The sequence below is a fragment of the Coregonus clupeaformis genome, chromosome 1, assembly GCF_020615455.1.
Source record: "Coregonus clupeaformis isolate EN_2021a chromosome 1, ASM2061545v1, whole genome shotgun sequence".
Lineage (NCBI taxonomy): Eukaryota > Metazoa > Chordata > Actinopteri > Salmoniformes > Salmonidae > Coregonus > Coregonus clupeaformis.
Window position 1 is genome coordinate 75,390,557 of NC_059192.1, and position 128,298 is coordinate 75,518,854.

At 44.9% G+C, this 128,298-nt stretch overlaps 3 protein-coding genes across 4 annotated transcripts; 1 reads left to right on the plus strand and 2 right to left on the minus strand.

Moving 5' to 3' along the window:
* Nucleotides 1-6,659: 6,659 nt before the first annotated feature.
* Nucleotides 6,660-40,851, plus strand: LOC121577028 (testis-expressed protein 2-like). Of its 2 annotated transcripts, none has more exons than XM_045222726.1 (12): nucleotides 6,660-7,208; nucleotides 13,132-14,651; nucleotides 16,844-17,050; nucleotides 17,459-17,780; nucleotides 27,532-27,770; nucleotides 27,870-28,019; nucleotides 28,194-28,293; nucleotides 30,477-30,609; nucleotides 35,698-35,835; nucleotides 36,608-36,823; nucleotides 39,570-39,690; nucleotides 40,059-40,851. In XM_045222726.1, exons 2-12 carry the CDS (start codon nucleotides 13,200-13,202, stop codon nucleotides 40,233-40,235), a joined length of 3,255 nt encoding a protein of 1,084 aa, XP_045078661.1. In that variant the 5' UTR covers nucleotides 6,660-7,208; nucleotides 13,132-13,199; the 3' UTR covers nucleotides 40,236-40,851. The 2 variants fall into 2 exon arrangements, with proteins under 2 accessions (XP_045078661.1, XP_045078662.1); XM_045222727.1 differs by having other exon boundaries at nucleotides 27,532-27,764.
* On the minus strand, nucleotides 40,794-44,513 carry LOC121569411 (RING finger protein 151-like). Its single transcript, XM_041880388.2, has 5 exons — nucleotides 44,044-44,513; nucleotides 43,432-43,577; nucleotides 42,968-43,064; nucleotides 42,452-42,681; nucleotides 40,794-41,094 (listed from the first exon to the last, which is right to left on the minus strand). Exons 1-5 carry the CDS (start codon nucleotides 44,044-44,046, stop codon nucleotides 40,794-40,796), a joined length of 777 nt encoding a protein of 258 aa, XP_041736322.2. The 5' UTR covers nucleotides 44,047-44,513.
* A 4,819-nt stretch (nucleotides 44,514-49,332) lies between these two features.
* On the minus strand, nucleotides 49,333-106,561 carry LOC121569484 (SH3 and PX domain-containing protein 2A-like). Its single transcript, XM_041880514.2, has 10 exons — nucleotides 106,531-106,561; nucleotides 106,109-106,404; nucleotides 53,952-54,032; nucleotides 53,610-53,682; nucleotides 53,196-53,379; nucleotides 52,784-52,971; nucleotides 52,439-52,552; nucleotides 50,677-50,794; nucleotides 49,948-50,068; nucleotides 49,333-49,893 (listed from the first exon to the last, which is right to left on the minus strand). The coding sequence occupies exons 1-10, from the start codon at nucleotides 106,559-106,561 to the stop codon at nucleotides 49,333-49,335; spliced, it is 1,767 nt and encodes a 588-aa protein (XP_041736448.2).
* Nucleotides 106,562-128,298: the final 21,737 nt, after the last annotated feature.

The following is a 128,298-nucleotide window of genomic DNA, read 5'->3' on the forward strand; positions in this document are numbered from 1 at the left end:
AGGCTTTCGGAGCCATCATCGACTCAGTGAATTTTGTCCAACATGTCTCCGGACCTATGCATTGCCACAGTCATATCTAGTTCTGTCCTGTGGAATAAATATTGTGGATCTAAATGTTTTTCCTCATAATCCAGGACTATCGGACCACCATTGTATTACGTTTGCAATCGCAACAAATAATCTGCTCAGACCCCAACCAAGGATGATCAAAAGCCGCGCTATAAATTCTCGGACAACCCAAAGATTCCTAGATGCCCTTCCAGACTCCCTCCACCTAGCCAAGGACCTTGGAGTACAAAAATATGTTAACCACCTAACTGAGGATCTAAATGTAACTTTGCGGAATACCCTAGATGCGGTCGCACCTCTAAAAACAAAAGCAAACGGTCACAAGAAATTAGCTCCCTGGTATACAGAAAATACCCAAGCCTTGAAGCAAGCTTCCAGAAAATTGGAACGGAAATGGCACTCCACCAAACTGGAAGTCTTCCGAATAGCTTGGAAAGACAGTACCGTGCAATATCGAAAAGCCCTCACTGCTGCTTGATCAGCCTACTTTTCCAACCTGATTGAGGAGAATAAAAACAATCCAAAATGTATTTTTGATACTGTCGCAAAGAAAACTAAAAAGCAGCATTCCCCAAGAGAGGATGGCCTTCACTTCAGCAGTGATGAATTCATGACCTTCTTTGATCATGGTCATTAGAAAGCAAATTACAGACTCCTCTTTGAATCTGCGTATTTCTCCAAAACTCATTTGTCCTGAGTCTGCACAGAACTGCAAGGACCTAGGATCAATGGAGACACTCAAGTTTTTTAATCCTGTATCTCTCAAAACATTCAAGAAAATAGTAATGGCCTCTAAACCTTCCAGCTGCCTATGTCACGTTCGTCGATAGATGAAGCGGACCAAGGCGCAGAGACAACGAGCTACAGCTGTCTCTGATTGGGAACCACCCTGGCCAACATAGAAATACATGATCTAGAACGACAAACCTAGAAAACGAAACAAGGAAAAATCCACACCCTGGCTCAACATTTAAGAGTCCCCAGAGCCAGGGCGTGACAGTACCCCCCCAAAGGCGCGGACTGCGACCGTGCCAACCAAACACAAGAGGGTAGGGGCCGGGTGGGCATTCCGCCTCGGCGGCGGATCCGGCTCCGGGCGTGACCACCACACTCTCTCTACCCCCCCGTTGCGCCCCTGGTCTGGTCTGGCCCCTCTGGCTGGAGCTGGACTGAACACCGGTGGAGCGGATTGCTCTGGCTCCGGCGTGGAGCAGCTGACCGGTGCCGGACCAGGCACCGGTGGAACAGGCACGGACCGTGCCGGACTGAAGATGCGCACCACTGGCTTGGTGCAGGGAGCAGGAACGGGCCGGACCGGGCTGACGACGCGCACCACTGGCTTGGTGCGGGAGCAGGAACGGGCCGGACCGGGCTGACGACGCGCACCACTGGCTTGGTGCGGGGAGCAGGAACAGGCCGGAACGGGCTGGCGACGCGCACAACTGGCTTGGTGCGGGGAGCAGGAACGGGCCGGACCGGGCTGACGACGCGCACCACTGGCTTGGTGCGGGGAGTAGGAACGGGCCAGACCGGGCTGGCGACGCGCACCACTGGCTTGGTGCGGGAGCAGGAACGGGCCGGACCGGGCTGGCGACGCGCACCACTGGCTTGGTGCGGGGAGCAGGAACGGGCCGGACCGGGCTGGCGACGCGCACCACTGGTTTGGTGCGGGGAGCTGGAACGGGCCGGACCGGGCTGACGACGCGCACCACTGGCTTGGTGCGGGGAGCAGGAATGGGCCGGACCGGGCTGGTGACGCGCACCACTGGCTTGGTGTGGGGAGCAGGAACGGGCCGGACCGGGCTGACGACGCGCACCACTGGCTTGGTGCGGGGAGTAGGAACGGGCCGGACCGGGCTGACGACGCGCACCACTGGCTTTGTGCGGGGAGCAGGAACAGGCCGGACCGGGCTGGCGACGCGCACCACAGGCTTAGTGCGGGGAGCAGGAACGGGCCTGACCGTACTGGGAACACACACCACTGGCCTTGTGCGGGAATCAGGAACGGGCCGGACCGGACTGGTGACACACACCACTTGCTTGGTGCGAGGAGCGGGACTGGGTTTCCTCATAAACCTCCGCTCCCTCTGCTGCCCCCTGTCTCGACCTCTGAATGCTTTGCTATGAAAAGCCAACTGACATTTACTCCTGAGGGGCTGAACTGTTGCACCCTCTATAACCACTGTGATTATTATTTGAGCCTGCATCTTGAAGAACGAGCTGGCCTTTATGGCCATGTACTCTTATAATCTCCACACGGCACAGCCAGAAGAGGACTGGCCACCCCTCAGAGCCTGGTTCTTCTCAAGGTTTCTTCCTAGGTTCCTGCCTTTCTATGTAGTCTTTCCTAGCCACTGTGCTTCTACATCTGCATTGCTTGCTGTTTGGGATTTTAGGCTGGGTTTCAGTATAAGCACTTTGTGACATCTGCTGATGTAAAAAGGGCTTTATAAATAAATGTGATTCAATATTCTTATGTAAATCAGTCATTATAATGATATATTAATGGACCCCAAAGAATAAATGTCTTCATTCATTTATATCACGGACCCCTGAGGAAGCCATTGGACCATAGCTGCGTCTCAAATGGCACCCTATTCCCTACATGTGCACTGCTTTTGACCAGGGCCCTGTGAGCCTTGGCCGAAAGTAGTGCACTATATAGGGAGAAGGGTGCCATTTAGGATGCAGACCATCCATGTCACTATAGGACATGAAAGAGATGATTCCGCTTGATGTGGATTATGTATTCAGTACTTGGCTCTGCTCCCATTGTAAGAAAACAACATCAGTGACATCAGTGTTGTGTTAGAGGAGAGGGATGAACGGTGTGATGTCACAGTAGCCTTGAGAATATCGACAACAAGAACTGTTCCTTTGGTCAGAGATATCCTCTAATGGGGGATTATCCTAGAGAGAGAGGCAGGGTAGAGAGAAAAGAGAGAGCAGGAAAGCGAAAGCGGGAGAGAAAGAGAGGGAGAGAGAGAGGCAAAGAAAGAGATAGGGAAAGAGGGAGAGGGAGAAAAAGAGAGAAAGGGAGAGATAGTAGAGAGAGAGAGAGAGAGAGAGAGAGAGAGAGAGAGAGAGAGAGAGAGAGAGAGAGAGAGAGAGAATGGTAGAGAAAAAGGGAGAGATAGTAGAGAGAGAGAGAGAGAGAGAGAGAATGGTAGAGAAAAAGGGATAGATAGTAGAGAGCGAGTGAGAGAGACAGAGGTTATTCCAACCCCAACTGCAGCAGTGAGTCTGAACACTATATGCCCTGTTCCTTGTCTTTTCCAGGGCTCTCTGTATCTAGGTCAAGAGAGATGATCAGCCCTGGTCCTTGTCTTTTCCAGGGCTCTCTGTATCTAGGTCAAGATAGATGATCAGCCCTGTTCCTTCTTTTATCCCTTTCCCCTGATTTCGTAAGTGTTATCCTGCTCCAGGCCAGAGAGCTGACTCCTGCTATTTGTATCTATAGGACATGTTAATAAAGGCTTCTATAGAATGGGGTCGAGATCGAAAGCATTATCATAGCATCCTTGGCCTGTGAAAAATACACTGTTAAAATGAAGTGCTTTGAAACACTAAAACCAATGGCAAGTATTGAAACACATGGGTGTGAGGGTATTGGGACAGATTTAAGGTGTACTGAAACATTCATCCTGAGGTGTTCTGAAACATGACATGGTGTGTTGTAACACCACTTAATCAACAGTTGTGCAACACCTTGCCAGAGACTGGGAGCACGAACCCGGAAAAGGTTGAAAACACTATGATGGTGTTTCGAGTCTTGTGCAGTGCAGAATTATATCCCTTCTTCTGGTGTTTCCAGATACTGTAAATGGGATTCCCTCCTCTTATTGCGGCACAGGAGGCTGTTGAGGGGAGGACGGCTCATAATAACGGCTGGAATGGAGTAAATGGAATGGTATCAAACACATGGAAACCATGTGTTTGATGTGTTCGATACCATTCCATTCCAGCCATTACTGTGAGCTCGTCCTCCCCAATTAAGGTGCCCCCAGCCGCCTGTGTGTTGTATATTCCCTGCTCTCATGTGGTGTGTTGATTAACTCCTCATCGGTAATTCCAAAAAGTCAAATGTACAGTATTATGCTCAAACAAAGGACACGAGAAAATATAGTTTTGTGAAAATACAAATGAATATGTTTGTTATTGATAATAATTATTGAGTACAAAATTACTTTTTCAAGACATGACTTTGAAGCTTTAAATGCTTTATCGTTTCTTAGCAACTGATCAAATGACAACAAAACATTAACAGGTCATTCACATTTTCTATATATATAAAGTAAGATGGTTCAAAGATCTGTAAGTTATTTATCATATTAAAATTCTTCAAAATCAACGAAAATATGGCATTATATTTAACATTAATGGAAAAACAATACAGGCAATGACTGCTAAAGTTAGCAGTAGCACATACATTCAGCCCAGGGATCAATGCAATGCACCAGTCATCCATTATGCGAATGCATCTGACCTGAGTCTTTATATTCAGATGATGGTACATGGCATGGAAGGTTGTTCAGATGGATGGAATCACAGTACAGTTGAGTTCGATGATATGATTGACAGTTGAGTTGACAGTCTGTGATCCTGGTCTTGATTGACTGAGGTTAGGGTTGGCCAGCCGGTGGGTAACGTAGTTTGTATGTACCTTTTTTTGCAGGAAGACAGAGAAACAGCAAGTAATAACAAGCAGTAATGATAGTACATGAATGTAGAATTAGGCTATTAAATGTTACAATATTAATACATTGCAATATGAATATACAATGATTAAACATATCAATAGCAATATGCAAAATGCATATGTGATTAAGCTATGCAAATATAGCAACAAGATAATATGTCAAAAGTGGGATGCAATAACATGTGTTGTGGTAGGCCAAAGCTAAAGGCTAAATTGGCTATTTAGCGTAGTACATAACATGTGGGTCATACATCAAACAGTAGATCAAACTCATAAAGCTAGTAGGCAAACAAGCCAGCAGTATTTACTAAAAAAGCAGACCTTAATTTGCATAAAAAACAACTGCACGAAAGGTGCAAGCAGTGTCAATTAACAACTACATGTAGCATCAAGAAATCAATGAATCAAAATGGCTGTTTGACTCTGACTGTTAGCATTAGCGGCCGAAATGCTACACAAAACAATTGTTGTTATTGAGTGAATTCCTTTTTTTTGTTTCCTTCTTGAAGCTTGCCTGTTTTTATACTCGACCAAAGCCTTTCCTACCTGCCACAAATGTCCTCTCGCTACCTTCATGCCTCAGAAGTTTTTCCTGTAGTCTAAACATTTGTCTTCTGATATGGGGCCCCAAGTTCTTCACACAGTACGTGGCTATGTGATGGAATGGGTAAAATTCCAAAGAAATGTGCCATCTTACTGCCTGCCCCAGCAGTCTGGGGTACAATTCCCACTTCTGCCTGTCCAACTTTCACTCTTTCTCTGTCTCCTCTTGTTTTAGAATCTGTATAAACAAAGCACAGAAAAAAATTAAGATGGAATTTCACACAAAAATATTCTGCCTAGGCCCTGTTCAGACTTGAGAGGTTTATTTAACATTGACTTAAGTCCAGGTTTTATTGAGTCCATGTTGAAGTGTACTTATCTACAGTCTGAATTGTGCCCCATGTGCTCATTGTAACAATGGTAGCTCAGCACTGGCAGAGTGGACTAAGGCGGTGTTTTGACAAGCAGGACACCCAAGTTCACATCCACTTTCTCACATGGATACCAGTGATGAAGGCCCACTTTATACATAATACCCCTGCTATAATTTACAGAGCCCTAAACATTTTGATTGTAATATTATTTATAATCTCACAATGGGCCTGGCAACTGTAGCCTATAATTAGTGCCATTGTCTACACATGAAAAGTATTACATTCTCAGTCTTCTTTCAAATGTTAATCAAAATATTGACTGAAAATCATCATCAATCAATATTTATGCTATAAACCACTGGCAATTTCAAACCATTTGATTGTATGAAGGACACAGTCTGCCAAAACATTATTTTTGTGTTTTGATATTGCCTTTTACATGCACTAAAACACTTAAAAACACAAATATTCAGATTGGAGAACCAATTTGGGTGTTTCAGGGTGCTTCCATTCTGTTTTGAAATACATTCTGTGTATCCTAACACTTACATTGGGTTTACATTTAATCACAGTTAAGGTGCACGCACTACTTTTCATGGTTTTACTACACAATGATGGTGTTTTGAGTATTTCAATTTTAACAGTTTAGACTGACTCGAAATGTGATTGTGTACTTTTTATTGGCTTGCTTGGGTGAAGGATTGTATTGGCCAGTTCCTATGTTGTGTCACAATTATTTGAATGGCGTTAGTGACTTCAGAATAAAGCTAAACCTCATTAAAAAAATGAGAGGTAGGCTACATAGAAGCAACACCAACTAATCATCGCGGTTTCACTCTTAATGTGTGTGTCCGTGTGCGTGCGTGCGTGTGTGTGTGAGAGAGTGAGTGTATGAGAGAGAGGGAACGAGAGAGAGTGTTGGGGCTGGAGTATTTAATCTGGATTAAAGTGCACTGCAGCCATGGTTTTTATAATCAGATTGTTGAGATCCTGAGAGGAGCTCTAGCTGCTGCTGATGCTGAGAGCGCGTGTCACACCTGGAGAGAACAGAGTCAATCCGCGAGGGTGATGTGTGAGCGAGCGCAGCGCGTGGTGGAACTGGAGGCTCTTCTATTCTAAGATCGGTTTGCAGCAGATCAATCTACGTTTACACCAGGCAGTGACTTCACTTCACTGAAATACGAAAAACAGGCAATATTCTTCTGGGGGTTCGTCGTGAAGAATGTAAATGTGTAATACAAGTGCACGCAGCTATAGCCAAGCTTTATGTGACAAGCGCACACTATGCGCATCTCGCGGGACATCTCTTCAGGTCGCATCCGACAACCTTGACAAACCGTTATTTTCGAGAATAAAGACTATTGAACTTAACTGATTGAATTGCAAATCGTATAGTCAAGCTAATCGTGGAGAATAGAGTTCGCTTCTCAAAGTGTCTGTGAGGACTGAAGAATAGCCTGCACAATAAGAAGTTGTGTACGTCCAAGTGGTGTGGAGTTCGTCCATGCTGCAGCGATAACCAGGTGAGTTGAGGTCCGTTTTGATATTATTGCTTTTTAATTCAATATGTTTTGGAGTCTCGAAATATTTGATTTCAAGTTCAAATGCTTTATAGACCTGTAAGAACATCCTATGGCTTGAAAATTTTTATTTATAGCATTTAGTTAATTTATGTCATAGTATGTCAGGAACTTTATGTATTTTGTCTCTAGACAGGGCATCATTTATCACAATAACTGATCACCATTTATACCAATGATGTATCAATGAAATCACTGTTTATTATTTTGTACCACTTCCAGTTCCAATTTATTTGGAAGATATCCATAGGCCTAGTGCTGTCACCGTGATCTCTCTCAGTGATGTTAAAGAAAACAGTGGGTCAACAAGTTTCCAGATCTCCAAACATATCCATTGTTATTTCTGTCCATAATATGATTTGTCTGACTTTACAGTGAAAGCGTGCATTATGGGTAATCTGGTTCTCTGGTACTGGCCCGCTGTCTGATCAGACTCAGAGAGTGAGGATTGACACTGCATGGTCTGAGAGGAAAAGAGAACATGTAGGAACTGCCCCGTCTGTCTGTCTGTCTGTCTGTCTGTCTGTCTGTCTGGGTCAGTGCAGTAATGCTCACATGGAGGCACATTGGTGATGGAGAACATTGACTTGCCCTAGGAGGAGTAGAGTAACACGCATCCTCCATAACTCCTCCATAGACAGAATGACATAGTGGCTATCTCAGATTATCAGGGCAAATACTTGCTGCTTCCTATGAATTTTTCCTCTATAGCCTGTATAGTATAGAACATTACACATGAGGTTGGGAATCCATTTTAGGTAGAATTTTACTTAACCCCACAATAGTAAATCCACGTACCACTGCAACTGGTAAACTAGTTGATAGTTACCTTGTTCTATACTGCCAGTGTCACCAGCATGAAGTCTCCCTTTGCATGCTCCACTGACTGATAGTCCTTCATGCTCTTTACATTACATGCTGAGTTGACACGTCAAATGTCCATCAGTCCATCATCGTGTGTCACGCATTATAGTCCCGTGTAGCTCAGTTGGTAGAGCATGGCGTTTGCAATGCCAGGGTTGTGTGTTCGATTCCCATGGGGGGCCAGTATGAAAATATTTGCACTCACTAACTGTAAGTCGCTCTGGATAAGAGCGTCTGCTAAATTACTAAAATGTAAAAAATTATATTAGCCAAGCCGTGGTTGAGCCTGTCTAGAATAATGCTGCCTGAGGCATTTTATAACCATGGATGCTTCCCAAAATGGCACCCTATTCCCTGTATATAGGGCACTACTTTTGATCAGAGTACTATGGGCCCTGGTCAAAATTAGTGCACTATAAAGGGAATAGGGTGCCATTTGGGACGCAGACCATGTCTGTCACAGCACAGCGCTGCCATGGGCTTAGACCATGGAGACCAGATTACTACAGCTAGTGGAAAAGGCTTTATTCTCACTCAGAATAGGTTTTGTGCAGATTTGTATTTGTATGTGTGGAGGAGGTCTCTGGAGAGAGACAGAGAGAGATAGAGAAGTGTTTGTGTGTGTGTGTGTGTTTGTGTGCACCTGCGTATAATGTTTGTGTGTGTGCACTCACGCACCTATGTGTGTATATTGCTACTATTTATGTGAATGCACTGTGCACCCATTTACCCTGCAGCACTTGCCTTCGATCCCCCTGTCCCCAGGCTGGGAGGCAGGTCTGATGCTGTTTCTCAAAATGCATGCTACAGTGCTCCAAGCACGCAAATTGGAGCACTGGAGGGTCGGGGTATGAGTACAAATCAAAGTATGAGAAACGGAGCACGGAGGGCACTCCTCGAATGCGTACCCCATTTATACATATTTTGAAGCATGCATCGATCCAAGCTTCAACGGAAACAATGCAAAGAAATATGACGCAACCATGTAAAATATTACGCAAAATGTATTGAAATCAATGATGGCCATTATTTGAGCTGAAGCGAGAGAAAATACATTCTGACTTCGGAATGAAATGTTGCCTATTCACATCTCATATGTTGCCTCACTACAATATTTTATTTTGATACGTTAATAAATACATTCTGTGTTAATTTTGGCATGTTTACCTGCCTACGTACCGTAGATAGCAAGCCCATAATAAATCAATAGGGCTAACTGGCTAGCTTCTACTGAAGAATTTACATCTATCTTGCATAATATTAGTTTTTGGTCATTTTTGACTGTTAAAATATCTGGTTAGGTACATTATTACGATTCACTTATAGCTAGCTGATAGTTATAAAGCAAAACGGTTGCTTTGTGTATATCTTGTTTTGTCTCTATTGTTGCCATTGTCCAGGCTGAAAGAAAGTTCAGTGAATGGGGAGGTGAAGCGTGAGGTAACACAGTAGGGGGAGTAGGAGTGCTTCTCAAATTGAATGTTTTATGCATTCTCCAGACTCTCGTCCTGACAAGAATGTACACAAGAGAACGTGGTCGGAGAATGCACTCGGAGCATGAGAGTGTGGAGCACGGTAGTATTCATATTGAGAAACATCCTGTGATTCTTTGTGTCTACAGTAGCTGATCGCTCTCCATTTTGGCTGAAGGAATTACAGAGAATTTGCTGCCAGCTGCTGTAGAATTTCTCTAAATTGTGCCATAGCTCCATAATGCAGTTAAATAATCAATCAATTAACTCACTTTAAAGTGCGGAGCACTTGACCCAGTCTGAGTCTGAAATGGCATCCTATTTCCTATATAGTGCACTAAAACTACGAACAGTAGTGCACTATGTAGAGAAAAGGGTGCCATTTCGGACAAATCCCCAGGTAGACTGTGTTGGAGGAACTGGGATCTCATTGGGTCCTCATCATCATCATCTTCCTGTTCACTGATCCTGTCATTTCCACACTCACAGTCACTACATTCTGAGCTGAAGGAGTTCTGTTAGCTCTGTTCCACTCTCAGCTCTCTAGTACCGTGGGAACAGAATCGATGTAAACATACAGGCTGTCATGGCTGCCTGAAGGAGGTGATTGAAAGCATCTCTGACTACCGTTGCTATTCATCTCAGTATTACGTAAGCTGCTCTTTAAGCTGATAAAGCAAGAACTAATCACATCATGTTGACGGGCTGCTCTGGGCTCTGACGACAGTGCTAAGAGTAAGACAAACTGATCCCACTGGTTGAATCAACGTTGTTTCCACATAATTTCAACCCAAAATAATGTACTTTGAATCAACCTGGAAACTGATTGGATTGGCAAAACGTCGTCAACGTAAGCGCACTTCGTCTTCTTTTCACACAATTTTTAACCTAAATCCAACGACATGGTGACATTTGTTGTTGATTTCACATTGAATTCACGTTAGTTGACAACTCAACCAAATGTAAATCAAAACTAGATGTTGAACTGATGTCTGTGATGGATGAGGATGAGAGATACATATTCTTGATTGAGCTTAGAGTGAGCTTTGGAGAATCTAAGATTCACTTGGTTGCGTGGCAACAATGCAGAGAGGTGTGTATAACAGACCTCCAATCATACGCTTGGTCAGAGCGGAAGTGCATACGGGGCGGCAGTAAGCCTGGCTGTCAAGAGCATTGGGCCAGTAACTGAAAGGTTGCTGGTTTGAATCTTCAAGGTGGAAAAATGTCCCATTCTGCCCTTGAACAAGGCAGTTAACCCCAAACAACAACTGCTCCCAAGGCGCCGATGATGTCGATTAAGGCAGCCCCCCGCACCTCTCTGATTCAGAAGAGTTGGATTAAATGCGGAACACACATTTTAGTTGTGCAACTGACTAGGTATCCACTTTCCTTTCCATATAGGCTTACTGTATAATGAACAGTAGCTGACAGTGTTGTTCTTTTATTTTATTTTTATTTTTTAAATGTTTTATTTTTTAATATATTTTTTTATAAATATATATATATATATTTTTTTTTTGGGGGGGGGGGGTGGATCAGCTTAATATTGCAGATAGATTGTATCTTCTATCAATGTAATTGTCTGCATCACTTCCAATCCCCCATGTTTTTTTTATATTTTTTATATATACAGTGGGGAGAACAAGTATTTGATACACTGCCGATTTTGCAGGTTTTCCTACTTACAGAGCATGTAGAGGTCTGTAATATTTATCATTGGTACACTTCAACTGTGAGAGACGGAATCTAAAACAAAAATACAGAAAATCACATTGTATGATTTTTAAGTAATTAATTTGCATTTTATTGCATGACATAAGTATTTGATCACCTACCAACCAGTAAGAATTCCGGCTCTCACAGACCTGTTAGTTTTTCTTTAAGAAGCCCTCCTGTTCTCCACTCATTACCTGTATTAACTGCATCTGTTTGAACTCGTTACCTGTATAAAAGACACCTGTCCACACACTCAATCAAACAGACTCCAACCTCTCCACAATGGCCAAGACCAGAGAGCTGTGTAAGGACATCAGGGATAAAATTGTAGACCTGCACAAGAATGGGATGGGCTACAGGACAATAGGCAAGCAGCTTGGTGAGAAGGCAACAACTGTTGGCGCAATTATTAGAAAATGGAAGAAGTTCAAGATGACGGTCAATCACCCTCGGTCTGGGGCTCCATGCAAGATCTCACCTCGTGGGGCATCAATGATCATGAGGAAGGTGAGGGATCAGCCCAGAACTACACGGCAGGACCTGGTCAATGACCTGAAGAGAGCTGGGACCACAGTCTCAAAGGAAACCATTAGTAACACACTACACCATCATGGATTAAAATTCTGCAGCGCCTGCAAGGTCCCCCTGCTCAAGCCAGCGCATGTCCAGGCCCGTCTGAAGTTTGCCAATGACCATCTGGATGATCCAGAGGAGGAATGGGAGAAGGTCATGTGGTCTGATGAGACAAAAATAGAGCTTTTTGGTCTAAACTCCACTCGCCGTGTTTGGAGGAAGAAGAAGGATGAGTACAACCCCAAGAACACCATCCCAACCGTGAAGCATGGAGGTGGAAACATCATTCTTTGGGGATACGACTGCACCGTATTGAGGGGAGGATGGATGGGGCCATGAATCGCGAGATCTTGGCCAACAACCTCCTTCCCTTAGTAAGAGCATTGAAGATGGGTCGTGGCTGGGTCTTCCAGCATGACAATGACCCGAAACACACAGCCAGGGCAACTAAGGAGTGGCTCCGTAAGAAGCATCTCAAGGTCCTGGAGTGGCCTAGCCAGTCTCCAGACCTGAACCCAATAGAAAATCTTTGGAGGGAGCTGAAAGTCCATATTGCCCAGCGACAGCCCCGAAACCTGAAGGATCTGGAGAAGGTCTGTATGGAGGAGTGGGCCAAAATCCCTGCTGCAGTTTGTGCAAACCTGGTCAAGACCTACAGGAAATGTATGATCTCTGTAATTGCAAACAAAGGTTTCTGTACCAAATATTAAGTTCTGCTTTTCTGATGTATCAAATACTTATGTCATGCAATAAAATGCAAATTAATTACTTAAAACTCATACAATGTGATTTTCTGGATTTTTGTTTTAGATTCCGTCTCTCACAGTTGAAGTGTACCTATGATAAACATTACAGACCTCTACATGCTTTGTAAGTAGGAAAACCTGCAAAATAGGCAGTGTATCAAATACTTGTTCTCCCCACTGTATATTCCCCTTTATTACTTTTCAACCCCACCATCCTTTCCCTACTTGGAGTAAATTAGTGAACAACAATGCCCAGGCCTCTACTTCCGGTCTATACTTACTATCTACACCTTATGGACAGAGTTAATTTTACAATAATTCTATTATATATATATATATATATATATATATATATATATATATATATATATATATATATATTTTTTTTGCTCCTGAACTTCTTCTACTCTCAACCTCTCCGATAATTTTCATGATGTCCATCCGGTTTGCTTCTAAATGCCATATCTTTCTAACTGTGCTCTTTCCCAAAAGGGAAAGAAAGGGTTGTTCTTTCTTTTGCTGACTCCTAGGTGCCTCGGTCTGCAATGTAAAGATAAGAAATGGCAGAGATAGGAGAAAATGGGGCAAGAGGAAGAGAAGGAAAAGATGGAGGAGGTGGAGTGGGAGGTCATGACCCCCAGAGCCCAGCCCGCTGTCTGTCTCCTGCTCCCCCAGTCAGGGCCCACCATGGCGGGCTCAGGAGGGGGATCGTGATCCAGCTAACAGGCACAGAGGGTGAGTGGGACAGTCTGGATGACAACGAGCTCATCTTCCCCCTGGAACACGACTATGACGACCAGACCCCCTACATCTCCCTCTCCAAGGAGAGACAGAACTCCACAGAGGAGGAGAACCAACATTGCCTGTACTCCCCCCTCTCCCCCTCTTCTCCTGAGTCCCTGGGGGACTCCTCCATCTTAGCCCCCAACTTCCTCTCCCCCAGCCCAGCCACCCCCACGCACCGGCCCCTGGCCAGCCTGGTGAAATCCCTGTCCACGGAGCTGGAGCTCCCTCAGGGCTCATCCCTTAGACCCCAGCCCTTCCTCAGCCTGGTCAAGTCCATCTCTACTGAGATCTCCCGCTCAGAGCCAAAGGTGTCCCAGTCCAAGTCTGACTCCCGCCTCAACCTCCACCTGCAGTGGAAGAACCTGACTCAGCCTAAGGGAAGGAGTAACGGAGACTCCTGTACCGCCCCACCCTCGCCAGTCGCTCTATCTCCGTCCGAGGGGACCAAGGCGGCCTTCTTCAAGATGGAGCTGGAGGACACGAAGCGGAAGTTCTCTGAGGCCATGCAGGAGCCTATGTTCAGTAAGCCTATCAGTATGTTCAGTAAGATCATGGGGGATGAGAAGGAGAATGCAGCAGCAGTAGGCAGCCCCAAGCACCAGAGAGCTACAGGGACTCCCTCAGTCGGCTCCCCCAGCTCCAGAGGGGTCTGTGTGGGGAAGATGGACAGCATGGAGGTGGGTAACACAGAGTCTCCTCTGCGGAGCGCCAAGAGAGCGGACGGTGGCTCTCCGCCTGTGTTTGACCTGCCGTGTGCCAGACATCCCAGGAAGGGTCTGCCCACTAGAACATGTTCTGTCCTCGATCACCACGGTAACAAACTCAACTACAAGACAGAGGAACTGGAGATCTGCACGTACGATGACGTCATGCAGGTTGTGGCCCTAGAGAGTCATCATCATAGTCGTCTGCGGAGATTGCCAGGTTCTCTGATCTCCTCAGGACCCCATCGTGTGGTCAGTCAGCCCACCTCTCCACCACCTCCACCACACATGGGGTTGTTCTGTGTGGCTGTGTTGTCCTATGTCTACTTCATCCTCCCCCTGGGCCCCTACATGTCAGGCCTGGCTCAGGGCATGGCGTTTGGCTTCCTGCTGGGGCTGCTGCTCATCAGGCTGGGCACAACCAGACACACCGCTCAGCCACATCCACACAGAGGCGTTCAGTCCCTGACTGAGGCTGTTCAGCAGGCTGATGCCCACAGCACCAAACCAGACGTCCTCAAGGTAAGTCAATGTTCAACAAAATGAAGTCAGCAAATGAAATACATAACAACATAAAAACCTGAAGGTGAATTCCTTTTTGTACAGTTCATTTCTCTCAGCATAAAAGCCCAGCTAGGTCTGAATGGAGACTTATAACACATGAAGTCAGAATATGGCCTTGGTCTTGACAGATGTCAACACCCATACAAGAATTTGCTGAATAGAAAACCATATTTTGAAATTGCACTTCTCCTCCTCCATACTGTGGCATGAACTTTTTCGAACGTTGTTCTTAGAACAAGTCAGCACATCCACCCCCCCCTCTCTCTCTAACTCTCTGAGCTTGAATCCTTTCTAATGTGGTGCCTGTGCGACAGCTAAAAGTGCCTGGAATGCAATTAACGTCTCCCAATAAAAAGTTCCTAAAATAGATACAGAGCCTCGTTAGTGTTGTCTCACAGCATAGCAGGGCACAGCCTTGCCAGGTGCAGGGTATAGCTCCGACCCAACGTTGTCAGCTCCAGAGGCAATTAGCTGAGCAATTTGTTAGGTTCAGTGGCAGGCAGAACAGTGTTATCAGTGGTAAAGTGTAACGCCACAGGGGGAAAGAGTGTGTCTTAGTGAGGAGGGATAATTCCCTTGTTGGTTAATTGGCGGGTTTATTTTTAAGGTGGATGTCAGACTGAGCCTCGGGGTAGAGTTACCCGTGGTCATCAGTGTGAGAGAGTTATGAGACTTTCACTCTCCATCTAACATTGATACCATTGAATGACCCATGCTCCCCGAAGAGCAAAAGGGTTTAAGTCAAGTCCAACATTGATAGATATTTTGCTTTGTAGCTTTCTCTATGTGTCATGGTGTATTTTCACTCTCTGACTAAGTGACAGGTGTTTCACTCTCTGACTAACTGACAGGTGTTTCACTCTGACTAACTGACAGGTGTTTCACTCTCTGACTAAGTGACAGGTGTTTCACTCTCTGACTAACTGACAGGTGTTTCACTCTGACTAACTGACAGGTGTTTCACTCTCTGACTAACTGACAGGTGTTTCACTCTGACTAACTGACAGGTGTTTCACTCTGACTAACTGACAGGTGTTTCACTCTGACTAACTGACAGGTGTTTCACTCTGACTAAGTGACAGGTGTTTCACTCTGACTAACTGACAGGTGTTTCACTCTGACTAACTGACAGGTGTTTCACTCTGACTAACTGACAGGTGTTTCACTCTCTGACTAACTAACAGGTGTTTCACTCTGACTAACTGACAGGTGTTTCACTCCCTGACTAAGTGACAGGTGTTTCACTCTGACTAACTGACAGGTGTTTCACTCTGACTAACTGACAGGTGTTTCACTCCCTGACTAACTGACAGGTGTTTCACTCTCTGACTAACTGACAGGTGTTTCACTCTGACTAACTGACAGGTGTTTCACTCTGACTAACTGACAGGTGTTTCACTCTCTGACTAACTGACAGTCATTTCACTCTCTGACTAACTGACAGTCATTTCACTCTCTGACTAACTGACAGTCATTTCACTCTCTGACTAACTGACAGGTGTTTCACTCTCTGACTAACTGACAGGTGTTTTACTCTGACTAACTGACAGGTGTTTCACTCTGACTAACTGACAGGTGTTTCACTCTGACTAACTGACAGGTGTTTCACTCTGACTAACTGACAGGTGTTTCACTCTCTGACTAACTGACAGGTGTTTCACTCTGACTAACTGACAGGTGTTTCACTCTATGACTAACTGACAGTCATTTCACTCTCTGACTAACTGACAGTCATTTCACTCTCTGACTAACTGACAGGTGTTTCACTCTCTGACTAACTGACAGGTGTTTCACTCTGACTAACTGACAGGTGTTTCACTCTCTGACTAACTGACAGGTGTTTCACTCTGACTAACTGACAGGTGTTTCACTCTCTGACTAACTGACAGGTGTTTCACTCTGACTAACTGACAGGTGTTTCACTCTCTGACTAACTGACAGGTGTTTCACTCTGACTAACTGACAGTCATTTCACTCTCTGACTAACTGACAGGTGTTTTGAAGGACAAGCTACTATTTGAGGACAAGATATTATCAACATATGAAATAGCTCATTGCACAACAGCTAGTCTTAGTCATTGAAGCATGCTCCATGTGTCATTCAAGTATTCTCTCACAGTCTCACTATGTAACTGGGTATGTTCCCATAGTCCCAGGGCTGGATGAACGAGATGTTTGAGTACAACCCAGAGACCTACCACCTGTCCCTTACCCACTCTGTGTTCGCCACCCTGGAGGGGCACTGCCTCCGCCTGGACTACCCCAGGAACAACATCAGCCGTAGGGCCACCTACGACGAAAAGCCCCCCGAGGCTGTGGTTGTCAGCTCACGCTGCTTCCAGCTACAACACGGCAAGGTCTGTCTGCTTGGTCTGTCAACTTACCTTCACTGTTCAAAGCTTACCGTTTCATTTGAGGAAATAATTAAAACATTGAGATGGTATGAATGCATGAATAATAATAAGCACATGTGTTAATGCTGTGTTATAAAATAAATAGAGCTTGCACACTCATAAGCCCCACCACGTACATTTATTAATAAACAAACAACATTTAGATCCTGCAATGACCTGACGGAGATCCTTGCAGGATGGAAACGTTGTTTGTTTGTGAATAAAGGTGCGTGGTGGAGCATGTGGAGTGTGCCGGCTCTATTTCTTTTAAACCTACTTGTTTCGGCCTTGAACTACATGACGTGCATTTGATCACACTTGTCTCAATGTTGTGTTATAACAGGTTTATAATACGTTTTGTTGTCATACCAGGTGTTCCTGCTGCCCTCTGCACTAGCCCGTAAGAGGCTGTGGAACCTGAAGTACCCTATCTGCATCGAGCTGGCAGTGGGAGAGGGGGTCATGGAGGAGGAGAAGGGTAAAGTGGAGACCCCAGGAGAGGAGCAGGGGGGAGACCGCCAAACACGTCCCACCGCCACCCCCAAACCAGCAGACAACCTCCCTACAACCCTATACCTCTTCGGACGGACAGGAAGAGAGAAGGAGGAGTGGTTTCATCACTTCCTGTCCGCGTCCATGGTAATGGAGAAGGAGAAGGAGCAGGAAAGGCCTGGCAGATGTGTGTCCAGATCAGGTAGGAGAAGCATTGTTTTTCTTTGTTTTTGTTGTTTGGTCTTTGTGTTTGGTTTGGTTGTCTTTTTTCATCTTTTAACTGACTTCGCGCTAGTCTTTTATTTGTGATTGTTGCATAATGATAAATCTCAACACAGTGCACATATTGGCCATGACAATATAATGCACTAGCAATACACATGGAAAGGGAAGGAGAAATCAAGCAAATGTTACTCTAGTGGAACTCCGCGTAATAAAGCATTTATAATGGATTAGTAAATCATTTATTCATCATTTATTATTAATCATTACTCCAATCATAAGATGTTTAACATAGGTCCATATAAATGATTTACTAATCATTAGTTATAGTCTTTTTGTGTGGCCTCATCTAGTGTGAGCTATTTGTACTTTATAAATACTTTATAAATGTTTTGAGTGACCAGTGTAATTTCTCACAAAAAGATGGACATGCCATTGGTAGACATTCCAGCAGTACCTGATGCTCCCTACGGTCTCAAAATGGCCCCTAGAACATTTTTGATGTCATAACACATGGACTCCAGTGTATTATTGATTTTATACAGTGGGTTACCAGCATTAAAAAGCAAGATTATAAGATTATAAGATTCCAAACCATGATGCTGCATTCACTAACACTGGTTGTCAAGTGCAATTTTAAGCGTTCTCTGGTCGTTAGTTCTATTCATATTGACAGCCTTGTAAAGCAAAACTACCCAAGCGCTGGTTGATAGTTCCAGAACTATTGCAAATAGAAATGGTTGCTATGGAGGATCTTCCCCCCTTGCTTGCTAGCCAACTACACAGCTAAAACAATCACTTCAGACTGAAGCTGGAAAGACAGCAAACTACCTGCCTTTTTTTTTTTTTTACCAGTTTTTCTATTTACATTTCTTTGTATGTATCCATAAAAATTATGCTGATTCATGATTTCGACTGGCTGAGAAAAGCTGCCTGTCTGTCTAGTCCCGACTCCCAACATGTTCATTATTATGGGACACAGTGGAGATTGAATTTCGATATTGCAACAATGTTGAAAATGTTGGAGATAATAATGTCTAGATGCTTTTTACAGTGGATATCAAGTTTATAAATTGCATGGCTGGGCAGATGAGACACGGTCATCACTAGTTACCACAGCCACAAGGTCCTAAACCCTGCCTATTTCTACAATTTATCTTCTTAAAATGTGATTTTAAACCTAACCCTAACCCTAACTTTCAACACGGCAACCAAAATGCTGCATCTGCAGTAACCGAGTATTCCAGCCACTCTCTTCCTATGAACCAGTTGCTATTAAATGAACGTCTTTAGACAGAAAACCTGCGGTTAGGGTAGGATTCTAGGCTAACCTGGGCTGGCACCTCTGTTCCAAGATCGTCAGGAACAGTCGGCTTTCTGATATCCATGGTGGCAGTGGCAGATTAATTAGCTGGTTAGAGCTAAATAGGCTAATAACACCAATACCTTTGCCTCACGCCTTTGCCTCAGGTAGCCTACCATGTTATTCAGGTAGCCTACCACGTTATTCAGGTAGCCTACCACGTTATTCAGGTAGCTACCATGTTATTCAGGTAGCCTACCACGTTATTCAGGTATCTACCATGTTATTCAGGTAGCCTACCACGTTATTCAGGTAGCTACCATGTTATTCAGGTAGCCTACCACGTTATTCAGGTAGCTACCATGTTTTTCAGGTAGCCTACCACGTTATTCAGGTAGCCTACCACGTGATTCAGGTAGATACCATGTTATTCAGGTAGCCTACCATGATATTCAGGTAGCTACCACGTTATTCATGTAGCTACCACGTTATTCAGGTAGCCTACCACGTTATTCAGGTAGCCTACCACGTGATTCAGGTAGCCTACCACAGATCAGCATGTGTTTCCCCCCGCTTTCCATGGTTCTGATACAGTGCAGCAGAAATACAGAAATCACGCCAACCTGTCTTATATTTGAAATGTTTTGCTATTTTTATATAGGGACATAAAACTTGTGGCTAAGCCCCCTTTTGACCACTCATGGAACCAGGCCCGCAAGCAGAGCTGTTTTATACAGACAGAAATTTCATTTGGGGCATAGGCACATACAGACACAGCTTGGCTACATTGTAACCACGAAGCGGCCATGGTGCATTCGCATATGGGGCTCAGCCAGGACTGTTAGTTTAGTAACTGAATGAAAAGATTTTAACAGAAAAATGCAGAATGGTGTTACATGCCTGTAAACAGCTTGGGGAGGAAATTATTTAACAGATTTAATCATGTAATATTAGGCCTACTGATTATTTTCTCACTATCTACTAACGAGCTACTCATTGACAGCCCACGAGCTACCGGACATGCAGTTTTCTGCTAAGGTGCAACCTTTGGTAGGCTGATGAAAGCAGTGGCGTGTATTTATGGATGCCAAGGGAAGCCAGCCTTCCCCCCCAAAAATACCAAGAAAAATAAATAAATAAATGTATATTTTGTCTCTGTGTTTCCTTCAATTCGCAAGAGGCTGAATGTATCTCACCAGAGAATGCATCCGAGGGAGTGAAACAGCGCCCCTCTGTCTCTGTATGTGTATTCCATCTATCTGATGCTGTCTGCTCAAAAAGAGTATGACATTGTTGCCGCTCGTAGCATTGAATGCAAGGGAAGCCAGCGAGCATTATAACGGCAATGCTGATCCAACCATTAATTCATACATTGTGCCTCTGGCCTGAGAGGATGGAAGTGCAATATGTAGCTAGATGTAGTAGGCTAATGTTAACTAGCTGGCTAATTGTTGCCCATGAAAGGAAGTTAGTCTAAGGAGCTAGCATTTTAGCCATGTAGCCTAGACCGTTTCAGCAACATGAAAGAGAGGAGGATGGCATTGGTGTTTCTCTACAAGTAGGGTGAGTCAACATGCTTTCTCTACTAACACACACACACACACAGAGAAATCAGTACCTTGGACAGACACATGATATTTAGCTTACATTGATTAGAATAAATCATTTTTTGAATATTTTAGTTGTCACTGTATTAGACTAAGCATAGGTGATTTGATGATGTTGAAAAGTTGAATGGTGCTGGAATAGAGGCGGCAGCTCCTGTTTTCTTTGCAACTTGTGGTAACGCTCTGTGGTTCTAAATCAATAGTTGTTTAGTGGTCCGATAATGTCGGTAACATTAACTTGATTGGCCATGCTGTAGGTCATGCAACTGTTTGTTACATGGAATATGCTTTGTGGACTCCACCAGACAGATGTTGCTCTCTGGTTTTTTATTCTGCCACTGTGTCTTCTTATTGTCTCGGCCTTTAGGTCTATATATATCATGGTGGCAAAGGCATATGAACTAACAGGTTATAGAGCAAACAACGCAATTATCACAACACATAGGTTGTAATAATATGGTCATATTATGGCTTTATATATATATATAATTTTACATATATTATTATGGCTTCCCCAGTGTTTTTCCCCACGCACCGCTACTGGATGGAAAGCTACTCAAGAGTCTGCACTACAGTGAGGCCTAATCACACATGCCCGTGCTCATCATGGTTCTGACAGGCAAAGTGAAATGATACAATGAATTTGCTCGTAGTGCACACAGCTCAAATGATATGTAACGACACCATTGGACATGAAAAGACAATACAAATGTAACAGCAAAACAAAATATATGCATCTGTCATGATTAAACTGGATTTGAACCCAAATGCAGACAACTACACCGAGCCAGAGAAGGTTTAACAGGTTTATTTACAATGATCAATTTGTCCAGGTTTCCAATAATAGGGGAAGAGCAAGTCCAGGTACAGGGAGGGTAACAGATCCAGGTTCAGAGCAGGTGTGGTACCGTAATGTCCTAGTGTCCGTGGTCAGTCCAAAAGGGAGGTCCGGTAGTGGAAAGCAGGATGGTGGTGGCAGGAGTGAAGCGGAGGCAGGAGTCAGGTTCCAATAATCTGTGGCACAGGAGAAAAGTAAATAGAACAGGCCAAAAACACAAAGAGCGAAAACAAGCAGGTTGAGTCGGCAGCGAGACTAACATGGTCGTCTTGACTATGATCTGACGATGAGTGGCAAGTTTGACCGGGTCTTAAAGGCTGAGGTGATTATGGTAAATGAGCTGCAGCTGGAACCCTGACTCCCGCACACCAGACTTCACTCCTGCAATCAAAAACAGACAGAAGGGAGGGGGAGAGCAGAGAGAGAGCTACCTAGCAGCAGTAGGCCTAACAGTACCCCCCCCTCTACGGACGCCACCCGGCGGCCGACGGAGTTTATCCGGATGTAACCTATGAAAATCACGGACCAGAGCAGGATCCACAATGAAGCTCCTGGGAACCCAGGAACGTTCCTCAGGACCATAACCCTCCCAATCCACCAGGTACTGGAAACCACGACCCCGGCGGCGAACATCCAGAAGTCGCCGGACAGTGTAGACAGGACCCCCACCCACGATCCTGGGCGGAGGAGGGGGACGAGAGGGCGGGCACAGAGGGCTGACAGACACAGGCTTGATCTGGGACACATGAAAAGTGGAATGAACCCGTAGGGAGCCAGGAAGCTGTAGTTTAACCGTGCAGGGGTTAACAATAGACAGTATCTTGAACGGTCCTATAAAACGCGGCGCCATCTTCTTAGATTCTACTTTCAATGGAAGATCACGTGACTTAAGCCATACTTCTTGACCAGGAGAGTAACCGGGAGCCTGGGACCGGTGACGGTTGGCTTGCCTCTGCATGTACGACGAAGCTCGGGACAGAGCTACCCTGGCCTTCCTCCAGACCTTGAAGCAGCGGCGCATGTGGGACTGCACCGAGGGTACCACCAGTTCCCTCTCTTGAGAAGGGAACAGGGGAGGTTGATAACCCAGAGCACACAGAAAGGGAGACAAACCAGAGGAAGCGTTAGTCAAGGTGTTATGAGCATATTCCACCCAGGGGAGCATGGAGCTCCAAGACCGAGGGTTAGACCCTGTGACACAGCGGAGAGCGGTCTCCATCTCCTGGTTCGCTCTCTCGGCTTGCCCGTTGGTCTGGGGGTGATATCCAGACGACAGGCTGGATGTGATGCCCAAAGCTTTACAGAAAGCTTTCCATACCTGGGAGACAAACTGGGGACCCCTGTCAGAGACAATATCAGTGGGTAGACCATGAGAGCGGAACACATGTTCAACCAAAATATCAGCTGTCTCTCTGGCAGTGGGCAGTTTAGGTAGGGCCAAAAAATGAGCAAACTTAGAAAAACGATCAATCACAGTAAGAATGACAGTCTTTCCAGACGAGGGGGGAAGTCCAGTGACAAAATCCAATGCAATGTGGGACCAGGGCCGGCTGGGTATTGGCAGAGGTCGTAGATGACCAGCGCTGGCCTGGGTGGAGTTCTTACTTCGTGCACATACCGTACAAGCAGCAATGAAGGCTCGAGTGTCCGCCTCCATCCTGGGCCACCAGAACTTCCGTCGCACAAAGTCAAGGGTCCGAGTAACTCCAGGGTGACAGGTAAGGGGAGACGAGTGAGGCCACTGAAGTACCTGGGAGCGAACAGACTCAGGGACAAACAACCGGTTAGGAGGACCGCTCCCAGGGTCAGCTTGATGATGTTGAGCCTGTCTAACAATCCCTTCGATGTCACATGTAATGGCCGCAATACTGCAGGTAGGAGGCAAGATGGGTTCAGGGTTACTACCAGTATCAACAGCAGAATGAACACGAGACAGGGCGTCAGGCTTGACGTTGCGTGACCCAGGACGGTAAGACAGAGAAAAATTAAATCTCCCAAAAAATAGTGCCCAACTGGCTTGACGGGGATTGAACTGCTTAGCTGACTGGATGTATGCCAGATTCTTGTGATCCGTCCAAACGATGAAGGGTTGTTCCGCCCCCTCCAACCAATGCCGCCACTCCTCGAGAGCCAGCTTAACGGCGAGCAGTTCACGATTTCCAACATCATAATTCCTCTCTGCCTGAGAAAGCTTCCGTGAAAGAAAAGCACAGGGATGCAGTTTGTTATCTTCAGGAGAACGTTGTGACAACACCGCACCTACCCCAGTGTCGGATGCATCCACCTCCACGACAAACTGGCGGTCGGGGTCCGGCTGCATCAGAATGGGAGCCGAGGCGAAGCGATGTTTCAGTTCTTCGAACGCTGATTCGGCCCCTTCATTCCAAGCGAACGGTAGTGAGATGGAGGTGAGAGCGGTGAGTGGTGCCGCAATGCGGCTGTAGTCCTTGATGAACCTCCTGTAGAAGTTCGCAAACCCCAGGAATCGTTGAAGTTGTTTGCGGGTGGAGGGGGCTGGCCAGTCTGTGACCGCGGAGATCTTAGCTGGGTCCATCCGCAACTCCCCCGAGCTATTATGTAACCCAAAAAAGAGGTCTCAGACACATGAAATTCACACTTCTCCATCTTCACAAATAGTTTGTTCTCCAACAACCTTTGCAACACCTGGCGCACATGCAGTTCATGTTCCTGGGAGGACTCTGAGAAAATCAGGATATCATCCAGATAGACAAAAACAAAACGATTCAACATGTCCCGAAGGACATCATTCACGAGTGCCTGAAAAACAGCAGGGGCATTAGACAAACCAAAAGGCATGACCAGATACTCAAAATGTCCCAAGGGTGTGTTGAAGGCAGTCTTCCATTCATCACCTTTACGAATGCGCACCAGGTGATACGCATTTCGTAGATCCAGTTTCGTAAAAATGGTAGCACCATGAAGGAGGGGAAAAGCAGAATTAATCAAAGGCAGAGAATACTTGTTCTTAATGGTGATGTTATTAAGTCCACGGTAATCAATACAGGGTCTGAGGGTCTTATCCTTCTTTCCAACAAAAAAGAATCCAGCTCCTACAGGTGACGAGGAAGGACGTATAATACCTGCCGCCAAGGAGTCCCGCATGTAGTTCTCCATAGCCTCCGTCTCCGGGCGGGAGAGATTGTACAGGCAACTGTTAGGGAGAGGGGCTCCTGGCTGGAGGTCAATGGCGCAGTCGTATGGCCGGTGAGGAGGAAGAGAAGTAGCTCTGTGTTTGCAGAAAACGGATGCCAGGTCATGATACACGTCAGGAACAGCAGAGAGATCCATGGACTCCAGCGGAGGTTGAGGCATAGTGCTGGCATGGGTCTGAGCAGAACACAAACAGTTCACATGACAAAATGTGCTCCATGAAACAATTCTACCTGTCACCCAATCAATGTGTGGATTGTGTCTTATGAGACAGGGGATACCAAGGACCAGGGGGGTCTGTGGGCAGTCAATTATGTGAAATTGAATGCTCTCCTGATGATTACCCGACACTCTGAGACAAACAGGGACAGTCTGATGAGTAATACGGGTCAACAATTGTCCATTTAGACCCTTAGCCTGCAGCGGACGGTCCATAGGAACAGTCTCTAACTCCAGTTGTTGAGCCAACTCTCGATCCAAAAAGCTTTCATCGGCACCAGAGTCAACCAGCGCACTAATAGGGAAATCCTGGACCTGCCACTGGAGGGATGCCTGAAGCAGAATGCGGGGAGAAGAGGAAGAATCCGCTGTTCGGCTCACCAAAACTTCTCCCATTAATGATGAGCCGGCCCTTTTCCCGGACGAACTGGGCAGGAAGGAACGAAATGACCAGCTTCTCCACAGTACAGGCAGGCCCGAACCTGAATACGACGTGCACGCTCCTCTGAGGACAACCGTGCACGACCCACCTCCATGGCGTCGGGTTTAGTGCTCCTAGTATCGACTCGGGAAGACTCGGCCTTCTCCGTAGGGAAGAGGCGGGGAGGAGTTGGTTGACGACAGACAGGTTGCTTGGAACTAACACTCCTCTCCCGGCGGCGCTCCCGAATCCGATTATCCAACCGGATGGTGAGTGAAATAAGGTTATCCAGCGTAGGCGATTCATCATATGACACCAATTCATCCTTCAAAGTCTCAGACAAAGCATTAATGAACAGTCCTTGTAATGCCTCGTCATTCCAACCACTCACTGCCGCTAACGTCCGAAACTCCACTGCCATCTCCGCCACAATGCGAGACCCCTGCCGAAGAGACAACAACCGTTTAGCAGCCTCCTTGCCCCGTACGGGGTGGTCGAAAACCTTCCTCATCTCAGTGGTGAAGGCAACATAAGCGTCGCAAATGTCCGACTGACTCTCCCAGACCGCGGATCCCCAGGAACGAGCGGAACCGCTAGTAGAGTTGATAAGGTAGGCAATACGGGCTCTCTCTGAGGCGTAGGTGAGGGGCTGTTGTTCAAACACTAGCGAGCATTGAGTTCCCATGTTCCCGTCATAGCGCTCTGGAGCAGGAACAAAAGGCTCTCTGATCTGGGCTGGAGGAGCAGTTTGTATGCCATGAACGAGGGGTGCATTATTAATTTGGGTAGTAAGGACAGACACTTGATGGGTGAGTAATTGAATCTGATTAAACAGCATCTGACTGTTCTCAGAAATAGTCTTAAACAAAGTATCATGTTGGCCAAGTAAAATGCCCTGATTGGCTATGGCAGTCCGAATTTGAGTGCACTCTGGGTTGGTATCCGAGCTACAGTCTGCTGGGTTCATCATGGTCAGATCATACTGTCATGATTAAACTGGATTTGAACCCAAATGCAGACAACTACACCGAGCCAGAGAAGGTTTAACAGGTTTATTTACAATGATCAATTTGTCCAGGTTTCCAATAATAGGGGAAGAGCAAGTCCAGGTACAGGGAGGGTAACAGATCCAGGTTCAGAGCAGGTGTGGTACCGTAATGTCCTAGTGTCCGTGGTGAGTCCAAAAGGGAGGTCCGGTAGTGGAAAGCAGGATGGTGGTGGCAGGAGTGAAGCGGAGGCAGGAGTCAGGTTCCAATAATCTGTGGCACAGGAGAAAAGTAAATAGAACAGGCCAAAAACACAAAGAGCGAAAACAAGCAGGTTGAGTCGGCAGCAAGACTAACATGGTCGTCTTGACTATGATCTGACGATGAGTGGCAAGTTTGACCGGGTCTTAAAGGCTGAGGTGATTATGGTAAATGAGCTGCAGCTGGAACCCTGACTCCCGCACACCAGACTTCACTCCTGCAATCAAAAACAGACAGAGGGGAGGGGGAGAGCAGAGAGAGAGCTACCTAGCAGCAGTAGGCCTAACAGCATCAGTGGTGCAACTAGGGCTTTCTAACTGCACGGAGCCAAAACAAAACTTTAGAGTGGTCAAAACCATTCATCTTGAGGCATGGGGGTGCAAAATGCTATCTGTTAATTATTATGTCAGAAATAAAATGGACATATCTATTTTAATACAGACTAGCTCAAAACATTACTATTCATTGAAAATAACAAATTACCCAATGGATCATGATCATTTTCTTATAAAAAAGTGGGGGTGCAAAAACATACATTTACGCCCCTATGTTGAAAGTGGGGGTGCAGCTGCTCCGTTCCCTCCATGGTTCAGGCAGCTATTCCCCAGGGTAGTTCCTTGTGTTCAGGTTCATTTCTAGATTACAGATGCGTGAACGTTCAGGAGAATGTAGTACTGTCGTGGTGCTCTCAAAGCACTTAACCACAAATGTTTCTGCCCTCGCTCTGGTCTGTCCTGGTAGTGTAAACTGAACAGTGTTGCCCTCCATCTTTATTCCTAGACAGTCCACTAAGGCCCCTGAAGCATAATTCATCGCTGACAATATTACACGTTTCCTTACAGATGCACTCTCATGTAACACTTTTTTAAAAATGAGCACAACAACATCAAGTCTGTGAACCAACAACTGTTATCTCTGTATTTAGATGTGCCGATGGTGGAAGAGGTGAGCCCTTCAAGACGGTCCCAGGGCAGCAGAGGCTCCAGCAGGATGGGGAGCACTGAAGAGGACCTCCCCTCTCCCCCTTCTACCCCCTCCATCCAACCATCCAGGGTGGGCTCTCCGCTGCTGGACTACCCCACCTACATGACTCGTTTCCTGGCCTCAGAGCAGCCCAGACCATCCCTCAACAGCACAGAGACAAGCCCCACCAACAAAGTGAGGGTGAGTTCCTGTGGCCACCTGAATTAAACATCTAGAAACAGATAAATGATATAATTAAATAGTGTGTTAATCTGTAGTGGTGTATCTATTTCCCTACAGTGCACCTGTGATTTCCCAGAGTTCCCGGGGGAGGGCCAGACTGACTGGGTCAATGCCCTGATTGGTCGAATCTTCTTGGACTTCCTGCGTGAGAAATACTGGGCGGACGTTGTCTCCAGAAAGATCCAGAAAAAGCTAGGCAGAATCAGAGTGAGTATGTGAGCTCTCACAGTGGAAAATCCTCTGTTCAGGAGCAAGGGGAGCTTGTATAAGATTTCTATTTGGTCATTTGCTAGTAATATATAGCCTAGAAAACCACAACACCCACTGGAAACAAGCAAAACAGAAGAGCGTGTTTCTTTGTTTGTGTGTGTCTCTGTGCAGCTGCCTTACTTCATGAATGAGCTGACTCTGACTGAACTTGACATGGGCTCCTGTCTGCCCCAAATCACCAGCGCATCCAGGCCTGTGGTCAACAGCAGAGGTGAGTGTCAACTAGAGAGCGCACGCTTCCTTTTCTACACTCCCTGACGTTTCTGCGATAAAGGGCCATGAGCTTTTCCAGACCACGTGACCTGACCAGGAGAAACTCTGGGGCCAGTAACTCAACCCACAATACAGTAAATTAAACTCTACTCAGAGTACCAATTAGTGAAAGACAATGACATCGTGTCATCCTCAGTCTAATCTGGATTCTGGAGGGGTATTTAGGAGCAGATTAAATGGATTTGCCCTGATTATGAAGGTCTGCGAATTACTGTAAATTACGACAGATTATAATTCCCCAAAGGAATGTTTTATTTTTTATTAATTTTTGATTTAACCTTTATTTAACTAGTCAAGTCAGTTAAGAACAAATTCTTATTTACAATGACGGCCTACCCTGGCCAAACCCGGACGACGCTGGGCCAATTGTGTGCCGCCCTATGGGAATGATGGTGACACGTGTTGACTGTGCGGGTGGGGGTCTGTATAAATCTGTAAATGATGACGTGTGATTAGAGAGGCATGGATGTGACGTGGGTCACTGACTAACAAGCTGAGCCTGGTGCATATTGTGGTACGGGCAGAGAGACAGGAGAAAGGGACACAGACTAACCCTCTCTGGAGATACTAGCCAGGGAACGGTAAATCCTGCCTAAACACTGCTAAATGCACCCATGTGTATGGCTTCACAGACACACACACACACACACACACACACACACACACACACACACACACACACACACACACACACACACACACACACACAGACATAGACACACACCCACCACCACCAAACCAATATGCTGTACTGCATGTCCCCAACAGGAGGTAACAGCTCCCTGAGATTACTGTATTGCATGTCCCCAAGAGGAGGTAACAGCTCCCTGAGATTACTGTACTGCATGTCCCCAGCAGGAGCTAACAGCTCCCTGAGATTACTGTATTGCATGTCCCCAGCAGGAGGTAACAGCTCCCTGAGATTACTGTATTGCAAGTCCCCAACAGGAGGTAACAGCTCCCTGAGATTACTGTACTACATGTCCCCAGCAGGAGCTAACAGCTCCCTGAGATTACTGTACTGCATGTCCCCAGCAGGAGCTAACAGCTCCCTGAGATTACTGTATTGCATGTCCCCAGCAGGAGGTAACAGCTCCCTGAGATTACTGTATTGCAAGTTCCCAGCAGGAGGTGACAGCTCCCTGAGATTACTGTATTGCAAGTCCCCAGCAGGAGGTAACAGCTCCCTGAGATTACTGTATTGCATGTCCCCAACAGGAGGTAACAGCTCCCTGAGATTACTGTATTGCATGTCCCCAGCAGGAGGTAACAGCTCCCTGAGATTACTGTATTGCAAGTCCCCAGCAGGAGGTAACAGCTCCCTGAGATTACTGTATTGCATGTCCCCAGCAGGAGCTAACAGCTCCCTGAGATTACTGTACTACATGTCCCCAGCAGGAGGTAACAGCTCCCTGAGATTACTGTACTACATGTCCCCAGCAGGAGGTAACAGCTCCCTGAGATTACTGTACTGCATGTCCCCAGCAGGAGGTAACAGCTCCCTGAGATTACTGTACTGCATGTCCCCAGCAGGAGGTAACAGCTCCCTGAGATTACTGTATTGCAAGTCCCCAGCAGGAGTTAACAGCTCCCTGAGATTACTGTATTGCATGTCCCCAGCAGGAGCTAACAGCTCCCTGAGATTACTGTACTACATGTCCCCAGCAGGAGGTAACAGCTCCCTGAGATTACTGTACTACATGTCCCCAGCAGGAGGTAACAGCTCCCTGAGATTACTGTACTGCATGTCCCCAGCAGGAGGTAACAGCTCCCTGAGATTACTGTACTGCATGTCCCCAGCAGGAGGTAACAGCTCCCTGAGATTACTGTATTGCATGTCCCCAGCAGGAGGTGACAGCTCCCTGAGATTTCTGTACTGCATGTCCCCAGCAGGAAGTAACAGCTCCCTGGTTCCCTGAGATTACACCATATTATTAATATGGACTCATCTGATGCTCAGTACTCCACCATAACCAGATGAGGAGCGTCTCCTCCTCTCAATCTCCTGATCTGTCTATCAATCTCTGTTCTGGTATGTGTGTGTGTGTGTGTGTGTGTGTATATGTATATGTGTGTGTACATGTGTGTGTGCCTGCATACCTGCATGTGTGTGTTCCCCAGGCTTGTGGCTGGAGCTGGGGGTTGTGTATACCAGTGCCCTGCAGATGACCCTGGAGACCAAGATCAACCTGTCCAAACTGGGCAAGGAGGGAGGCCTGGACACAGATAGCCTCACTGATACTGGCAGCCTGGGGTCAGTCACATTACAGATGCTACTGCACTATCATCTAAAATCAAATATATGATTTACTGGACAACATTTACGTTATACAACTAACATTTTTCATTATTTAATTGTAAATTGAACTGCAAATTACTATCCTGGCTGGGTACCAGTCTGTTTGTGCTATCATTACACTCCTTGTCATGTTTGGAATGTGACACGGAGTACAAGGAGTGGAATGTTAGCACAAAACAGGTCTGGATTTCAGGCTACAAAATAACCACTGCCTTGCGGCATCTATGCTGACATTCTGGTAATGGTCATCTGCCACGCTCTATCTGCCCCCTCTGTCTGCCCCCTCTGTGAACTAAATAGTGAAATGATAATGAAGACACCAGGCTACATTATCCCTCCTGATCTGTCAAACTCCTCTAATAGTGAACCTCTGAACAGAGCCTGCATGCACATTATGTTGATTAGTTGGTCTGTTTCCAAATTAAAATGTAATCCTACAGTAGATCCTGTTTTTGTTAGGCATGTATGAGCTTGTCTTTACAGCACGGTTGGCACTGCTGAATATTATTTATTTGTCCAGCAGCACATGATTTAGGTTTCACATCCTCATACACATCTCTATTAGGGTTAGGGTTGTGGTTGAGGCTAGGGTTAGGGTTAGGGTTGGGGTTAAGGGTAAGGGTTGAACTGCTCTTGGAGTAGTTGGCGTGTTGAAATAAGTGGATGTGTCAAAAGAAATGGGCGTGGTGAAAGTGCACTGGTATTGGATGGTCTCTTTTGATTGGACAGGGTTGTTGCCAGGTGACACCACTCAGAGGAGCCTATTTTGTTCAGTCACTTTCAGGAAGTGCATGGGGGATGCTAAAGCAGTTTTAATCACACACACAACTCAAACATTTATGAAAGCAAACATGAAAAATTATGACCAGTATAGACAAGTTTTTGAGCCGTTTCCGCTCTACTTCCTGAACTCCTCCCGTCGATGCAATCCACTTCCGTTCTGCCGGGCTGGGTTTGTTTTGCTAGCTAGCTCCGTTGTGCCGACAAAGCACTGATATCGCAGTGACAAAGAGGATATAAAAATTACAATTACAACATGAAGAAAAGTGGTTCGGGAACGACGTGTGCGGTAGTTGGTTGCAAAAACTAGAGAAAGCACCTGAACGAGTGGTTAGATAGAGAGTGCTACGACCACAAACCAGCTACGAAGAGGCAATGTCCATGCGCTCCATTGTTTAAATTTTTTCGCAAGCCTGATACCGACTCGGAATCAAGGACCTGGCTGAAGGCATTGAATCTAAAGAAACCACCCCTCAACGTTTTTGTTTGTTCCTATCACTTTGTTGACCAAAAACCTACCAAGGATAATCCTTTCCCAGAGTTGTGGTTGGGATACAATCGCCCTCCCCAGCCAAAGAGGCGTCAACTCACCCAGCGGACCACTGCCTCCCCCCAGATAAAGAAACGCAGACTTGAATCTGAGGGTAAGTTCAGCAACTTTAGCTATGAAGCTGACAATACTGTTAATTATGAAGAAGTTGTCATACATTAACATTGCTACCGGTATTTTGCTAAGGCAGTTGATTGTTTTGGAGATGGGACAAACAATGCCCACGATAGCTACATCATTAATTGTGTGTGTGTGTGTGTGTGTGTGTGTGTGTGCCTGCCTGCGTGTGCCTTAGTCTACATCATAAATACAATGCAAGGTGGCAGGCTGTTGTGATGATGATTGTCTGTGTGCGTGTGAGTGCAATGTTGTAGTACACATTTTTCCATTGTGATGTTTGTAGTGAGAGGACTCTATGCCTGCATTAATTTAGCTCCATCCATGTTTTCTCTTCCCCTTTTTAGATGCTCCAGAAACCTGTCAGCCTGTCTGTGAGGCCGAGCCTGCTACACCAAAATTTCGAGATGCCCAGACCCAATGGGAGGATCCGTCACATATTGATCACATTTACTGTTCAACAACACAGTCTGTTAAAGTAGACAAGGCCACACAGTGCGAGGCAGAAATGGGTCCTACTGTGACCAGCACCACGGTCATTGATGATGCTAGGTCCCGGCTGTATACAGGAGTGCTTATGGTTCAATTCTTCACCCTGGTGACGGTGTTGTTGCCTTTCAGTAAGCCATCAATTACCCTTCCTGTTGTTGACCAAATACTTATGACGTTGATGAAACTAAAACTAAACCTAATATTAGGAGATATTGCTCACCGCTTCAATGTGTCTACATCCATGGCAAGCATTGTGATTAGTCACTGGATTGACGTGATGGGTGAACAGTTCAAAGTCCTGATCCCCTGGCTTCCAAGAGAGACCATTCGTGCCACCATGCCCTTGTCGTTTCAGAGGAACTACCCTCGAACCACCTGCATCATTGACTGTGCCGAAAGTGCCATGCAGAGAGCCACAAACCACGACTCAAGGAGTGACACTTTCAGCCAGTATAAATCACGCAACACTGAAATATCTCGTCGCTGTGGCCCCTAATAGGCTAATCATGTTTATATCTGATGCCTATGCTGGCAGAAGCAGCGATAAGTTTATCACCATGGACAGTGGGTTCCTAGACTATCTGAGGGCTGGTGATGAGGTCATGGCGGACCGTGGGTTCACCATTCGAGACTTGCTTGATGAGAGAAGGGTCAGTTTGAACATCCCTGCTTTCACCTACAGGCGCAATCAGTTGACCAATGAGGAGACGACACGCACCAGGCGAGTAGCCAATGTCCGCATACATGTGGAAAGAGCAATCCAGAGACTGAAGGTGTTTAAGATTTTATCCCAGAATGTTCCCATCAGCATGGCACCGAAACTGGACAACATCTTAACCATCTGTGCTGGCCTAGTTAACCTGAAGAGTCCACTGATCAGTGAGGTTTAGAATCTTGCCCTGTGTCCCTGTCTACCAACACCCAGCCATGTTGTTAATTAAATACAGATAAACACAACAAATACTGCGTGCATTGTATTTTTTAATATTATATATGAATATTTTCATAGTGATGTAATTGTGTGGGCTGCTTTTGTATTTTACTTTTTAATACCTGTTAAGATTAAACACGCAATCTTTCTTGTTGAAGCCATTTGTTTAGTTTCCTCAAAACAATTAATTAATCCAGTGTTATTTATGTACAGTATGAGCTTACTATGAATTATGAACTGTGTTAAAATAAATTGTAGCACTCTAAGGATTGAAATTACATCAAACTTTATTTTCACTCAAACAGTAGGCACACTGATATATTGCACAGCATAAAGAGATCATGTAAACAATGGACATCTGTTGGCTCCTGTGGGCATGACCTAAATAAGGCAGTTTATTTTGGTTTTAAAATGCTGAGATATTTACTGCAGAACTGTAACCTTCCCTCAACAAAATCATCAACAATTTTCGGGAGCATGTGGGCAAAGTAGAATGTGCGCAGCCTTATGATATGCCCCTGGACAAAGCCTTGGTCGTAGGGTACTTCGATTTCTAGGTGCTCAGTTTTGTTCCAGATCACCAACTTGGAGTGCTGAAGCCCTGTGCAGTGCATCCCAATTTGTACCTGCATGTAGTAGCCTTTTGGACCATTGCAGGCAATATGGTAATCTACCCTATCTCCGTTTGCCACAGTTGTGATTTCGCAGTTCTTTGTTGCCAAAAATTCTGCAAGTGACTTGTTTCCCATCACAGGTGATTTGATCTCCAACAGAATGTCGTTGTTTATCACTCCATCGGGAGATGCTGCAAGCCACGGTTCCTTTTCGCACACCACTAAGCCTTTGGTTTCAATGCTGTTGACCAGAGTTTCCAAATAGTCCTTTGCAAGTTCCTCCCCCTCCGCTCCTTGACGGGTTGCGGCATTGCCACGGAAGGATGGGTGTAAGTGTTCTGACAAAAACTTGTCAGGCGCCGTGGTTGAGCGAATGGGCACCTTTCTAGCTGTGCTCGCTGTCAAAGTAGTAGAACCGTGTTCCCAAGCTAGCGTCGACATCGCTGTGTTTACACCGGCAGACGTTGTGCAAACAACTTCCGGCGGAAATGAAATGCATTTGTGTAGAGTTATGGCGCATTGTTCAGTCTCATAATGATTTTCACACACACAACTCAAATTTTTATGAAAGCAATCGTGACGAGACATGAAGATCTGCCACCAGGGTAACCTCATTCTCCTGTTATTATAACGTGCTAGTATCAGATGGGTATCAGCATAAACTGTAGGCTATTTTGGCTCGCTTCATAAATTGGTCGTCATCGGCATGACAGCAAACTTGCATGGGCATGCCACCCATAGGTCTGCCCTTGAGAAAGCTTGCTATCGGTGTTTAGAAATGGGACATCAACAAGTTGAATAATGCGCATTCCTACACAGTCATGTTTTCACTAATCTCTGCACTAATCTGTGAAAGAACTGACAGAAAGTCAGACTAATTACATGTGTGCTTTCGAGACCCCTACATTCTTTCGATACGCCTACGTTCTTTCGATACGCCTACGTTCTTTCGACACCCCTACGTTCTTTCGACACCCCTACGTTCTTTCGATACGCCTACGTTCTTTCGATACGCCTACGTTCTTTCGACACGCCTACGTTCTTTCGACACCCCTACGTTCTTTCGACACCCCTACGTTCTTTCGACACCCCTACGTTCTATCGACACCCCTACGTTCTTTCGACACCCCTACGTTCTTTCGACACCCCTACGTTCTTTCGATAAGCCTACGTTCTTTCGATACGCCTACGTTCTTTCGACACCCCTACGTTCTTTTGACACCCCTATGTTCTTTCGACACCCCTACGTTCTTTCGACACCCCTACATTCTTTCGATACCCCTACATTCTTTCGACACGCCTACGTTCTTTCGACACCCCCAGTCTCCGGCCGCCATATTAGGCTGCAGCTAACCCTTTCTCTGTGGTTGAGGCTAGGGTTAGGGTTGAACCAGGATGTGAAATGTGGACATGAAGCTAGGTTTAGGGTTAGAGTAAGGGTTGTGGTTGAGACTAGGGTTAGGGTTGAACTGGGATGTGGACAGGAAGCTAGTGTCAGGGTTAAGGCTAGGGTTAAGTTTAGTCTCAGTGAGAGTTTTAACCTGTGTTGTTGTGTCCAGGTCCAGACCCGTTCTCAGTGTTCTGGCTGACAGTGATGAGGAGTCCTCCAGCGCCGGCTCTTCTGACGAGGAGGAAGTACTGCTCTCAGAGCCCCAAGGCATTGTGGGAGAAAAGGGGACTCCACCTGGTGCTGAAGGGTAATGGATGACCCTTTCTCTTACACACCAAATATAGTCGGCCATGTAGAATGATACGGCCAGGAGTTTTTCCTGACTGTGACCTTGTGCTGTATTGCACGCTAAGGGCTCGATTCAATCCGTAGCGCTGAAGTTCCGTGTTGTAGCCCGATTTATATTTAAAGGCAATGTTCCCGTGTTAGCGGAGACTGCATTCATGGTAAACGCTGCATATGTTGGCTCCATCAAAAATTACCTTGAAATTTAAAGTGCGGTATAGCACTAAACTTCAAGCCCTAATACCATCTTCTATAGTCACAACAGATACATTGACATCACTTTCCCCGAATATAGCTTACATTTGAGCTCCTAAGGCTGGATTCAATCCGTATCACCGAAGTATCACGGAAGAGCCGCGTTAAAATGTTAAGGTAATTTCGATTGATCCGACATATGCAGCATTTACCGTGCAGCGTTTACCATTTACATTGCCTTTAATTGTCAATCGCGCTATAAAGTGGATCTTCAGAGCTACGGATTTAATAGAGCCCTTCGTTTAAGATTAGATTACAGGTCATAGCTTTGCTGTTTTCATTTGCGACCAGTGTGACGTTTAACCTCTGAAAGCATATGTCCTCTCATGTAGCCTCATGCTAACCCCTCTGCCTCTCCACATGGCCTCACATTAATGCAACATTATCCCTCTCTCCTCCTCTGCTCCCCTCCTCTCTCCTCCTCTCTCCTCCTCTCCTCTCCTCCTCTCTCCTCTCCTCTCCTCTCCTCCCCTCTGCAGGGTTTCTGCTGGTGGCGGGAGGACAGGCAAGCGGATTTTGAGATTTGTCGACAAAATTGCTAAGTCTAAGTACTTCCAGAAGGCGACAGAGAATGATTTCATCAAAAAGAAGATTGAGGAGATGTCCAACACGCCCCTGCTGCTAGCAGTGGAGGTTCAGGAGCTTTCTGGAACACTGGCTGTCAACATCCCACCTCCCCCTACTGATAGAATATGGTACGTCCCACACTCAATATCCCTGCTTCCACTACTGATAGAATATGGTATGGCCCCACACTCAACATCCCTCCTCCCCCTACTGATAAAATGTGGTACGGTCATAGAGATAGATAGAGGACTGATCTTTCTATCTGTGCCATTATAGCGTCTGTGACAGCATGGGCAGCGCCATTGAGGCTATCTCCATTTTGAAGTAGTCAATTTTCTTCTTCACGATTGGCTGATCCCTGTTGATGACCTGGTGGGACATGACTCCAACAGGGTCACCAGGAGGGATCAGCCATTGAAGATGGAAGTCCCACCCAGTTGACAACATTCTCCTATCCCCCTTCTGATAACCAAGTGGCGAATCGCATCTCTGCATGTCTGGCAGACATATCAGTGTGGATGTCGGATCACCACCTCAAGCTGAACCTCGGCAAGACGGAGCTGCTCTTCCTCCCGGGGAAGGACTGCCCGCTCCATGATCTTGCCATCACGGTTGACAACTCTGTTGTGTCCTCCTCCCAGAGTGCAAAGAACCATGGCGTGACCCTGGACAACACCCTGTCGTTCTCCGCTAACATCAAAGCGGTGACCCGATCCTGTAGGTTCATGCTCTACAACATTCGCAGAGTACGACCCTACCTTACACAGGAAGCGGCACAGGTCCTAATCCAGGCACTTGTCATCTCCCGTCAGGATTACTGCAACTCGCTGTTGGCTGGGCTCCCTGCCTGTGCCATTAAACCCCTTCAACTCATCCAGAACGCTGCAGCCCGTCTGGTGTTTAACCTTCCCAAGTTCTCTCACGTCACTCCGCTCCTCCGCACACTCCACTGGCTTCCAGTTGAAGCTCGCATCTGCTACAAAACCATGGTGCTTGCCTACGGAGCTGTGAGGGCAACGGCACCTCCTTACCTTCAGGCTCTGATCAGTCCCTACACCCAAACGAGGGCATTGCGTTCTTCCACCTCTGGCCTGCTGGTCCCCCTACCTCTGCGGAAGCACAGGTCCCGTTCAGCCCAGTCAAAACTGTTCGCTCTGGCACCCCAATGGTGGAACAAGCTCCCTCACGACGCCAGGACAGCGGAGTCACTGACCACCTTCCGGAGACACTTGAAACCCTACCTCTTTAAGGAATACCTGGGATAGTATAAATGTAATCCTTCTATCCCCCCCCCACACCCCCTACCCCACCCCCACAAAAAAAAAGAAAAAAAAGAAGAAGAAGAATAAAAAAAAATAAACACAACAAAAAAACTATATATATATAAAACAAATGAAAATTCAAAACATACTCTAAAAAAAAATTGTTTTTAAAACATTTGAAAGAAATTACAAAATAATAAAACAAAATATAAATAACAAAACATGTGTAAAGTGGTTGTCCCACTGGCTATCATAAGGTGAATGCACCAATTTGTAAGTCGCTCTGGATAAGAGCGTCTGCTAAATGACGTAAATGTAAAATGTAAATGTAATTCAAATCGTGAAAGCCCTCAATGGCTCTGCCTATGCTAACACAACCTTTTGGCCACTAGAGGCCTCTATAATTCTCTATGGGTATGGCCCCACACTCAATATCCCTCCTCCTCCTACTGATAGAATATGGTATGGCCCCACACTAAATATCCCTCCTCCCCTACTGATAGAATATGGTATGGCCCCACACTAAATATCCCTCCTCCCCTACTGATAGAATATGGTATGGCCCCACACTCAATATCCTTCCTCCCCTACTGATAGAATATGGTATGGCCCCACACTCAATATCCTTCCTCCTCCTACTGATAGAATATGGTATGGCCCCACACTCAATATCCCTCCTCCCTATACTCATAGAATATGGTATGGCCCCACACTCAATATCCCTCCTCCTCCTACTGATAGAATATGGTATGGCCCCACACTCAATATCCTTCCTCCCCTACTGATATAATATGGTATGGCCCCACACTCAATATCCCTCCTCCCCCTACTGATAGAATATGGTATGGCCCCACACTCAATATCCCTCCTCCCTCTACTCATAGAATATGGTATGGCCCCACACTCAATATCCCTCCTCCTACTGATAGAATATGGTATGGCCCCACACTCAATATCCCTCCTCCCCCTACTCATAGAATATGGTATGGCCCCACACTCAATATCCCTCCTCCTACTGATAGAATATGGTATGGCCCCACACTCAATATCCCTCCTCCTCCTACTGATAGAATATGGTATGGCCCCACACTCAATATCCCTCCTCCCCCTACTCATAGAATATGGTACGGCCCACACTCAGATATACTCTATGGCGCTGTCCTGAAACAACCTCTAGTCCCTAGTCCAGTCCCTAGTCACTCAGCTTCACTCTATTTCTTCATTTACATACTTGCGTCTTCATCACCAAAGCCTAGTATTTTCTTTTTGTGCCAATTATAGTACAAGGCTGGCCAAATGACAGCAACCGATGATACGATTTTTCTAAAGGTCAGGTCAATATAATAATATATAATATATAATATATAAATAATATATAATATGCCATTTAGCAGACGCTTTTATCCAAAGCGACTTACAGTCGTGCGTGCATACATTTTTTTTTTGTGTATGGGTGGTCCCGGGGATCGAACCCACTACCTTGGCGTTACAAGCGCCGTGCTCTACCAGCTGAGCTACTGAGAACCAGGTCAACCAGGTCAACATGGTAGTTGCCTTCGGTTACTGTCTTTCTGTATTTATTGATGATCCTGTATGTATGTGTGTATTCCAGGTACAGTTTCTGTGTGCCTCCCAAGCTGGACCTGTGTGTCAGACCCAAGCTGGGGGAGAGGGAGGTCACCTTCTTTCACGTGACTGAGTGGATTGAGAAGAAACTGCAGGATGAGTTCCAGGTTAGACTTCTCTATCATCTCCTCCTCCTCCTCTCTCTCCCATACCTCACCTTGTATACATTTACATTTTAGTCATTTAGCAGATGCTCTTATCCAGAGCGACTTACTGTTAGTGAGTGCATACATTTTCATACTGGCCCCCCGTGGGAAACGAACCCACAACCCTGGCGTTGCAAGCGCCATGCTCTACCAACTGAATTACAGGGGACTGTACCCTAGTATACCCTAGTATCTCTCACCTCTCGCCCTCCCTTGTCTTTATCCCTCCCTCCCTCCCTCCCTCCCTCCCGCCCTCCTCTTCCCCACAAATCCAAAGTAAGACAATCTACCCAAAATAAAACAATGAACCTATCTTCTCTCCATTCCAGAAAGTGTTTGTGCTGCCCAACATGGACGACATCTACCTGCCTCTGATGCATTCTGGGATGGACGGTCCTCCAGCGGCCCAGCAGCCCCAGCAGTGTCCGTCCCAGTCATCACACCACTCCTCCATGGAGTCGATCGAGAGGATCTCCCAGGACAATACTGCTACAGAGTTGGACTAGTGCCTCCCTGTGGCCCAATGACGCTATGACATCCTTGACTTTCTCACAGCACTACAAGTAGATGTGTCACCAAATGTAGTGGGATACTGTATATTACAGGACTTCAACTGACTTTAAGTGATACCTTTGGTCAATGTTTACATGTGAGGAACAGTAATGAGATGTGAGTTTGCTTGCTGTTTTAATTGTTTACAGTTCAATGTCCTTTTGAGCAGACAGTCCATATTTAATACATGAAAGATGAAAACGATCATTGAATAAAACCTTGGCATAGAGAAGTGTTTTTGTCATGTTTTTAATCATTTGAGATTTGGATTTGCCTAGATACAATAATCAACCTAATAAAAACATTCTGAAAATAAAACAATCCATGAGAATACATCTGCAGTCTTTACAAAATACACCAAAATGAAATTAACAGTTTCATTAAAATCATTAAAATCCAAACCTCTTTAATTTTCACATTTCCGCATAAACAGACTTTTATATATAAAAAAAACATGTCATATAAAAAGTAAATTAATCATTTGTAAAAAAAAAAAAAAAACTATTCCCATCTCAGGAGCTGCTGCTACTGCTGCTCGTGTTACTCTCCCCTGTAGTCTCCCCTGTAGTCTCCCCCTCTCCATATCCCTCATACACCTCCCCCTCCCCTTCTCCTTCCCCCTCACCCTCTACGTATTCATCTCCCTCTCCCTCTCCTTCTTCCTCTCCCATGACCTCTAGGCTCTCACAGATGAGCGCCACCTGCCTCCTGACGTGTGTCATGGCGGCCTGCATTCTCCCAATCTTCCTCTGGAGGGCGCTAGCGATGGCTCTGTGGCTCTGCCTCTGGGCCTCCACCTGCTGCCTCAGCTGCCTGGGGTAAGCATCATTATCATCATAGGGGATTCATGCATTTATACCGAGCTTCACTTAGAGAATTTGTATATACTCCCAGTCGGTATTAGATAGAACGTTGTGGCACCGCCTTGGGGGGAAGACAACCCATGGTTACCTTGGTTACCCCATTGGCTCACAGAAAAAAGTGACCTTTCTTGTCTGCTTGTTTTAGTCAATTACAAAACTACATTTAAGAAAAGTATAACATGTCTAAAGATTACTTTTCAACATTGCCTGTTCCCGAGTGTTCGCACTACTTAGAAAAACGTAATATAGTAGGGCTTCTGTCATGCCCCTTTTCATGAGGGTGCTAGCAGCCACTTGTGAGTGAATGCTAGCTAGTTACCGACTGGAACATTAAGCTAGCCAAGAGTAACAACACAAATAAATGGACTATACAGCTACAAGTAGTGAGTGGAGTTACAAACAGACTATACAGCTACAAGTAGTGAGCGGAGTTACAAACTGACTATACTAAACAAGTTAAATGTCTTATCTGTGATGAAAGGTTTTCCATACACATAGCTACCTCTTTAAGGAATACCTGGAATAGTATAAAGTAATCCTTCTACCCCGCCTCCCCCACCCCCCCATAAAAAAAATAAAAAAAATAAGTGGTTGTCCCTCTGGCTATCATAAGTTGAATGCACCAATTTGTAAGTCGCTCTGGATAAGAGCGTCTGCTAAATGACTTAAATGTAAATGTAATGTACCCTACTTGAACATTAGGTCCCCACATTTCCCACTCTCCCACACCGTATATCCTGAAGCCACAGGGCTCTTCTCGCAGGCTCTATTTCCCTACGTTGGAGCATTACGAACCGTAGGTCGGGATTATTGACCTGGCTACATGTACATTGAACAACACAGCAGCTTTTCAGCATGTTTTGTTATTTCTGTATAACATAAAATCGACGACGAAGTTGGCTCTTACAATATGGGTCAATGGGAAATAATGTTTGTTTGCCCCAATTTGTGGGCAAAGTCGAGGGGAATTCCTTCTTATGACTTGAATATCGTTCTACTTCCTTTCCTTCTCAGTGATACTAAATTTGGATTCCAGGAAAGTAAAACTCACCTAATCTACTAATCTACTAATCTACTACTACTACTAATCAACAGTCCTGTGTAGCTCAGTTGGTAGAGCATGGCATTTGCAAAGCCAGGGTTGTGGGTTTGTTTCCCACGGGGGACCAGTATGAAAAAAAAAAAAAAAAGTATGCACCCACTAAGAGTGTCTGCTAAAAGAAATAAAGTGAGGAATGCTTCTAAATTCAAGATACAAATGATATATCCCTTTTCCACCCACTCCTAGTGTTTTAACACCCACCCACCTGAAGCAGTTGTGCTGGGGCTGGGTGGACTGTGTGAGCAGAGTACCACAGCCCATGGGGCAGAGCTGGCTCCAGTGCTGGCAATGCTGTGAGTGGACCTCCAGGGTTGAGCGGGGCACCAAGGAACCACAGCCCTGGTGGGGGCATGGGACCCTCTGGAACTGGCAGGAGGAACTATGGAGGAACTCCTCAGACAGAGGGAAAGTGGCCGAGCATCCCTCGTTGTTACACTACAGGGGAGAGTGAGAGGGGTAGAGCGGAGAGGAGAGAGGGGAGAGGGGAGAGGAGAGGAAGTGAAAGAGTGTGGGAAAGTCAAAGATTGCCGTCGGTTGTTTGAATGATTTATGAAGAAATGATTTATTCTATATGAGAGGCATGATGGAAAATGAGTTCCTCTATGCTTGAAACATTCAGTTTCCTTCCCACAGTGTGGCCCTCACACATTAGTTCTGGAAAAAATGAACCCCATGACTTTGTAATAGAAACATTTAGCAACACCAGGCTGTGATGACTCACCTTAATCCTGAGGCGGCTGATAGTTTTACTCAATTTGTACATGACAAACATAAAGCTGGGACTGATAGTGTTCCTACAGCAGGGACATGTCTCCTGTCTAGAGAAGAGAGCTGAATTGAATCAACAAAATTCATTTTACACTTTAAAATGATCATTTCTACAGTAGAAGCCAGAAGAAATGAGATGGTAATCATCTTTCAGCACTGTGAAAATGTGCCCAAAATTAGAACCACATCCCACTGGGAACAGACATCAATTCAACGTCTATTCCACGTTGGTTCCATTTCATTGAAATTAAGTGTAAACGATGTTGATTCAACCAGTGTGTATCCAGTGGGATGTTGCTCCATACCTTTCATAATAATACAGCTACTGTCTGTTCTAATGATAAACCAGTGATGGTTACAATATTCATTTTATCTACAGTTTCTCCTAAACTGAGGACATGATCCTGTGTACTGTACCTCCTGAGCCACTGTAGGATGCAGGTCTTGCAGAAGACATGGTTACAGGCCACTCTGACAGGACACCTCAGGACAGATCTACAGATGGTGCAGAGCAGGTCATAGTCTGGACTGTCCACAAACAGGTCCACGTCGTAACCCCCACTCTGAAACACACATACACACATACACACATACACACATCCACACGCACACACACACACACACACACACACACACACACACACACACACAAGAGAAGTTAGTTAGGAAATATGATAGTTGTACTTTAGGTAACTCAAAATAAAAAATAATGTAAATAGCAGGAAGTTAGTAAAATCAAAGCCACTCTGTTGTAATAAATCATAATCCATTAAACAGGAAGAATCAAATCCCCCAAAAAGGTTTACGTGGTTGAGAAATTACCAGGCCCAGGCACTCCTGTGCATTAATTCTTCAACCACATACGTTATTTAAAAAATATATCTAATAATCTGTGTTCCTTTTCTACGACCTCATTCAAGTTTTTTGGATACCTGTAGCTCTCTCGACACAAAGTTGTTCTCGAAAATCATAATCCATATTTCATCCATAAAGTCACTCATCATTATAAATGATATATTTTATACTCACCATATTTCACTGCTCTGTTGTCAATTGTCATGAGGTCACAGTTGCTACTGTTTTCACAGCTCAGTCCCGCACTCCTTTTAGTTAGGACTAGCCTACATGTCAACAACACAAACAAATATCACTGTGTGCTGAACCACAACAATACACTGCTAAAACAACCTGGAAATAAGACGTCATTTGACCAATAATCATTCAGCTCTCCAGTGGTAAAGCTCCATGCCATTCCTTTTCTCTGAAGTTCTAGGGCCCACACTATAGTACTTCCTGTTAGGCTGAAAACTCCTGATAACGTCCAGAGCTAGTGACTAACCACCTGGGTCCCTTTTCTCTCTTTTTCTCGCTCTATCTTTTTTTCCCCTCCCTCTTTTTTTCGTACCCTCCAGGTTTTACCACTTTGACAGGGGGAGTTGCCATGGAAATGAATGGCGGCTGGCTCTAGAGCTTCCAAACCAAACACATTCTCTAGCTATTGCTCTGAATGACGGCCACAGTGAGTGGGTTACTATGAATAGGCCTCTTTCAGAACTCACTGGAGGTATCTATTCAATAAAAAGTACAATTTCAGTTTGAATGGCCTTTTAAAGGTAATAACAGCCAACTTTATTCTGTAGTTTACTTTATATAACATGAATGTCAGTACTTTTGTCTGTTGTGACATTGGCTGAAGGTTTTTATGAGAGCAAAGGTTTTGTTTTTCTATCATATTTAATATCCTGCCATAGTTAACATGGTTTTCAATAATATTTCATATCCTGCCATAGTTAACATGTTTTTCAGTAATATTTCATATCCTGCCATAGTTAACATGTTTTTCTGTAATATTTAATATCCTGCCATAGTTAACATGTTTTTCAGTAATATTTCATATCCTGCTATAATTAACATGTTTTTCAGTAATATTTCATATCCTGCTATAATTAACATGTTTTTCAGTAATATTTCATATCCTGCCATAATGAACATGTTTTTCGTCCATCTCACCAGCAGCACAACGTGTGTTAAAGGAATGTGTGTTTAGAATCAGGATTGGCTAATTGTGTATGGTAAACCCCTATGTGTTTGGGGCAGCATGTTGGCTAGATTTTATGATTTATGATTTTTTAACTTTTTAATCCTTGTTTTAGCCTTTTAGTTCATGTCCTGATTTTAACCGTTGTTGTATTGATCTATTAATTCAAATATATTCTAAATGTTTATGTGCACGAGGTAGCGGCCAACTTCGTCCTGCTGTAAAGGAATACCTTTCCTTCAAAGAAGCATCACTCCTTCGTCTGCTAAATGGCTCAATTGTAAAATTAGTGCAATGTACATTATGTATTTTATTTGATGTGTTTTGATTCCTGTTTGGACCCCAGGTAGATTAGCCTCTGCAGCAGCTAATTGGGGATACTACTAAATACTACTACTCAAGCCTCTCAGGAAACAACTCTCCTCAGGGTTAATATTAACTCTCTATCTTGCTTTATCTTACAGGTCCTCCATTTCCATTGAGTAATTATCTTTATCTTAACAATGCATAGATACGATTTACTGCGTGTAATGCAGATGCTTCTCTATGTGTTTCGTTTTCTAGAAACTAGTTATAAATGACAGAGACAGAGATGAGAATCTTGAAAACGTGCCAACTTGCTATGTATGCTTGGGAAGACAATGCACTGATCTGGTTGGACGAGGGGAAGTTGTTACTCAGCAATGTTGGTAGTGTGAGAAGTACTGATGCCTTTCTGATGAGCATCTACTGATACCTGGCCTGTTGAGTGAGAGGATTGAGATGATTGACATGATTGACTTGTTTTATGAGTCACATTTCTGAAGTTTCCCTCCTTTAATCTTAATTGAATGGGTGCCAACTTGTGGCGGTACATTGCACTGATCTGACTTACTGGCAAAATTTTACAGGCATCCAGTAAATTGGAGACATGAGAATGTTTTTATTTATATCAGCAAAGTCGGTATTTCCAGTGAGTTAAAGGTCAATTGAATAATCTCCTAATAAAAGTCTTTATTACCTTTCTCACATTATTAACCTTCCCTTAAAAACATTCCCTCCAGTAAATTATTGATCCCTAAACAATTCCCGTCAGGAACATTCCCTTGTCTTTGCTTTGACTTTCCATGAAATATGAACTAATTTTCCCAATAACACGTGTGTGTAGTAAGCAAGAATGGCCCTGTGCCATGTGACTGTTCAGATGCTCTTCCCAGCGTCTACGTGTTTATCAGTGTTCTTCCCGCTTGTGTTTGGATAAAACACTATTAACGCTTTGTTACTGACTGTAAATGCCACTCCTAAAAGTACACTGTTGGTTTGTTTTAGTTTCAAGTTTCAAGTTTGAATGTCACGTGCACAAGTCCAGAAGCAATAGTGAGAGTTATAGAAGAAATCAGAGAACTTCAATTCATGTAATGAATTGGAAACTCCACATTCTTCTCTTTTATATGTTTCCTTTATTGTTTTATTTACATATTTAATCTAGATGCAGTAGGCTGGTTTAATCTGGTTGTGATAAGGAATGGATTGCTACTGTGAGTCCACTATTCCTTTTCTCAGAGGGAAACTATCAGAATAACTGGATTATTTAACTAATTAATGCTCTCTTCTTTTTCTTGTTTTGAAAAGTAAAACATATATTGTCCATAAAGATTGATATTGAATATGATTTGGTTAAGTTATTTTAAAGATGTGATAAGAAGTGAATCCATTTTACTGTAACATGAGTCATGTTAACGAAGGCCTTTTCTCGACGTACGCAGAGAAAGATTCCTGCCAACAGCAACAACTTGAGAAACTAGTTTATCATCTAACAGTGTCCATGCCAAGGAGCTAAAAGAGTGACAAGAGCTTTATTTTGCAATTTTCTTTCATCGGTCTTTCTAACTGACTGCTAGAGAACAAAAGCAACCAAGTTACATAACATGATGTTATTCTCACCACAATCAGAAGCAAATCTAAAGTCTCACATTACAACGTCTAATAGTGTCAAGGCAATCCTTATGTATGCTTTTACACAATGCTTTTTCTTCACTTCATTCATTTTGCAGTTTAAGTCATATTGCCTTTGAAATGAATGGAATTTAACTCATTTAGAAAGATAAAAGAGCACAAGAAAAACTGTGTAATGAACCATTTGAATCATAATCTCAGCTCCTCAATCACTTCTAGTGTTTTCTTAGGTATTTTTCATCTCCTCTTTTCATTTTTGTGTTTGTCATCTGCCTCCACTTATGTTCTTTCATTAAATACCACAGGTGTGATGTCTTCGCAGGCAACTGGTGGTGTGTGTGTGTGTTGGAGGGATTTTTTAAAGAAGCTGTTCAGTTTGCTTGTGAGGTAGTAGATTCTGAGCGGACAACATAAACGGAGAGAAACACATGACCACAGTAGAAAAAGACTTAGAAAGAGAGAAGACGAATACATTGAATTCAGTGTATAGGATATTGTTTATTGCACACTATGTTAGGTAGACATGCATATAAGGCATACAGACAGTAATGCTAAATAGTTACAGTAAAATTCCAGTATGGAATAACAGTGACTTCAGACACCAATAGGAGAATGATATGTAGGCTACAACAAACAAACCAGTCATTGGTCAACCCCAAAGGGGTAGAACTAAAACTTATGAGACTATACACATTTAAAAAAGAACATTGAAACAAATGCCCAATTTAAACATCATAATGAAAATCATCCTACAATATTAAAACATAATTAATACAAATTATATCATACAAGCTTACTATATTTTATCCTGTGTCATCCCATAGCTTTCAGAGACAATCGTCGCCAAACCCACTGGCTCCAGGCCATCTATAAATCACTGCTAGGCAAATCCCCGCCTTATCTTAGCTCATTGGTCACCATAGCAACACCCACCCGTAGTATGCGCTCCAGCAGGTATATCTCACTGGTCATCCCCAAAGCCAACACCTCCTTTGGCCGCCATTCCTTCCAGTTCTCTGCTGCCAATGACTGGAACGAATTGCAAAAAATATCTTATCTCCCTCACTAACTTTAAGCATCAATTGTCAGAGCACCTTACCGATCACTGCACCTGTACACAGCCCATCTGAAATTAGCCCACCCAACTACCTCATCCCCATATTGTTATTTATTTTGCTCATTTGCACCCCAGTATCTCTATTTGCACATCATCTCTTGCACATCTATCATTCCAGTGTTAATACTAATTGTAATTATTTTGCACTATAGCCTATTTATTGCCTTACCTCCATAACTTGCTACATTTGCACACACTGTATATATATTTTCTGTTCTATTTTTGACTTTATGTTTTGTTTATTCCATATGTAACTCTGTGTTGTTGTTGTTTTTATCGCACTGCTTTGCTTTATCTTGGCCAGGTCGCAGTTGTAAATGAGAACTTGTTCTTAACTGGCTTACCTGGTTAAATAAAGGTTAAATATAAAAAGAAAATAAAGAAAATGTTAAAAACATACAGACAGGAAAGGTCCATTGAAAAAATATTATACAATTTTATCTCAAACTAGAAAAGGTACATTTTGTGAACATTAATGTGCTTGTTTCAGCTGTAGTAATAGGAGTAGTAGTGGCTAGTAAAATAAGTATTATTTGCATGTGAAATGCTATTTTGTTTGGGGCCTACTCTTTGAGGGTATGCACAAATTAAGGAGTGTGGCTTTAAAAGGTTTAAGACCAGTAGCCAATCCATTTCTACCTATGAGCATTTCATGCAAATGTAAATAAGTATAATTAAATAGCAATGGTTTATAAATTATAAATAGCATCAGAAAGATGTCAGCACATTTTAAAGTTCAACATTAGCTAGGTTTCCATCAATTTCTCAAAAGATTTAAGTGAACATTCTACTATAATAACACAAAAAAATGTTTGACCTTTTGATTGATTCTATGGATCTGGCTTCTTGTTAATTAAAAGCTTTGCGTAATGACGTAATACACATAAAAAGCACATTGTCTTTTAATTTACTGAATAAAAAACAGAAGTACAATGTGTTTCCTTCCCATTTTAACTCTGATTATGGAGAAAAGGCCTGTCATTAGTTTTTTATTCGACAGGTACTTTACGCGCATAAAAATGATTGGATGGAATCATGGTTAGTGTAGCATACAGCATAGGCATTTTTATGCAAATGTAACCCTAGTCTCGCGAGCCATACTCAAAGTATTGCGCTACATGTAAAGTCGGCCGTGAGAGACTAGTTTAACCCTAACCCCAAAAACCCCACTCCCCACGGCTCCCCATAACCCTATCTCCCACTTCCCCTACCACTGCTGCCAACCTTTCTAGTCGGTCTGGATGCGGTCCTGCAGGGAGAACTCCCCCCTGGAGGCCAGGGCAGCCTTGCAGGTAATGGAGGTACATCGGGTCAGGATCTCCTGGGCTCTGGGTCGCGGGGGCACCCTGGGGGCAGCGGTGGGCATCTTACAGGACCCAGCCGCAGGCCTGGAGCTGGAGGAGAGGCTCTCATCTGGGCTGCTGCATCCACTGTTGCTCTCCCTTGGCTGGGGTGAGGACTTGGGGCTGTGTGGGGGGCTCTGGGGCTCCTCCTCACTGGTGGAAGGCCCCCCGACACTCCGGCCCAGAGACTCAATGCCTGACGAGCTGAAGTCAGAGTTGGAGGACCTGGCCCCGCTGATGGTGCTCTTGCGGATTGCCGGATCCAGGTTTGACTCCAGGTCTTCTTTCTCTCTCTGGGATGGAGGGACGGCCGTGCCGGGACGGGTCTCAGACAGGAGCTCCAGAGAGCGGGTCTTTTGGAGACGGGGGGCCCGATACGGATCACCCCTGGGCTGGGTCGTGTGCTCCTGCAGCTCTGTCTCCTCATACAAGGTGGCTGGGTAGCGGTTGCCAGATTGGCTGCTCCCACTGGATGCCAGGTTGAGAGTAGAGCTGTTCATGTGGGTTGCCAGATTGAGAGAGGAGCTGTGCAGCTTCCTCTGCAGGGTGAGGAAGCCAGCACATGGGTTGTTGTAAGGCTGCAGGTACATGGAGGGGACATAGCCTGTCCTGCCATTATACCTGGAGGGGAAAAGAGTTACATCACTCAGGGCTCAAAGAGTTGTTGTTTTTTACAGGACATCTTCAGGTGATGACTTTCATGTCTTTGCTTGACAGAATGTCAAAGTGGTGCCGTTAGTCACCATCAATCATCATTTGTCAAAGGGAACAGGTTTTCTACTGGCTGTTGTTTGTTAACAAATAAATGTATGAAAACCGCAGGATCGCCTTACTTATGTCATTTTATTTCAGGTATTAACTTTTGGTTGCCAGCTAATTAGGTGCTCCCTGTTCACATAGTCAAATCAAATCAAACTATAATCACATGTTTGGAGTAACTGTTGGTTAAGGGCTGTAAGTAAGCATTTCACTGTGATGTCTGCACCTGTTGTATTCGGCGCATGTGACCAATAAAATTTGATTTGATTTGATTTGATTTGACAACGCATTCAACAATTCCTCCCACATTCCTGCTGCCTGGTTTTAGCCAAGACAATGAGAGGTTGTACATTGGTTGTATTGTCTTGTATCGCAGACCTGACCAAAAAAAATCAGTTTTGATTGCTTTGTCTGTATAGCATTCTGAGAGGCAGACAGACATTCAGACAGATAGTTACATGTTGACATACCTGATGAGCCACCATCCGTCGTTTGATTTCCTCAGCACCTCTACCACAGAGCCAATAGGAACAGGCACCTCGTCATGATTCTTAGTGGAGTAACTCTTCACAGCGCAGAAGAGAGTTCCTGAGGGACAAACCAGGAAGTGGATTAAAACAACAACAGAGATTCCTTTCTACAATACCATCAGCAGTAGTTCTTCTGGGAATGTATACAGAACCTTCAGAAGTATTCACACCCCTTGACTTTTCCCACATGTTGTTGTGTTACAGCCTGCATTTAAAATGGATTCAACTGAGATGTTGTGTCACTGATCTACACACAATACCCCATAATGTCAAAGTGGAATTTGAAATGTTTACAAATTAATTACAAATGAAAAGCTGAAATGTCTTGAATCAATAATTATTCAACCCCTTTGTTATGGCAATCCTAAATAATTTCAGGAGTAAAAATGTGCTTAACAAGTCACATAATAAGTTGCATGGACTCACTGAATGACTACCTCATCTCTGTACTCCACACATACAATTATCTGTAAGATCCCTCAGTCGAACAGTGAATTTCAAACACAGATTCAACAACAAAGACCAGGGAGGTTTTCCAATGCCTCGGAAACAAGGGCACCTATTGGTAGAAATAAAAAAAAAGCAGACATTGAATATCCCTTTGAGCATGCTGAAGTTAGTAATTACACTTTGGATGGTGTATCAATATACCCAGTCACTACAAAGATACAGGCGTCATTCCTAACGCAGGTGCCGGAGGGATTTCACCATGAGGCCAACCGTGACTTTAAAACAGTTACAGAGTTTATTGGTCGTGATAGGAAAAAACTGAGGATAGATCAACAACATTGTAGTTACTCCACAATACTAACCTAATTGAGTGAAAAGAAGGAAGCCTGTACACAATAAAAATATTCCAAAACATGCATCCTGTTGGCAACAAGGCACTAAAGTAATGCTGCAAAAAATGTAGCAAAGAAATTAACTTTTTGTTCTGAATACAAAGTGTTATGTTTGGGGAAAATCCAATACAACACATTACTGAGTACCACTCTCCATATTTTCAAGGCAGCTGCATTATACTATGGGTATGCTTTTAATCTTTAAGGACTGGGGAGTTTTTCAGAATAAAAGTGGAAAGCTCATAGAGACTTACCCAGAAAGACTCACAGCTGTAATCACCACCAAAGATGCTTCTACAAAGTATTGTCTCAGGGGTGTGAATACTTATGTAAATTAGATATTTCTGTATTTCATTTTCAATAAATGTGCAAACATTTCTAAAAATATGTTTTCACTTTGTCAGTATGGGGTATTGTGTGTAACTGGGTGAGACAAAATATATATTTAATACATTTTGAATTCAGGCTGTAACTCAACAAAATGTGAACTAAGTCAAGGGGTGTGACTATTTTCTGAAGGCACTGTAGATAGTGGATCTTGACAAATCTCAAAACCATGACAGAAAACCTTGTAATGCAATCTTGTAATCTGTAATACAATCTCAGTCTAATATTCTCTACTTTGTTGGAATGAGCGTGATTTATCTAGCTGAGGACTGCCCCCTGGTGTTTGGATGGCTGTGGAACATTCTAACTTCAAAACAGGATTTTTGGAATGGTTTATCCATGCTCTAACTGCAATCCATTGTAGGTGCAATCCACAGTAGGCCTAGTATATTAATCAAACTCACAACATTTACTGTGATTAAGTTTGGACTGTGGACAGGATATGCATAAATATACAGTAAAACGTATCTCACCCCCCAAGGGAATTCCATCCAATTCATCTCCATCCTCCTCTGTCTCACACATCTCCAGGTAGGGAGCAGGGAACCAGGCCAACTGTTTATCCTCGTTCTCCACCAGCCACCAGCCTGAATGAACACACACAGACCGAGACAGAAGAAGTGTAAGAGGAGGAGGAATTTATCTATTATCATATTAATTTCTCTTAATTAGACTAGTCTTGACTTCCATGCTTCTCCACACAAAGCTTGAAAGTGGAGCCTATCCCAGGTTAACAGTGGAGGGAGAAATTAAATGTGGGCTAAACTACGTTTAAATACAGGTAAATAAAAGTCAACTATATTAAAGAGGACTCTAACCTGCCTGGTCTTTGATGAGCACGTCCAGCCTCTCATCCAAGGCCACTTTAAAGGGCCTGTTCTTAGTGTCTTTGGTGTCGTAGGGCCCCACACAGCGGTAAGACTGGCTCACAAAGGGGTGTGTCCCATTGCCCATGCTCAGACGCTGCCTGCTCATGTTCCCCTCCTTCAATGGCAGGATCATGATGCTGTGAAAGAGGAGACAAACGCTGACAGTAACATACCTGCTGGACATTTTCTTGAAGTTTTTATGAGAAGGCCCGAGTGCTCTTAAAACAATGCTGCCATTTAGTAAGTAGATGCTCTCATCCATTAAGTGGATCCATGATTTAATAATAAGTGTAGTGAAATAAGAAGGCTGAAATTACTTTTTTTAAAGAGGCTGAAACAAGGAATATTTGTATGTGTTTACCTGTTCTTGGTGAAGTCTGCCTGCAGGTCGTGGTCTTTGGGCATGAAGAATTGAGTGACCTCTGAACTGAAGGTCACAGACGTGTCACACCTGAGCAGGTCGCTGCAGTAGTTCTCCAGTAAATTAATCTGACGCATCGACCAACTAGAATACTTCTCCTGGAACTTTCTCCTCATCTCTGTGGCTGAGAGAAGACAACAATTAGTAAGGTCTGCACTCAGTATTCGCAGTGAAAGAAAGGAAAATGTATTCCGTTTTTTTTTTTATAGATGGGGTTTCACTTTTTCATTGAGGTAGGAAGAAGAACAACATGAATGTGATGAGGAGGTGAGATAGGAGAGTGATGAAGGAGAGTTTAAATAGTTTGGGGGTAGATTGTGAGGTAAAGATGAGACTGTGAGGTTGTTGACTTACATCTGAATTTGGGAATCACTCTGTCTCTCTTGCGGAAAGGATTCCCAAGGGAAAACCTCTTCTTCAATTGTCTCTGTTGAAAAAGAGGAGGGATATAACATCTTTTGATAAAGATGTATCAATCACTTAATTGTCTTTTTTGGGTCATTTAGCAGACACTCTTATCCAGAGCGATTTACAGGATTAGGGTTAAGTGCATTTCTCAAAGGCACATTGACAGATTTTTCACCCTGTCGGCTCAGAGATTCAAACCAGTAACCTCACGGTTACTGACCCAACACTCTTAACCGCTAGGCTACCTGCTGCCCCGTTATTGATGTGCAGGTTCAATTTAAAACTTACATGAAACTCCTTAAACTCCAGGAATGATCTGTAGACAATTACTTCACTCTCATCAGACCACAGTATGGAGGTCAGAAACATCTGTAGAATATTTGAAATTACATTATTTTAAAATATTATGTAAAAATTCAACAGACACAAATATAAGGGAAAATGTTTAAATGGATCAATTTGTATACACAAAAATGGAATAACACACACACACACACACACACAACATTTATTAATTTCTATAGTGGTTTACCTTGATTTGAGATGCCTCTCTAAACATTATTCCAATAATCTGGGCACTGGTGGCATAGTGCATCTGGTCTCCCATGTCTGAGTTTATTCACCTAATATTGAGTTGATAATCTACTCTGTCTCTCAAGTATCTTGCTTTGGTCTCTATCTGCTCGGCTAGGTGCGTACAATGTATACTTTAGGAGAAGAGGCGGAGTCGGTGGGCACCGCAGCCGCCTGTGCAATATGGGTTGCGCCGAATATTTCAAACACTTAGCAAATTATGCGAATACTTTTTCGTCACCGTGGCGCTTTTTACCTGGCTGTCGGCTGTGGGCTAACGGGAATACATTTCTTGTTGCTTTCGATTGATTGTTTTTAAATCGGTCAATTCATCCATCCACACACACACACACACACAGTTGTTATTGTCCAATGCGAATTTGTTTTAAATGACTCAACTGGCTCATCAGAGGTTAATAATCTACTAGTACCAGACTTCTCCATGAGTAGGCCTAATGTATTTAATGGACACCATCTACGGTTGTTTTCGGAGCCCATTTGCACCTTTCTAACTGGGCCAAACCGTTCTGTTTCCCCTGGCTGCCACAGACCTCTGGTCCTGGCTCGGTTTCTCTGACTCCTAATGAAAAATCCCCCTGCTACACACGCACTCACTCCACACCTGTCTCCGATTCTAATTTCCCCCGTCCTGACCAGATGGGAGGGAGACAGTCTCAGGTGTGTCCCTTCAAAGTGAGGGTGGTGATATGGGGGTTGAATCTGATGGGTGCAGGGGTTTCGAGCGCGTCTGAAGGTCTGTCACATGTGCCTCGTTGGGTTGGACACAGGGCACGAGCGGGATTAATGGCTGTTTCTGGGAAGATTTACTCACTCTTTTATAGGATAAACACATGCGTACTGTATGCATGCACGCACGCACCTCATTGAGGTTAAATAGTAGTGATATATTGATGCTATTATACACTTTACAGTTTTCTTTTAGGCATTTCATTTAGTAGCACAATGTAAACGCGCCGATCCAGCGCACAACAGTACTGGCGACCTAAAGCCTATCGCCATTTGTGCATATTGTGCATTTAGATGTGATACAGTTGTAGTGAGCTAATCTCTATGCAACCTGGCCTCAGCGCCATTTGTTGCATTTGAAATGTACATTTGAATCCCTTCATTTAGTATATGTTACATTACATTGCGAATGGAATAGTGATTGTAGGCTACAATATCATAAGAATTAGAGGAAGTATTATTCGTCTTACCCGGTCATACAATATCATATGAGTTGGATGACATACCATCATTTATCATAATATCATATCATATGAGTTGGATGACATATCGTAACTTATCATAATATTATATCATATGAGTTGGATGACATACAGTAACTTATGATAATATCATATCATATGAGTTGGATGACATACGGTAACTTATCATAATGTCATATCATATGAGTTGGATGACATACGGTAACTTATCATAATGTCGTATATCATATGAGTTGGATGACATACCGTAACTTATCATAATATCATATCATATGAGTTGGATGACAAACGGTAACTTATCATAATGTCGTATCATATGAGTTGGATGACATACCATAACTTATGTGGCCTCCCAAGTGGCCACTTGGGAGGCCACATAAGTTATGGTATGTCATCCAACTCATATGATATGATATTATGATAAGTTACGGTATGCATCGCAGTGCTAGCTGTGCCACTAGAGATCCTGGTTCGAATCCAGGCTCTGTCGTAGCCGGCCGTGACCGGGAGACCCATGGGGTGGCGCACAATTGGCCGGCAGGGAAGTAGCTCAGTTGGTAGAGCATGGCGTTTGCAACGCCAGGATTGTGGGTTCGATTCCCATGGGGGGCCAGTATGAAAAATAAAATAAAAATTAATGTATGCACTCACTAACTGGATAAGAGCGTCTGCTAAATGACTAAAATGTAAAATGTTATCATAATATGACATACGGTAACTTATCATATGAGCTGGATGACTTATCATAATATCATATGAGTTGGATGACATACCGTAACTTATCATGTCATATCATATGAGTTGGATGACATACGGTAACTTATCATAATATCAAATAACTAAATAATAATACTGCATCATAATAAGTATCAGCAAGCAATATGGTATTCATTTATATGAATGTGATAATATATATACACTACCATTCAAAAGTTTGGGGTCACTTGGAAATGTCCTTGTTTTCGAAAGAAACACAATTTTTTTGTCCATTAAAATAACATCAAATTGATCAGAAATACAGTGTAGACATTGTTACGGCTGATTTTTAATGGGATATCTACATAGGTGTACAGAGGCCCATTATCAGCAACCATCAGTCCTGTGTTCCAATGGCACATTGTGTTTGCTAATCCAAGTTTATCATTTTAAAAGGCTAATTGCTCATTAGAAAACCCTTTTGCAATTATATTTATCTCAGACTGCTCCAGATACTCAACTAGTCTCAAGAAGGCCAGTTTTATTGCTTCTTTAATCAGCACAACAGTTTCAGCTGTGCTAATATAATTGCAAAAGGGTTTTCTAATGATCAATTAGCCTTTTGAAATGATAAACTTGGATTAGCAAACACAACGTGTGTGATGAGGTGTGAATGACGGAGTCAGGCGCAGGGGGTAAAACACCGAAATCCAGAGTTTATTCAGTGTACATGAATAAAGCGCAGCAAGCGTCAAAACGAAACTAGCACAAGGGAAAAATCCACCTTGGCTACATACAAGGAAAGAGTAGCTCAACCGAGCTACTCACTCTCACAATGAACAATCACTCACAAAGGACAAGGGGGCAGAGGGAACACTCATACACAGACTAATGAGGAAATGAGTACCAGGTGTGTGTGATTGACAAGACAAGACAAATGGAGTGATGATAAATGGAGCGGTAGTGGCTAGTAAGCCGGTGACGATGAACGCCGAAACCTGCCCGAGCAAGGAGGAGGGGCAGCCTCGGCTGAATTCGTGACAACGTGCCACTGGAACACAGGACTGATGGACTGATGGTTGCAGATAATTGGCCTCTGTACGCCTATGTAGATATTCCATTAAAAATCAGCCATTTCCAGCTACAATAGCCATTTACAACATTAACAATGTCTACACTGTATTTCTGATCAATTTGATGTTATTTTAATGGACATAAAAATTGATTTTCTTTCGAAAACAATGACATTTCTAAGTGACCCCAAACTTTTGAACGGTAGTGTATATAGATATTTTTTAAATAGACTAAATCTATTCCTGGTCTATGTAGTTGAGTAAATAATGTATATACTGGTTATTGGCAGTGAATAATATATGGGCACAGTTCCAAGCAGACACGTTATCTATGCAAGCATCTGCATCTCTGCTCAACAACAGACAATAGCTTATGAGGAAGCAGAATATGGCGTGGCACTGGGACTGACAACCTGTCAGAAAGGCATGTGTGGACTATAATTCCACTCTCAAATACCAATAACACATCGGTGAAACCCTAGCTTTCGTTTGGGGATGAGTCACTGGAGTCGGTCACTTCCCTTTCCTTGTTGTCACCTAGAAAAAATCTGCAATAGCCTATGTATCCATGGCCATACAGAATATTAGCGAATATTACAGTTGTAGAGGGTTTACTATCAAAAAGTGTTGGCAATCTGCAGCAGTAGAAAAAAATGGCCTATACTAGCATTGTTGTCATCTTAGTTTTAGAACATGATAATGAGGCTGGTAGTACTAAAGAGGTACTCTGTAGGCCTTTGGTGCTGTCTGCATCAGGCATGTGGCTGGCGCTTGCAACACCATGATAGTGGGTTCGATTCCCGGGACCACACATGACTGTAAGTCGCTTTGGATAAAAGCATCAGCTAAATGGCATATATTATATTATTATTATATATTATATTATATGCATTTTGACTCTTGATTAAAGAAATTGGCGTTAGATACTTTGTCACCCACTTTTGCTGTAAACTGTGTAGTAACATAATAAATACTGTATTTTACTATAAATCTATTCAATCTTATTACATTTTACTCATTTAGCAGATGCTCTTATCAAGAGTGACTTACAGTTAGTGAGTGCATAGATTTTCATACTGGCCCCCCGTAGGAAACGAACCTACAAACCTGGCGTTGCAAGTGCCATGCTCTACCAACTGAGCTACATGGGACTATTATTGTATTGGGAACCTGATATGAAATACCGCTACATGTTTATAGCCTCTTTGTGACTCCTTAGTCTCCAGTGAATGTGTTGATATGTACACTACCAGTCAAAAGTTTGGACACACCTACTCATTCAAAGGTTTTTCTTTATTTTTTACAATATTTTACATTGTAGAATAATAGTGAAGGTATCAAAACTCTGAAATAACACATATGGAATAATGTAGTAACCAAATAAGTGTTAAACAAATCAAAATTTATTTCATATTTGAGATTCTTCAAAAAGCCACCCTTTGCTTTGCTTTCCGCCGAGGCTGCCCCCTCTCCTGGTTCGGGCAGGCTTTGGCGTTCGTTGTCACCTTACGGGGTGGTCGCGTGAGTGTCCGGGTAGGTGTCTAGGTGTTTCCGTTAGTGCGACCACGGTGGAAAGTTCAGACGGTACCCCCACCGTGCGCATTCCCCCCGAATACCATGATCTGGCACTCGCGTTTTCCAAGATGCAAGCGACTAAATGACCACCTCATCGGGAGGGGGATTGCGCGATAAACCTTCGGGTAGACGCTGTACCTCCCAGGAGTCATGTGTATCCCCTGTCGCAGGCTGAAATGGAGGCTATGGAAATATACGTCACAGAGTCCCTGCGCCAGGGTTATATACGTTCCTCCACTTCACCTGCCTCCTCGAGTTTCTTCTTTGTGAAGAAGAATGTGATTATCGACCACTGAAATAATGTGACGGTACGATTTAGTTATCCTCTTCCCCTCATTCCTTCAGTGATTGAGTCAATGCATGGGGCCCGCTTTTTCACCAAATTAGACCTCAGGAGTGCCTACAACCTGGTGCGTATTCGGGAAGGGGATGAGTGGAAAACAGCCTGCAGTACAACCTCGGGGCATTATGAATACCTGGTGATGCCCTACGGTTTGATGAATGCTCCATCCGTTTTCCAGTCCTTTGTGAACGAGATGTTTCGGGACATGCTTGGTCGCGGTGTGGTGGTCTACATCGATGACATCCCGGTGTATTCCACTACGCGCGCCGAGCATGTGTCCCTGGTTCGCAAAGTACTGGTCTGACTGCTGGAAAATGATCTTTATGCCAAGGCAGAGAAGTGTGAGTTTTTCCAGCAGTCAATCTCCTTCCTCGGATATCGCATTACCACCACAGGTGTGGAAATGGAGGGAGACCGCATTGCAGCCGTGCGTAATTGGCTGACTCCAACCACGGTAAAGGAGGTGCAGCGCTTCCTTGGCTTTGCCAACTACTATCGAAGGTTTATTCGGGGCTTTGGCAAGGTCGCAGCTCCCATTACCTCCTTGTTGAAGGGTGGGCCGTCCCGGCTCCACTGGTCTGCTGAGGCTGATTTGGCATTCAGTAGATTGCGGGGTCTGTTCACCTCAGCCCCGGTACTGGCTCACCCCGATCCATCACTACCGTTCGTAGTGGAGGTGGATGCGTCCGAGGTAGGGATAGGAGCTGTCTTATCCCAACGCTCGGGCACGCCACCCAAGCTCCGCCCCTGTGCCTTCTTTTCTAAGAAGCTCAGCTCGGCAGAGCAGAACTACGGCGTTGGTGATAGGGAGCTGTTGGCTGTTGTCCGAGCTTTGACGGTGTGGAGACATTGTCTCGAAGGGGCGAAACACCCTTTCCTCGTCTGGACAGACCACCGTAACCTGAGTACATTCGGGCAGCGAGGAGGCTGAATCCTCGCAAGGCCAGGTGGGCCGTCTTCTTCACCCGGTTTGATTTCACACTCTCATACATTCCGGGTACGAAGAACGTGAAGGCAGACGCACTGTCTCGGCTGTATGACACAGAGGAGAGACAACACCCCCATACTCCCGTCGTCATGCATTGTGGTGCCGGTAGTATGGGCAATGGACGCAGATATAGCACAGGCATTACGCACAGATACATCTCCACCGCAGTGTCCAGCTGGGCTGCAGTACGTGCCTGCGCTTATCCGTGATCGTCTGCTCTACTGGGCACACACGTCACCCTCCTCTGGTCATCCAGGTATCGGTCGTACAATGCGCTGCCTGACTGAGAAGTACTGGTGGCCTACCTTGGCTAAGGACGTGAGGGTGTATGTTTCCTCATGCTCAGTGTGCGCCCAGAGTAAGGCACCTAGGCACCTCCCAGCGGGTAAGCTACAACCTTTACCAGTTCCACAACGACCATGGTCTCACCTGAGTATTGATTTTCTCACTGATCTTCCCCCCTCCCAAGGTAACACCACTATGCTGGTCGTTGTGGACCACATTTCAAAGTCCTGCCGCCTCCTTCCTCTGCCCGGTCTCCCCACGGCCCTACAAACTGCGGAGGCTCTGTTTACTCACGTCTTCCGGCACTATGGGGTACCAGAGGATATAGTGTCCGACCGAGGTCCCCAGTTCACGTCTAGAGTCTGGAAGGTGTTCATGGAACGTCTGGGGGTCTCGGTCAGCTTGACCTCTGGTTTTCACCCCGAGAGCAATGGGCAGGTGGAAAGGGTGAATCAAGATGTGGGTAGGTTCCTGCGGACCTACTGTCAGGACCGGCCGGGGGAGTGGTCGGTGTTCCTGCCATGGGCAGAATATGCTCAGAACTCTCTCCGCCACTCCTCCACTAACCTAACACCCATCCAATGTGTTTTGGGTTACCAACCGGTCCTGGCACCGTGGCACCAGAGCCAGACCGAGGCTCCTGCGGTGGATGACTGGTTTCGGCGCGAGGAGGAGACTTGGGACGCTGCCCACGTTCGCCTCCAGCGCGTTGTGCGTCGTCAGAAGGCCAACACTGACCGCCACCGCAGGGAGGCCCCGGTGTTCGTACCTGGCTCTCGACCCGGAATCTGTCCCTCCGCCTGCCCTGTCGGAAGCTGAGCCCACAGGTTTTTTTTGTTGTTGTTTTTTTTCACCTTTATTTAACCAGGTAAGCCAGTTGAGAACAAGTTCTCATTTACAACTGCGACCTGGCCAAGATTAAGCATAAAGTCAAAAATACAACAGAAAATATATATACAGTGTGTGCGAATGTAGTAAATTATGGAGGTAAGGCAATAAATAGGCCATAGTGCAAAATAGTTACAATTTCGTATTAACATAGATGTGCAAAAGATGATGTGCAAATAGAGATACTGGGTTGCAAATTAGCAAAATAAATAACAATATGGGGATGAGGTAGTTGGATGGGCTAATTTCAGAATGGCTGTGTACAGGTGCAGTGATCGGTAAGCTGCTCTGACAACTGACGCCTAAAGTTAGTGAGGGAGATAAGAGTCTCCAGCTTCATAGATTTTTGCAGTTCGTTCCAGTCATTGGCAGCAGAGAACTGGAAGGAATGGTGGCCAAAGGAGGTGTTGGCTTTGGGGATGACCAGTGAGATATACGAGGTGACATACAGGTTGTTACTTCCCCCTGATTACCGTATTAACCCCTCGTTTCATGTGTCTCTCCTCAGGCCAGTGGTAGCTGGTCCGCTCCAGGAGTCTGAGGTACGGGAGGTTCCTCCACCTCCTCTGGACATTGAGGGGGCCCCGGCGTACTCGGTCCGTTCCATCCTGGATTCGAGGCGTCGGGTGGGTGGCCTTCAGTATCTCGTGGAGTGGGAGGGGTACGGTCCGGAGGAACGTTGCTGGGTCCCAAGGCGGGACATCCTCGATCCCTCCCTGTTGAGGGATTTCCACCGTCGCCATCCGACTCGCCCTGCTCCGCGTCCTCCTGGCCATCCCCGAGGCCAGGGTCGACGCATTGCTGGAGCCGCGCGTCAGGGGGGGGTACTGTCACGACTTCCGCCGAGGCTGCCCCCCCTCCTGGTTCGGGCAGGTTTCGGCGTTCGCTGTCACCGGAGTACTGGCTACTGCCGATCCCATTCTCATCACTCCACTTGTCATGTCTTGTCAATCACACACACCTGGTGCTCATTCCCCTAATTAGAATGTGTATAAGTGTTCCCTCTGTTCCCCTTGTCTTTGTGAGTGATTGTTTTGTTGTGAGAGCGTGTTATGGCCAAGGTGGATGGTTTCCCTTGTACAGTTTCGTTTGACGCTTGGGGCGTTTGATTTATGCAAACGGCAAAACTCTGGACTATGGTATTTTACCTCCTGCGCCTGACTCCTTCTTTCACACCTCGTCACAATGACAGCTTTGCACACTCTTGGCATTCTCTCAACCAGCTTCATGAAGTAGTCACCTGGACTCAAAACAGGAAACAAACAGGTTTATTAATAATGCCTTTTATTGTAAACCTCTCAATGATTCTCATAAATGCTTTCTGTTGAGGATGCGGACACAGGTTCTACAGAATGTTTTTATTTTCATTCACATCCTGTAGAATCATCAAAAGTAGAACGATCCTTACCTCATCTCCAGGCAGCCACACTTGAGAGCGGGACTAACAGGAAAATCAGCCCTGTACTAAATTAACATTTAGTCAGTAAGAAGAACATGCAGGGAAAATGGAAAATACAATGTGCATTCATAAATTTACCCAAGTGATTGAAATATTGTACCAAGCGGTGGAACTTCATATTGACTAACATTATAGTGTTATGAGTCAACTGATTCAACACTCCACTTAACCTTTGTAATCTTTGATCATCTTTATTCTGTTCTTTTTGTGGATCTGTGAAAGCGATATAATATTTCCTCTGTGTCAGACAATGACCAAACCAATGAAACGAAGGAGAAGGGAGTGGCATGGGTGATGGGAAGAGTGTAAAGCTGTACAGCAGTGGCGACCCGTCATTCAGGGCAGGTGGGGCAGAGCCGCATACAAACATGGTCGATTTTTTGCTTTCTTGAGTAAGGCAGCTCCAAAATGCAGGTGTTTCAGCCTAGCTCAGTGCTTTCTGTGGTGGTGGGGCAGCCAGTGGAATATACGGAGTGTAGGGGTTGGTAATATTCTCTAGTTGTGCCATGATTGGCTCAGTGTTCTGTCACTCATGGGGACACTACGTCACCGCAAAAATCTAAGGGGAGAGCTCGAAAATGCAAGCCCCTTGGGTGCTGCCATAGAGTTACATTAGAAGTGCCCATCCAAGAAGGCTCAAGGTCATTGGCCACAGATAAAATGATGTCAAATCACGTTATATGTACCGTAGCGTTAATTGGACTGATCATGTCAACATCATACTTTCAAAATCTTAGCCAGCAAGCTAGCAGTCATCATCTTGAATCAAGTTGACAATCTACTGGCAAATCCTTTTCAATCCTTGTCACATGAAGAGAAATTATGAAGAGAAATTATAGATAAAACGTATTGGTGCTCATCGGCCATTGGACATAAACATTACACAACAAGTTGGAAATCGCAAATTCAACAATGAGTGGTTTGGAAGGAATCAGTGGCTAACTGCAAGCATTGCAAAGCAATCACTAGCCTGCTATTCAGTGGAGTGGGTGTGTGGTCCAAGGTTCACAATACCAGATTAATCTGTGAACTAGATAAGGGCCAGACAGAGAGCCAAGTCCCATTGGACTGAGCTCAGGGCCGTCATAGTTGCTATGTTCCTCCATCCCCACTCAGGGAAGCGGAAGCAACACCCAGCACAGTCGTTCTGACCTCATTGGTGGGGGCAACAACGACTCGATAGTTCCTAGAAAAAGGTGCTACACGATGCCCAACTGGCCGAGGCGCAAATGTCATTGAGGGGAACTCCTCGGAGCAGTGCCCACGATGTAGCTACTCCTCTAGTAGAATGCGCCAATACAGCAGACGGAAGAGGCCGGCTGGCCAGCTGATATGCTGTAGTAATAATGTCCACAATCCAATGTGAGAGTCTTTGTATCGATAGGCTCTGGCCCAGAACTGTGCCATTGCTGGAAACAGACGTCAAACTCCCTTCATAAATTTGGAGAGCAATGGGTAGCCAGCCATGGGTCTCTCTTGGCCGTCGTCATGACGAGATAGCGGCTAAATACACTCTCAATATGGATGCCGCTTGGCCCGCATCAAGCAGTGAAAACCATAAAACCGTTTGCACATATGACTCTCAAACCAGGTACAGAATATGCCCCACCCCATTTGATATGATGCATTTGTGAAAGAAACCACGGCGTTCCGCAACGTGTTCACTACATTCTCCTGAAGGCTGGTCCACTAATGAGAGGCTGGAGGCGGTGTGGATCTGGACCCCCCAGCCTGAAGAAAAGGTTGTCAAGAGCTCCTGAGCCATTGGATCAGGAAATGCTGTGCTACCAGGTAGGGCTGGAACTTCTGAAGAGCTAGGCGAACCACCCTGAGCTCCAGCACATTGATGTGTTGACCACTTCATGGGGGGGATCCAGCAGCTAGCTGCCTCTGAACATAGCACCTCAACCCGTCAGAGAGGCTTCAGTTCACACCAGCTCTCTGCAGTGGACTCTGATCAGGCTCACCCCCTTTACCAGGAAGGAGCGGGAAAGCCACTTCGATAGAATCCTCAAACATGCACTCATCATCAACCGTTGACGGTGTTGTTTTGGGTGCTGGCCGTGGGAGCTGAACCGTCGCTGGAGTGGCCTGATGGAGAATGCCCAGCGGAACCAACAGTGAAGCCATCGTCAGTAGGCTGAGTAACTGTTGGCACTCTAACACAGACATGGCTCGTCCGAGCCAGAAACGGTTGAGGTAGGATAGGATTTTGCCATCATGAGAGTAGAGTCTATGGACATCGCGAGGCAGAACCCTTGGTCAGAATGATGGGTTTGGATGTAGGTTGACACTCCTTCATCTGAACTAATTCGGAAACATTCAGTCAACCAGGGCGTCAACACTAGAAGACCCTGAGACATTTGAGGCACCAAAACTATAGCGGTGGCCAGCATCGGAGTTGGAGTTCGTAGCCTTCCCTTACTGTATTCAGTGCCCATGGGGACTCCACTTGTCTCTCTCAGTGGCCTTCGGGCCTGTGAGAAGCTGCCAATGCCAGCGGCAAGCACCACAGGATAACTGCAGAGTGCCAACCTTCTTAGACGCAGTCCGCTGCTTGTGGGCAGGGACACCTCGCATTTCTCAAGGCAAAACGCCATACTGGAAATGGTAGTTTCTGTCTGTGGGAAGAAGAGATGGGTAGTGTATACCCTGCAGTATAACAAAAATAATATGGCAACCCCAGCAGTGTAATCTAGCTGTTATGTCAGTTTCTAAGGGAAACTAGGGTAGTTACTGTCTGTACTGTAAACATTTTTACGTTTAACAGACGCTCTTATCCAGAGCGACTTACAGTTAGTGAGTTCTCATACTGCCCCCCCGTGGGAATCGAACCCACAACCCTGGTGTTGCAAGCACCATGCTCTACCAACAGAGCTACACGGGACCTAGTTTAAACGTAAGCGAATGTAACAAAACTATAGTAAACCCAGCTATATACTGAAACCCTCAGTGTAATAGATCTGACATGTAAGTTTCCAAGGGAAACTAGAATAGCTACTGTCTTAACTGTAAGTACAACAGAACTAGTAACCCCAGCTACACACTGTGCAAGGCCGTAGGGTAATAGCTGAAAAGTGAGTTTCCAAGAGAAACTAGGATAGTCACTGTATGTAGCCTACTGTAAATAGTGCAACTGCAAAATATAGTCCTGTGTAGCTCAGTTGGTAGAGCATGGCGTTTGCAACGCCAGGGTTGTGGGTTCGATTCCCACGGGGGACCAGTATGAAAATGTATGCACTCACTAACTGTAAGTCACTCTGGATAAGAGCGTCTGCTAAATGACTAAAATGTAAAAACTCTAGTAAACCCAGCTACACACTGTGTGAAAAAAACTGTAGTGTAATAGAGCAGTCAGTTTCCAATGAAGGGATAGTTACTGTCTGTACTGTGAAGTAGTGTAATATAACTATAGTAAACACTGCTACCTCAGTGTAATAGAGCTGAGATTTGAGGGAAACTATGATAGTTACTGTCTGTACTGTGTAACAAAAACTATCGCACATATGTGAAAAAAAACCACCAGTGTAATCTCACTATGGTTGGGCTAACATAAACTCAGCCCAATATTGGAAAATGAAGCCAACAGTGTAAAATTACTGTGTCTGTAGTATGCACTGCACAATACTGTACGATAGTATAGAATGGGACCTACAGTATCAGCCTTAGTCTCATACACTATCTGAATGAAGGTGAGGAGACATGAATGGCTGTAGTTTTCCTTGTGGAAAAAATTAAGCCAACAGTGTAATAAACTATTTCTATAGTAAACACTGCGCAATACTGTATAATAGTAAAGATTACATACGGACATACAGTATCAGCCTTTGTCTCATACACTATCTGAATGAAGGAGAGAAGACATGAATGGCTGTAGCTTTTCCTTGTGGAACAATAATTAAGCCAACAGTGTAAACTGCCTGACCGTGAAGGGGCAGGGCATTCTACCTCACACGCGTTTATATCTTATTTCTTGCTTTATACATGTCGGTTGGCTGTAACTCACGCTACGTTTATAGCTTATGTCTTGCTATATATACGTGGAGGGGGGGCTGGTTGGCAGGACTTAAGGGAAAGTGTGTTTATAACCGTGCTTAGTCCTGCAGTGGTCTCCTCTCATTAAGCTAGCTACTTTGTATAGCTCGTTCAGAGAGGGACAGAGACATTATACTTTGGTAGATTTAGAAACTACTCTCACAGTAATCATGTACTTTGCACACGAACCGCCACCCATTTGGAGTAAGAAATCATGAATGTATTTACGTGTGAATGTCCTGGTTCTTCGCGTATTTCACTCGGAACCAGGCCTTCTTGCAAAGGGGTTTGGTTGGGCCTTTCCACGGCACGTTTGTAAGGCTCTGATTGTCCAAAAGTTCCAACAAGTCTTCTACTGTTGTTCTCCTCTGCAGTTGTCTGGTATCCGGTGACTTGTCATGTAGTGCTGAACAGAACTACAGAATATATTTTTCTTCCCGTCTCTCTTGAAGTTGCTTCTTGGAAGATAGGCTCGCCAGCCGTATCGATGGTTCCCCAGTGGGGTGATGAGAGTAGCGTAATACGATGGTTTGAGCAGAGTAATAGGATGGGCCTACTTAAATTCCCTTTCGAAGATACCTTACTTAGGACAGCTAATCAGCCGTACCAGTGATTGTCCGGAGGTGAGTTTATTCTCTCCACATCGTGTTGAGATTCAAAGTTCCAACCATTTTAAATGTGTAGCTCCCGCTTTCACGTTTTCTGGTCTGATATGTTAATTCGTAACACATCCTTTTATACACTCTGGTCGAAAGGGCTGGTTCCGTCAGGCTGACACGCTCTCTGACCTCACTCAGGGCGTGGCTACTTACTGTGCCAAGTTTAGAGGAGACAAATTATCTCTTATGACTCCTAAAATCACATTCCTATCTTAACAAAAATTATTTCATCATTTTTCATATTTAATTCACAAGCATCGGATGGACACTTCACACATATAGTGTATATACTTTTCAAGTTACTGTATTTCCTCTATAACATTTTGAATGACATCACAAAATAACAACAATATGACATTAGTTTTCTATAGACCGCCTTTGACCTTTCCCCACGTACTCTGTTAGGAATATTGTTCCAGTATTCGCTTTTGAGCGTGTTAAAGTTTCAGCGGGAAAAGTGTCTGGAGACAAAGCACATTCCTTTGTGAATTTGGAGAGGGAGACACTGGATCTCCTCTGTTTGATTTACAACAGGGTGTGAGGTGTCAAAACCCCCCACACCAGTTCCCTCCTCCCCCCTCTGCGGGTGAGAGGGGGTCCCTGCACGCACCCCACACCTGGAGTTCCAGGTCTCAGGCAGCCTCTGGAACTGCCGTTCTGCTGCCAACAAAGCTGACTTCATCCCAGCCTATGCTAATCTCCAGTCCCTCGACTTCCTGGCGCTGACGGAAACATGGATTACCACTGAAAACACTGCTACTCCTACTGCTCTCTCCTCGTCTGACCATGTGTTCTCGCATACCCCGAGAGCATCTGGTCAGAGGGGTGGTGGCACAGGAATCCTCATCTCTCCCAAGTGGACATTCTCAATTTTTCCCCTAACCCATCTGTCTATCTCCTCATTTGAATTCCATGCTGTCACAGTCACTAGCCCATTTAAGCTTAATATCCTTGTCATCTATCGCCCTCCAGGTTCCCTTGGAGAGTTCATCAATGAGCTTGACGCCTTGATAAGTTCCTTTCCTGAGGATGGCTCACCCCTCACAGTTTTGGGGGATTTCAACCTCCCTATGTCCACATTTGACTCATTTCTCTCTGCCTCCTTCTTTCCACTCCTCTCCTCTTTTGACCTCACCCTCTCACCGTCCCCCCTACTCACAAGGCAGGCAATACGCTTGACCTCATCTTTACTAGATGCTGCTCTTCTACTAATCTCACTGCAACTCCCCCTCCATGTCTCCGACCACTACTTTGTTTCCTTTTCTCTCTTGCTCTCCTCCCACACTACTCACTCTGCCCCTACACAGATGGTAATGCGCCGCCGCAACCTTCGCTCTCTCTCTCCCACTACTCTCTCCTCTTCCATCCTATCATCTCTTCCCTCTGCTCAATCCTTCTCCCTCCAATCTCCTGATTCTGCCTCCTCAACCCTCCTCTCCTCCCTTTCTGCATCCTTTGACTCTCTGTGTCCCCTATCCTCCCGGCCGGCTCGGTCCTCCCCCTCCAGCTCCGTGGCTTGATGACTCATTGCGAGCTCACAGAACAGAGCTCCGGGCAGCGGAGCGGAAATGGAAGAAAACTAAACTCCCTGCCGACCTGGCATCTTTTCACTCCCTCCTCTCTACATTTTCTTCATCTGTTTCTGCTGCTACGGCCACTTTCTACCACTCTAAATTCCAAGCATCTGCCTCTAACCCTAGGAAGCTCTTTGCCACATTTTCCTCCCTGCTGAATCCTCCTCCCCCCCTCCTCTCTCTCTGTGGATGACTTCGTCAACCACTTTGAAAAAAAGGTTGACGACATCCGATCCTCGTTTGTTAAGTCTAATGACACTGCTGGTCCTACTCACACTGCCCTACCCTATGCTTTGACTTCTTTCTCCCCTCTCTCTCCAGATAAAATCCTGCGACTTGTGACTGCAGGCCGCCCAACAACCTGCCCGCTTGACCCCATCCCCTCCTCTCTTCTCCAGACCATCTCCGGTGACCTTCTCCCCTACCTCACCTCGCTGATCAACTCATCCTTGACCGCTGGCCATGTCCCTTCCGTCTTCAAGAGAGCGAGAGTTGCTCCCCTTCTCAAAAAAACCAACACTTCGATCCCACTGATGTCAACAACTACAGACCAGTATCCCTTCTTTCTTTTCTTTCCAAAACTATTGAGCGTGCCGTCTTTAGCCAACTCTCTTGCTATCTCTCTCAGAATGACCTTCTTGATCCAAACCAGTCAGGTTTCAGGACTGGTCATTCAACTGAGACTGCTCTTCTCTGTGTCACGGAGGCTCTCCGCACTGCTAAAGCTAACTCTCTCTCCTCTGCTCTTGTCCTTCTAGACCTGTCTGCTGCCTTTGACACTGTGAACCATCAGATCCTCCTCTCCACCCTCTCCGAGCTGGGCATCTCCGGCGCGGCTCACTCCTGGATTGCGTCCTACCTGACCGGTCGCTCCTACCAAGTGGCGTGGCGAGAAGCTGTCTCCGCACCACGTGCTCTCACCACTGGTGTCCCCAGGGCTCAGTTCTAGGCCCTCTCCTTTTCTCCCTATACACCAAGTCACTTGGCTCTGTCATATCCTCACATGGCCTCTCCTATCATTGCTACGCTGACGATACACAACTAATCTTCTCCTTTCCCCCTTCTGATAACCAGGTGGCGAATCGCATCTCTGCATGTCTGGCAGACATATCAGTATGGATGACGGATCACCACCTCAAGCTGAACCCTGGTAAGACGGAGCTGCTCTTCCTCCCGGGAAGGACTGCCCGTTCCATGATCTCGCCATCACGGTTGACAACTCCGTTGTGTCCTCCTCCCAGAGTGCGAAGAGCCTTGGCGTGACCCTGGACAACACCCTGTCGTTCTCCGCTAACATCAAGGCGGTGACCCGCTCCTGCAGGTTCATGCTCTACAACATTCGGAGAGTACGACCCTGCCTTACACAGGAAGCGGCACAGGTCCTAATCCAGGCACTTGTCATCTCCCGTCTGGACTACTGCAACTCGCTGTTGGCTGGCCTCCCTGCCTGTGCCATTAAACCCCTACAACTCATCCAGAATGCCGCAGCCCGTCTGGTGTTCAACCTTCCCAAGTTCTCTCACGTCACCCCCCTCCTCCGCACACTCCACTGGCTTCCAGTTGAAGCTCGCATCCGTTACAAGACCATGGTGCTTGCCTATGGAGCAGTGAGGGGAACGGCACCTCTGTACCTTCGGGCTCTGATCAGTCCCTACACCCAAACGAGGGCATTGCGTTCATCCACCTCTGGCCTGCTGGCTCCCTTCCTCTGCGGAAGCATAGTTCCCGCTCAGCCCAGTCAAAACTGTTCGCTGCTCTGGCACCCCAATGGTGGAACAAGCTCCCTCACGACGCCAGGACAGCGGAGTCACTCACCACCTTCCGGAGACATTTGAAACCCCACCTCTTTAAGGAATACCTGGGATAGGATAAAGTAATCCTTCTACCCCCCAAAAAAAAAAATTGTAAAGTGGTTATCCCACTGGCTATAGGGTGAATGCACCAATTTGTGAGTCACTCTGGATAAGAGCGTCTGCTAAATGACGTAAATGTGCCCTTGAGCAAGGCACTTAACCCTAATTGCTCCTGTAAGTCGCTCTGGATAAGAGCGTCTGCTAAATGACTAAAATGTAATGTAATGTAATGGTTGAAGTTTATTCATTGTCAACCTGATCTGACCCATTTGGATCCTCCCAGGACAGTCATGACACTATTGCATAACTGCAGGTATACTTCTGCGCTAATACACTAACATAGAGCTCTTACCAAGCGAATCCTCTCTGGAATGAGCAGAGTAAAGGAAGAGGTGGGTGTAGTGTGGCAGCAGCTATTTAAGGGGGTCAGCCGCAGCACTACCTGGTACACAGGACTAATCTGAAATTCTTACTCGGAATGTATCCTGCACAGCGAAAGGATACCATATTGGAGTGATCCAATACAGCGCTACATAACCCCACTGTAAAATGTTGGAAAGATGGGGGGAGGGTGAGTCAAAGGGCAGTGGGCCGGATTCGAACCCAATGCCGACTCTGGCATACATGTGTGCGGCTTGCCAGGGTCAGCAGCTGTAACCACTGGACAACACAGGCCATGGATTTAATTTACTTTCTGAATTGACTGGAATTGAAATGGAATTGACCCCAACCTTGATGAGCACCTCTTCACATAAGGCTGCTCACGATTTTTGTTGTAGCCTATAAAAAAGTAGATCTCATGCAATCGCATACCCTGCCCTCTCTGTCTCTGTACTTAAAGTGGAACTGACAGCATTTTTTTTTTTACAGTGAGCACTTAGATATGGTCATTTACACTTTTTCATAAATTCATTGAATATTTGGGAATGACATATACTAAGGCATTTATGAAAATTCTAAAGTAATATAGAGTGGGAAAGCTGCCATGTGTTTGGACAATTAATAGACACTGCAGTAAATAAAACCTAATAAAACATTTGTCTTCTCCAGGACTGGAGTCTATGCAGACTGGTGCGCCATAGCCAATCAGAGCTACAGTAAGCCTTTATACAAATAAGCCATTTGCCACACGGGCCTGCCATCATTCACTTCGAACAGGACTGTGTGTTTACAGGCAGTAGCAACAGCGTGACTTTAGATCATTAGAATGCATTTGCCAAAAGCCACAAAATACACTTGAATGGATTTCTGCAAATATTTAAATACCACGGGAGTCCTCTTACATTTGGGAACTTCACAGTCCCATTGATCAAACAACCATGAAAAGGTAGGCTCTATCCCTCAGTTGCCTATGTACATCAACAACAACAAGATCAACAACTAATGCTAGCCAGAGCGAGATGAGCTAAAAATCTAACGAGGGAACATCAGATAAACCCTCTCAAACATTTTCAGCTAGTTGGCCTTCAAAATTGCACTGATTGATAAACAATGGTGAATAGTAGCCTGCTCGCCCTTCTGCAGCTTGCCTGCCGATGCAGGCTTGTCCCTGTAGTGTCTAAACAGTTTATGACTTTGTTGATGTTTGCAAATGGTGTGTTAGAGGAAGTCTGTTAGGTGGCCTCCTGGGATTGGTTTATGGGAAACACCCATATTATGTTACATAGGGCATAGGATATAAATACCATGGTTGAAACAAAGGACGGGTAGCAACAACATATTAGATTGGGTCGGTTGTTCTCCAGATGCCTGCAGAAGTCTGTAAATTGACGCTGAAATCTTTTGATATAATAAACCTTTATAATCAAAGTACAGTGTCAGCGGATTCCTTGTTCTCACAGCATAATTAGCATCATTATTTAGTTACTACAGAATGGCGACGAGGACCTTTGGGACGTGTTGCGTCTCTCCAGCGTTCCATTCATGAGCTACGAAGTGACTCCCGCTCAAGACGCCGGCACATAAGGTGAGATTTCTCACAATTTTGTGCGCTGGTCGGTTCGTTTGCTTATGTGGGTGTGTGCGCTGGGGAGATGTACCGTTTGAAAGACTTATGTGTGCATTTTGCTGTTATTTGCTGTGGGATAAGAGTCCGTTCTAAATTTCTAAATTGGTTTGCGTTGGAAGCAACGCAAACAGGGGGGAGTGTCTATAGGTATTGATAATACTGGACACAGGGATATTTTGCTTGAGGAAAATTGAAAAATAATAGAATGAAGGAATAAGGCCAAGGAAAATGTACACAAATTAGGACGTCGCGGATCTATGGCAAGCTCTCAAACGAGGCGATCATTAGGATGGGCCGAAAATCCTGAAAACTCACTAGGTTGTTTTTAGGTCAGTTCCGGGGACTGGAGATTGTGGTAGATACATTCGGTTGCAAGTTACCGCTCGACTTATAGTTGACGAGGTATATGTTCGATGTAACCTCTCATTTGAATATCTGCAAACTCGAGATAGCATAAATTTAGGAACAATGAAAGAACGGCGCGATGGTGGTAGCATGCTGCCTTAGAGGTCCGTAGGAACTGATATAAGCCTCTTAAACTGTATGTGTGTGTGTGTGGGGGGGGGGAGAAAAAATAATAAAATAAAGACGTCTCTGTTGTGTTTAAACTGTGTGTCGACTCATGTTAGGATAAGATTTATGTTAGAGATATATACATACAGTGGGGAGAACAAGTATTTGATACACTGCCGATTTTGCAGGTTTTCCTACTTACAAAGCATGTAGAGGTCTGTAATTTTTATCATAGGTACACTTCAACTGTGAGAGACGGAATCTAAAACAAAAATCCAGAAAATCACATTGTATGATTTTTAAGTAATTAATGTGCATTTTATGGACAGAACCTAGAGTATAAGCCTTTGCAGAATACCGATATGTCAGATATACTTGAGAAGTTGCCTACTCTTCAAGATGGTGCATATCCTTGGATTTCAAAATTGGAAGAAATTACGGTGGGAACACAGTCTGCCATAGGAGACATTAAGAGACTTTTGGCTAATCTCCTTGGGATTCCAGATATGGAAGACATTTTTCAGAGAGCTGGACTTAATAGATATGTTTGGACTGCGGTGAATGACCCTGAATTGTTGGCTGCAAGTAGAAATTGGCTGTGGAGAGCACTGAACGATACGTTTCCAACAAATGTGCATCCTGACAACATTCTGATTGACCCACTAGGACAACAAGAAAATCCGAGAGCCTATGTGTCAAGAGTCCATCAAGTGTGGAGAAATATTACCGGAAATGATCCAGATGTGAGTCAAATTGAGCAGTCAATTTTGAGAGCTAAACTGCATATGGGACTGCCCTCACCAGTAAGGAGCAAACTGGCAGAGGTGGTTGGACTTGGAAGCATGACAAAAGGCGTCTATACAGATCATATAGCCCATCAAGTAGATCTGTACAGGAAAAAGGAACACAACCAGAAAGAACAGGACCAAGAAACTCTCAGATAACTCAATCAAATAGAACTGGTGGAGAATAAGAAGGAGAAGAAACAAGCTTTGGTTATGCAGAATCAGTGTGCACCAAATCAACAATCACTGCCACAGCTTCAACCGGACCAGTTCCAACCGCAATTGTACCAGCCACCAATAGCGGTACCAGTTGTTTCATATCCACAGCCAGTCTCTGGACAGACACAGAATTGGAGAGGAAGAGGACGAGAAGGCTTGGAAAGAGGAAGAGGATGAAGATTTAAGCCATACTTCCAGCAATCTTCAGAAGTGTGTTATAATTGTGGACAGGTTGGTCACTTTGCCCGTGTGATGGCGGATAGCGGAGCTGCTTTTACCTGAGTTCGGCCTGAAGATGCTACACATCTCCCTATGTCCAATCAACTAATTATGACAATCGGATTTGAGGGAGTAAAACAGCTGATTCCTCTTACGGAACCAATTGAGCTCTGCTATAAAAATCTGAAAATTACAATACCCATACTGGTATCAGAACATACACCTATTGCATTGTTGGGAAGAGATGCATTGTGTAAGTTGAACTGTACAATTAAATGTACACCAGACGGCTGTATGGTAGAAGTGCCAAAGGAAAAGGTTTACCAATTGTTGATGATAACAGAGATGGATTCGTCTTCAGTATTCTGGATTGGAAATCTCAGTGAAGATTTTTTGAAGCAGGCTAAGATATGGGAGAAATGTATTGTGGCAAATATGCCAGATACGAGGCATCCAGAATATACATTTCATTGTACGCTCAAGTATTTCAAGAATGCTGCCCAATCGAACTGAGTCATCAACCAAAGAAAGTTCAACTCAGCTCATGTTGCATAATTTTAGGACCACAAGGAGCAGCTATGAAGATAAACACAGATGATTATCTGGATAAAGAATTTGAGATTGAGAAGAGTGTGCCACATGTGACCTTGTTGGTTTCTGAAGGATATGAGCAGAAGCAAATAGGAGAAATGATGACAGAAGCAGAGAAAGCTGTTTTCGTACCGATGAAAGAGAATTTGGCGATTTGGAGGAGTGAAGATCAGCGATTTCTCAAAATAATGATTTTGGCTCAAGGACAAGGAGAGCCACAAGCTGTACGGATGACACATGAATCTATTTGCAGTGTGAAGATGAATTCAGACCCTATGAAAGAGGAGATGTTGCAACAAGTTCCAAAATGTTTGTGGTCTCAACACAGTACCGATATTGGACTTGTGAAATCAGCCCAACCGGTGAAAGTTGAACTTCGACCAGGAGCCAGACCTCCTTGGAAGAATCAGTATCCATTGAAAGATGAAGCAATCCAAGGGATTGAACCACAAATTTAAGGACTTTCGAAAGCAGGTGTTTTAAGGACAACAAAAAACCCTCAGAGTAACACGCCTTTGTTGCCTGTGAAAAAACCAGATGAAACTTATTGTGTGGTTCATGATTTGAGAGCAGTGAATGAGGTAGTGACAGTGAATGAGGCACTTCCAGCAGAAGTGCCAGACCCGCAAACCTTGTTAGCCCAAATTCCTCCTGATGCGACACATTTTACGTTGTTAGACTTATGTGGTGCATTTTTTAGTGTTCCACTTAGTGTAGAAAGTCAGGGTTTGTTTGGGTTCACATATAAGGGACAATTCTATGAGTACAGTCGTTTGCCACAGCGGTACAAGCATGGTCCCCATATTTTCAATAAAGTACTGAAGGATGATTTGGTAGGGATAGATCAGATATTGCAAAGTACTGTCATTCAGTACGTAGATTATATAATTATTTGCTCACAGAATAAGGAAACATGTCATGGAGACTCAATTAAATTGCTACAGGTATTGGCAGAAAAGGGGCATAAGGTTTCACAGAAAAAGTTACAATATTGCCAGGAGAAGGTTGTTTATTTGGGTCAGTGTCACGATCGTTGAACGGAGTAGACCAAGAGAATTTGATGAGCGAACATACTTTATTATCTTTAGTGATAATAAGAACAAAACAACAAACGATAATGACACGTGAAGTCCTAGGTTTAACACAACCAACACGGAACAAACCAAACGGAACAAGATCCCACAACTACTGTGGGAAAACAGCCTGTATAAATATGGCTCCCAATCAGAGACAACCAGCAACAGCTGACACTCGTTGCCTCTGATTGGGAACCACTCTGGCCAACATAGAAATACAATACATAGAATATACAACACAGAACAAGAACACATAGAATCTACACACCCTGGCTCAACATATAGAGTCCCCAGAGCCAGGGTGTGACAGCCCCCCCAAAGGCGCGGACTGCGACCGCGCCTCAACATAAACCAAACAGGGGAGGGCTGGGTGGGCATTCCTCCTCGGAGGCGGTTCCGGCTCGGGCTTTCCCCACCACCCTCCAATAATCCCCCGTAGCGCCCCTGGTCCGGTCTGGCCCCGCTGCCTGGAGCTGGACTGGACATCGTAGGAGCGGATTGCTTAAGCTCCGGTGTGGAGCAACTGACCGGTACCTGACCAGGCACCGGTGACCCAGGCACGGGTTGTGCCGGACTGACGACGCGCACCCCAGGCTTGGTGCGTGGAGCAGGAACGGGCCGGACCGGGCTGACGATGCGCACCCCTGGCTTGGTGCGTGGAGCAGGAACGGGCCGGACCGGGCTGACGATGCGCACCCCTGGCTTGGTGCGTGGAGCAGCAACGGGCCGGACCGGGCTGACGATGCGCACCCCTGGCTTGGTGCGTGGAGCAGGAACGGGCCGTACCGGGCTGACGACTCGCACCCCTGGCTTGGTGCGAGTGGCAGGAACAGGCCGGGCCGGGCTGGCGACGCGCACCATAGGCTTGGTGCGAGTGGCAGGAACAAGCCGGGCCGAGCTGGCGACGCGCACCGTAGGCTTGGTGCGAGTGGCAGGAACAGGCTGGGCCGGGCTGGCGACGCGCACCGTAGGCTTGGTGCGAGTGGCAGGAACAGGCCGGGCCGGGCTGGCGACGCGCACCGTAGGCTTGGTGCGAGTGGCAGGAACAGGCCGGGCCGGGCTGGCGACGCGCACCGTGAGGCTTGGTGCGAGTGGCAGGAACAAGCCGGGCCGAGCTGGCGACGCGCACCGTAGGCTTGGTGCGAGTGGCAGGAACAGGCTGGGCCGGGCTGGCGACGCGCACCGTAGGCTTGGTGCGAGTGGCAGGAACAGGCCGGGCCGGGCTGGTGACGCGCACCGTTAGCTTGGTGCGGGGAGCAGGAACAGGCCGGGCCGGGCTGGCGACGCGCACCATTAGCTTGGTGCGGGGAGCAGGAACAGGCCGGGCCGGGCTGGCGACGCGCACCATTAGCTTGGTGCGGGAGCAGGAACAGGCCGGGCCGGGCTGGCGACGCGCACCATTAGCTTGGTGCGGGGAGCAGGAACAGGCCGGGCCGGGCTGGCGACCCGCACCATTAGCTTGGTGCGGGGAGCAGGAACAGGCCGGGCCGGGCTGGCGACGCGCACCGTAGGCTTGGTGCGAGGGGCAGGAACAGGCCGGGCTGGGCTGGCGACGCACACCGTAGGCTTGGTGCGAGTGGCAGGAACAGGTCGGGCCGGGCTGGCGACGCGCACCTTAGGCTTGGTGCGAGTGGCAGCAACAGGCCGGGCCGGGCTGGCAACGCGCACCATCAACTTAGTGCGGGGAGCAGGAACGGGCCGGACCGGACTGGTGACGCACACCACTTGCTTGGTGTGAGGAGCGGGACTGGGTTTCGTCATAACCCTCCGCTCCCTCAGCTGCCTACACAGTTCCTCTCGCCGTGCCTCTATTCTCACCTTCTCCCTTATCGCCTCCAGTAGCGCCACCCTCTGCACCACTAACTCCTGCTCCTCTGCACCAATAGCCCCCTTAACCTGGTGGCCTCCTCACCTAACCTCCTAATACGCCCTGTAGCTGCCTCCTGCTGCCCCGTCGCCCATGCCGTGTGCCCCCCTAAAAAATTTTTTGGGGTTGCCTCTCGTCCGTCCGACAGACGACACTGTTGACGCCGTTGCTCCTCTCTCCGTCGCGCCTCTACCGTCTCCTTCCATGGACGGCGATCCATCCCGGCCTGGATTTCCTCCCAGGTCCAGGACCCCTGCCCGTCCATTATCTGCTCCCACGTCCAGGCTGCCTGCTCCTGGACACGCTGCTTGGTCCTGGTATGGTGGGATCTTCTGTCACGATCGTTGAACGGAGTAGACCAAGGCGCAGCGTGATGAGCGAACATACTTTATTATCTTTAGTGATAATAAGAACAAAACAACAAACGATAACGACACGTGAAGTCCTAGGTTTAACACAACCAACACGGAACAAACCAAACGGAACAAGATCCCACAACTACTGTGGGAAAACAGCCTGTATAAATATGGCTCCCAATCAGAGACAACCAGCAACAGCTGACACTCGTTGCCTCTGATTGGGAACCACTCTGGCCAACATAGAAATACAATACATAGAATATACAACACAGAACAAGAACACATAGAATCTACACACCCTGGCTCAACATATAGAGTCCCCAGAGCCAGGGTGTGACAGTCAGAAAATAACGCATGGACATAGAAACATTTCGGACAGTCAATTGGAAACTATTCGTAAGGCTCCGAAGCCTAGAACTGTCAGAGAGATGATGACATTTCTTGGTGTTGCTGGTTATTCCTCAGCTTGGGTGGAGAGCTATACTAGTTTGATGGGACCTTTGAGAGCTATGGTTAAGGATACTGGAAGTGGTCAACTCCATAGCAATCTTTCCTGGACACAGGAAGGTCATGTGGCATTTGAAACGATCAAACAGAGGTTGCAGGAGGCACCTGCACTTACACTACCAGACTACTCTAAAAACTTTTTGCTATATGTGTCTACTTCTACTGGAGGTAGATATGCATGTGCAGTTCTTTGTCAGCCGACAGGCACAGGGACGAATCCTCAGCCTATTTCCTACTACTCTACTGCCTATTCAGAAGTAGAACTAGGGCTACCACTGTGCTACAGAGCAATGGTGGGAGTATATTCAATGTATGACAAAGCATAATCTGTTACGATGGGTTACCCAGTAACAATTCTTCCCCACATAGTCTCAGAAATCTTCTGAACTATGGGAAATATACATTGACTATGCCTAGGCTCAGAGACTATCATAGGCTCTTAGAGCAGGAAGATGTCACCCTAGTGAGGTGTGATAAGGTGAATCCAGCCGAGAATTTGCCAACTTCAGAGGATGGTGAGCCACATGATTGTGTCCAAGAAGCAGAGAAATACTCGAGGCTTAGATCAGATTTGAAAGCCTTTCCATTACGTGAGGCAGACCTGGAGAATTGGACTGATGGGTCTTGTTATCGTGTGGGAGATAAATTGTGTGCTGGCTCTGCAGTAGTTAAAGCCCAAGGAACTGGATTTGTTGTTGAAAAAGCTGAAGTAATACCACAGCCTGCGTCTGCACAACTTGCTGAACTTGTGGGGCTAACAGAAGCATGTTTGTTAGCAGAAGGAAAGCGAGTGACGATATACACTGATTCAGCATATGCACATAGTGTAGGTCATTTGTTTGGGGCAGTATGGAAAGGTTGAGGGTTTAAGAAAACAGATGGTTCTCCGATACAACATCATGAGCAAATAATGAAACTGTTGCATGCTATGATGAAGCCTAAAGAGATAGCGATAGCTAAGTGTGCAGCTCATAAAACAGATGTGTCAAAAGTCACACAAGGGAACAAAGCTGCTGATGAAGCTGCAAAAGCCGTCACAGGAGCGGACAAATTGGGAAAAGTTTTTCTGGTCACTCATGGAGTGGACTTGGAAGAAAAAATTACGCTTAAGGATGTGATTTTGATGCAGGAAGCTGCTTCTATGATCGACAAACAGCTCTGGCTAGAACGAGGGGCTGTCAAAGATGCTACTGGTCTTTGGAGAAACCATGAGGGGTTGATAGTAGCGCCTCTAGACCTATTAGGTCTGATGATTCAGGAAGCACATGGGTTAGCTAATGTTGCAAGGGGGGAGGTTAGGAGAAAGATCACAAAGGAGTATGGTTTTTGGGCACCATATTTGCTTGAACAGGTTGACTATGTCATAGGCAGGTGCACAATCTTTCTGAAAAATAATGTTTGCAGGGGTGTGACTGTTCTTCCTGGTTACATTCCTACACCGAGAGGTCCTATGCGTGAGTTGGTTATCGACTTTGTTGATATGATAAAACCAGTTGATGGGAAAAGATACATGTTGGTGGTTGTAGATAGATTTTCACGATGGCCGGAGGCCTGTCCAACCAAGCGAAAAGATGCTCAATCGGTTGCCAAGTTCTTGTGTAAAGAAGTCATAAGCAGGTGGGGATTGCCCGATCGAATATCCTCAGATAATGGGAAGGAATTTGTGGATAAATCAGTGAAATTGTTGTTGCAAAAATTGGGAATTAAGCAACGTCTTGGAGCAGTTTATCACCCACAAAGTCAAGGGATTTGTGAAAAAATTAACGGTGTCTTGAAAAATCGCATTGTCAAAATTTGTCAGCATACGGGTCTAAACTGGATAGCAGCGCTTCCTTTAGCATTAATGGTGTGTCGCTCAAGTGAGTTGCGTGATCTATGTATGACACCCCATGAATTGGTAACAGGAAGAAGGATGCCTACGCCTTATTTGCGAACAAGCGGAAAGATTTTTGGAAGATTAAATGAGAGCGTACGTTACATATATGGCCAATTTTCATAAAGAGTTGTCCACATATGTTTCTGACAGACAAAGAAAAGAAGAGGTGCAGGAGGAGCTTGATGAGCAAAAAAGGAGTACAGTGCAACCTGGGGACAAGGTGTTCGTGAAGGTATTTAGAAGGAAGTGGTATAACGAATGTCGTGAAGGACCATTTGAAGTTGTTCGTAGTACTGGAACAGCTGTCCAGGTTAAAGGGTCTCCAACGTGGTATCATTTGTCACATTGTGTTAAAGCACCTGGAGAAGAGGTGCCACGCGCAAAAAGAGGACTGAGCACGCCCCCATTCTCATCGACGGGGCTGTAGTGGAACAGATTGAGAGCTTCAAGTTCCTTGGTGTCCACATCACCAACAAACTATCATGGTCCAAACACACCAAGACAGTCGTGAAGAGGGCACGACAAAGCCTATTCCCCCTCAGGAGACTGAAAAGATTTGGCATGGGTCCTCAGATCCTCAAAAAATTATACAGCTGCACCATCGAGAGCATCCTGACTGGTTGCATCACCGTCTGGTATGGCAACTGCTTGGCCTCCGACCGCAAGGCACTACAGAGAGTAGTGTCAGAGGAAGGCCCTCAAAATTGTCAAAGACTCCAGCCACCCTAGTCATAGACTGTTCTCTCTGCTACCGCACGGCAAGCGGTACCGGAGTGCCAAGTCTAGGTCCAAAAGACTTCTCAACAGCTTCTACCCCCAAGCCATAAGACTCCTGAACAGCTAATCATGGCTACCTGGACTATTTGCACTGCCCCCCCACCCCATCCTTTTTACGCTGCTGCTACTCTGTTAATTATTTATGCATAGTCACTTTAACTCTACCCACATGTACATATTACTTCATCTACCTCAACTAGCCGGTGCCCCCGCACATTGACTCTGCACCGGTACCCCCCTGTATATATAGCCTCCCTACTGTTATTTTATTTTACTTCTGCTCTTTTTTTTGTCAACACTTTTTTTGTTGTTGTTTTATTTTTTACTTTTTTTGTTAAAAATAAATGCACTCTTGGTTAAGGGCTGTAAGTAAGCATTTCACTGTAATGTCTGCACCTGTTGTATTTGGCGCATGTGACCAATACAATTTGATTTGATTTGATTTGTTGAAGGCTCAAGAGAGCAGGATGGAGATAGGGGAGAACAGGAAGAAGGAGCGATGCATGACAATATCCAGAGTGAAAACCCAGAAGGAGAGAATGTCAATGTTGTGGATAACGTTGATGATAATGTTTACACTTCTGATGATGCCAGAGATGACTCAGCAATGGATGGAAAGGCAAGGAGATTTGGGGAAATTGATTTTCAATACGTCCCAGAAACAACAGGGAATATTTTAGTGGAATGTGAAGCAGCGGAGATCACCAAGGGCAACTCTGTTACAGGAGAAGCTGGTGATTCGGTTAGACAAAGTAGGCCCAGACCAGTTAGGAGAAAAGTCAGACCAAAACGTTACGAAAACTAGGGTTGAAGTAACTCTAGGACAGTCAGCTCAGCTCCCATGTAAGTGCACGAGAGAGAACAGTGGTGAAGGGAAATTTAGAGTTCAGTGGGAAGATAGATATGGTAGGAGTTTAGATCTGTTAGGAGCAGTTGCATTGAGAATGTATGCGTTGCTGAATGATAAGAGAAGAATGAAGATTGAGGGTGATTGCAGTATCTATGTGTACAATTCCCAGCAGGAGGATCAAGGTGATTATAAATGTATTTTTTATAATCAACAGTTTGAAAGTGAGGGATTAGAGTTGGGACTGAGAGTTAATGTAGTGACACTAGTGGTGATAGATGGAAATACAAGTAAAGAGTTCAAAGCTTTAGGGAAAATAGATGAATCAACAACAATGACATCAACACTTCAGCCTATTACAACAACAGTGAGAAGCAATTCAACTCTTTCAACATTGACAGTTATTAAAGCTATAAATGTATCACATTTGATTACAATGGAGCCAATCGCTCCAGCACCAATTTTAGAGGAAAAGACTGTCATTAGGGTTAGGATGGGTGGTACAGCTCATCTTCCTTGTAGATGTGAGAGATGGAGTGGGGGTGGTGACGTTCCTCCCACGTGGAGAGATAATTATGGAGAAGAAGTGTTGTTATCAGGACCAGAAGTAGAAGCTGTGCCCCCTAGTCAAAGGAAGTATATTTTGTACAACAATATAAAGTGGAAGAGGGTTATGAGTGATTGCTCACTTATTTTGCGTAATGTTAGAGGGGAAGATCAGGGAGAATACTATCATGGAGGTACAGGATGAGTTCTTTGATTTTGATGGAAGACAAGAAGATATATCTGATCAATACCGCTCGTTAGGGAAGAGAGAAACTAAATGGAAGGCATATGGATTTGATTCTTCTGTTTTGCAAATTAAAGATGGATGGGCAGGTAGGAATCTTTGGTTCCAGCAGTTAACTCATTCTGTAAGATCAGTGAGGAATCTTGAGGGTCCATGTCTGTTGAGAATTCCAGCACCAGGCACATGTGGTTCAATCTTAGAGACGGTGGCTCAACCTCTATCAAGTACGTGTCAATCTTATGCTTTATCATGGCTGTTGTATCAGCAACAATCATTAACAGATACAATAATGTCGTTGTCGAAGCATTTGTTTAGGCCTAGGTTTAAGTGTTCTTGGTTAAATGAATTACCCTATGTGAATTTGTTAGATCGGAAGGAAAATCAGTTAACAGCGATTCCTGAAGCATTGGAGGTGAAACCCGTGAGGGCTAAAAGCTGTTTTTGTTCAAATAAAACATATGATGGAAAGGGTATGTTTATGGGAATATCAGATTGTGATGATTTTATGATGACTTTGGGTAAGCATGAACATAAGGTTAGTAATGAGAAATATAATGTAACTTTTTATGTTCCAGTTAGTAAGAAGAGCAGGACTTTGATGGTGAAAGATCAGCTTTTGCCTGGTAATGTGACTATTGGGAATTTTAGAGATATTTGGTGGGTTTGTGGTGATAAAGCATATATATTCTTACCCTATGGATGGATAGGATGTTGTTACATGTCGACGTTGAAGCTTCCATATGAGGTTTTTACCATTAGAAGAGGGTAAGCACCGGACACAGATAAATTTGATTCTAGGTTTGGAAATAGGGTGAAAATGGCCATGGCGAAATTTCATAGTCTGGAAGCCTACCATTGGAGGATAAGTCTAGGAGAGAAGTGGGGACATTTTTGGCAGATCACATTGATAATATTACCTATACTTTGCAGGGTTTTGCAAATGGAACGATAAGAGGGTTTAACCTTCTGTCAAATACTTAAAGAAGTCACAGACTGACACTGTTGAAACATGACATGGCTCTTGACTATATTTTAGCAAAACAAGGTGGCTTATGTTTGGCTATGAACTTGACGGGGGATGATTGTTATACTTTGATCCCCGATTGCTCCGATAATATCACTAGTGTTATAGATGCATTGAAGAATATAAGGGATGCGTTTGGTAGATCTGAAGGAGCTGGATGGTCAGCGAAGGCTTGGTTGCAAGATCAGTTAGGCCCAGTGGGAGCAGTGATATTTCAGATTTTAGTAGCAGCTCTGATAGCGCTGTGTGTGATGTTTTGCTTTTGTACTTTGTTATTGACTTTTGCTGTTATGATTTAACTGGATAAGAACCCAAATGCAGACAAGTACACCAAGCCAGAGAAGTTTTAACAGGTTTATTTACAATGTACAAAGTCCAGGTTTCCAAATATATGGGAAGAGCAAGTCCAGGTACAGGGAGGGTAACAGATCCAGATCAGGGCAGGTGTGGTACCGTAATGTCCTAGTGTCCGTGGTGAGTCCAAAAGAGAGGTCCGGTAATGGAGAGCAGGATGGTGGTGGCAGGAGTGAAGCGGAGGCAGGAGTCAGGTTCCAAATATATGGTCGTCTTGACTATGATCTGACGATGAGTGGTAAGTTTGACCGGGTCTTAAAGGCTGAGGTGATATGGTGAATGAGCTGCAGCTGGAACCCTGACTCCCGCACACCAGACTTCACTCCTGCAATCAAGGACAGACAGAGGGGAGGGAGAGAGCAGAGAGAGCTACCTATCAGCAGTAGGCCTAACAGTACCCCCTCTACGGACGCCACCTGGCGGCCGACGGGGTTTATCGGGATGTAACCTATGAAACTCTCGGACCAGATCAGGATCCACAATGAAGCTCCTGGGCACCCAGGAACGTTCCTCGGGACCATAACCCTCCCAATCCACCAGGTACTGGAAACCACGACCTCGGCGGCGAACATCCAGAAGTCGCCGGACAGTGTAGACCCGGACCCCACCCACGATCTTGGGCGGAGGAGGGGGACGAGAGGGCGGGCACAAAGGGCTAACCGACACAGGCTTAATCTGGGAAACATGAAAGGTGGAATGAACCCGTAGGGGAGGCAGGAAGCTGTAGCTTAACCGCGCAGGGGTTAACAATAGACAGTATCTTGAACGGTCCTATAAAACGAGGCGCCATCTTCTTAGACTCCACCTTCAATGGAAGGTCCCGTGACTTCAGCCATACCTCTTGACCAGGAGAGTAACCGGGAGCCTGGGACCGGTGACGGTTGGCTTGCCTCTGCATGTACGCCGAAGCTCGGGACAGAGCTACCCTGGCCTTCCTCCAGACCTTGAAGCAGCGGCGCATGTGGGACTGCACCGAGGGTACCGCAAGTTCCCTCTCTTGGGAAGGGAACAGGGGAGGTTGATAACCCAGAGCACACAGAAAAGGAGACAAACCAGAGGAAGCGTTAGTCAAGGTGTTATGAGCATATTCCACCCAGGGGAGCATGGAGCTCCATGACCCAGGGTTAGACCCAGTGACACAGCGAAGTGCGGTCTCCATCTCCTGGTTCGCTCTCTCGGCTTGCCCGTTGGTCTGGGGGTGATATCCAGAGGACAGGCTGGATGTAATGCCCAAAGCTTTACAGAAAGCTTTCCACACCTGGGAGACAAACTGGGGACCCCTGTCAGAGACAATATCCGTGGGTAGACCATGAGAGCGGAACACATGTTCAACCAAAATATCAGCCGTCTCTCTGGCAGTGGGCAGTTTAGGTAGGGCCAAAAAATGAGCGAACTTAGAAAAACGATCAATCACCGTAAGAATGACAGTCTTACCAGATGAGGGGGGAAGTCCAGTGACAAAATCCATAGCGATATGCGACCAGGGCCGGCTGGGTATAGGTAGAGGTCGTAGATGACCAGCGCTGGCCTGGGTGGAGTTTTTACTTCGTGCACATACCGTACAAGCAGCAATGAAGGCTCGAGTGTCCGCCCCATCGTGGCCCACCAGAACTTCCGTCGCACAAAGTCAAGGGTCCGCGAAACTCCAGGGTGACAGGTAAGGGGAGACGAGTGAGCCCACTGAAGTACCTGGGAGCGAGCAGACTCAGGGACAAACATCCGGTTAGGAGGACCCCTCCCAGGGTCAGCTTGATGATGTTGAGCCTGTCTAACAATCCCCTCGATGTCACATGTGATGACTGCAATACTGCAGGTAGGAGGCAAAATGGGTTCAGGGTTACTACCAGTATCAACAGCCGAATGAACACGAGACAGGGCGTCAGGCTTGACGTTGCGTGACCCAGGACGGTAAGACAGAGAAAAATTGAATCTCCCAAAAAATAGTGCCCACCTGGCTTGACGGGGGGTTGAGCTGCTTCGCTGACTGGAGGTAAGCCAGATTCTTATGATCCGTCCAAACGATGAAGGGTTGTTCCGCCCCACCAACCAATGTCGCCACTCCTCGAGAGCCAGCTTAACGGCGAGCAGTTCCACGATTGCCAACATCATAATTCCTCTCTGCCTGAGAAAGTTTCCTTGAGAGAAAAGCACAGGGATGCAGTTTGTTATCTTCAGGAGAACGCTGTGACAACACCGCACCTACCCCAGTGTCGGATGCATCCACCTCCACGACAAACTGGTGGTCGGGGTCCGGCTGCATCAGAATGGGAGCCGAGGCGAAGCGATGTTTCAGTTCTTCGAACGCTGATTCGGCCCCTTCATTCCAAGCGAACGGTCGTGAGATGGAGGTGAGAGCGGTGAGTGGCGCCGCAATGCGGCTGTAGTCCTTGATGAACCTCCTATAGAAGTTCGCAAACCCCAGGAATCGTTGAAGTTGTTTGCGGGTAGAGGGAGCTGGCCAGTCCGTGACAGCAGAGATCTTAGCTGGGTCCATCCGCAGCTCCCCCTGAGCTATGATGTAACCCAAAAAGAGGTCTCAGACACATGAAATTCACATTTCTCCATCTTCACAAACAGTTTGTTCTCCAACAACCTTTGCAACACCTGGCGCACATGCAGTTCATGTTCCTGGGAGGACTCTGAGAAAATCAAGATATCATCCAGATAGACAAAAACAAACCGATTCAACATGTCCCGAAGGACATCATTGACTAGTGCCTGAAAAACAGCAGGGGCATTAGACAACCCAAAAGGCATAACCCGATACTCAAAATGTCCCAAGGGTGTGTTGAAGGCAGTCTTCCATTCATCACCCCTTACGAATGCGCACCAGGTGATACGCATTTCGTAGATCCAGTTTCGTAAAGATGGTAGCACCAAGGAAGGAGGGGAAAAGCAGAATTAATCAAAGGCAGAGAATACTTGTTCTTAATGGTGATGTTGTTAAGTCCACGGTAATCAATACAGGGTCTGAGGGTCTTATCCTTCTTAGCAACAAAAAGAATCCCGCTCCTACAGGTGACGAGGAAGGACGCATAATACCTGCCGCCAAGGAGTCCCGAATGTAGTTCTCCATAGCCTCCGTCTCCGGCCGGGAGAGATTGTACAGGCGACTGCTGGGGAGCGGGGCTCCTGGCTGGAGGTCAATGGCGCAGTCGTAAGGCCGGTGAGGAGGAAGAGAAGTAGCTCTGTGTTTGCAGAAAACGGATGCCAGGTCATGATACACGTCAGGAACAGCAGAAAGATCCATGGACTCCAGTGGAGGTTGAGGCACAGTACTGGCAGGAGTCTGAGCAGAACACAAACAATTCACATGACAAAATGTGCTCCATGAAACAATGCTACCTGTCACCCAATCAATGTGTGGATTGTGTTTTATGAGCCAGGGGATACCAAGGACCAGGGGAGTCTGTGGGCAGTCGATAATATGGAATTGAATGTTCTCCTGATGATTTCCCGACACTCTAAGACAAACAGGAACAGTCTGATGGGTAATGCGGGTCAACAATTGTCCATTAAGACCCTTAGCCTGCAGCGGACAGTCCATAGGAACAGTCTCCAAATCCATTTGTTGAGCCCACTCTCTATCCAAAAAGCTTTCGTCGGCACCAGAGTCAATCAGCGCACTAACAGAGAAATTCTGGGACTGCCACTGGAGGGATGCCTGGAGCAGAATGCGGGGAGAAGAGGAAGAATCCGCTGCTCGGCTCACCAAAACTTCTCCCATTAATGATGAGCCGGCCCTTTTCCCGGACGAACTGGGCAGGAAGGAACGAAATGACCAGCTTCTCCACAATACAGGCAGACCCGGAGCCTGAATACGACGTGCACGCTCCTCTGAGGACAACCGTGCACCGACCCACCTCCATGGCTTGGGTTCAGTGCTCCTCGTATCGACTCGGGAAGACACGGCTCTCTCCGTAGGGGACGATGCAGGGAGGAGTTTGTTGATGACAGACAGGTTGCTTGGAACTAACACTCCTCTCCCGGCGGCGCTCCCGAATCCGATTATCCAACCTGATAGTGAGTGAAATAAGATTATCCAGCGTAGGCGATTCATCATATGACACCAATTCATCTTTTAAGGTCTCAGACAAAGCATTGATGAACACTCCTTGTAATGCCTCGTCATTCCAACCACTCACTGCTGCTAAAGTCCGAAACTCCACTGCCATCTCCGCCACAACACGAGCCCCCTGCCGAAGAGAAAACAGCCGTTTCGCAGCCTCCTTGCCTCGTACGGGTGGTCAAAAACCTTCCTCATCTCCGTGGTGAAGGCAACGTAAGCGTTGCAAATGTCCGACTGACTCTCCCAGACCGCGGATCCCCAGGCACGAGCGGAACCGCTAGTAGAGTTGATAAGGTAGGCAATACGGGCTCTTTCTGAGGCGTAGGTGAGGGGCTGTTGTTCAAACACTAACGAGCATTGAGTCAAAAAAATTGCCACAGGTTCCCATGTTCCCGTCATAGCGCTCTGGAGCAGGAACAAAAGGCTCTCTGATCTGGGCTGAAGGGGTAGTAAGGGCAGATACTTGATTGGAGAGTAATTGAACCTGATTAAGCAGCACCTGACTGTCCTCAGCAATCGTTTTAAACAGGGTATCATGTTGGCCAAGTAAAATGCCCTGATTGGCTATGGCAGTCCAAATTTGAGTGCACTCTGGGGTGGTATCCGAGCTACTGTCTGCTGGGTTCATCGTTTGGTCAGATCATACTGTTATGATTTAACTGGATAAGAACCCAAATGCAGACAAGTACACCAAGCCAGAGAAGTTTTAACAGGTTTATTTACAATGTACAAAGTCCAGGTTTCCAAATATATGGGAAGAGCAAGTCCAGGTACAGGGAGGGTAACAGATCCAGATCAGGGCAGGTGTGGTACCGTAATGTCCTAGTGTCCGTGGTGAGTCCAAAAGAGAGGTCCGGTAATGGAGAGCAGGATGGTGGTGGCAGGAGTGAAGCGGAGGCAGGAGTCAGGTTCCAAATATATGGTCGTCTTGACTATGATCTGACGATGAGTGGTAAGTTTGACCGGGTCTTAAAGGCTGAGGTGATATGGTGAATGAGCTGCAGCTGGAACCCTGACTCCCGCACACCAGACTTCACTCCTGCAATCAAGGACAGACAGAGGGGAGGGAGAGAGCAGAGAGAGCTACCTATCAGCAGTAGGCCTAACATTTGCGAAGGCTATGATATTGAGATGGGTTGGAGTTGTGATGCCTGGAGAAAACACTCAGATGCCGTTGTTAACTGTTACTGATCTAGATGAAGATGAACAAGTGGGACTCAAAGGAGTATTGATGGATAGATATCCATTTTGAACATCTGATCATTTTTCACATATTTTTACGTATTATTGTGATAGTTAGTATTCTGTGATGAATCAAAGGGGGGAAATGGAATGTGATTCATTTTATATATCATTTTTAGTTGATATTGATGTTTTAATTTGAATGTGTTGTTTTGCAAAATATACTGTTTGGTCTTTTCTTTTCTTCCAGAAGCATATGGGGGAATGTGTAGAGGGGATTCAAATACTCAAACATGGACAATATGAATGGACAATATGAATGGACTGGAGGAAGTGGAACAAGGAAGGTGTGGAAATGTTCAGATTCCATCATCGACGTTTCATTGAAAGTCGACACTGCTGAGGAGATTAAGTGTAGTGGACTACATTCCAGTGTCTGCAATGATATACAGTGGGGAAAAAAAGTATTTAGTCAGCCACCAATTGTGCAAGTTCTCCCACTTAAAAAGATTAGAGAGACCTGTAATTTTCATCATAGGTACATGTCAACTATGACAGACAAAATGAGAAAATAAATTCAAGAAAATCACATTTTAGGATTTTTAATGAATTTATTTGCAAATTATGGTGGAAAATAAGTATTTGGTCAATAACAAAAGTTTCTCAATACTTTGTTATATACCCTTTGTTGGCAATGACACTGGTCAAACGTTTTCTGTAAGTCTTCACAAGGTTTTCACACACTGTTGCTGGTATTTTGGCCCATTCCTCCATGCAGATCTCCTCTAGAGCAGTGATGTTTGGGGCTGTCGCTGGGCAACACGGACTTTCAACTCCCTCCAAAGATTTTCTATGGGGTTGAGATCTGGAGACTGGCTAGGCCACTCCAGGACCTTGAAATGCTTCTTACGAAGCCACTCCTTCATTGCCCGGGCGGTGTGTTTGGGATCATTGTCATGCTGAAAGACACAGCCACGTTTCATCTTCAATGCCCTTGCTGATGGAAGGAGGTTTTCACTCAAAATCTCACGATACATGGCCCCATTCATTCTTTCCTTTACACGGATCAGTCGTCCTGGTCCCTTTGCAGAAAAACAGCCCCAAAGCATGATGTTTCCACCCCCATGCTTCACAGTAGGTATGGTGTTCTTTGGATGCAACTCAGCATTCTTTGTCCTCCAAACACGACGAGTTGAGTTTTTACCAAAAAGTTGTATTTTGGTTTCATCTGACCATATGATATTCTCCCAATCCTCTTCTGGATCATCCAAATGCACTCTAGCAAACTTCAGACGGGCCTGGACATGTACTGGCTTAAGCAGGGGACACGTCTCGCACTGCAGGATTTGAGTCCCTGGCGGCGTAGTGTGATACTGATGGTAGGCTTTGTTACTTTGGTCCCAGCTCTCTGCAGGTCATTCACTAGGTCCCCCCGTGTGGTTCTGGGATTTTTGCTCACCGTTCTTGTGATCATTTTGACCCCCACGGGGTGAGATCTTGCGTGGAGCACCAGATCGAGGGAGATTATCAGTGGTCTTGTATGTCTTCCATTTCCTAATAATTGCTCCCACAGTTGATTTCTTCAAACCAAGCTGCTTACCTATTGCAGATTCAGTCTTCCCAGCCTGGTGCAGGTCTACAATTTTGTTTCTGGTGTCCTTTGACAGCTCTTTGGTCTTGGCCATAGTGGAGTTTGGAGTGTGACTGTTTGAGGTTGTGGACAGGTGTCTTTTATACTGATAACAAGTTCAAACAGGTGCCATTAATACAGGTAACGAGTGGAGGACAGAGGAGCCTCTTAAAGAATAAGTTACAGGTCTGTGAGAGCCAGAAATCTTGCTTGTTTGTAGGTGACCAATTACTTATTTTCCACCATAATTTGCAGATAAATTCATTAAAAATCCTACAATGTGATTTTCTGGAATAGTTTTCTCTTAATTTGTCTGTCATAGTTGACGTGTACCTATGATGAAAATTACAGGCCTCTCTCATCTTTTTAAGTGGGAGAACTTGCACAATTGGTGGCTGACTAAATACATTTTTTCCCCACTGTATAGACATATTTGCATGTGTAATACATAATTCGTGTCATATTTTTTCTGTCTTAATTTTTGAAGAATGATATTTGCTGTTGTTGGGTACATGTGGGGATCTCAGATGTTTTTGTTTATTTCGTGGATGCTTAGGGATATTGGGTCTAGGCAGGGACAGAGAGAATCCACAGGGGGGTCCGATGGGTCGACCAGCCTGAATGTGGATGTTGTGTCGAGTAAACGCTGCTAATTATGCTGTGAAACCAAGGAGTCCGCTTATACTGTACTTTGATTATAAGTTTTATTTATATCACAAGCTTTCAGCATAAGTTTACAGACGTCTGCAGCATCTGGAGAACAGTGTCCCAAAAGAATATGTCTGTTCTGATCTTCTTTGTCTCCACCCAGTACTTATAATCTTTACCAGGATATGGGTGGTTTCCCATACTGACCAATCACCTGTCTCCACCCAACAGACTTCCTCTGTTCTATGGGGTGTCACTCTAAAACGGATCCCTCTAAAACTGAATAAACATCCTCTCAGGTTCCACTTGAAAACATTAGCAAAGTCATAATCCCTCATACACTACATATTCCCCCCTTCGAGACAAATTAAGTCTCGAAAACAAAAAGAATAGGATTATGACAAGTAACAATTTATCTTATTGAGTATCTTTAACAATAAACCAAAAACACATTTTTCTATTGAGTGTAAATATATTTCTATGAAATATGAACAAATCTCTTTGGAGTGTGAATACATTTCTATGAAATATGAACAAATCTTTATGGAGTGTGAGAGCGAAAAACCTGTCTGGCAGCCTTCTTTCCAAATATCCATCCATCAATCAATCAAGACAGTAAAATTATCTCACGGCCCCTCTGCCTCAGGCAACCACCTAAGTACTCCAGATCAATTCATAAATTTTTATCAATGCATTTGAAACTATGATGCAACTAAATACACATGAAAGCCCCAGCAAACAAAATACTATCAAAATGTCCACACTCATCGGACCCTACTGTGGATTCTCTCTATCCCTGCCTAGACCCCATGTCCCTAAGCATTCACGAAATAAACAAAAACATCTGAGATCCCCACATGTATCCAATAACAGCAAATATAATTCTACAAAAATTAATACAGAAAGAATATGACACAAATTATGTATTACACATGCAAATATGTCTATATATCATTGCAGACACTGGAATGTAGTCCACTACACTTCATCTCCTCAGCAGTGTCGACTTCCAATGCATCGTTGATGATGGAATCGGAACATTTCCACACCTTCCTTGTTCCATCTCCTCCAGTCCCTTCATATTGTCCTTTCATATTGTCCTTGTTTGAGCATTTGAATCTCTACATATTCCCCCAAATGCTTCTGGAAGAAAAGAAAAGACCAAACAGTATCTTTTGCAAAACAACAGATTAAATTTAAACATCAATATCAACTAAGAATATAAAAATGATATATAAAATGAATCACATTCTATTTCCCCCCTTTGATTCATAACAAAATACTAAAATCACACTAATATTGAAAAACATTTGAAAAATGATGAGATAATCAAAATGGATATTTATCCATCAATACTCCATCCAGTCCCACTTGTCCATCTTCATCCAGATCAGGAACAGTCAACAACGGCATCTGAGTGTTGTCTCCAGGCATCACAACTCCAACCCATCTCAATATCATAGCCTTCGCAAAGGTCAATAACAAAGTACAAAAGCAAAACATCACACACAGTGCTATCAGAGCTGCTACTAAAATCTGAACCATCACTGCTCCCACTGGGCCTAACTGATCTTGCAACCAAGTCTTCGCTGACCATCCAGCTCCTTCAGATCTACCAAATGCATCGCTTATATTCTTCAATGCATCTATAACACTAGTGATATTATCGGAACTATCTGGGATCAAAGTATAACAATCATCCCCCGTCAAATTCATAGCCAAACATAAGCCACCTTGTTTTGCTAGAATATAGTCAAGAGCCATGTCATGTTTCAACAGCGTCAGTCTGTGACTTCTTTTAGTATTCGACAGAAGGTTAAACCCTCTTATCGTTTCATTTGCAAAACCCTGCAAAGTATAGGTAATATTATCAATATGATCTGCCAAAAATGTTACACCATACCATGGAAAAAGTCCTAGTCCCCACTTCTCTCCTAGACTTATCCTCCAATGGTAGGCTTCCAGACTATGAAATTTGCTATGTCCCTTTTCACCCTATTTCCAAACCTAGACTCAGATTTATCTGTGTCCGGTGCTTCCCCTCTTTTAATGGTAAAAACCTCATATGGAAGCTTCAACGTCGACATGTAACAACATCCTGTCCATCCATAGGGTAAGAATATATATGCTTTATCACCACAAACCCACCAAATATTTTTAAAATTCCCAATAGTCACATTACCAGGCAAAAGCTGATCTTTCACCATCAAAGTCCTGCTCTTCTTACTAACTGGAACATAAAAAGTTACATTATATTTCTCATTACTAACCTTATGTTCATGCTTACCCAAAGTCATCTTATAATCATCACAATCTGATATTCCCATAAACATACCCTTTCCATCATATGTTATATTTAGATACATTATTGTATCTGTTAATGATTGTTGCTGATACAACAGCCATGATAAAGCATAAGATTGACCCGTACTTGATAGAGGTTGAGCGACCGTCTCTAAGATGGAACCACATGTGCCTGGTGCTGGAATTCTCAACAGACATGGACCCTCAAGATTCCTCACTGATCTTACAGAATGAGTTAACTGTTGGAACCAAAGATTCCTACCTGCCCATCCATCTTTAATTTTCAAAACAGAAGAATCAAATCCATATGCCTTCCATTTAGTTTCTCTCTTCCCTAACGAGCGGTATTGATCAGATATATCTTCTTGTCTTCCATTGAAATCAAAGAACTCATCCTATACCTCCATGATAGTATTCTGCACTATTTCAGATGAATCTGCATCATTCTCTACTACCATCTGCTCTCCTATCTCAACACTATCCTTACTACCATTGACAGCACTCTCCATCCGTATCATAAACTCCTGAGTCACTCTTGCTACATCCTTTAGTTTCAGAAAAGTTGTTGTTGGTGTCTGTGTCATATTTCCTAAATTTGTTATTGCCGTCGTACCATTAACCTCTTTCAAAGATACTATTAAAATAGTTGCGTTAGTTGATGTATTAACACTCTTAATTATTTCCAGTGGGAAAGTTACAGATATCCTCTGTGTAGTATTTACTGCTGGAGTGGCTACTGTAATATACTTCTCCTGAACTCCTTTGGTGACTGTGGAAGCTTCAACAGACTTCAAATCTTCCATCATAAGCGTCACCTTACGAATTACATAGCCTTTTAACCAATAATTCTTAGCCGGAACAAACTTTAATGCTTGCACTAGATAAGTACACATATATTCTCCCTGATCTTTCCATGTAACATTACGCAAAATAAGTGAGCAATCACTCATAACCCTCTTCCACTTTATATTGTTGTACAAAATATACTTCCTTTGACTAGGTGAAACAGCTTCTACTTCTGGTCCTGATAACAACACTTCTTCTCCATAATTATCTCTCCATGTGGGAGGAACGTCACCACCCCCACTCCATCTCTCACATCTACAAGGAAGATGAGCTGTGTCACCCATCCTAACCCTAATAACAGTCTTTCCCTCTAAAATTGGTGCTGGAGCAATCGGCTCCCTTGTAATCAAATGTGATATATTTATGGCTTTAATAACTGTCAATGTTGAAGGAGTTAAATTGCTTCTCACTGTTGTTATATAATAGGCTGAAGTGTTGATGTCATTGTTGTTAATTCATCCATTCTCCCTAAGGCTTTGAACTCTTGACTTGTATTTCCATCTATCACCACTAGTGTCACTACATTAACTCTCAGTCCTAACTCTAATCCCTCACTTTCAAACTGTTGATTATAAAAAATACACTTATAATCACCTTGATCTTCCTGCTGGGAATTTTAAATATAGATACCGCAATCACCCTCAATCTTCATTCTTCTCTCATCATTCAGCAACGCATACTTTCTCAATGCAACTGCTCCTAACAGATCTAAACTCCTGCCATATCTATCTTCCCCACTTAACTCTAAATTTCCCTTCACCACTGTTCTCTCTCTCTTCCTACTAACATTGAAGCTTAGCTGACTGTCCTAGAGTTCCTTCAACCCTAGTTTTCCTAACTTTTTTAATCTGACTTTTCTCCTAACTTTTTCAAAAACCATTTCACTGATTTATCCACAAATTCCTTTCCCACTAATTTTAGGATATGTGATCGGGTAATCCCCACCTGCTTATGACTTCTTTACACACAGACTTGGCAAACGACTGAGCATCTTTTAGCTTAGTTTGACATCTTATTCCCCTCTTGGTGTAGGAATGTAACCAAGAATAACAGTCACCCCCTGTAAACATTATTTTTCAGACAGATTGTCCTCCTTCCTATGATATATATCTTTTCAAGCCAATATGGTTCCCAAAAACCCTACTCTTTTATTTTATTTATTTATTTATTTCACCTTTATTTAACCAGGTAAGCCAGTTGAGAACAAGTTCTCATTTACAACTGCGACCTGGCCAAGATAAAGCAAAGCAGTGCGATAAAAACAACACAGAGTTACATATGGGGTAAAAAAACATAAAGTCAAAAATACAACAGAAAATATATATACAGTGTGTGCAAATGTAGCAAGTTATGGAGGTAAGGCAATAAATAGGCTATAGTGCAAAATAATTACAATAGTATTAACACTGGAATGGTAGATGTGCAAGAGATTATGTGCAAATAGAGATACTGGGGTGCAAAAGAGCAAAATAAATAACAATATAGGGATAATCTTAGCCTTCTTTAAAGAATCTTCACTGAGATTTCCAATCCAGAATTAGAAGACAAATCCATTTCTGTCATCATCAACAATTGGTAAACCTTTTCCTTTGGCACTTCTACCAGACAGCCGTCTGGTGTACATCTTATTGTACAGTTCAACTTACACAATGCATCTCTTCCCAACAATGCAATAGGTGTATGTTCTGATACCAGTATGGGTATTATAATTTTCTCATTTTTATAGCAGAGCTCAATTGGTTCCGTAAGAGGAATCAACTGTTTTACTCCCTCAAATCCCTATCCTAATTAGTTAATTTTACATAGTGAGATGTGTAACCTCTTCAGGCTGAACACAGATAAAAGCAGCTCCGCTATCTGCCATCAATTCCCATGGTCGGTTGTTTATTTTCACCTCAATTGTTGGATCTTTTTCCGGTCCTGATGCTACCAGCTGACACCCCCCTTTTGGATCTTCTGGGCACCCCTAGAATCCTTGCTCCGGGCCCCTATAGGGGTTCACCGGTCCTCCAGATGATCTTGACTGACCCCTGTATCTTCCTCTGAAATTCCCTCTGATGTTTCCTCCTGGCCCATTGCACTCACGGGCAAAGTGACCAACCTGTCCACAACTATAACACACTTCTGGAGATTGCTGGAAGTATGGCTTAAATCTTCCTCCTCTTCCTCTTTCTAAGCCTTCTCGTCCTCTTCCTCTCCAATTCTGTGTCTGTCCAGAAACTGGCTGTGGATATGAAACAACTGGTACCGCTATTGGTGGCTGGTACAATTGCGGTTGGAACTGGTCCGGTTGAAGCTGTGGCAGTGATTGTTGATTTGGTGCTAACTGATTCTGCATAACCAAAGCTTGTTTCTTCTCCTTCTTATTCTCCACCAGTTGTATTTGATTGAGTTTTCTGAGAGTTTCTTGGTCCTGTTCTTTCTGGTTTTGTTCCTTTTTCCTGTACAGATCCACTTGATGGGCTATATGATCTGTATAGACGCCTTTTGTCATGCTTCCAAGTCCAACCACCTCTGCCAGTTTGCTCCTTACTGGTGAGGGCAGTCCCATCTGCAGTTTAGCTCTCAAAATTGACTGCTCAATTTGACTCACATCTGGATCATTTCCAGTAATATTTCTCCACACTTGATGGACTCATGACACATAGGCTCTCAGATTTTCTTGTTGTCCTAGTGGATCAATCAGAATGTTATCAGGATGCACATTTGTTGGAAACGTATCTTTCAGTGCTCTCCACAGACGATTCCTACTTGCAGCCAACAATTCACTGCAGTCCCCACATATCTATTGAGTCCAGCTCTCTGAAATATTTCTTCCATATCTAGAATCCCAAGGAGATTAGCCAAAAGTCTCTTAATATCTCCTATGGCTGACTGTGTTCCCCCCGTAATTTCTTCCAATTTTGAAATCCAAGGATAGGCTCCATCTTGAAGAGTAGGCAGCTTCTCAAGTATATCTGACATATCGGTATTTTGCAAAGGCTTATATTCTAGGTTTTGTCCTCGAATGATCACTGGCATCATCTTCTTACTGGTGCCCTCTTTCCTTGGCCTTAATGTATACTTTTTCTCCAATTCTTGGGGTCCTTTTCTCAGCAGTTTTTTCTTCTGTATCTTCAGCTTTTCGAGTTGTTGTTCCAGTTCTCTTACTTCTTCTAAAGTATTCGCTTTATCCAGGCATGATACGCATCGGTCTATATCTCTTTCTATTTCTTCTGTGCTAGTCATTGTAGGATAAAATCCTCTTGAAAATGAAGCACCTTTAATCTCCAAATCTTTATCGCTGTCTTCATCTTCGCTTTCATCAGAACTCGAATCTCTTGTATTCTTCTTCTTCAAACATCCATCACCCCTTCTTTCCGCTCTGGCCAACCTCCGTCTGATCACAGGGTCATATCCACCCATGATCTCTTCTGAATCACTCTGATCATCATCATCATCATCATCATCATCATCAAGTTCCATTCTCCTGAACCTCATTCTACCCTTAGTTTCCAGACATCTCGTTTTTTTCTTACTTCTGGAGTTTGGATTCATTTTTATGGTCGTTTCTGCTTGTCCTCTCTCTATTATTCGTTCATCTTCATCTCTGATGCAATAATCACCCTCCTGAATGATCACTGGAAGCTGAGGATAGACGTCCTTAAACTCTACTTCTTTCTCATAAGGTGGGGGTCTTTTTGCTGAATCCGTATGTGAGAAAGGTGTACTGACTTCTGTCATTAGTTTTTCTGTCACCTTCACTGCATTTACAATTTTCTCTATACCTTTGTTTCTTTTATCGCTGGTATCTTTTATCAGTTTTTGTCCTTCATTTTCAAACAACTTAAGAACACCCAGCTCTCTTTGTCTCTTTTCTTTACGTTGTTCCCTTTTTTTCCCTTTCTTTTGATCTGCTTTATGAATTGACAGAAGCACTTTCATTATGTTGATGATGTCAGGGTTAAGAGTCCCTTCCACTGGCCATGGTTGTTCAATGTCAGGCCAACGTTTATTCCATTTTCCAGATAACCTTGCAATACCATTAACTAGAGGATTACTATTTTGTACTATATCAACAGGTGTAATTACCTTCATAGTCTTGATGTCCTTTTTCCCCATTGTAACAACTGTATTATATTCCTTTATTGTGAATTATTTTATTATTTTAGACTATATAGCTTATAGTTATTTGTTTTCATTTTTTTTCTTCTTCCCCAAATTAATTAATTAATCAATTAATTTATTAATCAATTTAATTATTCATTTTGTTTTATTTTATTTTACCAAATTATTGATTAGTGGCAACCTTACCACATCCAATCAGGAAAAGTACAGGAAAGTAGACAACTTCAGAGCAATCCAAAAAAGAAAAGACCTATAATCCAGCAACACTACAGCACTCCCAAACCAATTACTTAATAAGCACCCAATTACCTTAATTTACAGAATAATGTCAGTACTCGATTTCCAACACAACTCTAATCAAACCAACTTATTCACCAAAACTCCAATATGCAATTACATCAATTGATCAGTCTGTTGCCAAGTCCCTGTCAAATTGTCACCACATCAAATATGGTAGGCACACAAAATATCCTGTATGGGAAGGTAAGTTTTGTAAATAGAACAGTACTGGCCTTAGTTTGACTTGATCCTGTTGCAGCAGACTCTGTCGCGTGATGTACACGTCAGCAATTCCTCTCTGTCTCTCTCTCTCTCCTCCTTCTTATCGTCTCTCATATGACAGAATAACAAAGTAACAGACAATAATTTAGTAGTTTATGCACTCACTGAGTTATTTTAACCATTCAACATTCCTCTAGTCACATTCACTTTAAGAAATAAGCAAACAACTTAACTCAAGAATAGTATAAATAGCTCAATAACATTTTATTTTATTTATTTTATTATTTTATTTTATTTTAATCCGTCAACATATCTCTCATTTATCAATTCAATAGATGTCAAATAGTTTCATCATCAAGCAACAGCCTATTTAACAAACAGAACATTCCATTCGTGTTCAAATCTTTCTCCTCTCTCTTTGTCTGCGTCTCCCAGCAGCACAGTGCAGGCAGAGGAGTGGCACATTTAGCCCTATGTAACTCTAAAGTCATAAAATCACATGCATGCGTAGTACATTCACCAATACGATTTCAGAGTGGATGGAGCTCTCTCCCAGCTCTCTCCAAGCTAGACAACAGAAAGTAGACAGTCCCGCTGTACTTCCTCTCTTTTACCCCCCATAGACAAACAGTAACACTTAACAGAGCTCACAAACCAACATAAAACATTAAACACAAATCCTACTTAGAAGTTTCTTAACTTCCCTTTATCCTAATCTGCAGATTTATAGTTATTTCCTTATCTATTACAAAACATCTCTATACACTATTTAAAACTCCTCCCTGTAGGCTCATGATATTCTAATAGTTAGTAAACGTTCTCTTTTTATAGAGACTCATACGTTTTTTAACCTTAGCGTCCTTCCAGGGGGCTCATATATAGTTAACAACTATTAACGTTCTCACCAACGGAGACTCATAAGATTTTTTAACCTTAACTTACGTATTTCCTTATAAAAACAAAAACCCCTATCCTCAACCAAAACATATATATGTATATATCTCTAACATAAATCTTATCCTAATATGAGTCGACACACAGTTTAAACACAACAGAGACGTCTTATTATATTATTTTTCTCTCTCTCTCTTTCATACATACACAGTTTTAAGAGGCTTATTCCATTCCTATGGACCCCTAAGGTAGCATGTAGCATGTAGCATGTAGCATGTTACCTCTATTGCGCCGTATTTTCCATTGTTCCTAAATTTAGGCTACCACGAGTTTGCGGATATTCAATGAGCGGTCACATCAAACATATACTTAGTCAACTATAAGATGAGCGGTAACTTGCAATAGAATGTATATACCACAATCCCCAGTCCCCGGGACTGACCTAAACCCACCTAATGTGCTTTTAGGATTTTCGGCCCATCCTAATGATCGCCTCCTTAGAGGGCTTCCATAGATCCGCAATGTCCTAATTTGTATACATTTACCCTGGCCTTATTACTTCATTATATTATTCAATAGTTATCGACACTCCCCCCTGTTTGCGTTGCTTTCAGCGCAAACAAATTTTAAATTTTAGAACGGACTCCTATCCCACAGCAAAACAGCAAAATGCACACATGAGTTTTTTAAACGGTACATCTCTCCAGTGAACACCCACATAAGCCTACGAATTGACCCGCGCACAAAATTGTGAGAAATCTCACCTTATGAGCCGGCGTCTTGAGCGGGAGTCACTTCGCTGCTCATGAATGGAACACTGGAGAGACGCAGACCGTCCCAAACGTTCCTCGTCGCCATTTTGTTGTGTCGAGTAAATGCTGCTAATTATGCTGTGAAACCAAGGAGTCCGCTTATACTGTACTTTGATTATAAGTTTTATTTATATCACAAGCTTTCAGCATAAGTTTACAGACGTCTGCAGCATCTGGAGAACAGTGTCCCAAAAGAATATGTCTGTTCTGATCTTCTTTGTCTCCACCCAGTACTTATAATCTTTACCAGGATATGGGTGGTTTCCCATACTGACCAATCACCTGTCTCCACCCAACAGACTTCCTCTGTTCTATGGGGTGTCACTCTAAAACGGATCCCTCTAAAACTGAATAAACATCCTCTCAGGTTCCACTTGAAAACATTAGCAAAGTCATAATCCCTCATACACTACATGGACATTTTTGATTGTATTTTGTTTGCTGAGGCTTTCATGTGTATTCAATTGCATCATAGTTTAAAATGCATTGATTAAGATGCATTAATTGATCTGGAGTACTTAGGTGTTTGCCTGGGGCAGAGGGGCCGTGAGAGAATTTTACTGTCTTGATTGATTGATGGATATTTGGAAAGAAAGCTGCCAGACAGGTTTTTCGCTCTCACACTCCATAAATATTTGTTCATATTTCATAGAAATGTATTTACACTCCATAGAAAAATGTGTTTTTGGTTTATTGCTAAAGTTACTCAATAAGAGAAATTGTTATTTGTCATAATCCTATTCTTTTAGTTTTCGAGACTTAATTAGTCTCGAAGGGGGGAAATATGTAGTGTCTAAACAGTTTATGACTTTGTTGATGTTTGCAAATGGTGTGTTAGAGGAAGTCTGTTAGGTGGCCTCCTGGGATTGGTTTATGGGAAAACACCCATATTATGTTACATAGGGCATAGGATATAAATACCATGGTTGAAACAAAGGACGGGTAGTAACAACATATTAGATTGGGTCGGTTGTTCTCCAGATGCCTGCAGAAGTCTGTAAATTGACGCTGAAATCTTTTGATATAATAAACCTTTATAATCAAAGTACAGTGTCAGCAGATTCCTTGTTCTCACAGCATAATTAGCATCATTATTTAGTTACTACATCCCAACCCATGTTTTGACAACTGAATGGAAACTTGCCTGCCTGCCCATTTGATTGATGCCAAATACATTTGATTGACGACTAAGAGATATGCTAACTGTGGATAACAGTCGTTCAAGTTCAGCATAGCTAGCTAGCTAGCTAGCAAAGCGATTGACATTTCTTGCTAGCTAACCAAATGACACCTGCATCTCTACCGGAAAAAATGATATGAGGGGAGAACGTCGTCACTTACCCACTCCTCCAATGACATGACATCCTCCCAGAAGCTAGCTAGCTAGCTAACGTTTGGCTCTGTGTTTTTAGTTTGCTAAATAAATAGCTAGCTACATAAATAGATAGCCTAGGGGTGTCAAACTCAATCAACACACAGGCCATATTGAAAAAACACAACAAATTCACAGGCCAGACATAGCCTACTTGTTTTTACAAATAAACGTGCAACTGTTACCCAAACTGGCCATTGTTTTATTAGAAAACATATTGCCCTTTATAATGTCCACTTACAGTATGTCATGGAATTTTGAGTCAAATAGAACCTATTTTTAAAACCTCTTAAAAAGTTGGTTTTGAAGCATAAACTGGGAGTTTTATATTTTTGACTGATATTATGATTGTCTGTTTGTTTCATATCTGCAAAGTAGTTAAAACGCTGTCAGTTCCACTTTAACATTCTGTGGAACATTCATACACTCATCATCTATCATCGTGGTCCTCTGGAGCTCAGCTGGTAGAGCACGGCGCTTGTAATGCCAAGGTAGTGGGTTCGATCCCCGGGACCACCCATGCACAAAAAATAAAAAATAAAAAATAAAAAATGTATGCACGCATGACTGTAAGTCGCTTTGGATAACAGCGTCTGCTAAATGGCTTATTATTTATCTCTGAGCCTTAAATACATATAATTAACTCACAAGCCATATTCTTGAATGAAAACACACTACGTTGGGACACAGGAACATAAAACTTTATTTAATTCCAGTCATGCTTTTTTATTGTCAGTGTTATGTTTGTTCCTTTAAATAATGACAAACCGGGGCATAGGTTGAACTACTTTTAATAAACTGATACTTTAGCTAGCAATCTCCTTGTGTAACCATACAAGGCATACTTCAACCCCCCCACCCCCCTTGCATAGCCTGCTGGGTAACGTAGTCTTCATGTTATTAACGCATAACAACACATCTTCCTTCCTTTAAAATAAAACACATTTTTCTCTGTAACTAAACATGTCACATCACATTTGTTTACTCAACCTGCATAACATGCAATTTTCAATAACACACATTTCTTTCCCCTTTTTTTTTTCTCAACTAAATGCAGTCTCTGTCCAACAATGCTCTATTGTGGCTCTATTTCTTTTCACATAAACAAAAACATCCAATCCAGGTGCCCCCCTTTTTTTTGTGCAATTCTCAATAAGCCTTTCAGGGGCTCTGACAGTCCTTTTTGGTCGTTCTGCTGAAGTGCATCCTGAAGCAGTTGGGCAGCGTTCATTGTCAGTCAGGGTGTTCTGACTGAATTGTCCATTGGTAAAGGCATTTGACACTTCAGCAGTATCCTCCTGATGATCCTCAGTCCCTTGAGTGAATGGCTGAAGCCTTAGATCCACTCTGTTTCGTCTCAGTTGTGATCCATGCTCCGTTTGGATCTTATAGGATCGCGTTGCGACTTCTCTCTGCACGCACCCTTGCTGCATCCAGGTTCCTGTAGTGATATCTCGGAGTCGTACATGATCTCTAGGTTTCAGTTCAGGTAAGTGTCTTGCACTTTTGTTGTGTCGCTGTTTTTGTTTGTCTTTCTGTTTTTCCTTTGCGAGTTTGACGTTGTGAGCACCTCTGGGTGTTAGCAAGTCCTCATGGATGGGTAGGTTGGTTCTGATGCAACGTCCCATCAACATTTGTGCAGGTGAAAGTCCATTCTGCAGCAGTGCGCTGCTGCGGTTGACTATTTTGACTGAACTTTCTGTTAAGCCGTTGGACCTTGGGTAGTTGGGGATGGAGGTGTTGTGTCGGAATCCCCAGTCATTAGCGAACGATCGGAATTCAGAACTTGAGAACTGCGGACCATTGTCCGAGTACAGTTCAGACGCAACCCCGTGTCTTGCGAAGACTGATTTCAGGTAGGTGATTACAGCTTTGCTGGAGGTAGTTGGCAGTGTTGCTACTTCAGGGTCGTTTGAGTAGTAGTCGGTAACAACAATGTGACTTTTGCCATTGCAGTCAAAAAGGTAAACTCCAACTTTGTAGTAGGGTCGGTTGGGTACTGGATGAGGCATTAGTGGTTCTGCTTGCTGCTTTGGCCTGTAGGTCAAACACAGTTCACATGACGCAGTGGTCTGGCTGATTTCCTGGTTCATTCTTGGCCAGTACATTACTTCTCGTGCTTGTCGTTTGCATTTTTCCTCACCCAAGTGGCCCTCGTGTATTTTCTGTAGCATTTCTTTGCGTAGTGTCATGGGAATGACAATCTTGTTGCCTTTGAACACTATGTCATCCACAACAGTGAGCTCTGCTCTGCACATCCAGTAATCCTGTATTCTCCTTGGACAGTTGTTTGTCTGTGCAGGCCATCCTATCAGTATTGTTTCTTTCAACTCTGTCATTGTTTGGTCAGTTGCGGTCTCTCTTTTGATCTGCACCATTCTCTCAGAAGACACAGGAAGTGATGCTACGATCATGTCGACGTATGCCTGAATCACAGTGTTTTTCTGTGTGTCGGTGCTCTCTTTCTTGTCGACTGCTCGAGAAAGAGTGTCGGCGGCGAACAAGAACTTTCACAGGGTGTAGATCATCTTCACATCATACTTTTGCAGTCTGATCAACATTCTCTGGATTCTCATTGGACAATCATTCAGTTGCTTAGACATGATTGACACCCATGGTTTGTGGTCGGTTTCTACTTGGAAGGCTTGTCCGTAGACGTATTGATGAAACCTTTTCCACGCGTATGTGCTCGCCAGTAATTCTTTCTCTATTTGTGCATACCTTGTTTCTGCGCCTGTCAAGGCTCTGGACGCATAAGCGACAAGTTGCCATGTGTCATCATGCTGTTGCAGAAGAATTGCTCCCAGGCCAAACTGTGACGCATCTGGAGCAATCCTTGTGCTTTTCTCTGGATCATAGAACCTGAGCACTGCCTCTTCCGTGATTGCCTTCTTTAGGTTTTTGAAACAGTTTTCCTGCTCATGGGACCATTCCCATTCGTTTTTCTGTTCCAGAAGACATCTGAGTGGAGCAGACTGTGCTGACAGTTGAGGTATTAACTTTGCAAGGTAGGTGATCATGCCCATGAAGCATCTCACGTCGTCCTTGTTCTTCGGGCGCTCCATGTTGTTGATGGTTGATGTTTTCCTCGGGTCTGGTTTGACTCCATCCTCTGAAAGTACGTCTCCCACGAAGGTAAGTGTTTTCACACCAAACTCGCATTTTTCCTTGTTTAGTTTCAGGTTGACTTTCTGTGTCAGGTCCAGCACTTGTCTCACTCGCGCGTTGTGTTCTTCTTTTGTGGACCCCCAGACGATGATGTCGTCCATCATGGTCTCTACTCTTGGAATGTGCTCGAAGATCATGTGAATTGTCTTGTGGTAGACCTCTGGTGCTGAGAGAATCCCATATGGTAGATGAAGAAATCTGTACCTGCCCTCAGGTGTGTTGAATGTGCATAGCCTTGAGCTTGCATCATCTAGCTTCATTTGCCAGAATCCTGATGAGGCATCAAGCTTACTGAACAACTTTGCTGCAGCAAACTGCGACATTATCTCTTCTCTGGTTGGCAACTTGAAATGCTCTCGCTTGATAGCTTTGTTGAGATCTCTCGGGTCTAGACATATCCTGAGATCGCCATTCTTTTTCACCACAATAACCAGTGAGCTTACCCAATCTGTAGGTTCATAAATTTTTGCGATGACGTCCATCTTTTCCATGCGTCCAAGTTCCTCCTTGAGCTTTTTCCTCAGTGCAAATTGAACTTTTCTGCACGCATGCACAACTGGAGTAATTTTGTCATCAGTACATATTTAGTGTTCTCCAGGTAAACATCCGAGACCCTCAAACACGTCTTCGTACTCAGCCAGTAGCGATTCTTGGTCATTTTCAGTCTGTGATGTCACTACATACACTTTTTTCACCAAATTGAGCTTTTCACATGCACTGATTCCTAGAATAGGCTGTACACTCTTCCACAATCAGCAGCTGTGCTATGAACTGTTTTCCTTTGTGCTGTAAAGTTACTATGCAGCTTCCTTTAACTGGTACGTTCTCCCCAGTATAACCAGTAACCTTGATTTTCACAGGGTGTATTTTGCTCTTCACTTCAAATCAAATCAAATCAAATTGTATTGGTCACATGCGCCGAATACAACAGGTGCAGACATTACAGTGAAATGCTTACTTACAGCCCTTAACCAACAGTGCATTTATTTTAAACAAACAAAAAAAAAAATGTAAAAATAAAACAACAACAACAAATGTGTCGAGAAAAAAAAGAGCAGAAGTAAAATAAAGTGACAGTAGGGAGGCTATATATACAGGGGGGTACCGTTGCAGAGTCAATGTGCGGGGGCACCGGCTAGTTGAGGTAGTTTAGGTAATATGTACATGTGGGTAGAGTTAAAGTGACTATGCATAAATAATTAACAGAGTAGCAGCAGCGTAAAAAGGATGGGTGCAAATAGTTTGCAGTGCAAATAGTCCGGGTAGCCATGATTAGCTGTTCAGGAGTCTTATGGCTTGGGGGTAGAAGCTGTTGAGAAGTCTTTTGGACATAGACTTGGCACTCCGGTACCGCTTGCCGTGCGGTAGCAGAGAGAACAGTCTATGACTAGGGTGGCTGGAGTCTTTGACAATTTTGAGGGCCTTCCTCTGACACCGCCTGGTATAGAGGTCCTGGATGGCAGGAAGCTTTGCCCCAGTGATGTACTGGGCCGTACGCACTACCCTCTGTAGTGCCTTGCGGTCGGAGGCCAAGCAGTTGCCATACCAGGCGGTGATGCAACCAGTCAGGATGCTCTCGATGGTGCAGCTGTAGAATTTTTTGAGGATCTGAGGACCCATGCCAAATCTTTTCCAGTCTCCTGAGGGGGAATAGGCTTTGTCGTGCCCTCTTCACGACTGTCTTGGTGTGTTTGGACCATTATAGTTCGTTGGTGATGTGGACACCAAGGAACTTGAAGCTCTCAACCTGTTCCACTACAGCCCCGTCGATGAGAATGGGGGCGTGCTCAGTCCTCTTTTTTTTCCTGTAGTCCACAATCATCTCCTTTGTCTTGGTCACGTTGAGGGAGAGGTTGTTGTCCTGGCACCACACGGCCAGATCTCTGACCTCCTCCCTATAGGCTGTCTCATCGTTGTCGGTGATCAGGCCTACCACTGTTGTGTCATCTGCAAACTTAATGATGGTGTTGGAGTCGTGCCTGGCCATGCAGTCATGGGTGAACAGAGAGAACAGGAGGGGACTGAGCACGCACCCCTGAGGGGCCCCCGTGTTGAGGAGCAGTGTGGCAGATGTGTTGTTACCTACCCTTACCACCTGGGGGTGGCCCGTCAGGAAGTCCAGGATCCAGTTGCAGAGGGAGGTGTTTAGTCCCAGGATCCTTAGCTTAGTGATGAGCTTAGAGGGCACTATGGTGTTGAATGCTGAGCTGTAGTCAATGAATAGCATTCTCACGTAGGTGTTCCTCTTGTCCAGGTGGGAAAGGGCAGTGTGGAGTGCAATAGAGATTGCATCATCTGTGGATCTGTTGGGGCGGTATGCAAATTGGAGTGGGTCTAGGGTTTCTGGGATAATGCTGTTGATGTGAGCCATGACCAGCCTTTCAAAGCACTTCATGGCTACAGACGTCAGTGCTACGGGTCGGTAGTCATTTAGGCAGGTTATCTTAGAGTCCTTGGGCACGGGGACTATGGTGGTCTGCTTGAAACATGTTGGTATTACAGACTCAGTCAGGGACATGTTGAAAATGTCAGTGAAGACACTTGCCAGTTGGTCAGCACATGCTCGGAGTACACGTCCTGGTAATCCGTCTGGCCCTGCGGCCTTGTGAATGTTGACCTGCTTAAAAGTCTTACTCACATCGGCTACGGAGAGCGTGATCACATAGTCATCCGGAACAGCTGGTGCTCTCATGCATGCTTCAGTGTTGCTTGCCTCGAAGCGAGCATAGAAGTGGTTTAGCTCGTCTGGTAGGCTTGTGTCACTGGGCACAACACTTTCAGTGTTTTGTAGTCATCCAGTGACAACAGGTTTACCTGAGCTCCAGTATCGAGCTTGAATGGTATTATAGTTTCATTCAAAGTCAATGGCACAATCCATTCAGCTTTTACTGCATTGCATATTTCCACAGATTCAACAAAGAATTCTTCAGTCTCCTCTTTGACTGTGTGAACCTTTTACTTTGTAGCCTCAGCTTTGCAGCATTTTGAGAAATGATTCTTTTCCCCACAGTTGATACACGATTTGTCATATGCAGAGCAATGTTTTGGCTTGGGGATAACTCCACATGTAGTGTTTAGATTTTTCTCTTTTGCTTGTTTTAGTTTTGTGAAGCGTTGTGTGTGTTGCTCCTCTCTTTTTAGACTGACATCTCATCCCTGCTCAGCTCTTTAGCTTGTGCTCTGGTGGTTTCAGCTGCTCTACACATATTCACTGCTTTATCCAAAGTTAAATCTTGCTCACATTACAATCTCACCTTGAGTCCAATATCAAGTATGCCACAGACTATCCTGTCTTTCACTAGTGAGTCTTTCAGATTTTCAAATTCACACGTTTTGCTCAGTGTGTTCAGCTCAGCAAAGTACTGGTCAAAACTGACTCCCTGTTTCTGATCATGAGAGAAAAACTTGTATCTCTCAAACGTGACGTTCTGGCTTGGTACAAAGTACTCCTCAAAAGTAGCCATGAGCACAGTCAATGTCAAGTTTGCCTCGTCTAGCTGAAAGCTATTGTAAATGTCCAATGCATCCTCTCCAATAACATGCAGAAAAATGGAAGCTTTCAATTTGTCATCATCTCCGCCTGCTCCACTGGCTGCTAGGTAGATATCGAATCTCTGCTTGAAACATTTCCAATTGTCAGCTAGATTGCCTGTTAACTGCATATTAGTAGGAGGACTAAGCCTATCCATGACGGGAAACAGGTACAGTTTCAATTTCTCTTACTTCGGTAGATTTCTCACCAACTTACTCATCAACAGATTCCAATGCAGCCTTGCTCTCGCTGCTGTGTCTCGTTGGCATCGCTATTGCAAGCTAGCATCTTCGACTACTCACGTCACTTGACTTGAGGTAAAATGTTCAATTTTCGTAGCGGAAATTTGCAGAATTACTCCTTTATTTTCTCTGTCTCGTCATTACGACTACCAATCTGACACCATGTTACAGTGCCTTGTAAAAGTATTCATCCCCCTTGGCGTTTTTCCTATTATGTTGCATTACACCCTGTAATTTAAATTGATTTTTATTTGGATTTCATGTAATTGCCATACACAAAATAGTCCAAATTGGTGAAGTGAAATAAAAAAATAACTTGTTTAAAAAAACTCTACAAAATAAATAACGGAAAAGTGGTGCGTGCATATGTATTCACCCCCTTTGTTATGATGCCCCTAAATAAGATCTGGTGCAACCAATTACCTTCAGAAGTCACATTATTAGTTAAATAAAGTCCACCTGTGTGCAATCTAAGTGTCACATGATCTATCACATGATCTCAGTATACAGTGAGGGAAAAAAGTATTTGATCCCCAGCTGATTTTGTACGCTTGCCCACTGACAAAGACATGATCAGTCTATAATTTTAATGGTAGGTTTATTTGAAGAGTGAGGGACATAATAACAACAAAAAAATCCAGAAAAACGCATGTCAAAAATGTTATAAATTGATTAGCATTTTAATGAGGGAAATAAGTATTTGACCCCTCTGTAAAACATGACTTAGTACTTGGTGGCAAAACCCTTGTTGGCAATCAGAGGTCAGACGTTTCTTGTAGTTGGCCACCAGGTTTGCACACATCTCAGGAGGGATTTTGTTCCACTCCTCTTTGCAGATCTTCTCCAAGTCATTAAGGTTTCGAGGCTGACGTTTGGCAACTCGAACCTTCAGCTCCCTCCACAGATTTTCTATGGGATTAAGGACTGGAGACTGGCTAGGCCACTCCAGGACCTTAATGTGCTTCTTCTTGAGCCACTCCTTTGTTGCCTTGGCCGTGTGTTTTGGGTCATTGTCATGCTGGAATACCCATCCATGACCCATTTTCAATGCCCTTGTTGAGGGAAGGAGGTTCTCACCCAATATTTGACGGCACATGGCCCCGTCCATCGTTCCTTTGATGCGGTGAAGTTGTCCTGTCCCCTTAGCAGAAAAACACCCCCAAAGCATAATGTTTCCACCTCCATGTTTGACGGTGGGGATGATGTTCTTGGGGTCATAGGCAGCATTCCTCCTCCTCCAAACACGGCGAGTTGAGTTGATGCCAAAGAGCTTGATTTTGGTCTCATCTGACCACAACACTTTCACCCAGTTCTCCTCTGAATCATTCAGATGTTCATTGGCAAACTTCAGAAGGCCCTGTATATGTGCTTTCTTGAGCAGGGGGACCTTGCGGGCGCTGCAGGATTTCAGTCCTTCACGGCATAGTGTGTTACCAATTGTTTTCTTGGTGACTATGGTCCCAGCTGCCTTGAGATCATTGACAATATCCTCCCGTGTAGTTCTGGGCTGATTCCTCACCGTTTTCATGATCATTGCAACTCCACGAGGTGAGATCTTGCATGGAGCCCCAGGCCGAGGGAGATTGACAGTTATTTTGTGTTTCTTCCATTTGCGAATAATCGCACCAACTGTTGTCACCTTCTCACCAAGCTGCTTGGCGATGGTCTTGTAGCCCATTCCAGCCTTGCGTAAGTCTACAATCTTGTCCCTGACATCCTTGGAGAGCTCTTTGGTCTTGGCCATGGTGGAGAGTTTGGAATCTGATTGATTGATTGCTTCTGTGGACAGGTGTCTTTTATACAGGTAACAAACTGAGATTAGGAGCACTCCCTTTAAGAGTGTGCTCCTAATCTCAGCTCGTTACCTGTATAAAAGACACCTGGGAGCCAGGAGGGCATTAATCAGAGAGCCAACAAAGAGACCAAAGATAACCCTAAAGGAGCTGCAAAGCTCCACAGCGGAGATGGGAGTATCTGTCCATAGGACCACTTTAAGCCATACACTCCACAGAGCTGGGCTTTACGGAAGAGTGGCCAGAAAAAAGCCATTGCTTGAAGAACAAAATAAGCAAACACGTTTGGTGTTCGCCAAAAGGCATGTGGGAGACTCCCCCCTCCCCCACACCCCCCGAATAGCCTGCTGGGTAACGTAGTCTTCATGTTATTTACACATAACAACACAGTCAGGAAATACCAGCCAGGACCTTGTGTCACAGCAGAGCAACACTGCCCTTCCTACTATTTCTGGGAAATACATAACAGACAGATCCATTGTGTTGGTGTAAAGGTGTCTAGACAATGGGTTTTTCCTCCACTGCATACCAGACCTGCCACTATCTACGATACCAAACCAAAAGTGCTAACTAACCTACATTACCACATCACATGACAGTAGAGTTACTTGGAATTATACTGCAACTTAAACATTATGTATATGACAAGGGCACAGGACAAAGGATGTGCTATTATGATTCATGGAGTGATTGACTGGGGTTTGTTACCTTGGAAAGGGAAGTTATTTCTCTATGGGTCATCACGCAACTCTGGGGAATATAAATGTTTGTTAACACCATAAAATGTGGTTATTGGAGTTAGTTATATATAAATATGACAATAAAAACATTTCTATGTAGTGATTTTGAATGGCCTTGGAGAAAGTACAAATGTGACAGGGTTTTCAGTTGCGCGGCTCCGCGGCTGTGGAACACACTTCCAGACACTATTAGAGCTGCAGAGTCTCAAATCAAATCAAATTGTATTTGCCACATGCGCCGAATACAACAGGTGTAGACCTTACAGTGAAATGCTTACTTACAAGCCCTTAACCAACAATGCAAATTGTCCAAACAGATCCGCAAGGTAGATGGATGATTTTAAATATGTTATTGGACCATAAACAGATATGGCTCATTAACCTTTACGGACCAAATAATTATGATCCACACTTCTTTGAAAATGTATATAATAAATTATCAACCTGCAAGCAATACAAGACTCTATTATTATGGTGGGAGATTATAATACTGTTTTAAATAGCTCAATGGACCGTAAAGGAAATCACACTAGAAACTATCACCCTCTTGCTCTTAAGGAAATCATGAATGTCATGGCTATATTAGAACTAGTAGATATATGGAGGCTTAAATATCCTGACCTAGTGAGATATACATGGTGGAGACTCAATCAAGCTAGTCGTCTTGACTTCTTTCTTATGTCATTCTCATTGGCACCAAAAGTTTAAAAAGTGTTGATAGGGGACAGAATGCGGTCGGACCGTCATATAATTTTCATATTCATTACTCTTACTGAATTTCCACGTGGGCGAGGATACTGGAAATGTAATCAAAGCCTATTGGATGATAACTTGTTTTTAACTAGGACAGAGGAATTTATAACAGATTTTTTCCAACATAACATAGGTACAGCAAATCCCGTTATTGTATGGGACACTTTTAAATGTGCCTTTAGAGGCCATGCAATTCAGTTCTCATCTCGAAAACAAAAGCAATTTAGGTCAAAAGTGTCCATACTAACAAAGGAAATAGAAGGTCTAACAGAACAGATACAGTTGAAGTCGGAAGTTTACATACACCTTAGCCAAATACATTTAAACTCAGTTTTTCACAATTCCTGACATTTAATCCTAGTACAATTCCCTGTTTTAGCTCAGTTAGGATCACCACTTTATTTTAAGAATGTGAAATGTCAGAACAATAGTAGAGAGAATGATTTATTTCAGCTTTTATTTCTTTCATCACATTCCCAGTGGGTCAGAAGTTTACATACACTCAATTAGTATTTGGTAGCATTGCCTTTAAATTGTTTAACTTGGGTCAAACATTTCGGGTAGCCTTCCACAAGCTTCCCACAATAGGTTGGGTGAATTTTGGCCCATTCCTCCTGACAGAGCTGGTGTAACTGAGTCAGGTTTGTAGGCCTCCTTGCTCGCACACGCTTTTTCAGTTCTGCTAACAAATGTTCTATCGGATTGAGGTCGGGCTTTGTGATGGCCACTCCAATACCTTGACTTTGTTGTCCTTAAGCCATTTTGCCACAACTTTGGAAGTATGCTTGGGGTCATTGTCCATTTGGAAGACCCATTTCGACCAAGCTTTAACTTCCTGACTGATGTCTTGAGATGTTGATTCAATACAGTGGGGAGAACAAGTATTTGATACACTGCCGATTTTGCAGGTTTTCCTACTTACAAAGCATGTAGAGGTCTGTAATTTCTATCATAGGTACACTTAAACTGTGAGAGACGGAATCTAAAACAAAAATCCAGAAAATCACATTGTATGATTTTTAAGTAATTAATTTGCATTTTATTGCATGACATAAGTATTTTATCACCTACCAACCAGTAAGAATTCCGGCTCTCACAGACCTATTAGTTTTTCTTTAAGAAGCCCTCCTGTTCTCCACTCATTACCTGTATTAACTGCACCTGTTTGAACTTGTTACCTGTATAAAAGACACCTGTCCACACACTCAATCAAACAGACTCCAACCTCTCCACAATGGCCAAGACCAGAGAGCTGTGTAAGGACATCAGGGATAAAATTGTAGACCTCTACATGCTTTGTAAGTAGGAAAACATGCAAAATCGGCAGTGTATCAAATACTTGTTCTCCCCACTGTATATAGCTATTTAAAAATATATATCCATTCAAATATCTTGCATATCTTATTTTCCGTAATTTAATGCGTAGGATTTTAATCTATAACCCGGGTTTGCCTTTGTATTACATTACATTTTTGACAAGCAATTATTATTTTAGCAAACAATTATTATGGTTCATCCTATATTCTCCCTAACATCCTTACCCCCTTGCAACAGATGTGGGATAAACATACATGCACATACTCTAACACACTCAACCCCTTTCCTCCACAATCAACAATAAGATCAGATGCTCAACGGTTGTTACATCCCAGAGCTCAACTCAAGAAAGGACCTGATTTATGAATGCATTTACAGTTAAAGCTATTTGAGAAAGCATGCAAGATTGAGCAAAAATGGACAACAATGTGAGATTTGATTAATCTATTTAATCTATCCCAAGTCCTAGGTGATGGAGATCAGATCCACCCTCTTCACCTGAGACACAAACACTCTGGTACCCTGTTGTAACCATTTTCCCCAAGCATCTCCGTGTAGTCAGACCTTTGATTATTTTGTGCCACTTGGACCACAATAATAAGCCCCCTCTCTGATTGTCCGAGTATGACCACCTCCCCATGGGTTTCTGCAGCCAGTGTTGCCAGCACTGCCACTACCTGGGTGGGGGTATCCCACCGGAATCCCCACCGGCTAGGTACAAGGTCGTCAAGGTTCTCATTAGCAGCTTTGAGAATTTCCTTGTATATTATGCTCTCCCATCAGGGGGCTCTGGCTTTGTAGGACCAACCCTCCCAGGCAGGCTCAGAATCTTGAGGGGGCGGTGCTGCTCAAGTAGGTCTCTGACCTTCATATAGGCAACTCACAGCAGGTCCATAAAACAGATGGGGACTTCTCTTTGGTGTATGGGTCACTCAGGTGGGTGTCTAGGATATACAGTGAGGGAAAAAAGTATTTGATCCCCTGCTGATTTTGTACGTTTGCCCACTGACAAAGACATGATCAGTCTATAATTTTGACGGTAGGTTTATTTGAACAGTGAGAGACAGAATAACAACAACAAAAATCCAGAAAAACGCATGTCAAAAATGTTATAAATTGATTTGCATTTTAATGAGGGAAATACGTATTTGACCCCCTCTCAATAAGAAAGATTTCTGGCTCCCAGGTGTCTTTTATACAGGTAACGAGCTGAGATTAGGAGCACACTCTTAAAGGGAGTGCTCCTAATCTCAGTTTGTTAACTGTATAAAAGACACCTGTCCACAGAAGCAATCAATCAATCAGATTCCAAACTCTCCACCATGGCCAAGACCAAAGAGCTCTCCAAGGATGTCAGGGACAAGATTGTAGACCTACACAAGGCTGGAATGGGCTACAAGACCATCGCCAAGCAGCTTGGTGAGAAGGTGACAACAGTTGGTGCGATTATTCGCAAATGGAAGAAACTGTCAATCTCCCTCGGCCTGGGGCTCCATGCAAGATCTCACCTCGTGGAGTTGCAATGATCATGAGAACGGTGAGGAATCAGCCCAGAACTACATGGCAGGATCTTGTCAATGATCTCAAGGTAGCTGGGACCATAGTCACCAAGAAAACAATTGGTAACACTTTACGCCGTGAAGGACTGAAATCCTGCAGCGCCCGCAAGGTCCCCCTGCTCAAGAAAGCACATATACAGGGCCTTCTGAAGTTTGCCAATGAACATCTGAATGATTCAGAGGAGAACTGGGTGAAAGTGTTGTGGTCAGATGAGACCAAAATCGAGCTCTTTGGCATCAACTCAACTCGCCGTGTTTGGAGGAGGAGTAATGCTGCCTATGACCCCAAGAACACCATCCCCACCGTCAAACATGGAGGTGGAAACGTTATGCTTTGGGGGTGTTTTTCTGGTAAGGGGACAGGACAACTTCACCGCATCAAAGGGACAATGGACGGGGCCATGTACCGTCAAATCTTGGGTGAGAACCTCCTTCCCTCAGCCAGGGCATTGAAAATGGGTCGTGGATGGGTATTCCAGCATGACAATGACCCAAAACACACAGCCAAGGCAACAAAGGAGTGGCTCAAGAAGAAGCACATTAAGGTCCTGGAGTGGCCTAGCCAGTCTCCAGACCTTAATCCCATAGAAAATCTGTGGAGGGAGCTGAAGGTTCGAGTTGCCAAACGTCAGGCTTGAAACCTTAATGACTTGGAGAAGATCTGCAAAGAGGAGTGGGACAAAATCCCTCCTGAGATGTGTGCAAACCTGGTGGCCAACTACAAAAAACATCTGACCTCTGTGATTGCCAACAAGGGTTTTGCCACCAAGTACTAAGTAATGTTTTGCAGAGGGGTCAAATACTTATTTCCCTCATTAAAATGCAAATCAATTTATAACATTTTTGACATGCGTTTTTCTGGATTTTTGTTGTTGTTATTCTGTCTCTCACTGTTCAAATAAACCTACCATTAAAATTATAGACTGATCATGTCTTTGTCAGTGGGCAAACATACAAAATCAGCAGGGGATTAAATATTTGTTTCCCTCACTGTAGGGTTGGGGATCATTCCATCATGATAGGACAATAAAAAAAATAGATTAGATGTATACTATACTTTAAAATGTATATCCCTCATCTGCACAAAATTGAAAGATCTCTCTCACAACCCCTGCTCACAGACACACCTTGGTTCTGGGATATGCAACCATTTCCTTTCTCACTCACTTAACGCCACACTTATTCAAACACAAAAACGCACACCACACCTTCCATCACAATTCATCCACACATACCCACATACTGTGCCTTCTATGTCTTCTGTTCGCTATGTTTTTTACTCCACTATGTTGATTGAGTTCTTGTGTTCTAATTAGTTGTATTTGAAGATGCATTATTTTGCTTGTTATCTTTTCTTGTAATACCGTTTTATCCTTTTATAAAATACTATACATACTATAAATGTTCTTTATTATTACAATCCCTACCATGGCTAGTATTGGGTGTTCCATTATTCGACTCCTCTATTAGAACTTTCAGAATAGCCATGGAGTAGTCTTTGTGTCGCGGTACATTTGGGTGTCAATATACAGTTTATCAACAACAAGAGCAACACACCCTTTTAATCTATTTTCCTTGAAGATTGGGTACAGAACTTTGCGCCGTTCTGCAATCTCCCTCGGGAACTGATCATTCATTCCTATTTTGGTGCCAGCAAGTCTTTTACCTGGGCTTTTAATTATTACTTTATCCTTAAAAAAAGCTAATTTGGCAACGATTGGACGCTCATATCTCTGTCCTCTTTGTCCGAAACGGTGTACACGTTCGAGTTGGATTTTATCAACAGCCTCGAGTGGGATTTGAAGCGTTGTTAGGAAGAAGTCCTTCACAATAGTCTTGGTTACCTCTCCCTCTTTTTCCTGGATACCCGTAAGTACTAGATTTTCTCTCATCGATCTAGTTTGCATGTCTAGTAAGGCTTCTCTCAGAAAGTTGTTCTCCTTTTTAAGTTCCTTAACGTGCGTTTCTATTTAAGTGACTGTCTCTTTTAGTTTTTTTTGTATCTTTCTCCATTATCGCAGCTTTTCCGTCACTCATTTCAAGACTTGCCTTCAACTCTTTTACATCATTACTGACCAACTCTAGTATGCCCAGTTTGTCATTTATCGACGTCAACAGGTCGCTTTCCACACTTACCAGTCCCAGTGGTGAAAAGCATAAATAATCTGTATCAGTCGACGAGTCGCGTTTTCTCTTGGAGATTGATTCTCCTCGTTTATCTTCCATCATGTTGGGTGTTGCGTGTTGTTGTAATTTTTGTCGATACATTTCTCTAGCCTTATAATTTATTATCCAGATTATTATGTTTTTATCTTGAGGAGATTTTTACCGCTGTGTATTTAATATGCCATCTTGTCTACCGGAAGCCTGCCCCAAAAACAAAAAAATCCTAGTCTGGACCATGTTAGTTTGTTGGAGATGTGGACACCAAGGAACTTGAAGCTCTCAACCTGTTCCACTACAGCCCCGTTGATTTGAATGGGGGCGTGCTCAGTTGTCTTTTTTTTCCCTGTAGTTAAAAGTCTTACTCACATCGGCTACGGAGAGCGTGATCACATAGTCATCCGGAACAGCTGATGCTCTCATGCATGCTTCAGTGTTGCTTGCCTCGAAGCGAGCATAGAAGTAATTTTGCTCATCTGGTAGGCTTGTGTCACTGGGCAGCTCACGGCTGTGCTTCCCTTTGTAGTCTGTAATAGTTTGCAAGCCCTGCCACATCCGACGAGCGTCAGAGCCAGTGTAGTACGATTCAATCTTAGTCCTGTATTGACTCTTTGCCTGTTTGATGGTTCGTCAGAGGTTATAGAGGGATTTCTTATAAGCGTCCGGGTTAGAGTCCCGCTCCTTGAAAGCGGCAGCTCTACCCTTTAGTTCAGTGCGGATGTTGCCTGTAATCCATGGCTTCTGGTTGGGGTATGTACGTATGGTCACTCTGGGGACGACGTCATCGATGCACTTATTGATGAAGCCAGTGACTGATGTGGTGTACTCCTCAATGCTATCGGATGAATCCCGGAACATATTCCAGTCTGTGCTAGCAAAACAGTCCTGTAGCTTAGCATTTGCATCATCAGAGTCACTGGTGCTTCCTGCTTTAGTTTTTGCTTATAAGCAGGAATCAGGAGGATAGAGTTATGGTCAGATTTGCCAAATGGAGGGCAAGGGAGAGCTTTGTACTCGTCTCTGTGTGTGGAGTAAAGGTGGTCTAGTTTTTTTCCTCTGGTTGCACATTTAACATGCTGGTAGAAATGAGGTAGAACGGATTTAAGTTTCCCTGCATTAAAGTCCCCGGCCACTAGGAGCGCTGCCTCTGGATCAGCGTTTTCCTGTTTGCTTATGGCCTTATACAGCTAATTGAGTGGAATCTTAGTGCCAGTATCGGTTTGTGGTGGTAAATAGATAAAAATATAGATGAAAACTCTCTTGGTAAAACCTAAAACACATTGAAATGGATGTAAACTGGGGACCCCGGTCAGACACTATGTCCTTTGGCACCCCGTAGTGCCGGAAAACGTGAGTAAACAGGGCCTCCACAGTCTGCAGGGCCGTGGGGAGACCGGGCAGAGGAAGGAGGCGGCAGGCTTTAGAAAAGTGGTCCACAACAACCAGGATGGTGGTGTTACCCTGAAAGAGGGGAAGATTAGTGAGAAAGTCAATACACAGATGGGAACATGGACGTTGTGGAACTGGTGAGGGCTGTAACTTATCCGCTGGGAGGTGCCTAGGTGCCTTACTCTGGGCGCACACTGAGCAGGAGGAGACATACACCCTCACATCCTTAGCCAAGGTAGGCCACCTGTACTTTCCGGTCAGGCAGCGCACTGTACGGCCGATACCTGGGTGACCAGAGGAGGGGGACGTGTGGGCCCAATAGATCAGACAGTCACGGACAAGAGACGGCACGTACTGCAGCCCAGCTGGGCACTGAGGTGGAGATGGCTCTCTGGGGAACACCCGCTCTATGTCCGCGTCCACCGCCCACACTACCGGCGCCACAATACAGGAGGCTGGGAGTATGGGGGTGTTGTCTATGGGCCTCTCCTCTGTGTCGTACAGCCGTGACAGTGCGTCTGCCTTCACGTTCTTCGTACCCGGTTTGTAGGACAGTGTAAAATCAAACCGGGTGAAGAACAGGGCCCACCTGGCCAGGTGAGGGTTCAGCCTCCTTGCTGCCCAGATGTACTCCAGGTTACGGTGGTCAGTCCAGACTAGGAAAGGGTGTTTCGCCCCCTCGAGACACTGCCTCCACACGGTCAGGGCTCTGACAACCACCAACAGCTCCCGATCACCAACGTCGTTGTTCTGCTCTGCCGGGCTAAGCTTCTTGGAGAAGAGGGCAAAGAGGCGGAGCTTGGGTGGCGTGCTCAAGCGTTGAGATAGGACAGCGCCTATCCCAACCTTGGACGCATCCAAATCCATTACGAACGGTAATGATGGATCAGGATGGGAAGAGCCCATAGGGTACTGAAAGCCCTGTCAGCCTCAGCAGACCAGCGGAGCTGGGACGGACCACCCTTCAACAGAGAGGTGATGGGAGCTGCGACCTTGCCAAAGCCCCGGATAAACCTCTGATAGTAATTGGCAAAGCCAATAAAGCGCTGCACTGCCTTTACCGTGGTTGGAGTCGGCCAATCACGCACGGCTGAAATACGATCTCCCTCCATCTCCACAACTGAGGTGGTAATGCGGTATCCGAGGAAGGAGACTGACTGTTGGAAAAACAGACACTTTTCTGCCTTGGCATAAAGGTCATGTTCCAACAGTCAGCCCAGCACTTTGCGAACCAGGGACACATGCTCGGCGCACATAGCGGAATACACCAGAATGTCATCGATGTAGACCATTACATCGCGACCAAGCATGTCCCGAAACACCTCGTTCACAAAGGACTGGAAGACGGATGGAGCATTCATCAAACCGTACGGCCTCACTATGTATTCGTAATGCCCTGTGGTTTTGCTGAATGCTGTCTTCCACTCGTCCCCCTCTCGGACACGCACCAGGTTGTACGCACTCCGGAGATCTAATTTTGTGAAGAAGCGTGCCCCATGCATTGACTCGATTACAGATGGAATGAGGGGTAGAGGATAACTATGACGTACTTTTTCCCTTGTTCAGTGCTTGGTAATCAATGCAAGGGAGCAGACCTCTGTCTTTCTTCTTCACAAAAAAGAAACTTGAGGAGGCGGGCAAAGTGGAGGGACGTATGAACCCCTGGAGCAGGGACTCGGAGACGTATGTCTCCATCGCCTCTGTCTCAGCCTGCGACAGGGGATATACATGACTCCTGGGAGGCACAGCGTCTACCTACCTGGAGGTTTATCGCGCAATCCCCCACCCGATGAGGTGGTAATTTGGTCGCTTGCGTTTTGGAAAACGCGTGCGCCAAATCAAGGGATTCGGGGGGGATGCGCACGGTGGAGGTAGTGTCTGGACTTTCCAAAGTGGTTCCACCAACGGAAACAGCTAGACACCTACCCTGTAACTCTCGCAACCACCCCGTGATAACCCTCTGCGGCCATGAAAAGGTGGGGTTGTGTAGTGCTAACCAGGGAAGACCCAACACAACAGGGAAATCGGGAGACTCAATAATAAAAAAGGTGACTTGCTCCTCTATGGGTCTTTTGCGTAACCATCATGACTGGTGCTGTAACTTCCCTAATGAACCCCGACCCTAATGGTTGACTGTCAAGTGCTTTGATGGGCAGTGGAATGGATAGGGGAACCAATGGAATACCTAGACTATGAGCTAACGACCTGTCCATAAAGTTCCCAGCTGCGCCTGAATCGACCAGCGCCTTACACTGGGAAACTACTGTGTAATCAGGGAAGGTGACGTCTATGGTGCAGTGCACAGCAGAGGGCTCTGAACGAGTGTGAGTTTGCGCTACCTGGGGTGACGCGAGAGTGCCCTGCCTGCTGCCTCCAGACCCGGAAGAACCCTGACGACAGCGTGCAGCAGAATGTCCTCTCCTGCCACAAGAGTGACACTGGGGCTGTCGTCCTCCGTTCCTCCGGATCGCTGCACCATGCAGCTCCATCGGAACTGAATCCGGGTTGAGGGGGGGTGAAATGGGCAGGCCCCTTCCAGGATGTCCTCTTGCAGCTAGCAGGTTGTCTAACCGGATGGCCATGTCCACCAGCTGGTCGAAAGTAAACATGGTATCCCGGCAGGCTAGTTCCCTTCGGACGTCCTCTCGCAGGCTGCACCGGAAGCTGCCGATGAGGGCCCGCTCGTTCCACCCGGACCAGCCGCTAGAGTACGAAACTCCAGGGCAAAGTCCTGCACAGTCCTCGTCCCCTGCCTCAGGTGGACCAGTCGCTCGCCCGCCTCTCTACCTTCGGGCGGGTGATCGAAGACTGCCCGGAAGAGGCGAGCGAACTCCCCGTAGTTGTCCAACGCGGCTCCTCCTTCACCCCATACCACGTTGGCCAACTCCAGGGCTTTCCCCGAGAGGCAGGAGACGAGGGCGGACACCTTCTCCCGCTTCGATGGAGCTGGGCTGATGGTGGAGAAGTAGAGGTCCAGTTGTAGGAGGAATCTCTGGCAGCGGGCAGCTGTCCCATCATAATCCCTCAGTCGGGATAGATGAATCCCTCTGGGTGCTGGGGTGTGGGTGGCTGGATCCGGTCACTCAGCTGGTCCCGAAGGATCGGGTCCTCTCCTCTCCAGGCGTTGGACGACTAATGCACTCGTTCAAACAGGCGTCACACACACACACACACACGGTATTCCCAAAGCAATACCATTCTAACGGCCATGGTGCGTTGTCAGACTGCGAAGAGACATGGAGTTGTGTGCATCAGTCCCTGTAATGGTGGCCTTCGAATGTGATGGTGCCTGGAGAGCCGGCCAGCAGCAGAGAATATCCTCTCCAGACTTGCAGAGCCACTGGGGATGCTAAACACCCTTTTGGCCACTCTTGCCAGGCTGGACAGAGATGCAGAGTAGTTATTTAAAAATGTTTCTATAGGTAGGCCTAAAGGTTTTTAGGCAAAATAACCCAATCAAAACGGAAGTCTCCTTGAACTTGGGAATATGCCACACCTATTGGGCCAAAATCAATGATGGCCTATTGTATAGATAATAGAACGAAAATGAACGAAACGTTTAAGAGATCAGATTTTTAGTTTATAAATACTTTGCTACAATGACACTCTTACTTATCTACCCAACTCATTCATTTCTTTTAGTATGTGCACGTAGTAAGTACACCATCATACTTTTGGGATAAGTGTCTTTTCAGATTCCACAATGATTCTTTAGTTGTCAGCACTCCCTCTCTTGCTCTTGGTCCTCATCTTTGTAAGTCACCTTGATTTTGCACCTGTGTGTTTTATCAGTTTCTTTATGAAAAGATTTAGCGAACTCAATGACAGTAGCTAAAACAAGGGGCTATTAGCAGCACACAAGTAGACTACAAATGCATGCTGGGACGGGCATGCCCTGAGCTCGTGAAGTGTGCGTTACTGGAGCGAAATTGGAGCGGGCAAGAAAGGCCAAAGCTCCAGCCTTTGGGAATCTCGCTTCACGCTCCAGTCAAATTGGGCATGCTCCACTCCTCGCTCCGCTCCAGCTCCACTCACATACTCTGGTGTGTATGTTTTGATATGTGGGCTATGTGGGCCTTTTTAAAATTGATGTAGTTCTGGCCTTGAGCTGTTCTTGTCTATTAATGTTCGGTATTATGTCATGTTTCATGTTTTGTGTGGACCCCAGGAAGAGTAGCTGCTAATGGGATCCTAATAAAATACCAAATAAGCGTGAGTGAGTGACGCCTGTTTGAACAAGTTATTCGATCATTAGATTGATAAGCCTGAGTGCGCAGTGACGCCTGTTTGAAGGAGTTATTAGATCATTAGATTGATACATTTGAGTGCGCAGTGATGCCTGTTTGAACGAGTTATTAGATCATTATCATTGACGTCACCCGACTCGGGCTTAAAGCCCCGAATGATTTTGTCTCAGCCCCGAGTCTTTTGCCCTGCTGGGATGGTGTAAAACAAGCTAGGCAACACTGCATTACACACTGCAATGAATCCTCCAAACATGAGCCCACCCAGCCTTTTTAGTGCTGACTAAAACCAGCATTTCTGTGTATGGTGGCACTTTAGGAGGCGGAGTCAAAGTGGTTTTCCAAAGTCATTTTTGATTCGTCACCCCAAAAAAAGGAAGAACAGCGCATGCCGGGGACTGTTCATTCTCAGAGGTCAGGAAGGCTCAGGTGAACAAGGAAACTGTTGTAGCTGTCTTTTTTGATGTGGAGAAGGCATATGATATGATGTGGAAGGTGGGGTTGTTAATCAAGCTTGATATTATGGGGGTAGGAGGAAGAATGTACAACTGGATAAAGGACTTCCTGTTTGGAAGGTCTATCCAGGTGAGGGTGGGGAAGTCTTTATCAGGCAGCTACTTGGTGGATAATGGTACACCGCAGGGGAGCGTGATTAGTCCTCTGTTGTTCTCAATCCCAAGTGGCGCAGCGGTCTAAAGCACTGCATTTCAGTGCTTGAGGTATCACTACAGACCGACCTCCTGGTTCGATTCCATGCTGTATCACAACCGGCCGTGATTGGGAGTCCCATAGGGCGGCGCACAGCGTCGTCCCGGTTTGGCCGGTGTAGGCCGTCATTGTAAATAAGAATTTGTTCTTAACTGACTTGCCTAGTTAAATAAAGGTAAAATAAATAAATCATGATCAATGATGTTTACTCTCAGGTACAGCCGGATATAGGGAGGTTGTTATTTGCAGATGATGGTGCCTTATGGAAGAGGGGAAGAAATGTGCCATACATAGTCAGGAAGGTACAGCAAGCAATTGATGAGGTAGAGCGTTGGGCATTAATGTGGGGATTCAGGTTCTCTGTAGAGAAAACTCAAACAGTGTTCTTTACCAGGAGGAAGGTGGGAGATGAGGTATGATTGAGGTTATATGGGAGAAACTTGGAGAGAGTGGGGGCCTTCAGGTTCCTTGGGGTATACTTTGATACTAGACTGACCTGGGCAGAACACATTGAGAGAGTGGTGGGAAAGTGTAGGAAGGTGCTAAATGTGATGCGCTGTCTGACGGGGAAGGAGTGGGGGGCTGGGTGTTCCTCATTGAAGACCATGTATGTTGCATTGATCCGATCTGTAATAGACTATGGAAGTATAGCATATGGTTCGGCATCCCAGACCTCACTGGAAAGGCTAGATGTCATACAGGGGCAAGGACTCAGAATATGTAGTGGGGCGTTTCGGACGTCCCAAGTGGCTGCATTACAGGTGGAGATGGGGGATATGCCGTTGCAGATTAGGAGACAGCAGCTGGCAATGAATTATTGGGTCAACCTACAAGGACATGGGGTGTCTCATCCTGCGAAAGGGATTTTACAGGCATGCTGGGAACATGAGCAAAGAACGAACACGAGCTTTGGGTGGGTGGGTAATACCCAGGCGAAGGAGATGGGACTGTATGGAAGGGAGTTTAGTCCAACGGTAGTTATTCCTGTAAATCCACCATGGCTACTCCCACCTCCAGTAGTTGATGTAGAAGGGTTGGAAAGACTACAGAAAGATAGGGAGGGGGTTGACCCAGCTGATTTCTTTAAGAGATGTCTGGAAACTGTGTATCAGGATTTTGTGGCCATTTACACAGATGGTTCAAAAGATCCAAGAACAGGACGTACTGGGTCAGCATTTGTAGTGCAGGAGTGTGGGGTGGAAGTCAGGAAACGTATTACAGATCATCTGGCTGTAGATACGGTGGAGCTGATGGCCATACTGTTGGCCTTGCAGTGGGTGGAGGAAGTTAAGCCAGACAGAATAGTTATTTGCTCTGACTCAAGTGCAGTGTTAATGAGTCTCCAGTCCTTTAGCTCACGTAGCAGACAAGACCTGCTTTATGAGGTGCTACAAACCCATGGCAGGATTAAACAGATGGGTATTCAGATAAGATTTACTTGGGTTCCAGCCCATGTGGGCGTGGAGGGAACGAGGCAGTAGATGAACAGGCTAAACAAGCACTTAGTAGTGGGGATGTTGATGTTGAAGTGTCAATGAGCAAGGCAGAGGCAAAAAGACTGATATATACAGTGATGGTGCAGAGATGGCAGGAGCAGTGGAATATAAATAATAAGGGAAGGCATTTATTTCAGGTACAGAGGAAAGTCAGGGAGGGGAGGACGGCAGGAAGGAACAGAAGAGAGGAGGCTATTTTTACAAGATTAAGGGTGGGACACAGCCAGTTGAATAAGACATTAAACGTGATAGGAAAGCATTCATCAGGAAAGTGTGATTATTGTCAGGAAATAGAGACTGTGGAGCATGTATTGCTACAGTGTGGGCAGTATCAGAGGGAAAGAGAGAGGATGAGATTTAGTATGAGTGTCACGGATTCTGCCGAGGCTGCTCCTCCTCCTTGCTCGGGCAGGCTTCGGCGTTCGCCGTCCCCGGAGTACTAGCTGCCACCGTTAGATGTTTCCATGTTTGATTGCTTTTGTCTGTCTGTTGCACCTGTGTCCGTTTGTGTCTGATTATGTGTCCTATAAGTTGCCTGTTTTGTGTTGGTTAGGTTGTGTGTTGTTATTTCGCCTGTCCGTTGGTGCTGCGTGTTTTCTCTGTTTATTGTTTTGTGTTTTACGCACAGTTTGCGTAATCGCTCGCCTCTGTTCATTGTTGAGGCCGTTGATTGATTTTGTGCTTTGTATTGCACTAGTATACTTTGTTGGACTAAGCTTCGGTGTCCTGCGCCTGACTCCCACACCACATTTACCTCAGCTCTTGACAGAACAACACACCATATGGAGTCAGCAGGAGCAGCGGCGGCACCCAAGTCGCTGGAGGATCGGATCAGCGACCAAGACACCATGATCCGGCAACTTGGGGCCGCCATGAACGAGGTGTCCAACACTCTGCGCCGATTGGTTACGGGAGAGGTGCCCACGCCATCGCACACCTTACCATCACCATCGGTCAGTCCTCCTCTCCCAGCACCGGAACCCAGTGGCACCATCATATGCTCTCGCTCCCGAGGGCATATGATGGTTCTGCAGCCGGGTGTCAGGGGTTCCTCCTGCAGGTGGAACTCTACCTGGCCACCATACACCCGGCGCCCTCGGGATACGAGAGCGTCTCCGCCCTCATCTCCTGTCTATCCGGCAAGGCGTTGGAGTGGGCCAACGCCGAATGGAGGGGAATAGACGCCGCCACCATCACCTACGCGGAGTTCTCCCGCCGCTTCAGGGCTGTGTTCGATCATCCACCTGAGGGGAAGGCGGCGGGGGAGCGTCTGTTCCACCTCCGACAGGGGAAGAGGAGTGCACAGGAGTTCGCCCTGGAGTTCCGGACTCTAGCGGCGGATGTGGGGTGGAATGAGAGGGCCCTCATCGACCATTACCGGTGTAGCCTACGAGAGGACGTTCGTCGTGAGCTGGCCTGCAGGGACACCAACCTATCCTTCGATCAGTTGGTGGACATTTCCATCCGTCTCGACACCCTGCTGGCTACCCGCGGACGTCCCGAGTGGGGGTCGTCCATTCCACCCTCCAGCACCTCCGAGCCGATTCCCATGGAGCTCGGGGGGGCTGGCGCTAGGGAGAGGAGGAGAGAGAACCCGAGGGGGGCCGTCCCCTGCACCAACTGTGGGCGTGGAGGACACACTGCGGCTAGGTGCTGGGGAGGGTCTCCTGGGGGAGGGGACAACAGGTCACGCACTGGGGAGTCATTTCAGGTGAGTAGGCGCCCCACTTACCCAGAGCTCTCTGTTGGTCACTTGTGTATACCTGTGAGATTTCCACAGGTGGCACCTCATTCCCAGCATAAGGCGCTAGTAGATTCAGGCGCAGCTGGGAATTTTGTTGATCGTGAATTTTGTTATAGGTTAGGAATTCCCCTTCGGCCGGTAGAAGCCCCCTTTCCTGTTCATGCCCTAGACAGCCGGCCGCTGGGGTCGGGGGTTGATCAGAGAAGTCACAGCACCACTTAAGATGACGACGCAGGGGGGGTCATGAGGGAGATCATTCAGTTTTATCTGATCGACTCTCCTGCGTATCCCGTGGTGCTGGGGCTTCCCTGGTTAAGCGCCCATGATCCTACCATTGCGTGGCAACAGAGGGCTCTTATGGAGTGGTCTGCCCAGTGTGT

Bases quoted from the DNA above. Each gene is read 5' to 3' on its own strand.
- LOC121577028 (XM_045222726.1), top strand. From the start codon at position 13,200: ATGGCAGAGATAGGAGAAAATGGGGCAAGAGGAAGAGAAGGAAAAGAT. The intron at 17,781-27,531 runs GTAGGAGAAGCA...CTCTGTATTTAG, and splicing joins CAGATGTGTGTCCAGATCAG to ATGTGCCGATGGTGGAAGAG. The intron at 27,771-27,869 runs GTGAGTTCCTGT...ATTTCCCTACAG, and splicing joins GCCCCACCAACAAAGTGAGG to TGCACCTGTGATTTCCCAGA.
- LOC121569411 (XM_041880388.2), bottom strand. The intron at 43,065-43,431 runs GTACAGTACACA...TCTCTTCTCTAG, and splicing joins ATCCTACAGTGGCTCAGGAG to ACAGGAGACATGTCCCTGCT. The intron at 42,682-42,967 runs GTGAGTCATCAC...TCTCCCCTGTAG, and splicing joins TCAGCCGCCTCAGGATTAAG to TGTAACAACGAGGGATGCTC.
- LOC121569484 (XM_041880514.2), bottom strand. From the start codon at position 106,561: ATGTCGCAGTTTGCTGCAGCAAAGTTGTTCA. The intron at 50,795-52,438 runs GTGAGATACGTT...TTTGTCCCTCAG, and splicing joins GGATGGAATTCCCTTGGGGG to GAACTCTCTTCTGCGCTGTG. The intron at 50,069-50,676 runs GTATGTCAACAT...TTTCCCCTCCAG, and splicing joins GACGGATGGTGGCTCATCAG to GTATAATGGCAGGACAGGCT.